This window comes from Thunnus thynnus, chromosome 24, assembly GCF_963924715.1.
Source record: "Thunnus thynnus chromosome 24, fThuThy2.1, whole genome shotgun sequence".
NCBI classification, from domain to species: domain Eukaryota; kingdom Metazoa; phylum Chordata; class Actinopteri; order Scombriformes; family Scombridae; genus Thunnus; species Thunnus thynnus.
The window spans coordinates 8295751-8431448 of NC_089540.1; the positions used below are offsets into that span (position 1 = coordinate 8295751).

General features: G+C 41.7%; 10 protein-coding genes across 13 annotated transcripts in view; 7 read left to right on the plus strand and 3 right to left on the minus strand.

Moving 5' to 3' along the window:
- Nucleotides 1-10578, plus strand: part of LOC137177314 (sodium- and chloride-dependent GABA transporter 2-like) — a 26687-nt gene extending 16109 nt beyond the window's left edge. For all 3 annotated transcript variants that reach the window (XM_067583498.1, XM_067583497.1, XM_067583496.1), the window contains exons 4-15: nucleotides 1308-1448; nucleotides 1544-1634; nucleotides 1719-1851; nucleotides 2318-2452; nucleotides 3555-3658; nucleotides 4086-4210; nucleotides 5067-5179; nucleotides 5288-5425; nucleotides 5544-5646; nucleotides 7534-7634; nucleotides 7862-8032; nucleotides 8396-10578. In XM_067583498.1, the coding sequence (XP_067439599.1) occupies nucleotides 1308-1448; nucleotides 1544-1634; nucleotides 1719-1851; nucleotides 2318-2452; nucleotides 3555-3658; nucleotides 4086-4210; nucleotides 5067-5179; nucleotides 5288-5425; nucleotides 5544-5646; nucleotides 7534-7634; nucleotides 7862-8032; nucleotides 8396-8524 (1484 nt within the window). In that variant the 3' untranslated portion in view covers nucleotides 8525-10578. The remainder of the gene's footprint in view (nucleotides 1-1307; nucleotides 1449-1543; nucleotides 1635-1718; nucleotides 1852-2317; nucleotides 2453-3554; nucleotides 3659-4085; nucleotides 4211-5066; nucleotides 5180-5287; nucleotides 5426-5543; nucleotides 5647-7533; nucleotides 7635-7861; nucleotides 8033-8395) is intronic.
- A 3542-nt stretch (nucleotides 10579-14120) lies between these two features.
- Nucleotides 14121-31534, plus strand: LOC137177312 (A disintegrin and metalloproteinase with thrombospondin motifs 5). Its single transcript, XM_067583494.1, has 8 exons — nucleotides 14121-15451; nucleotides 23178-23310; nucleotides 23587-23754; nucleotides 24277-24560; nucleotides 25959-26142; nucleotides 26411-26586; nucleotides 26677-26852; nucleotides 27634-31534. Exons 1-8 carry the CDS (start codon nucleotides 14348-14350, stop codon nucleotides 28328-28330), a joined length of 2922 nt encoding a protein of 973 aa, XP_067439595.1. The 5' UTR covers nucleotides 14121-14347; the 3' UTR covers nucleotides 28331-31534.
- A 2889-nt stretch (nucleotides 31535-34423) lies between these two features.
- On the plus strand, nucleotides 34424-40909 carry adamts1 (ADAM metallopeptidase with thrombospondin type 1 motif, 1). Its single transcript, XM_067583495.1, has 8 exons — nucleotides 34424-35463; nucleotides 36375-36715; nucleotides 36836-36968; nucleotides 37102-37559; nucleotides 37744-37930; nucleotides 38181-38359; nucleotides 38656-38831; nucleotides 38941-40909. Exons 1-8 carry the CDS (start codon nucleotides 34839-34841, stop codon nucleotides 39680-39682), a joined length of 2841 nt encoding a protein of 946 aa, XP_067439596.1. The 5' UTR covers nucleotides 34424-34838; the 3' UTR covers nucleotides 39683-40909.
- Nucleotides 40910-45150: 4241 nt separating this feature from the next.
- Nucleotides 45151-53080, plus strand: cyyr1 (cysteine/tyrosine-rich 1). Its single transcript, XM_067583321.1, has 4 exons — nucleotides 45151-45577; nucleotides 48554-48653; nucleotides 50103-50263; nucleotides 51816-53080. The coding sequence occupies exons 1-4, from the start codon at nucleotides 45490-45492 to the stop codon at nucleotides 51947-51949; spliced, it is 483 nt and encodes a 160-aa protein (XP_067439422.1). The 5' UTR covers nucleotides 45151-45489; the 3' UTR covers nucleotides 51950-53080.
- A 662-nt stretch (nucleotides 53081-53742) lies between these two features.
- Nucleotides 53743-91232, plus strand: appa (amyloid beta (A4) precursor protein a). Of its 2 annotated transcripts, XM_067583765.1 has the most exons (17): nucleotides 53745-53947; nucleotides 70043-70210; nucleotides 72633-72762; nucleotides 75744-75856; nucleotides 75950-76140; nucleotides 76503-76825; nucleotides 77460-77627; nucleotides 81734-81867; nucleotides 82842-82916; nucleotides 83023-83181; nucleotides 83919-84047; nucleotides 84220-84319; nucleotides 85248-85460; nucleotides 85642-85695; nucleotides 86369-86460; nucleotides 87868-88014; nucleotides 88594-91232. In XM_067583765.1, exons 1-17 carry the CDS (start codon nucleotides 53888-53890, stop codon nucleotides 88693-88695), a joined length of 2358 nt encoding a protein of 785 aa, XP_067439866.1. In that variant the 5' UTR covers nucleotides 53745-53887; the 3' UTR covers nucleotides 88696-91232. The 2 variants fall into 2 exon arrangements, with proteins under 2 accessions (XP_067439868.1, XP_067439866.1); XM_067583767.1 differs by lacking the exon at nucleotides 77460-77627 and having other exon boundaries at nucleotides 53743-53947.
- A 1715-nt stretch (nucleotides 91233-92947) lies between these two features.
- On the plus strand, nucleotides 92948-96641 carry LOC137177188 (tubulin alpha-1B chain-like). The gene is made up of 4 exons (XM_067583341.1): nucleotides 92948-93088; nucleotides 94156-94378; nucleotides 94466-94614; nucleotides 95398-96641. Exons 1-4 carry the CDS (start codon nucleotides 93086-93088, stop codon nucleotides 96376-96378), a joined length of 1356 nt encoding a protein of 451 aa, XP_067439442.1. The 5' UTR covers nucleotides 92948-93085; the 3' UTR covers nucleotides 96379-96641.
- Nucleotides 96642-97922: 1281 nt separating this feature from the next.
- atp5pf (ATP synthase peripheral stalk subunit F6) lies at nucleotides 97923-100570 on the plus strand. The gene is made up of 4 exons (XM_067583184.1): nucleotides 97923-98039; nucleotides 98749-98918; nucleotides 99525-99649; nucleotides 100471-100570. The coding sequence occupies exons 2-4, from the start codon at nucleotides 98749-98751 to the stop codon at nucleotides 100497-100499; spliced, it is 324 nt and encodes a 107-aa protein (XP_067439285.1). The 5' UTR covers nucleotides 97923-98039; the 3' UTR covers nucleotides 100500-100570.
- A 1915-nt stretch (nucleotides 100571-102485) lies between these two features.
- jam2a (junctional adhesion molecule 2a) lies at nucleotides 102486-121166 on the minus strand. The gene is made up of 10 exons (XM_067583182.1): nucleotides 120669-121166; nucleotides 114689-114754; nucleotides 114360-114470; nucleotides 113357-113506; nucleotides 113078-113265; nucleotides 112727-112829; nucleotides 112074-112181; nucleotides 111864-111876; nucleotides 107952-107985; nucleotides 102486-103415 (listed from the first exon to the last, which is right to left on the minus strand). Exons 1-10 carry the CDS (start codon nucleotides 120715-120717, stop codon nucleotides 103383-103385), a joined length of 855 nt encoding a protein of 284 aa, XP_067439283.1. The 5' UTR covers nucleotides 120718-121166; the 3' UTR covers nucleotides 102486-103382.
- Nucleotides 121167-124566: 3400 nt separating this feature from the next.
- Nucleotides 124567-133590, minus strand: mrpl39 (mitochondrial ribosomal protein L39). The gene is made up of 10 exons (XM_067583181.1): nucleotides 133416-133590; nucleotides 131944-132150; nucleotides 131506-131645; nucleotides 131160-131259; nucleotides 130865-130932; nucleotides 129960-130072; nucleotides 129718-129783; nucleotides 128436-128589; nucleotides 127958-128005; nucleotides 124567-124738 (listed from the first exon to the last, which is right to left on the minus strand). The coding sequence occupies exons 1-10, from the start codon at nucleotides 133450-133452 to the stop codon at nucleotides 124664-124666; spliced, it is 1008 nt and encodes a 335-aa protein (XP_067439282.1). The 5' UTR covers nucleotides 133453-133590; the 3' UTR covers nucleotides 124567-124663.
- A 727-nt stretch (nucleotides 133591-134317) lies between these two features.
- LOC137177073 (ras-related protein Rap-2a-like) overlaps nucleotides 134318-135698 on the minus strand; it is a 13539-nt gene continuing 12158 nt past the window's right edge. Inside the window, exon 2 of the mRNA XM_067583183.1 lies at nucleotides 134318-135588. Within this exon, the coding sequence (XP_067439284.1) occupies nucleotides 135351-135588 (238 nt within the window). The 3' untranslated portion in view covers nucleotides 134318-135350. The remainder of the gene's footprint in view (nucleotides 135589-135698) is intronic.

Sequence of the window (135698 nt, forward strand, 5' to 3'; positions counted from 1 at the left end):
TAGAAAACTATGTGAGGTTAGTTAAGTTGAACACATGGTCTTCAATAAGCTGGTTTAGACAATTAAACATTTGGATGACAGGAATGCATTCAAGTATCTAGGAAAGGCTCATGTCTTTAATTAGACCTGAACATCAGACTCCATCTGTTTACAGTTTTCTCCTCAATATTAAGCTTGACAGCCCATACAGTACAGGCATTATATGGAGGACTTTGATCCATTAGTCTAACCTGACTATATTTATTTATAGGTGCAGCAGAATGACTAATTGGTGGGTAATTTATATGAATGCAAACAGTGGCAATCAATATCCATGCTGCCCTGTGGGGGAGTTACAAACAGTAGATACTGTAAATCTATGTTTTCTGATTGAGGTGTGATTGGCTGATGTCAATATATGATATACCTCTTATTACAGCAGTAAGCTTATAAATGCATGAGCTCAAAACTGAAATAATAAAGGTCTCAAAACTACATTTTAATACAGGGACCTACTTCAAGACAGGCCTCAAGATTAGGTAATAACTATGAACTTGTTTTTGTCAGATTAAAAGCTCATGTGCAGGTGTAACCGCTAGCTGGACCACCTGCAAAAACACATTGTAAACAGTGCGTGTGTGTTTGTGTGTGTGTGTAGATACAGTTAAAAGCTTAATTGTGCTTTATTTTTTTTTTACATTTTTAACCTGTTCAATGTCAAATAAACTGCATTTGTAAGCGTGTGTGTGTGTTCATGGCAGCTGCTCTGCCCCTTGCTCCATATGGCCTGCACATACATTTGGATATGCACACAGGGTTACCGCTGTTTTGTTAACAGTTGTTGCGTGAAAGCCATGTGTTCAGCACCACATGGAGAATATGCGCTACTTCCCCAGGCACCATGTACAGACAAAACTTACACGAGCAAAGTAACGCTTCTGTAGGAATCCCTCGCTAGTTTGCACTTTCAGTATGCCATCATTGCTGTCAGATAAATGCCTGAATTTCATTAGAGGATATCACAATCAGCTATTTGTCTGGGCCAACAGCATACGCTCTCTAACCCACTCAAGCCTCATAAGACTCATCTTTCATTCCTAATGAAGATATATTAGATGTGGGCTGCATGTCGAGTGCCTCAGTGAAAGGATGCTTTCATCTGAAACTCAAGTGACTTGGAACTGATAACAGAATGTGTGTGTATGAAGACTTTGAAGCTTTGTTAAAACTCTCCATATGTTTATTTCTGTAATCCTGCTGTACACAAGACAACAATAAGATCTGTTTGTGTAAACCATTAAACCTTGTATCATCTTATATCTCTGCAGGTCTTGGTTATGCCAGCCAGGTGATGATCCTGCATGGTTGCGTGTACTACATCATCATCCTGGCCTGGGCTCTCTTTTACCTGGCCAACAGCTTCCAGGCGGAGCTACCCTGGTCGCACTGTAACAACACGTGGAACACTGGTCAGTAATCAAGCACCAACTACAGCTGAAAGATGGATGAGTGGCTTCTTGATGTTTTTTTATGTTCTTATGTGTGTGTGTGTGTTCTCCTGCAGGTGCATGTTTCCTGTTTGACCAGAGCAACCAGACAGCCAATGCCAGCAGCCTGCCCGAGAACGCCACTTCCCCCGTCATGGAGTTTTGGGAGTGAGTGTGGTTGGTCTCCTAGGTTTCTCACTGATGGTTTTTCGGCATATTGATCATGCACTAACAGCAGCGTGTGTGTTCTAGGCGGGAGGTGCTCCGTCTGTCCAGCACTTTAGACGAGCTGGGTCCAATCAACTGGAAGCTGGCTCTGTGTCTAGCCGTCGTCTGGCTCGTCTGTTACTTCTGTGTCTGGAAGGGAGTCAAGTCCACTGGAAAGGTGAGCGGAAAACACACCAACATCATCCCCGTCCATGTCTGGGGACATCACAGCTTCTGGGCTACCAGATGGCTTGTTTTTGAAGTTAATAGATTTGTTTCTGATATGAGCAAATTGATTTTATTCCAGAATTAAGTAAACAGAAAGTGCATAAAGACACCCTCCACCCCGGCCTGCAACTTCTTTTATCCTTCTTTTTCTTTATTCATTTTATGCAATCATTTCGTATTTGAGGGTAAACCACAACTCATCTTTCTTGCGGACAGTAAACAACATAACAGACTGGACACTGTACATTGCCTCGATTTTGTGCGACTTGTTTATTGTGTTCCCTGCCGCCATCAGTCAACACGTTTACTTTCCAGAGCTTTCCCTCATTATTTCAGGACATCACAGACACGTCCTCCCTGTTTTCTCTGTCTCTGTGCCATCCTGACCACATCCCTGCATGCTGTGTACATTCTAGGTGGTGTACCTGACAGCCACCTTCCCATATGTCATGCTGTTTGTGCTGCTGGTGCGTGGTGCCACCCTTCCCGGAGCGACCGACGGCATCATCTACTACCTCAAACCCAACCACACCCGCCTGGCAGACCCACAGGTACAGAAACACAAACATACACTAAAAAACCTGTTAGAGCCAACAGAAATCCTTCCAGGCGTTCTTTCAGGTGGTATAGCAGCTTCTTTAAGTTGTAAGTCCACGCTGTCAGGTGAGTAGGTGTATTGTCAAACCTTTCACTTTGTGAAAATGACAATGGAGGATGTTTTGATCTGCAAAAGCATACTTTGTGACTGCAGGTTTTCCTTATACCGAATCAATCATACCTGAAATAAACAAGAAATACTGATCACAAAAAAACAATTATATATATATTATATATTAATAGATACTGAGAATTAATAGCGTTAACTACCACTGTCACAATACAAATTGCAGGGATGTTGGAGGATTGATGTAGCTGCACTGGCTTTTAAGTGCCTATGCACATGTTTAACGTTATTTTATGCAGCTCAAGGACACATTTAATAGATCTTGTTCACTCAGTAACAGGGTTTGTGCACAGATTAATGTGTCACCTCCAAACACATTGTTATTCTATAGAAAAGCCACCAGCCAGGACCTGTAAAGGTGTGTTCAGACTGAACACAAGGAGAGTTTTAGAGGCAGAAGTGAAATTTGGCCCGATTAATTTTCTATAGGATGTGAGGGAATTGCTTTTCATAGTATTTTGGGATAGCAGGCATTATGGAATTGACCGGGGATGTGAAATAAAGGGTTGAAAGTTGAAAGTTATCAATTAGGGCTAAATTCGCATGAAATTTGGTGAAAACGCGACCCAAAAAGATAATGCAATGGTAGGCCAGGAAGTTTAGCAGGTTTAGATAAATGTCTGTTTAGTTAATAACATTATTATTGCAGTTTCTGGGATCTTTTATTATGGTTGTCTCTTGCCTCCCAGATTACAGATACAAACAAAAGCTGAGTGCTACTTGGCACAAAGTAACACACATTTTTGGAGAAAGGCGTATTAAAGTAAATCAATTAATACCAGATGGGTGGAGTTTGACAGCATCAGCACATTTACATAGAGTCAGAGAAGTTATCTATCACTGGAGAAACACACACGAAGTTATTTTTCCTGCTGTTGTGCAAACATTTTGTTATTTATTGTACTCTGTTCCTGTTTCTCTCTCTGTAGGTATGGATGGATGCAGGGACCCAGATATTTTTCTCATATGGGATCTGTTTGGGGAGTCTCACAGCCCTCGGCAGTTACAACAAATACAACAATGACTGCTATAAGTGAGACACTACAGTCACACACACACACACAGAAACATGCAAAAATATTCCTTACACTCCACTTCAGACAAACCATACTCATGGAAATGGAAGATGTAAGCTCCCAATGGTCAGATGGCTTCCAGAAGGAATGGCTGGAATGGAGAGAGAAAACACACTGATACAGCCACACCTTAAAGAAAAGCCCTGGCTACCATGTTTCCCACACTCTAGGACTCCCACACATACACACACACAGAGAGAGAGAGAAAGGGCCAAACACTTAACTCTTGACCAAAGACCTTATTATATTCTGTTCAACATTAACTTTTATACTAGTCATGTTTTTTAGCTTTTGTGTCAAATTGTTCTCCTGAAATCACATGTATTTCCTGAATTTGTGTCCTGCCGTAATGCCAAATGTATTTCGTTGTGTGTATCCTTCCAGGGACTGTTTCCTTCTGTGCCTCCTGAACAGCAGCACCAGTTTCCTGGCAGGTTTTGCCATCTTCTCTGTGCTGGGTTTCATGGCTGAGGAGCAGGGCGTGGACATAGCCACCGTGGCCCAGTCAGGTGAAGCAGATGGCGGTTGGAGATGGAAACGTGGTTTCCCTCAGCAGAAGCGAGGAGATCTTGTTTAGGGAAACAGCTCAAGGGAAAACGAAAAAGAAGCTAACCTTTTCTATAATTAATTAATTCACTGCAGTATTTCACGCTGACCTTTAAATTTAATTTAAAGTAAGAGGCAAACACTAAAACTTTTAGGGCTCTTAATTCTATTAACCTATCAAGTGTCATAATAATCTCTAAATAAAGGCTACCCTGGGTCACAAGTGGTGCAGGAGCTATGTTTTTGCTAGCTCTTCCATGAACTAAAGCCAAAAACAATGTATTGATCCTACTACTAAGTATCACCTGTGTAGCCAAAGCCTGATAAAGATTTTTCCTCTGTGCCAGGGACTTCCCTTGTTGTCAAAAACTATCAATTACTATTAATCCGTATTAATCCTCCGCTGAAAATAGTCCTCATTAAACACAGTATTTCCTCCTGTTTGAGTAATGTTGGCTAGAAACTGCAGTGCCCAACTGTTTTAGGAAATGAGTTAGCCTTTTTTAAATATTATAATAAATATATGTGACTTGTTTTTACAGTTTTACATCCTCAGTAGGAATGAATGAGCTCGGAGCTGAGTGCCACAGACAGGGTAGTGAGGTTGGAAAGTTTTGAGAGACAGACTAATGCATAGTTGGTTTTGGTCTTTCCGTGGGATTTGTGACAGTAAGAAAAATATAGAATAATCCCAGCCTAATCCTATAAATAGCAAATCCATAAAATCAAAGCAATACCCAGCCGTTTAAGTCATACATATATTGTTTAAATAACTTTACATGTATAACATGTTTTTCCTGCGTTTGTATGTCCTCTTAGGACCTGGACTTGCCTTCATCGCCTACCCCAGAGCTGTAGCCATGATGCCTCTACCTCAACTCTGGGCTGTCTGCTTCTTCCTCATGATCATCATGCTGGGGCTGGATACACAGGTAGGTCATAGTAACACACACACACAGCGACTTTGATAAATTATTGATGGCATTGATTGAAGTAAAACTGCGCACATGCTGACCCCGTCTCCTCTCTTGTCACCCCAGTTTGTGAGTCTTGAGGCCCTGATGACGTCGGTGACTGACCTGTACCCTCATCTGATCAGACGAGGCTATCGCAGAGAGCTGCTGCTGCTGTTTATCTGTGTCGTCTGCTTCCTAATTGGACTGGTCATGGTCACGCCAGTAAGTCACACTCCGGATGGATGAGTGCATGATCGTCTAGCCTGTTTGGCTTCTATGATATTGAATTATAGACTTTTCTCTCTGTTGTGTGTGTGTGTTTGTCTCCACCCCGGTGCAGGGTGGTCTGTATGTGTTCCAGATATATGACCATTTCTCCTGCAGTGGAGCCAGCCTGCTGCTCCTCTCCATCTTCCAGTCTGTAGCCATCGGCTGGGTCTACGGTATGAATCCCAAACTCCTCTCATCTCCTCTTCTTTCTTTTCCTTTTTTTTTTTTCTCCTCTCTGTCCTGACTATAATCCCCATCTGTTGGACAATAGGATACCAGACTCCACCACATCAGAACATGCCAAAATAAATCTCAAGTTGTTTTCAATTTATATTGAAAATATAAAACAGAGCAGTGACAAGAACACTTTTTATCTAATTAAACACACACAGTCAAGCAGTCCACTTCCTCCCCTCCTTCTGCATTCCACTTGGAGTCAGTAGACAGTATATTAACATGGCTGCAGCTACCCACTGTTGTCGGGAGACTGGCTCCTAGCCAGGCCCCTGTCTGTCTCCTCCGGGCCCTAAATCAGCCCCTGGGCCCCGTCGCCTCTCAGTCTCAGGCTGACGGCCCCAGGGAGCCCCTATCCCGGCCAGACCTGGGGCTCAAGAACATTTACAAAAACACTGTTTGTTTAAAGAGTCAGATGGGTGCAACGTGCCATATATAGTGTATGTACATCAAGACAATCCAATTAGTGTTACAGCATTTAGGCAGTTAAATTTGTATTTGTTAAAGACTCAGAAAAGCTGTGACATGTAATAATTTTTTTTTTTAAAGTCATGCCATTGCAGATGATAATGGATGAGTTGAGTGGCTTGGCAGAGAGTGTGTGTTTGTATGTGTGGGTACATATGAATACCAAGGAAGCCAGCTTTTATGGCTCTCCCAGCAGTAGGTGAGTACAGCAGCAGAGTTGAGGGGTGGGCTTTAAGTGGACTGGGTAACACAGCGGTCAGGACTCCATTGCACCTTTTCCCCTTTTTTATGACTGTGGGATTTTACAGACTCTAACATACTATAACACTCCTCAGCCACTGGTTATGTGGCAGTGAAGGGGTTTCACTGCTAGGTTATTATAGAAGAGGGACACCTACTGTTACAAACATCATCAAATGGTCAAACTTAATACAGAGATAAAGAGGAAATATTGTGGATAATCTGAGCAACAGGTATAGATTTCATTTTGAAATTAAACCTGTCAAGTTTTTTCCACATGCATTAATTAAACAGTAATAGTACTGATTCTTTCCACATGTCATATGACAGTTTCTGTTTTCACAGTCTGGGAGATAACTGCTACTAGTACCATTATTACTACAACTGCTGCTACTACTAGCAGTACTATCAAGAGATTAGAAGAGATTACTGCTCAGTACTAGCCTGAGAATCAATTGTAGGGCATTAAATTAGTAAAATTATTGTTAATTCTTAAAGGAAAATTCCATTTCCTTGCAACCTGGGGCTCATTGTTATCGGTAATGATAGGATTTTTTTTTTTTATCAACTCAGTGTCTGACAATTAGTGATACAGCAACATCACTGTCCAGTTTGGTAAGCAAGAGGGGGTGTCAGATGATCAGCCAGGTTGTAAACACATTTTATCTAAACTACCTGGAAGTAAAAATGTCTAGGTGGTAGACATTTGAGAGTTACACCCTGCTTTAACTCTGAAAAACAACAGCATAAATTCAATGTTGTTGTGCACACAGGAAGTTTTACAAAGCTGTGGGCGTTAATGTGCATTTATTTTTGTCACACTGTGTACCACTATTACAATTATGACTATTTACCAGCTCTGCTACTGCAACAAATACCACCACTACCACTGCTACTCCTGGTAATGTCTTCTTTTCCTGCAACTATGTCAACCTATTTCTAAATAGTTTTTTTCTAGTATTTTTCTGGTATTTCCCTCTAAAAAAAAAATTAAATAAAAAATATTCTAACCAAAGTTGGCCACCGCCACCAAAAACAACATGTCAGTTGTAACCAAACCATCATATCTAACCAAACCACATCCACTCACATTGAAGTTGCTCTTGTTCTGTCCGCAGGAGCCGAACGCTTCAGTGACAACATCAGGGATATGACCGGGTACAGCCCCCTGCCTGTCTTCAAGCTGTGCTGGAAATACTTGACCCCGACTGTGTGCACTGTGAGTGACCCGCTCCCTGCTGACCTGCTTTCACACTGTTTAGTGTGTGCTGGCTGTGAAGCAGTATACACATAAACTCATGTTTGGGGGTTTTCATACAATCAATCAATGTAGCTCCCACAACATATCTCTCATAATTAAACTCACTTCAAATCTTTTTGAATTGATTCAGAGCTGTATTTGCAAACACTAACTGACTCAGTCTTTCTTCTTGTCGTCTCCTGCAGGCTACCTTTTTGTTTTCTCTGGTGCGTTGGTCTCCGTTGAGCCTTGGGAAAGGCATGGTCGCTCCAGGCTGGGCCACCGCGCTGGGCTGGCTCCTCACCTTCTCCTCCGTCTCTCTGCTCCCCATCTGGGCCATCTACCTCCTGGCCACCACCCCGGGTACCCTGCTACAGGTAATACCAGCAATCATTTTACGACTATGTTGATAAATACACACATTTATAATGTATAAATGCTTAATTTTGTCTCTACTAGTGGTGATGAAAAGGTGCATCAAATTTATAATTGCACTGCAAGAAGTGGCTATTTTAAAAGGCTATGTAGGTCTTAAACAGAGGAAAAATAGTCAGTTATTGGGTTGAAGTAATGCTACTTACTTAACAGGAAATGTATAGAAACAAGGCAGGATAAAGCCAGTCACTCTACTAAGATCTACTGAATGACAACTGATTAAACAGAAGCAACTAATAAAGCAGAATGACGATGATGTTACGATGTTAAAACAATCAGGTAACTTTGACCTTTCAACCTCACAGCGCTTCAAACGCATGTGCAGCCCTGCCAAAAACTCATCGCTGGCCGTCCAACACTTCCCCACCAACACCTACATCCCTGTGCTGCCCCTCACTGAGAAGCCAAAGGAACCGATCAGCAACATCATCTAGGATCATAAGACTTGATAAATTGTCATATGATGACAATGTGGACGCTGCTCAGCCAATCAAGTGTGACAAAGGGAAGGGTTGAAGTTAGAGTCCCAATTGAGGCCCAGTTGAGGGCAATATCTTGAACTAGACCAATGAAATAATACAGCAGGATGTCTTTTTTTAATGTAGAAAAATTGAAGATAGATGGATATTTTTACCATTAACCTGGCAATCATGAGCAAATGCCTGGTGATACACTCAACGATCACCTGAAAGCACCGTTAGTTTTAATCTCAGCGATGTCGTCCATCCATTTAATCTCAGCCCCGTCCTTTGGGGAGGAAGTGTGGCTTCAGTTCACAGCTTGCTTTACCCTTTAAGACTTTACCCTTCCCAACTTTTGTTATGGGCACACACTACTCCATCTTAACTACTTTATTTGCTTTAAATTGCAAGCCTCTCTTTTTTATTTAGCAGCTGAATCACTTTATTTGTAGACTATTTGATCATTCAAGGCACAGGACGCAGCTAAAGAACAATCCTACTGTTGTTTTTTTACTGCCGGCATTATTACTGAGCCTAAAACTTTACTCTCTATGAGAGATCACTGCTAATGTTAGCATGTCTGCTTAGCTTTTACTGTCTCCTGAATATCTCTGTTGATTCAGAGTCAGACATGTTTTATACACTGATTCGTCTGGATTTTTCTGTATGTGCCCTTTGCCATATCATGGAGTTCAAATGGTTCAAAACAAGCTTTACACACAATAACACAGTAAATGGTGCTAATGCAAGGTTTGCATCGACTGCCAGTATACCAAGTGCTTCACTTGATGTCAGGGTTGACACTCATTTGTGATTAGTGACAAAATGCAATAACTGTTTTCATCTGTTATACACATCTGTCTTTAAAAATAGTGGACAGGAAAGTTGTTTGTACTCTTTTTTTAGCTGTTGTCAGTTGCTGTCTCAAATGCACAAGTTTCAAGTGGCATTATCACATCCTTGAACTGTACCAAAATGTAATTATCAATACTCAAGCTGGCAGACATACAATCATGGCATCTGAATCAGCATATATACATACAATTATTTACAGTTACAATGCTGGTGCTGCTGCTGCTGTGTGGAGAAAAACTCTAATCTCCACAGTTTTAGTAGAAATCGATTTTTTTATAATGTGATTCTCTTTAAAGGATTTTACAGAATCTTCAACTGTAACATGTGAATGATAACAAGCAGTAGGACTATAAAGTGGCAAATGAAAAAATGACCTCTATGCAGTGTAGGGATGTCCATATTTTCAGAATATACAGTATGTGTGTCATTTGATTTAAAGAAGCAGTAAATTCTCCAAAAAAAAAGCAGTTTTTAATACCTGCCCCTTACCCTGTTCATAATAAGTAAGTAAGTAAGTAAAACTTTATTTATAGATTACAAAGTGCTTTACATCGACATTGGCACAAAAAGAAAAGAGGACAAGAAAACCATAAAAGACATAACAGTATCCTAAATTCCTAATGTTCCTTATCATATATCATGTAGACTGCAGTCACTGTAGACTTTTGCAGTGTCCTAAGACAAGAATGTGTTTTGAATAATTTACTCAGAGAACTACTTTCTTGCTTTTCTCATCACCATGAGGTCTTTTCGGTGTCTCAGTGGGGTCTAATTTGTGAAATTACCATGAACTTACTGTACTCAAGCTCAGGACAGAATGTACTCTTCACTGGGAAAACCGATGTAAATCTTCAAAAGCATAGGGATGAGGTTTATTTCTTAAGCAAACGTGATGTGTTTGATGTGTTTAAAGATAAATAAGTCTAAGTTCTGTATGCAAACTTGAAACTGTCTTGTCATTCAGACCTGGATGAGGGTTTTAATTGAAATCCTTTTTAAGTGCTCCTCTGAGATTAATTTAATGAGAAGCAAAGTGCTAAACCCATCTGGTGTGTTAGAAATGTTGATTTTTCTTTATCTCTGAGTGTTTTATTATCTCTGTTAATATTTGTTATAATTATTTTCTTTTATAAGTGAAAATATATATATATATAAACATTGTGGATAAAAGAGTTTGTGTTGCCTGTGTTCATTTCTTAGACGAGAAAGTTTACAAAAAAGAAGTTGAGTGAGAAACTGATTGTGCGCAGGTGTGTTTGTGTTCCCGATACCTGTGGACAAGGCTAGCTGTCACCCAGGAGACATTGCTCTCTCCCTCAGCGCCATGGTAACAGATGCTAAGAACACACTTAGTCTCTACAAAGAGAGAGAAAAGGAGACAGACAAGAGAGACAGAGGAAAGGGGAAGAGAGTTGGTGGGGTACACGCACTCCATCAGCCGTTCAACCATCACGACTACAAGCGCTTTGATTGCTGTTCCCTTCATCTGAAGCATTTTCATCCTGATGGGAATTACTGGTTTTAACATCCATGAAGGGAGAGAAGAGAGAGGGACGGAGGAAGTGATGGAGCAAGAGAAGGATGGAGCGTGTGTGTGTGTGTGCAGAGGAGGAGAGGGAGTCATGGAGACTAAAGAGAGGGAGGGAGAGTTGCAGCGCTGGGAGAATTCTGACACCACCACTTAGACAGAGCCCGACGGTTATGTAAAAGGCTCGGATTGTCAATTAACCGTATTGGATTCCCTCCTCTCTCTCTCTCTCTTAGCCACCATAGGAAGTGGGCTGCTTCCACACACGTGGCTCTGCACGCGGGCGCACACACAAGTTGTTTTGGTGACGTGCAATACTGTATGCAGCCTGCTTTGCACGTGTGATCCGGGTTACTGTGTAATTGTGTGTGTGTGTATGTGTGTGGATAACGGGGGCGGTTTACGTCCATATGGTTGCTTTGGCATACATCTCTGTTTCAGATGATAGGGATTAAAAATGATCCAATGGGCTGAGTGTGTGAGATTCAAAGAGGAGAGAGGAAGAGGGAGGGAGAGGAGGACATTGTAGGGATGTGAGCCAAAGCATGTATATGTGTGTGTGTGTTGTTTCAGTATGTGTATAGCTTTTAAAGATGCTATGGAAAGTCGCCTAATTTTTGCTCAGGCTCAGTGCCACTAGTTTGCAGCTGCAGTACTTTTCACTACATGTATTATTTTGTGTATATTTTTTTCTGGATAAGCTCAACATTTCTAGTTTCTAGCTTTTCTGGCTCAAAATGTTCAGGGTCAAAATATCTGAAACCATGGTCAAACAATAGTGGGAAGAACTAATATATTAACTTCTGAAAATACAGAATATTCTCTGGATATAGTTTTGTCTTTTCCACCGTTTCTGTTCACCCAAGGTCAGTCCTGACATCACACCGTCCTGATCAAACATCCTCTCTCACACACAGCCCCGGTTTGCTCTGTCTTTATGGGCGTCTTTTACTGCAGGTAATACACTTGACAGTTTGGTGTAAAGGAGAAGCAGCCGGCGGCGGCGGCGGCAGCAGGGGGGGGGGGAGTTTGGAGATGAGACTTGAGGACAGAGAGGAAAAAGAGACGGGTAGTGGGGGTGGGAGGACGGAGGGGGATACGTTGCATAACAGCTCTGCAATTTGGACGATGAAGTTCACCTTGATACTGGATCCACTCTGCAGTGGTGACCATCTCGAAGTTTGTGGGTGTATGTGCTAGTAGCGTGCAGTGGGAGATGAGGGCACTCATTAGTATTGGGGAACAGGGCCGTAGAAAGGATTTTAGGAGGAGGTTCATGAGCCCCCAAACACAACCCCACCTCCCTTGGAAATATTTGACCAGACACCAAAAAGACAGTGTGTAAAATGTTTGGATTTTTCATATATTGTTCATTAATTGTTAAGTTATTTTTTTGTACATTAGATTTCACACCATCAAGGTCTACATGACCTTTCAAAGCCTGTTTTTGTTGGTCTAAAGGTAGTAAAATTCAAATATGTTGTCTAAAAGTAAAACTACCTCCAGGTCCCCGCATCCCATATTACCCAAAAATATACAGAGGACATGACTTCAAACTACTCAATGTTAGCTACAGCTCTGTTGAGGAACTGTCAAGTGACATTTTTCTGGAGGCTTGTTTGAATGCCGAGTGCATCCTTGGTGTGGGATGTTTCACGTGTGGATTGTACCACGGCGGGATTTGACAGGGGGCGGCGAGGCTTACGGTGGCAGCACACCGTGTTCCATTTTTGGCCGCGATTCCTGCGTCCTCCCACACGCACTCTCACACCCACAGCCTGGCTGCATCCCTGCACCAGGCCATACTACCCACACCGCTCTGTCATGTACAAGGGGCTTTGGATTAGCGCGCCGCTTTAGGAGAGCAGACATGGACTCTCTCCGCTTAATGCAACAAAGTTGAAACGCATCTGCCCTGAGTTCTCAAGTTCTGCGAGGGATGTGCGTATCCACAAAGAGAGGCCTCCCTCTTGGCATGCAGACGCACACTGAAACCCCCTATGTGGTGCGCACAGGTAATAGCTGTTAGGTGACTCAGCAAATGAGCGGTGTCTCGGAACTTTTACGATTTTAAAGAAAAGCCACTCTCTTGCTGGCTGCCCTCTGAGAGTGTGTTGGTGTTTGTGTGAGTAACTTCAGCTCCAGTGAGGTATGCATGGCTAAATCCCTCTCAGCACACAAGTATGACATCTCATTGGCAACACCACACACACTTCCCTTAAGGTACAATAAATAATCAAGTCAGCTCCTAGGGAAGTTCCAGACACAGTCACACACCTGCAGAGTCACACACACACACACACTTTTTTTTTTCTTTACTTTCTCATACTCAAGTACAGCAATACAGCACCCACTAAATGCATGCTCACAGATTTCCTCCATCTCCGCCTCCTCTCTCTCTCACACATACACACACACCATTAAATGTCTCACACGGGAACAGTGAAGTCCCAGAGTTCTTATTCGGGAATGGCCATAAATTATCTATTCCCCTCTAGTTTGCTGAAACTCTCCAGTCGAATCCTGTTAGACATTAGCCTTCAATTATTAAAAGAGTCAAAGTGGCAAAGTGTAAAAATAACAGGCTGGCATTTAATGGAGACATTCTCGAATTTAGATAAATGCTGTTGGTCCTGGGAGGGACAGCGTGTGGTTGTTGAGGTACTTGTTTTGCTGATGTTCTGATGCTGGCTACAAGTGATGTTGATGCCCTGAAATTGATTTAAACATAGAGATGTGGTGATTGTAACTGATCAAACAGATTTTTTTTTTATACAGTCTTAACAAAAAGTGAATTAAAATGGATCATTTAGAGGTTCAATTTCTTGCTTGGATTAGAAAAATGATCACAGCAGGTCTGTTTATCCGCCTCTCATGATGATTTAGAAGGATTGTGGTGGACTCACAAAGCATAATAAGCTCTCCTCTCCTTTGCTGAGGCAATGGGAAATACTCCAGTGGCAGCATTGTTCAGGTTTCTCTTCTCTCCTCTCCTCCAGCACTTGACTTTACTCTGATTTGAGGAAGAGAGGCAGAGAGAGAGAGAGAGAGAGGGAGAGGGAGAGAGAGAGAGAGAGAGAACAGGGGGGTGGAGGAGTGGTGATTGAGCGCAAAGGGGGCAGGACTTTTTCTCTCCGGGTCCTATTAAGAGCAAACTTTGTGTTTTTGTTCTCCAAGTTCAGCTCAGTGCTCTCCAGCCTGCACACAGTTCCTCTCTGCTGATCTTTTTCTTTTCCATTTTCCCCAATGGTTTTGTTTGCTCGCCTGTTGGTTACTACTGTGTGTTTTTTCATGGGGGATTTGGACACCGGGAGGATGCTCTTTTTGGCGGAACAAATACACAAAGTTATATCTTCGGCTAGTCTGGGGTTGTTTTAGTGGAGATATAGATGTTTTTCGGGTTGGAATGAACAATGGTGCGGCTCCTTGGTGCTCTGGCCGGGGGCATGCTCTGGTTTCGGCTACTGTTGCTGTGCGTCGTGGAGTTGGAGCTGGGAGCCGGGGTTTCTACTTTCCAGGGTTTCTATCTTCCACCTGCGAACGGGTCGCTTCTCGCACCTGCCCGGAGGACAGACGGGGTCGTTCGGACCATTGACCGGATTTACAACGGAGGAGGGAAGGTGGGGTACCTGGTGTACCTGGATGGGAGCCGGTTTCAGCTGGACATGGAGCGGGACGACTCGGTGCTATCGCATCACTTCAGCCCCCAGTCTGTGCTCGCTATGATGGGGGACAGCCCTGCGCCTCTGCAGCGGGAGTGCGCGTACCGCGGGACAGTGGACTCCAACCCGGAGTCTCTGGCCGTCTTCAACCTCTGCGGCGGGGGCCTCGAGGGCTTCTTCGCCGTAAATCACGCGCGCTACACCATCACGCCTATCATCAGGGCGAAGGGACACGAGCACGACGTGCGCGCCCTGCAGGACAAGGACGCTGAGAGCGCGCTCCATGTGTTCACGCGCGAGAGCTTCAGCTTCGAGGCCATGCGCGAGGGGCGCGAGAGCTGCGGGACGCGCGACAGGCGCAGAGGACGCAGGCATGCGGTGCGGAAACGCCGGCACAGAGGTCGCGGGAAGGGGAGACAGGACAGAGGGGGGCTCTCAGCGGAAAACACAGATGACCGCGGCGCGCACGGGCGGAAATGGTGGAGCCAGCTCGCCAAAGTGGCCGCCCAGGAGACCGGAACGCGGCGCAAGAGGTCAGTGTCTCGCGCCAGGCACGTGGAGCTACTTCTGGTGGCGGATGACACTATGACCAAGAAATATGGCAAGGACTTAAACCACTACCTGCTCACACTGGCCTCAATTGCCTCCAAGCTGTACGGGCACGCCAGCATCGAGAACCCCATCCGGCTGTCGGTGGTGAAAGTGACCACGGTGACTGAGAAGGAGAAGGGGTTGGAGGTGACCAAGAACGCGGCCGCGACACTGAAGAGTTTCTGCAAGTGGCAGAACCAACAAAACCCGCTGGATGACGACCACCAGCACCACCACGACGCCGCCATCCTCTTCACCAGGCAGGTAAACAAACATCCCTCGCCTTTCTTTCAGCACCTCTCCCTGTCCGTTCCTCACCTGGCCGGCTCACCGTGGCGCCGGGTCCGACTGTCTTCCATCCCACACAGCGGCCTCGATATGATGCCAAGGCAGCGGAGTGACGCCACCGTTTGTTTTTATTTTGATGGTGCACGAGGTGGCAGCTGGTTCACTATAGCTAAGCTCTTGGCTGACTGAAGCTTTGGGTGGCTTAAGCAAATATAAGCTGCAAAACACACACTGTGATGAAAATAGCTGACACACTTTTACATTTTATATCAGTAATAGCGTAATTACGCGCAATTTCCCTTGGGCCGGTAGGAAAGCGACACATTAAGTGGTCATTTTGGTGAACAGTGAACTGGTGCGCGTTCACCATTTGAATCACAGTCAATTAGAAGTGAAGACTGCCCAACCTGCTTTCCACATGTCCCTGATTATATCCACCTTTGTATTTGTTTTCTTTCTCCTTCTGTTTCTTTGTCCTCCTCATTTTGCTGAATCTTGCGTGCGTAATGCAGCGCAGCGTCTGTGAAACAGCCATAAAAACTGTATTTCCTGCGAGTAGTGTTTTTCTAGGCAGTCTCTTCTGTCTCCAGACTCCCCCTCCCAGTCCCCTGACAGCCCAAAGCCTCAAAGTGTGTGTGATCTGAGGTGCGTGCTCGCGGCCGTGCGCGCAAATTCTTCCCAGGGCAGGAGGTTTGAAATCAGCTGCGGGGTGCATTGCAGAAATATCCCCAAAACTCCCTTGAAACTACAGTTAATTAGATAGTCATCCCAGCCCTGTACTTCCTCTCTCCTTCTGTCTTGCTCTCATCACTCCAGTCCGCACATTTTTTCCAGTTTCTGTCTGTCAGCTGGGGCTGGGAGCTGTCAGAAAAACAAACACATCTTCTCTCACTCTGTGAGAAGCCGTACGTTTACCGAGACCACACTCATTTATCCCTTCTTTCACTATCCCTTTCTCTCCCCTGCTTCTTCCTCCTTCTTCCCTCCCTGCCTCCCCTAAAGCCACAGGGCAGCAGCAGATCTGTATGCATTTTCACCTCTCCGGGTGTGGCTTTATGGCGGTTAGCTCCAGTTGACGTGTCAGATAGCTTTTCCTTGGATTGTGGTGTGCTCAAGTCATGCAAGATCTTGTCATGGGTGATGAAGAAGCAAGCAGCAGGGGTATTACCTCGGATCTCCTGGTGCCAGCGCCAAATTGGCACCGTCATTCATTGGCAGGGCAGCCGGTAGTGCATACCTGAGTTCAGCAAGCTGGCAAAGTGTCACCGTTCCTGTGTGCCAACCACCTTGTGGTTTCTTATTAACCCTATTTCCACTACACCTGCATGGGCAAGCCGAGGCAAGAAAAAGTGCCATCTCCGGGTGGTTGGGTTTGGCAGGCTGAGCAGGGTCAGACGAGCATGGAAACAGTAACCGTTATCCAGATACCTCTAAGGAAGCCTCAGGACAGGAGGGTAGGGAGTGAAAATTGGACAGGAAATTCTAATGAAACATGACAGGCAGTGTACTGTTGATTTTTCTCTATTCTTCTTGGGCTTTGATCCTATTAAAATAGACATGCTCATGCTGGTAAAGCTCATCCACTCTGAGTGCATTGAGTTAAACTGCCTTTTTATGTCCATGCAGTCCGTGGTAGGGCTGATCATTTTATGCAGTTATGTAGCATGCAGCCAGAATCTCATACTATTGTTATTATATTACACCCTTTTCCAAAAACCCCAAAAGTCTTTAGTGTTTCCACCTGTTTTATTGGTCATAAAATGAAGAATTCAGTTACAAATGATAGAAAATGCAAAGAAAATATGAGTTTAACAGAGGTTTAATTCTGCTCAACCTCAATATTTAGTAAAAGGCCAATATTAGCCTTGTATTAGCTTTACCAATCTCTCTCTCACCTGTCACAACACTTGCATTATTCATAAACCCGTCTCCAGACTCTCATTCACAAACATCTCAGCTTCGCCACTGAAGGAGGTCCTGCTGTAGATTGTACCTGTCACCAGAGGAAGCAGGTGATCCCTCTATGGTGTGCAGAGTCTGTAATCATCCACTATCCCCCTGTAACACAGTACAGGCTCCCTATCTAATGCATTTCTTTTAATGAGCATAATTGCAGCTCAATCTGGTCAACATGCAAAATAACCACATAGCACGACCTGACTTTAGGCCATGACCTTAGCCAAAGAAAGCAGCTGCCACTTTAGTTTAACTTAAATTTGACCTCTGAGCTCTTTGGCCATTAGAGGCCATTATCAGGGTTCTTTGTTTTGGCTGAATGCTTAAATTGTGGTTATTTTACCTTGTCGATCATCATGATGAGCAAACAAGCAGCACTGGGGTTTGTTTACATCTTAACACAGCAAGAAAATAGTGCCGCTTTTTGTGTTTCAGTGAAAATGGAATTTCAAAAGCTACGTTCTTGTGAGAGTCCTTTGCTTGAGAAATTTGTGTGTATCTGCAAGTTGCAGCTAAGCTGTCACAAAGATAAAATGTGGAGAAAAAATAATGTTAATTTTGTCTTTGTAAGTTTTTTAACACTTTTTAAAAATCATCTGACAAACATGATCAAGCCATTAGTGTTTCCACTGACAAACTGCCAGTCAGGAAATAACTTCTTGTTTGGCTCAGGTACCTCATAGCTTGCTGCATTTTGGGTTGAAAATGAAAAGAACTGTAATATATGAGACATGTTTTCTCAGGACTTTCTCAGGAAAAATGCTTTGGTTATTGTCCCAGTGGAAACTTAAGAGGAAAAGACAAAGTTGGATGCGCTGTTAAGTTTGTCTGCCAGGTATTTGATGTGTTATAGGAAGTGGTTTGCCTGAAAGTGCTGAATGTCAAATGTGTCAAGTTGCAAAATAGTAGTTTATGTATGAACATAAATAACCCATTTTTGTCTGGAGGGACTGTGAAGCAGATCTTGATTATTGTAGTCCACTGAACTAGAACTGAAGCTCATTGAAGACTTTGTGACTGTGAAGTCAGACCAGTCCATTGTTCCCAAATGGGAGGGCAGGAGAGTACAGGGTTGGAGGGAACTCGTCTCTTTGTGGTCGGGTCCAATTACTCCAACACCCCGTACCCGGAGTGAGCTGACCCGTGTGGCGGTGTCACCCGGTTCCACACATACCAGCACCAGAACAAAACAACGGGCACATTGAGGGGACTCTGTTGTGAGTGTGTGTTTGTGTGTAAGTGTATATGGGAACATTAAATGTTACGCATGGCTGTGTTCACTTGTTGTGAGCTTGGACGGTAGACAAAGCCCTACTGTAAGATGGCCAGAGAGAGCTGCAGAGCTGTGGAGATACTGACATACATGTGTGCTCATGCTGCTACTTCAGTTTTTTTTTTCCTTTCATTTGCTTCTTGCAGCAGTCGCTCAAATATTTGGGTAGACATTGGTAGCAGGTGCTTGTGATGCCAGTGCTGACCTTTTCAACCCAGGCTGAGGTCAGATCAATTTCATTTCAGTCAGGACAGATTTGTAATAATGTTAGAGATACAACAATTAGAGACTTTTTTATTTTTTATTCTTTACAGTTTACCCTTTTCATTGGAGCCACCCTTCATTACTATTTCTAGAGCCTATAAAAATTTGTGTATGAGTGGATTGAGATTGAACTCCTATGTCATGAATGCAAGGAGATCATGCGTCACAATGCCCTGACAGTAAACCAATAGTTAGAAAGTAAATATCCTTCATTGAAAGGAAAGTGAGATATTTCTTAAAGAGAATTATTTAAGAAATTCACATTTGAATCAAGGGAACCGCATGTGAATTTGTGAAGCATTTTGGATGAGAGCATCAGCCCAAATACTATAAATGTCTTAAGTCACCACACTATCGGTCACATGATGACAAATAAGCCACTTTTATTTGTTAATGAAGATTGTGAAATGCAGTTGAGAGTAAGTCACTTATACTTATCCCAAGGTCAAGAAAGAGCTTCCATGCTCAGAAATGTCCACAATATGCCAAATGTATACAAAATCACATACTGTATAAAATAACAATTAATTTTACACCACAGTTATGCAACACATGAGCACAAACTAAAGCTTCAATAACAAATTCTGTTCATTTTTAAGTACAACTTGCTCAAAATCAATATCATTCTGGCACCGTCATCTGGCACCGTCATCATTCTGGATCATCACCAGATGATTCCCTTAAAAGCTGATGGAACAATACTGTTGAGTTAACACCCATTTTGGAGAAACATTGAGAAGGCCCTTATGTAATAATGACAGGTGTAAGATACACACTGATATAAACACAGCAACTACTAATACACAATCCATTTCCTCCACATGTGTTTAACACACAGTTATGTCATTTACTCTCTTACATTGAATGTAGGAATTTACACATGTGTATAGTGCAGACTCCTCCCTTTCCTGTGCACTTCTTCCTTTCCGCTCCTCCTCCATGTTTATGTGTCAGTACATTAAAGTGTACATTTCCCAGCCCTCACCCCCGTCACAGCTAGTCCTTCTATTTGTTTTAACTGTTCTTGATATTTCACACGTGCTATACTTTGTCTGGCATATGTTGACAACCTGCAGACAGCTCTTGGATCCTGAAGCCTTGACCCTGGCCGGGGTCTGTCGACATACATGAGAGTTCAGACTGCCCGTTAACAACACATGGGCCTCACCTTCTTCACACTGTGATGCATCAGTGACTTTCAACTGCTCTCCTGTTTGCAATCATGGTCTTAAGTTTCCCTCGAGCACTGACCTTAGGCTGGTTCATGTCTCCAAGCGAAGAAAAATAACACCGTTTTCTCAATCCAACTAGTTATACTTTATTTTCTTAGGAAAAAATTCTCTCAGTCATTCTTTGTCATTTCTCCTTGATAAGTGATCAGTCTTGTGGGATTCTGAGCTCACATCTATCTTGTTTGATGGGACTCTGTGGACCATTACATCCTCTTATAGCATCGTGAGAACTTCATTAGTCTTAAGGGGCTGATTCTTGCCTTTGTCCACTCATATCTGAGTTACTAAACACACAAGTGTTGTTATAATAATATTGTATCCCCCATTTCGAAGGTTAAACACGGTGTTCCACAGGGATCGGTACTTGGACCACTTTTGTTTGTTTTTTTACATGCCACCACTTATTGGTGACATCCTCAAAACATACAACATAGATGATAATTCCTTTGCTGATGACACACAAATCTGTTAGAGCCAGAAAACTGAAACATCCAGCTGTGGAAAAAAAAAAGTAATGTCTTTCATCATTTGACAACCTGTTAGTCACTGGTGGCCAGTCCTTGTGACCTGTCCAGTCAATAGTGGAGAGCTGTTGCTTTTGATTAACAGTTTTGTCAAAATCAGGTTGTAGTGTGTTTTCAGTGTGAGCTAAACTCACTCTGCAAGAAAGATTTTTTCTGTGTGTGTGTGTGTGTGTGTGTGTATGTGTATGTGTGTGTGTGAGCCTGTGTGTCTGGGGTCTGGGTCTGGCTGGCTGTTTGTTTAACACAAGCCTTGGCTTAGATCGCAAGTGGTCCCGCTCCCACACAGCACACAGCTCTGATCGTCTCCTGACCTTCACAACCAGCTTGCCACCTGTTCCCCTGTTATTTCTGCCAATATTTCTGTAACTCCTTGTTCTCTCAGTTCTTCCCTTTAATTTCCGGCATCCCTCCATCCTCTCCCCCCCTGGCATATGATTCCTGAACTTATTTTGCTCTCCCCCACGCCCTCCCTCTTTTTCCTGCCTGTCTGTGAGAGGCCTTGGGATGAAAACAAAGTTGGGAATAGACTTGGCGGAGGGAAGAAGTAAATAATACCTAGACAAAAATGTGAGTTTTGGGGTCATTTCAGGTATTTTTCACACATCACCATGTAATATCTAACAGGAGATTCCCATTTTTCTACTTTTCACCCACGTGTTTTCTGTTACACTGTGTTGTAACAATGAAAGCCGTGTATACAAGAATGAGCGGAACAATAACATCTCTCGCACCATAGCCTGGGACGGGATTAATGAATAAGTAAATAAAATGTGAGAGAACTGTAAAGAACGCGGGGGCAAAAGAGTGTGGGAAACGGGAAAAGAGAAACAGACCGAATATGAAGACAAACTTCTCTATAGGTTCTCACTGTCAGATTCAAAACAAACACACTTCCTTCTGTGGTTTCTAAGCTTGTTTCCACACAGAAAAGTTAAGAAGAATTCCAGCACAGTTTGCCTCTCAGAAGCAATCCATGCAGTCAGCGTGTTTGAGTTGCCCTTTGTTTGCTTCTTGTGTATCCAGCAGTCAGTTGGCAAAAGCAGGCACTCTCTTCCTTTGTATTTGTGTGTGTATTTGCTTGTGTACTATTGAGTAGTATATGCTGTACAGTATATTATTGCCTGTTTATGTATTCTGCATGGTATAGTATGTATACCTGTGCATGTATACATTACATGTACATTCTTATAGTTATGTGCATCTGAGTGTAATTGTGTGTGTGTTTGTATGTCTGTGTGTGTGTGTGTGTGTGTTTATGTGTGTGTGTGAGGTGGTTCCACCCAGTCAGTTATGTGTGTGAGCGCAGAACACAAGGCAGTTTGTTCCAAACCGATCCGCCCGGAACGGGTAAACACCCTCCCCAGAGAGCCTCTCACACACGACCCAGCAGGCCTGTCAACACCACTTAACATGACGATTCATCCTCTCCATGGGACGTGTGTGTGTGTGTGCGTTCCTTATTTGGATGTACTTATGTGCACATGCATGGATGTTTGTCTCCATACGTCTGCGTGCGTCTGTGCACTGAATGCAAATATACGTTCGAAGCGTGTTCTGATGCACTGTGAGTGCGTATGCACGCAGGTCCATGTGCAGGCGTGTGCACTCTGTGATGGTATGATTAACTGATTGATCTCTGCACTCAGCGGGGCTCGGGAGAGCACCCCGAGGCCTCGTCTGCATGGACATGTGTGAGAATCCAAACAAAGATCAATATTATGTACTCTGGCACCCCATGAGAGAGACAAAGAGATGTTGGAGGTAGAGTGAGGAAGTGGGTATTAAAAGCAGTTGAAGAAAAATTGCACAGGAAGTGCTACACTGCTTTTTAAAGCAGTTGTATTATGTCCATGGCTCTGGATGAGCTTTATCAAGTTTGAGAAAATGACTCAAATGACACCATATCTGTCTCACTGGATCTCAGTGTTTTGTTGCTTTGAGGTCTGCTGCATCAACTTTGATCCTTCTGTTTTAATCTGTCTCTTGCAAGCCACCCAACTTTAGGAAATTGCAATACTAAACACAATGTGTCTGTATTACTTTCTGTGCGAGATGATGATCCTAGAGAGCAAGAAAGAAAAGCAGCAGGCATTTAGGGCAGAAGAATGTAGCAAGCTGAACAAGAAAAAAATCCAAAAATAATATTTCCCTGATGCCTGAGGAGAGGGAGCCGGTTCATATAATTGCGTTTTTAAGGAGAAGGCATAGCAGGTCAAATGTCAATGCATTTTTAAGATGACACTGTCTTGAGTTTTTGTTTAAAAGGAAAAAGTTGGCATTAAGTCCTAAAATCTTAGATTATTTGGATCTTAGATTATCTGGAAATAAGGCAGATTGTTCCACAAGTATCAGGATGAAGTCACTTTTTTAAAGTAAACTCTTGAAATAAACATGTTTTTCTCACTCTTTTGGTTTAAGTGCAAATTTAAGCTTACAGTATTTCCTCTGTCCAGGACCTCTGTGGCCACCACTCTTGCGACACCCTGGGCATGGCAGACGTTGGCACCATCTGCTCTCCAGAGAGAAGTTGTGCTGTCATCGAGGATGACGGGCTTCACGCTGCATTTACTGTTGCTCATGAGATAGGTAGGCATGGACACGCGCACACAAACACCAACTCACAAACAACGATTCAGACACGCCAGGGCATGCACATCAGTCAGCACATCTCTCTGGTTGATTAATATCATACGAGTATTGACTGATGTCATACACTTGATACCTCAGTATGTTTTCTTTTCTCATTCTTGCTGCATGTGGAAACCAGTGACAAGTTTCATCCTTTCTCTCTCTTCCAAGAACTTCTGTACATCATGTAGCCATAACCTTTCAGTAAAAGTGTCCTTTTTTTCTTTGCCTTAGGTCACTTGCTCGGTTTGTCCCATGACGACTCCAAATTCTGTGAAGAGCGTTTTGGAGTGAACAGCGACAAGCGGCTCATGTCCTCCATCCTCACCTCCATCGACGCCTCCAAACCCTGGAGCCGCTGCACCTCGGCAACCATCACTGACTTCTTTGATGATGGCAACGGTGAGTGCGGGAGACTGTGTAGAATAATAAAAGCACAGTGGAAAGAAGACACCAAACAACATTTTAATAATGAGAACTCTCAACAGCCAGTATTCTTTCTATCTACAAATTGCATCCATGTGAATTTGACTTGTGATAGCTTTTATCCCACAGTACCTAAAACTGAGAACTATTTACTACCAAACAAAGCTATAATCCTCGTTAAAATGGAGTTATTTACAATCCTATTAACCTCTTTAAAGAGTGTTGTTGCAGTGCAGCCAAAGACAGATCACTGGCGGAGTATCAAGATGAGTCATACTTTACATTCCCATTTTATAATGTTATGACGGCCATAAAGCATTTTGAGTTGACATTTTCCTAAGAAGCTCCATTGCCTTCAGCATAATTCATGTACAGACAGCATTGTTTGGGCAACCACCAGAGATTGCAGGTTGTCATTAAAAGCCACATTATCCACCAGGTCATTTCAAGGATTGTCATATAAATAAAATATCCCCTCCTCCGTCTTATCTGCCACAGCCGAGTGTCTCCTCGACTCTCCTCGCCAGCCCCTGCTGGGCCCTGAAGAGCTGCCCGGGCAGAGCTACGACGCCGTCCGCCAGTGTCGCCTGGCCTTCGGCCCTGAGTACACCGTTTGCCCGGGTATGGACGTATGTTCTCGGCTGTGGTGCGCGGTGATTCGCCAGGGACAAATGGTGTGTCTGACCAAGAAGCTGCCGGCCGTGGAGGGGACACCCTGCGGGAAGGGGCGCATCTGCCTGCAGGGAAAGTGTGTGGACAAAACCCGCAAGAGACACTACTCGGTAAGGAGATAGAAGGACATAGCATATAGAGACAGGAGGTGTTTGTTTATCAAGAGAGACTTAAAGGACTAAAATCCAAAATAGATTCTTGTTGTAAAATTAGACCTTTGTATTGTTCAAGAACTGATATTTTAAGCATGAACCATTCATTTCCACAATGCACAAACTTGTCTGAGGGAGTCAAAAAGCTGCACAAAGAGAGAAAAAGGAAGAAACTTGACATCAAGTAAACAGGGTTGCTATTAAGAAAGAAAAATATGAAGTAGAAAAAGAGTCAGAGACACTGAAAGAGAAAAAAAAATGCCACGGGTCTTTTTGTGACTTCATGGTGTGGTCTGCTTTATTTATGCCACTGTTGATCTATGCTATTTTTTCTTTTGGTCTTATTGAAACAAAACTAAATTGAATTTGGCCTTAATGAGTTAAAAAACCGAATCTTGTTCTTGGCAGGCTGTGGACACTGAGTATGTGTGTCGGGAGGGAAAAAGAGTAAAAGTTAAAAAGAATAGGAAAGAGGGAAAGAATATTTTCTTTGTGTTTTTTTGTCACATGACGTTTGATGAGTCTGACTCGATACTTGGCAAGCGACTGCACGTGTGGATCTGGCCCAAGTTCTGACTCACTTCATATTTACTGCCTTGTATGAGGATCGCTGTACTGCTCAGAGCAGCATTAAAGCCACTCCATTTTAGCCTTCGGAATCCTTTAACCTCTATATATTTCTTGTAGCATGATTGCAGATTAAGTAGCTTTTACTGTGGAAAGAAGCCGTTAAAGAACTATAAAGACTCGGCAGTGGAACTAAATGGAAATGGAAACGGTTACCAAAGAAGCTTTGCAGAACTTCAGTATTAAATCAACTTTGTCTCATAAAACGTTAAATGCTACTTATCCAGCAGTTTTTTATCACTGATGACTCATGCACCACTGGTTAGAAAAATGCATGAATAAGTACATTACCTTCAGAATTTCATTCAGGCTGTTCCTCGGGGGAAGCATGTGAGCTGTTGGGCCACAGAGACAGTCATGCTGTCTTAATGAGTGGCTTTAAGCAGACTAAAGTGATTTTATTCACACAGTTATTATCACATGAGGGTTGCTTCGTTCTTTTTTCTCTGTCTCTTTTGCATGCCACAGTGCATGCCACATTTTCACAAAATGTTATCTCAAATCTCTCTCCAAAGGACTTTCCCTGTGACACACTGGGGGCAACCGCACTAACTTCCAGCATGTCTGATAAGCGCTAATTGTCCTCTCTCATGTCCTTTTTTCTTTCTCTTTTTCTCTTCATCCCTCTCTTCTCTCTGATCTCTCCTCTGCTGTCATCTTCTCCCGACCCTTATCTCCTCTTTCATCTTTCCTCTCCTCGTCTCTTTACTCCTCTCCTCCCTCTCCCAGGCGTCCAACCACGGCAGCTGGAGTTCCTGGGGTCCTTGGGGTGCCTGCTCCAGAACTTGCGGAGGCGGGGTGCAGTTCGCGCAGCGCCTGTGCAACAACCCGCCACCAAGGAACAACGGGCGCTACTGCACAGGGAAGAGAGCCATCTATCGGTCCTGCAACGTCACACCGTGTCCAGCATCAAGTGAGTATGACAGCATGAAGAAAACATGTTTGGTTGAGAATGCATGCATGATCACAACATTACAGTTGATTTTGAAAGGTTTTGGTAAGTCACAGGTTCATCAAATCGAACCAAATCATACAGAAAATTTGATCTATCCCTCAGTTTAAATAAAGCATGACACAACAGCAACATTTCAAGCTATTTTAATTTTCAAGCTAATATTTGTTGTTTATACAAAATACATAGTCCATCATTTCAAACCTTTTTTTATTGAACTTTTCTTCAGATAAAAGTTTCCGGCAAGAACAATGTGAGGTGCGCAACGGTCCCCAGACAGATCCTAAAGGGGTGAAGACCTTTGTTGAGTGGGTGCCAAAATATGCAGGAGTTCTCCCTAAAGATGTGTGCAAGTTAACCTGCAGAGCAAAAGGAACAGGATACTATGTGGTCTTCTCTCAGAGGGTGAGTTAATCACACACAAAAGGTGCAGTTTACTTTGATAACTAAATAATATTGAGAAAGAAATTCAATCGTGACTGTGTCTGTTTTCAGGTGACAGATGGGACAGAGTGTCGTCCTTACAGCAGTTCGGTGTGCGTGAAGGGGAAATGTGTACGAACGGGCTGCGACGGCATCATTGGTTCCAAGCTCCAGTTTGACAAGTGTGGTATATGTGGAGGCGACAGCACAGGATGTATACGCGTAGTGGGCAACTTCACCAAGAAGAGGTAAGAAAACAGAAAATACTTAAACACTGTGCTTATACATCCTTATTTTACAGAATTTAGAGAAATATTCCTAATACAGCAATCTTTTACAGCATGCAGAAATAATAATGCTGCATTTGCACAATGTTAGCAGAAGAAGGAGAAAGGAAGAGCACCCATTATTGCGAATATGGAGTTTTCACGTATTATTCCAAGATGGTTGCCTCCTTCATCAGACTTGTAGTCACACCAGATTATTAGGGATATAGCCTAAATTATCTATTTGAATTGTGTCAAAAAGTTCAGTTAGAATGAGAATAACATGTATATTGTTTAAATTTATTCAATGCAACCTAGGCTAATCCTTTGTTCATACTGGTGTTGTTCAGTTCACAATGCCTCTGCACCCTCACTTAAGTAACAAGCTAAAAGTTTAGCCTGGCTCCAGACCTCTGAATCACTGTCCACATCAGTTTGTTCAGTCTAACTATTATTTAGCATTTTTCCATGTAGGGTGTCAAATACATTTATCTTCACATTGTCTCTGTGATGGTTTGGTTCAGCATAGCTCACTGGTTTCCTCTGTTTTGGGTTCATTAACACAGTGTTGCTAACTAGCTAGATTTGTTGCAGTTTGCTAACAAAATAATAATAAATTAGTTTTAAATTAATTATCAATTGTAATAGTGTTGATATTGGCTTCCATTTTGATGTAAAGCCAGCAAAGCAAAGCCATTGACGACAAAGAGCATACTGTTTTGCATATTGACTTGACTTCTCTACTTTTTCTCTTGCCAAACAGTAAGGGCTACACTGATGTGGTGAAGATCCCTGCAGGCTCCACACACATCAAAGTTCGTCAGCACAAGGCCAAGGACCAGACCCGCTACACCGCCTACCTCGCCCTCCGAAGACCCAATGGCGAGTACCTCCTGAACGGCAAGTTCATGATCTCCACCTCCGAGACAATCATCCCACTCAATGGTTCTGTGCTCAACTACAGCGGCTGGAGCCAAAGGGACGAGTGGCTTCACAGCATGGGTCCCGGGGCCCTCCAAGAAGCCTTGGTGGTTCAGATTCTAGCGACAGACGCTAAAAAGCCGCTGGATGTTCGTTATAGCTTTTTCATGCCCCGCAGGACAACCCCACAGCAGCCGTTAGCTCCCCTCATCCCCAACCCAAAGTCGGCCCATTTGCATACCAGCACCACGACTGTCTCAACCACGACGAGAACCACCACCACCACCACCACCACCAGTAGCACCACTACATCCTCCACCACTCCCCCTGTCCTGGCTCCTACAGCTCCAGGTCCCTCCACCCCAACAGCAGGGCCCCAGTGGATGACAGGACCCTGGATGACCTGCTCCAGGACTTGTGACACTGGTTGGCAGAGCAGAACAGTGCAGTGTAAGGACCAGGATGGGAAACTGTCCAAGGGCTGCATGCTGAGCAGCCGACCCTCCGCCTTTAAACACTGTCTGGTGAAGAAATGTTGAGGCGGCAGGATTGGAAAAACGATTCATAAGACAAAAAACAATGTGCAGGAAGTTGTAATGTGTAAATCCGATAAAGGTCTCACGTGCTGGATGTAGGATTATGGACCAATGAATTTAAGACATAGTACCTTAAACAGGACTGTGAATATTGGCTGAAAGTGCCAGGACCAGTCACACAAAGACTCAGAGACAAATTGGCATGGATGTACCTGACTATATGCCTGAGAGGAATGTCCTTGAATCATAGTAGCTATGCAGAGCACAAGCAGGAGGGAGGACAATTCCTGTGTGATAGTGACAAGTATTGCCCTGGCATAGCTAAAGACTTAAGTTGCATGCCATTTCCACATGGACAATAACTGATTGTCTTTCCTTCGGTCTCCAAACCTTGAGGTTTAGTGTGTGTTGCCCTGTAATGGCATGCCTGTCGTTCTTTTCTATGCTATTCCATGTGTTCTAATCACTGTGGGGATCTGGAAGACACATCCCTTTTGTGTTTTGTCAAGAATGTGTCCAAGACAAGAGCCCCAACTATGGGAAGCACACGTTATTCACCTATTTGTCATTTCTGCCCATATGCCCTGTCTACAAGCATACCCTGTGTTTATTTGACTGATCTTTCCAGCTGAAAAGCTGGGAGCAACACAAGACTGAACCTAAACTAGTTACTGTAATCTTGAGCGTATATAGAGACCATCCAAAAGAGAGTGTGAGTGAGCGTTGAGAGTGCTAGAGAGAGTAAGAGAGTGCAGCCTTACTATTATGATTTCCTAGGAGTCATTGGAAGGTGGCTTGACGACCAAGAATGAATGGGGAAACCCATGCATTTGGTGAATGGAATTGCATCTAAACAGCACACTAATAAGGTACAAAGCTGGGAAACCAATCAGTCGTACTAAGGTCCAGTCGTAAACTGCTCAGATACTTCTCTGTGCCCAGGTGCTTCAGTAGTTCCTCCTCTCTGCTACAACTCAGGAAGAAAATTCTTCCTTATGACACAAATATCGATTGTACTGAATCACCTATTCAGTGTAGAAACAGCAGCCTGGTGTGATGGGATAGAAAGAAAGACTATGGTGGCCTTCAGAGGACAAACCTTGCAACAGTTAAATTGATAAAGGGGCAAAGTAAACATGACACTCCTTAACATTTATGGAGCTTTATGATGAATCACATGTTTGGGGCAATGCTTGATTTTTGATGTGCGTGTGTGTGTGTGTAGTGAGTGTATCTTTGTGTGCATGTTGTGCGCACATGCTAGCACATTTATGTGTCCAAGGCCTGTGTTTAAAGTACCGTGAATATGTGTTTTTGTCCTCTGCTGCGTCTCGAAGCTTCTTCACTCTCAGTTCCATTTTGTATCAATCATTATGCTGGTGCTGGGAGATTTACGGTCCTTGTGTTTTCTCTGTCTGTCTGTCTGTTTGTCTGTTAATCTGTTTAGGATACAATGCTAATATGACAATGTGTGCCCTGGATACTCGCAACGACAGCATGAGAGATACTAATGCCGTCATTAATGTCCTTTTGCAATTCAACTCTTTCCTCATTGTCTTTGTTTTCATCACTCATTCTCTGTTACATCATGTATTTGTTTCCAACCCTGATGGGTGGGGTTTGCCACATTACAACACTTCAGATTGTGCCATAGGATGGATGATTTTAATTCAATATGTAAACTCTTGACAGTGTGTTCTGTTGATTACTCAAAGTTGAATGTTGCTGTTGAATGAAAGACATAGTTCAACATTTTGGGAAATATGCATATTTGCTTTCTTTCTGAGAGTTAGATGTGAAGATTGGTGCCACTGGAAAAAGTCTGGAAGGCAATAAAAAAAATCAGCCTACCAGCACTTCTTGAGCTCACTACTTAACATTTTATATTTTGTTTGTTTAATCTGTGCAAAGATCAAAGTGTAAAAACAATAATTTGTGGTTTTATAAGGTGTTATGTGTGGGACTATTTCTTTGCCAGGTGCAGTGACTTCCTAGAGTCTTGTCGTCATGGTTAGGTTTCCAGGCATTCAGCAAGTAAGCAAGACTCCAGGAAGTCACTGTGCCTGGTCTGAGCTTTAGAGGTGCTGCCAGGTGTATCTTATACCTTTAGAAAGAGCCAGGCTAGCTGTTTCCCCCTGTTTCCAGTCTTTATGCTAAGCTAAGCTAACAGACTGCTGTCGGTAGCTTCATATTTAACAGATCGATATGACAGTGGCATTAATGTTCTCATCTAACTCATCAAAGGAACTGTTCCTTTTAGTGAAAAAACACAATTATCTACATCACTAGATACCACAGGGTATAAGTGAGAAAATGTGCTTTTTTTGTCATTTTCATGAAGTCACCCTATAAAATCCTCCGCCCAATCTTACAGTATCATATTTTTTTCTTTTAATTTGATAATTTAATCAAGGATGCATTTAGATTGTAGACAATGTACATATGTGTTAAGATAAGGCTTCTGTTAGAGACAAAATATGAAAAACCATTAATATTTGTCTAAATTGAAAATGTACTTTAAAGGAGTAAATACTGAGGACATTACCTCAGCTCTCATGAATGGTAATTAGGCCCTAGCATTACAAAGTCAAGTCGATTACAACCCTAATGGACTTTAAAATACCTTCCTGTGATTGTGTTAACTTTCAAGAACTCGTCATATTTTCCTTTGTGGCAAACCTCACCCATCTGGCACCTGTGCAGGGTGAAACAAATTACAAGGAACATTTTCGGATACTACATGACCCAGATCAACACACCACTGACAAAATGTCCCTTCTTTTTGCCTCACACATTCAGATTTATTTACACAATATAGACATTTTTGTACAATTAATAGATCTTTCATTTATGTGATAGTATTCAACCATATTTACACAGGAATTTACACATACAGACACACACACCATTGAAACAATCCATCATTTTAGACAGTTTTTAAGTATTTCAGACACTCATACACACACACACAGCCTACTCTGACTCCTCCGGTGGGGAAACCCGTCTCACTGAACGACAGAAACACAGCACTGAACTTGTAATTTATTGTTTGTACAACTGGTATGTGTGAATAAAAAACAATGAGATGAGTTTTATTTATTATAGTAATTTTGTATCAAATTACTATTTAACTTAGGAATATGACTGTGCAGAATCATTCCTTTGTAAGAATATAGTGTTTCTTTTCTAGTCATCCACATGAATATATGTACATAAAATCTATATATTTAAATATCTGTGTTTCTGTGTCGTTTATTCTGTCATGGCATCAATTTTCATCAATCAATCAATCAATTTTATTCTTAGCACATGACTGTTTCATACCAGTAGATGTAGCTGAGAGGCCTTATATTCATCATTCAGACGAGCCTTGTTCTTGTTTGTAGCATCTCTTCAAATTGAGCAAAAGACTGCTGCTAAACTCAGTAAGTATACAAGAAGCAGTTTGAATTCCCAGTGATCATATGTGCCATAAGAAGAAAGCTGTCAGTTCAAAGCAGCCATATAAAAGGTTTTTTTAAAATGTTATATTAAACCATTAACACTCTCACAGTTGAAGCTATGCTATAATTTAATACTCAGGCCTGATGCAATGACTCAAACTGCACTATTTAGCAGTTGTATGCGATGCTTAGTGTCCAGTGTCATCATACACTCACTCTGCAAACTTGATAAGACTAACTCTATCAGGCCCTAAGAAAATCTATAAATGTAGCTGTGTAGAAGAGAAAACAAAAAATTAAGCATATCGAAGATTAAATTTGACTTCATCATATCACAGTTACATATTGACTATACAGAAACAGATTTACAGTTGTTTTACATTTGCAGATAATCTGTAAATAGTAATGTGCCTATTAATCTATATGATATGCCCACATCTTTGAATAACCATTGTTGCAGATAACTACACAGATACTAAGTTACATATGACAGCAAGGCCAATGTTATTATGGGGTCCTTTGCCACCAAGATACAGCTCCATAAGTATTTACCAGCAGCAGAAACATGCCTTCAAACAATCACAGATACACTTATTTCCTTTACTGACATCATTTTAATTATAACTTTCACATTTATGATAATATTCTATGACAAAGTGTTTCCAATTGCAGTTTCTCTGCAGTTTTAGTTTCATGTCATAGTTGGAAAGAATATAAAAGGCCTTAAATGGGTCAGGATGGTACTTAATTGAGGTTCAGTTCACTACCGGTGGCAGATAAGGCGAGCAGTATAGGCAATGGAGTTAAATTAACTCTGCAGATGTAAATTATGCAGTTAGTTTCAAACCTAAGTGGACGAATGCTTTTTGAGCAGCATTTTTGTTTGCACTGTTTGTCACAGACATCAACGCATATTATCACATGAAAAAGTGAACATTTTTATAGTTCATGTGGCCAAAATCTTTACTGTTGCACAGACGGATTGTGCATCAGGGTGGCCTGGTGTTTAAGGTTAAGGACTTAAGATCCAATAGACAAAAGTCCAAGTGTCATACTGTTATTTTGAAGTCTGGACCCAGTGTCATCTAAAGACAAAATGGAATAAAAAAAAGTTCACAATATCTCAACTCTATCTAAATATTCTCTATGTGGATGCCATGATCAGCACCCTCAAAAACAGGCATCATTCTGCACACAGTGCAGATACATTACTGTTCCAAGTTTGCCTCCCTGCGGCCAGTGGCTCACGGCTTGCAGCTTTACAAACCTTCATGTGTAATACAACAGCGCCACCTGTCGGCTAAGCTTGTGATTTGTCAATCGAGTCGGGTAAAATCACTGCAGCAGTCATGGAATTTTCCTAAACTCTTGTCTACCATCTACTGGAGAATATTGAAATTGCAAATTTTCCTCTTTTCTGACCTGTTGCTTTTAAGGTGGACTTTCAAAATCTGTCCTCACATAGACTGATCAGTGATGTTTGCAGTGAGTCAAAATGAGACACTAGAGTCAAAATAATGCCAGGAAGCTGTATGTAAGAGAAAAAAAAACTGAGATCAATGACACCACACTTGCGTCTTCATATTTGTTATAGTATAATATGATATTATATTCTGAAAATTAGTTTATCATTATTTTCAGAGTCTCAAAATTCTGCTGCGATTTGAGCTATATAAAAATGATTTCTGTCAAAACATTGATGAATTACCTCAGTTTTTTAATATTAAATAGCTGTTCCTAAACCGTCTCTGAATTTCAAAAATTAAAAAAGTTTTTCTCTTTGCTGTGAGTGGAGTTTAGCTCATTTGTGATGTCTCTCTGTGCACTGCAGATAATGGATTTGCTGCTTTGCCAGTTATTTTTAATGAAACTCCAGTGTAAACTCTTCCTGTCTGTTGGAGAGGAGGAACGGCCCGGGCGGGCGGGGGAAGAAGCCGAAGGACAGGGGCTCTCTCTGCCTTGGTTTAAGCGTAGAGGCAGCCCGATGGAGGACCTGCTCCACCTTAAGACCTCAGAGGCCCCGCTCTGCTCCCTCTCCCCGGGGAGCGGAGCTGCGGAACCCGGCCACGGCGCACCACAGCCGGCTTGGCACGGAGGAGGTGAGTACGGCTCCCGGAGCCCTGGCCAGCACGATATGGTTACCATTCCCGACCTGCTGCCATCTCCCTTCTCCAGTTGCACTGACACTACAACACTGCTCCACATCAGCCGCTGCCTGTCACCATAATTTATGTTGGAATAGGCTTAATAAGCGGTATGTAGCTCACATATTAAGTCAGAAAGTGGAGCAATGCAACAGTGCAGAAGTTAGAGGTTTGGGGTTTTATTTTAGCCACTATATTATAAATGTAAGGCGCTTTGTGTGAAATTATCCATTGGTCTGTATGAGAAATATTAATGGAATATACAGTATTCAGTAATATTCAGGAGTTATGAGTGTATATGTACATATTGTGACAGACAAGCAGGGCTTGAAGAGGAAAACTTTTACTCTGCCCAAAGCTCTCTATCCTCTACAATGATTGATTATTATTGGCAACGCTCCAGGTCGCTGGTGCGTTTTCGTTGCGCACGGGATTTGGCCCCTCTGAGATCAAAGGGCCCTCAGGAAGGGGTGGTCCTGGGGCAGGGGGATATATAGGAGGGACCGGCTCAGTTCTGACTGCAAGGCAAAAGCAGACAACAGACCAGACGGGTCAGCAGAGCTAAAACCTGCCCCCGATCTCAAAGAGAGAGCTAGAAACTGAGACATCTGCTGAGTTTTGGAGAAGGAAAGATTGAGAGAGACCTGTTGGAATTTACTGCTGAGATCCAGCTTTTATTTTCATTTAATGAAAGGACTTTTTTTGCAACAAGTCAGACCTGCACATAACTTTAAATGAGTTTTGCACTGGATTTGATCCCTTTTTAGATTTTTATGCGTGTGCGTAATTTTGGGGACAGTTTTGTGGAAGTTAAAGTACTTGGGGGTTGTAGCTAATAGTGGAAACCCCTTTAAAGGATTTTACTTGTTTTCTCGTAGAGACTTTATTATCAATTTCTCTTTCCACTTGTCGGATTTCAGTTATATGATGTGGTTTTTACAAGTTTCCATTGGTTTAATCGCCGCTCTGTGCGTCGGCGCGGCGCACAGCGCCTGGGAGGAGAGCACCGTGGTGCCGGTCAGACTAGACCCTACGGCCCGGTCCGAGAGCGAAACCGAAGCGTGGCGGACTCTCTCCACAGAGGAGCAGGAGAAGGAGGCGGAGATGAGGGTGTACCGGTTGGACGTATTTGGCAAGGAGCTGATCTTGCAGCTAGAGCCTGACCAGACCTTCTTGGCGCCGGGTTTTGTCTTCCACATTGTGGGGAGTCCCGAGTCCGAACCGACACAGGAACCCATGAGCGGATCCGAGCCTGGTTGTTTCTTCTCGGGCACGGTGAACGGAGAGGAGCATTCTGCCGCTGCGCTCAACCTGTGCCACGGACTCAGGGGCGGATTCTACTTTCAGGGTGAAGAGTACTTTATTCAGCCCCTTAACTCCAGTGACTTTCAGGGTAATGAGGATGATGTCCACACGATTCGCCGGAGAGGTCAGGCAGCTTTGGCTGATGAGGGGAGCTCCAAGTGTGGGGTCAACGAGGACGAGGAGAGGGTGCCAAATAATCTGGAGAAAGAAGCCAAGCGCGGAGCAGCTAATTCAGACCAGACAGGTAAGGCTGCAGAAATATTATGCACATTTTACACGTTATTATCTACTTTATAATAGACTGAGTTCAAATTCTCAGACCAACGATGATACAATTGGCCAAGGAAACACCGAGAAAGTGATTTATTTACTCTATAGAATATCATGAAATTCATTCAGTAAACAATAAAAATACTTATCTTATATACAAGTCACTGACTACAATACATATGCTGACCCAACTACAATCAGCTGAAGTTGTGCCGGGATGCACAGCATGAGCAATGGAATCAGCTCTCTTTTTGACAGCGCCGTCTATGCACTGCCAGAGAGGAGGAAGGGAGGGGAGGGGAGGAGAGGAGAGAGGAGAAGAGGAGAGGAGAGGAGAGAGGAGAGGAGAGGAGAGAAGGGGCATACTTTTCCGAGAGGAAAGAGAAGGAGGAGGGACGGAGGGAGGGGAGGGGAGTAGCGGGGTTGGGGCCAGCCACAGCCCGGCAGCGCTGAGACATGTAAACTCGCCTCCTGGTACAACTCGCACCGGCAGACATTTTTACCTAGAACGGATTTTCTCCCTTTGCCCTTTCTCACTCGCATAATTTTCCGCCAGAAAAGGTCATTTTAGGAATGTGGACCCAGAGGAGGAGGAGCCGCCGGTGGTATGACGCTGAGTCACTGCAGCCAGGCTCCTCCAGGCACATCCGGAGTTCTCTTTAGAGCCTCTATCCTTCTGAAAAAACTGAGCCTTTGTTGCTCCTGTTTAGAACACTGACACAGTTTAGCAGTGGGGAGACTGTTCCAGATATAGTGAAAATCTAAAATAAGTCCAAAAAGTTACAGTGCAAGCAGAAATTAGTACTGAAACCTGATATCAACTCACATGACCTAAGAACCTGGTTTGGTCTGACCTCTCTCTGTCTCTCTTTTCCTTCCCCTCAGCTCACCAGAGGACCAGGCGTTTTGTTTCCACCCCTCGCTACCTTGAGATCATGCTGGTTGCCGACCAGTCCATGGCTGAATTTCATGGTGCCGGGCTGAAACCCTACCTTCTGACCATCATGGCTGTTGCTTCCCGCCTCTACCGCCACCCCAGCATCCACAACTCCATCAGCCTGGCAGTGGTGAAGCTGCTGGTGGTGTACGAGGAGGAACGAGGCCCACAGGTGTCATCTAATGCTGCCATGACCCTCCGCAACTTCTGCCAGTGGCAGCGACAGCACAACCCTCCAAGTGACCGCCACCCTGAGCACTATGACACTGCCGTGCTCTTCACCAGGACGGTAAGTTGGAGCTTAAAAATAATAAGTGTGTTAAGACAGAGAAACTAACAGAGAGAGAGATAGAAAAAAAGCACTCAGTTGTATTCATATATTCATTTTTCTCTCTGTCTGCCCATTTAGGATCTGTGTGGTGCCCACTCTTGTGATACTCTTGGAATGGCAGATGTTGGTACAGTGTGCGACCCTGACAGAAGCTGCTCAATTATTGAGGATGATGGGCTGCAAGCAGCATTTACAGTGGCACATGAACTGGGTAAGTAGAAAATAGATCATGTTCTCGAGTGTGAGAATGGAAAAAAACTAAGCTAAAATGTATTAATCACATACATCACTTATTTATGGGACAGAGGTGCTCAAAGAACTGTTATTTTATGTCTGTGCTGCAGGCCACGTGTTCAACATGCCTCATGATGATGCCCAGCTGTGCTCTGGGGTCAACGGTGCCCACTGGGGCTCCCACATGATGGCATCCACTCTTTCCAACTTGGACCAGCAGCAGCCATGGTCCCCCTGCTCCGCCCTCATGGTCACCACCTTCCTAGACAACGGCCATGGTCAGTGCCTGCTGGATAAGCCAGTCAAGCCTCAGCCACTCCCCCAGCCCCTGCCTGGCACAGTCTATGACGCGGACCATCAGTGCCGGCTGACCTTTGGCGACGACTCCCAGCACTGCCCAGACCTGAGCACAACCTGTGCAGCTCTGTGGTGTACTGTGACTACATCCAACGGTTTGCTGGTGTGCCAGACCAAGAACTCTCCCTGGGCTGATGGAACACCATGTGGGCATGAGAGCTACTGCCTGGCTGGACAGTGTCTCACAAAGAGCCAAGCCGCCAAACACCAGGTAGGAATCAGAGTCAATCCAATCACACTATAAATGAGACTAAAAACTTTGCATAGTATAAAAGCAGTCAAAGCATTTCAGCATAGCATGTAGCAAAACTTGCTGATACCTACTTTTCTTTGCCTACTGTTGAACCAATCAACCTAGGTCAAAATTGTAATGGTCATGTGTCTGCTGTTTTCAGACTCCTGTCAATGGTGGCTGGGGAGTGTGGGGTCCCTGGGGCGACTGCTCTCGAACTTGCGGTGGAGGAGTGCAGTATTCTTTCCGTTCATGTGACAACCCTTTGCCCAAGAATGGAGGAAAGTACTGTGAAGGCAAGAGGATCCAGTACCGCTCCTGTAACACGGAGGCCTGCCCTGATACCAATGGTAAGAGAAAAATTAATCTGGGATAAGGATTTCCTCTTAACAGTTCTATACACTTTCTTGGAGGTTTATATTATGGAAAAAAAGACATAGCACCTTACAGTGTAGTTGTTTTTTGGTTTTCAAAGCAATAATTCCTTTATCTTAAATGTAGAAGTCATGTTTTGATGTACTTTGCACATTGGTGTGAAAGTTAGCATGCAGGTCAGGGTAAATAGGCAATAAATCTGACCTTTCTCTGTCTCCTTCTCAGGCTTGTCATTCCGTGAGGAACAGTGCCTGGCCCACAATGACATGTCAGCCCAAGTGTCACTGGGTTCAGGCGAGGGTGTTGAGTGGGTGCCCAAGTATGCTGGAGTGTCACCCAAAGACCGCTGCAAGTTGGTGTGCCGGGCCAAGGGAACTGGATACTTCTTTGTCCTCAAATCTAAGGTGAGAGTTGCTAGATGCTAGATTATATTAATAAACTGTGTTTTTATGACTCTGTTTTAGAACGCTGTTAGAAAATTCTCAGGTGCCTAGTTTATCTCATATCAGTAATCTTACCTGTGCAGACCTGCAAGTGTAAGGATCAACTATTGTAATTTCCCTCAGCCCCTAGGCTACTGCCTTGCTGGGGAAAATACTTATACTGTATAATACTTTTTACCTTTAGACACAGACTCTTATATAACAGTCTTACTAGACATAACCCTAATGTTCCATCTGTGTCTCTCTGCTGCCCCCAGGTGGCTGATGGCACACCCTGCAGCCCAGATTCCACCTCAGTTTGTGTTCAAGGCCAGTGTGTCAAAGCTGGATGTGATCGTGTCATTGGCTCAAACAGGCGCTTTGATAAGTGCGGTGTGTGTGGTGGAGACGGTTCTACCTGCAAGAAAGTGTCAGGCTCTCTGGAGCGTGCCAGGTAAACATCTAGCAGCTTTTTAGTTGTACACAACTGTGAAGTCTTCATTGCATGTATGTCAAAATCAATTTCTATGGCTAAATCTGACCTCTGTCTGTCTCTGTTTCAGGCCTGGTTACCAGGATGTTGTAACTATCCCTGCTGGTGCCACCCATCTGGACGTCAAGCAACGTGCCCCTGGCAATGGTCGTCGTGATAACAGCTATTTGGCAGTGCGTCGCCAAGATGGTACCTATTTGTTAAATGGCGATTACAAGCTGATGACCATGGAGACCGACATCGCCATGCGAGGAGCACTGTTGCGATACAGTGGTTCCTCTGCCACTCTGGAGCGGCTCCGGAGCTTCGCCCCACTCCCTGAGCCCCTCACCATCCAGGTGCTGTCTGTAGGGGAGGCTCCAAGGCCCCGGGTTAAGTACAGCTACTTCGCCCCAAGACCCAACAATGCTGCTTCATCTTCCAACAACAATGGAGGCCGCCGCCCGTCCATCAATGCCATCCCAGAGGTGGGTGGAGCCGAGTGGACCCTGAGGGAGTGGGGTCCATGCTCCCAGACCTGTGGAGGAGGTGTGCAACAGAGAGAGGTGGTGTGTCTGGACCCTCAGGGTCGTCCCTCTAAGGATTGTCCAGAGGAGCTGCGTCCCCTGGCTTCACGCTCCTGTGCCTCCCAGGCATGCCCCTCCTGGCTTCTCGGAGAATGGTCGCTATGCTCCAAAACCTGTGGCCGAGGCTTCCGCAAACGCCAACTGCGCTGCATTGGCCATGATGGGCGCACGCTAAACCATGACAGCTGTGACTCCAAAGACCGGCCGCGACCCCTGCTGGAACTTTGCTATCAGAGTGCCTGCTAAGGACTGCTTCTACAATCTAACCTCCTTCTCTCCACCCAACTTTCAGAAAGACATCAGATAAAAACTCTGATCTTCACTGCCTCCTTTTTCCTACAGACAATCTAAAGAGGCAGAATGTTTACATCTATGCTGCAGGTTTTCATGGGTTCCAGTTGATCCAACAGTCCCACATGACAATGGGTCCACAATGACTGCATCTGTAACTTCCAGTTTTTACCCTTTCCATTTTGGGGCCAGATGTTGAACTATAGTGGCACTGCCACCTGATTGCAGCAATAAAGACTGCATTCGGCTTGTTGCCTGTCTGGTTTTGAAGCACAGCAGTGGCACATTTTGCCTCCCATCAAGGAGAAGAACACATGGACATTCCTGATTTCTTAGAGCATGCTGCTTACCGTGCCAATGTCATGCTTGTGTGTGTGTGTGTATGTGTGTGTGTGTGTGTGTGTGAGAGAGAGAGAGAGAGAAAGAGAGAGAGAGAGAGAGAGAGAGAGAGAGAGAGAGCGTCTGTGAGACTGTATGTGTCAAATTTTTAATACATGTATATGATGTTTGTCCAAGCTGGGCTGGACAGACACACAAGGGTGGGGAGGGGGAGGTTATTGCAGAGTATATAAAAAACAAATGAAAGAAAATAACTCATATTCTACTTGCTAACCCCATCAGGTATGGAAAATAAGATAGCTCATAGTCTTTTTTTGTTCAAAATTGCCAGTCAACATTTTATTTATCACAAACCTGTAGCACTTCATCTTTGTTTTTGCCAGCGGCACATTGTAACATCCATTTGTCTCTAAATGCCTCAGTACATCGTACTTTGTCCTTTAGCCATATCTTGCCCTCGTCTACACAGCTTCCAATGAGGGAACATTTCAAAGACCAAAGAGGTGTGTGTGAGTTTGTGTGTGCCTGTGTGTGCGTGTGTGTGGAGACCTAAAGAGGGACTTGTCTCCTGCTACTACTTCATAAGTAAGTCTCTCCTGCCTTCTGCGAAGGCAATTTGTTTTTTTCTATCAAGTTTTTTTTTCCTCTTTTGTACAGAATATCCAAACATTATTTATTTTTGTACAGCCTGTTATATATAATCATGTGGCTTTTTAATATTATTTTTTATTTGTTATTTGTTATTGAGACCACAGAAGGAAGTAGAATATATAGAGTATTTATACAGTGTTATATATATATGGTCCTAGGTTCATGAATAAAGTATCACATTGAATTGTGCAACTAATGTCTCCAGAGTGGTTTGTCTGTTTGAACTTGGGAGGTACATTGATTTGCAGTTGCATGGGCACAAACACACACATGCACACATATGCACAATCCCACAATCTGCAAGGTGAATTTTCTTTCATCCCTTCACCCTCCTAATACTTAACAATGTAGTTTTGGAAAGATATGATACCCTTATCCAAAATGTGAATATCATCTTTTGTAATTCAGGTTTTGTCCATTAGATGGGAGTATTTCAACTTCCAAAATCGATCCACAGTCTCTAAACATTGCAGTCAAATGGCAGTCAAGTGGTGGTTTAGTTCATCTGCAAGGGGAGTAAAAATGAGCTACTGCGCCCCCCATCGTGGTCTACTGGAATTTTACATGGCCCAAGGTTTGCTGTGTGACAATATAATTAAACACAACCTAAACAAAATATAAGCTGAAATAATGATGATCCCAAAGCCATTTTGACACAAGACCCCTCAAAGACTTGGCCCTAAGAGCAGATAATAAAGCAGGACCCATCCATTTTAGTGCCCTTATCATGTCAGTTGATATTTTAGCAGTGCATATTCCCAAGAAAAGTTACGTTTGATCTTATAGTCACAGACCAATTGTCACACAGTGAACCTGGAGCTTTTGGGGGCCCCTGGGTCTGTAATCTAGCCTTGACCTTTTTAAAGCTACATGGTGGCCTTTTGCAGGCGTATATGTCCTCTAATGATCTATTTGTTAGCCACAAATGTACTTTGAGATTAAAGCTAACATAACATAAACATTTTGATTCCTCATTAACCTCTCTGCAAATCAATGAGGCCTAATTTATTATCACCACCTTTTATCATCATTAAGCTAACTCTTTGAGTCTTTTTTAAGTAGTTTTGCAGTTATATGTTTGTCTAAAGCACATGTGGATTTTGTTGGTTGGAAAATAAAGTTGCATTACATGGAAAAGACAGTAGGCTTTATAACTTATATTCAGTGATGAATCAGTGTTGAATTCACTGTCTTCCCCTACAGACCGATGAAGCAGAAATAACCTTTAGAAAGCAAGTAATTTTCCTCAGATTATACAAATTTTGATTGCATCCCTGCTGAGCTTTCTTCTCTTTGATACTTTTGTGGATTTTTTTTTAATTCTCTGGACTCAGGCATTTCCCCTGAACTTTCTGGACCCCAGCTGGGACCAGACAATTACCCCCAGCCTTGTCACTAAAAGCTGGAGCCCGTGTGGCACTTCCTGTTGGGCCCTGAGGAAGATCGCCTCCCGCCTTGTCGACTCCCACTGCAGCACAAAGGAAATCATTATCCTGTAATTATGGATGGTTAAGAAGAAGATTGGCCATCTCTCTAATCTGCATAATAGCATAATGTGTCATTGGACTCTGTAAGCCTAAACTACTGATGTAGGCGAGGATGTATACTCTGTGTAATTTCATGACTTTAAGATTGACAAAGAAAAACACAAAATCGGGGAGGAAAATGTCACCACTAATATGTACGCCTGAAATTTAACATACTTTTTTACCTGCTTGTTTTTTCATGTCTCAGCGTCACATCATTACAGTTTAAAAGAAACATCTGGAAGGCATTATGAATCATCGCTGCTCAATGTGGGTGGCATTTCTGAGAACTAAATTATCTTCATCCTTTTGCCACCCTAGGTTGCACATAAAAGTTTGTTTAAATTATGGCATATTTGATCCAATTTTCAAACTTCAAAGGAACATTCATATTTAAAAGACCTCGGAATCTATTACAGCCAAAAGCATACTTCATTCAGTCTGTGCAATAGATGCCACAGATGGTTCCAGGAAAATATCAATTATCCCTACACACATATAGTATGTATAATTTATGATCAAATGAAATCATATTAGGAAAATCCACTTTAATGGTCATTTCTACATTATTTCTCCAGTTAGGACAACTTCTTTACTGAGTATTTAGAACATATTGTTGTTTGAGGGCTATTAATTTTACATTAAACGGATATGTAGTCATAATTTCTCCAAAGTTAGAGCCAAATTCAGTTGTTGGATGGTGAACATTTATGGTTGCTGATGTTCGTGGGCTACACCGGGGGCCTTTCCAGAAGTATAATTTAGCCCTATAATTATCAGTTTCATGACTGTGGTTAAGTCAATGCAGGTCGGCACAAGCAGCTTTTTCAAAAGTATTCCCAGCACAGAGGGGAGTGTGTGTGGGGATGGTGGTCCTTAAATGTTGCTGGACAACAATAATATGCCCTAAATGACACCAGTTTAGCCAAAAACATCATGCACTCCTCCCTTCCACTATGGTGCCCTATCATGTCATTTTCTGTTAGTGTGGGGTAATGTTCCTCCCCTTCTCTGTACAATTGTCTGTAATACCTGGTTCCATATTTTTTTATGAGCCACACTGAACACATTAATTAAGGAATATGCAGCATACAAGCAGAAAACTGAAACAGTTAAGGTCTTAAAGCTACAGTTTGACATTACAGGACCTATAAATTATGTGGTAAATCAGGGTGCTGCCTATTCCTACACATATTTTCAATTAAATTAGAACCAACCCTGGGGCAGCAGCCCTCTTTTCCCAGTTGCTAATCCAGCCTTGAGTGATCCTTCTCTAACTTTTTCTTCTCATGGTGCCCCCCAGCCGGAAGAGACAGGAAGAATCCTCTATGCTATATGAAAATGAACTCTCTTAATCATATCAAGTGTGTTTCCTTGCTCTTATGTGTGAGGGGTTTTGACATGATAACCGTGTGTTGCAGAAATATTAATGGGATGAAGTTTTCAAATTATTCCAACTCTGACATAATGGCTCTAGGACAGATTTAAACCCAAAAAGAAAGTAGGACGGTTCGTGTTGTTCGGTGTCTGAAAATCGTGAGTCGTGTGGAAGAGGGGTCGCCTTGGGTCATTACAGTCTGCTTCCTCTTTAGAGGTCGTGATGTTGACGGCGGCATGTGAAGCAGCGGAGGAAAGCGGCAGGTTGACGGGCACGCGGGGCGGCCAGCCCGCGCACGAGTGTGAGCGTGCACGCAAACACATGCACACGCCGTTTTTCTTTCTGTGTCAAGTTAGACATAAGAAGGATGAGTGCGTCAAACATGCGCTTCTGCCTTCAAAATCATTAAATATAACTATGACTAATACTACTTCACATATTATCAGAAATATTAGGGGCGCTGTGACCTCCTCTACATAAAACTATTGTTACTATGTCAACCAAGAATTATTTTTGTATAATTATTCACTGTCAAGCCATGATAAATAGGGTAAGGAATGCTGTAAAAATCTGCCAATATTTTGGAAAACAAAAAGAGACTGTGTGCGCAGTCAAATGGATAATGTGAAATATTATTTAATGATTTTACATAAATGAATATTTGAAATATATTCCCCAAAGAGAGGGATTCATTTAACTGTGGCGAGTATTCTGTAATTTAGGGAAAACTGTTGACAAACTGGTGACAACTTGAAAAAAAATCCTGAATACATGATTGGAGAAACATGGTGAATGCAGATGCTTCAAGGGCGTGACATAATGAGTATGAAAAATTATGTGAATCACTTGCTTTATGGCCTTCACAGTCACCAGATCTCGAAATTAACACCCATGGGACCAAAGCAAGGAAAAGGGAGCATCTGGGGGCAATGCCTGACAATTGAGTGCTTTTTACTTGAATTTGCCACACATCTGTAACTGGGGACCTACTGTGAGTCGTTGCCTGAATTATTTGCTACATTTGGAAAATATGAAATAATACAATTTAGCATCAATAAAGACAAATATTACTGAAAAACAGACGTTGCATGAATTGAGCATGTCCAGTTCCCATCTTTGTTTGGATTAGGAAACAATGGAAACAATTTTATTCTGCAAAGGATGGAATATTTTTCATCCAGCTGGTTAGAAGAGGCTTTGAGGATTCTGGGGTTGTTGTTAAACGACCTTCTGGTATTTATTCTTATTTTTATTCTTATTATTATACAAAGAGAACACATGTTACAAATAAGCAATGATCAAAAATGAACTCTTGAACAGATTCTTTACTTTGGGGGCCTCTGCGTTTATTCCAAAACCATACATTCTGTCAATTAAAGTGCTATTTTGAAAACGTCGACCAGAAGTGTTTTCATATTGTTGCTGACTTCATACCTCTCTCTCTCTCTCTCTCTCTCTCTCTCTCTCTCTCTCTCTCTCTCTCTCTCTCTCTCTCTCTCTCTCTCTCCTCAGTGTAAACCCAGCAGGGTAATTTGAGCAGACGGGGGATGGGAGGGGAATAAAAACCTCAGCAGTCAGTCGGAGGTGTGGGAACAGGACGGAGCGGCGACTGAAAAGACGCGCACACGTGGAGGAACAAACCGAGCTTCACTTTTGAGGAAGAAACATTGAAACAAGCCGAAGTCACAACGAGCGGTTCGCTGCTCTCTTTGAGGGAAAGGAGGAGGGAGGGATACAACAATGATCCTGGAGGAGCCAAATAGGTGACTGCTGCTGCAAGCCCAGGCTTTTTTTTGTTATTTTCTGTCATTGATTAAGAACATAGGAGCAGTCCGGAAAGTGGGCGCAGAGGGAGAGAAAGAAGGGTCATGGAAAACCCCTGGAGGAGGAGGAGGAGGACGCAGGCGGTGAGATGGAAATTGTTGAGGAACTCGCTGCTGCTTTGTTTATTCACTGGTGAGTTTTTGTTTTAATTATTTTGCATGGACTTTTTTCGCTTCTCTCAGCAGCAACATGTACATAATCTACCTGTAAGTTCTCTTTAATGGCATTTCTCTCTGTTTTATTACTAATGTGACTCCATCAAGCTCAGAAAACTGCTGAAAAAAGTGTTGATAATCTATAGAAAGTCAGTGATATGTATAAATTTATTCAGAACTCAATTTGGGAACCACTAGTCTGGATGCGTTACACTCCAAATAAAGCACAGACCAAACATGAAAGCTGCTGGAAAACTTTTCATCTGTGTCAAGTCTGCAGTTGGCAACAGTGCTGTGAAGGGGGGGGCAGGGGAGAGGACTAGGTGGTGGTGGTGGTGGTGGTGTGTGTGAAAAGGGGTGGGGTGGGGTGGGGGTGAAGGACATGGTGCCATTGTCTCCCAGCGTGTGGAGAGACAGGAGCCAGGACCTCAAAGGACCACCCAGAAAGAGCACGCCAGAAGTCTGCTGATGGGACCTCCTGGAGGCTTTTACATGGAAATATCACAGCATTTATATTAAAACTTACATTTTTTAAGTAATTTTTAAGTTTTAATGGGTGTTTCTTAAAGGAAACACCCATCAAAACTTTTGTATGAAAAGAAAAGCATGTTATCTCTCTCTAAAAGGTCCTGGCACTGTGAATTTAGGTTTCTGCAGGAAAAAACGTGTCCATATGTTGTTTAATATTCTGCAAGTTCTTTGTGAAAAGTCCCTTCCTGCAGTAATAAAAAGGCAGCGCTCTGCTCTTTCTTTTTTTTTTTCCTACCTGTATGTGAACCTATGCCTGGAAATGTGCATATGCCTTCAGGCACACATCATTTGAGTGTGAGTGATTGCTGAGAGAAAGCAGATCCTCAGCACACACATATGCACAGAGCTTGTTTTCTTTACAGCGTCCTTCATTTGGGCTCCAGATTGTGAAAGACTCCAACCTTCGGCGCGGCGGCGAAAAACACAAATATTGCAGCTCATGAAGGGGAAAAGCCTTCAGATGGAGGGAAAAAAAAAAGGGGTCGTGTCGTGGCAGCAGGTTGAGACGAGTACACAGAGGCACAGCTGTGTGTACAATGCTTTTGAATATGGAGGCTTTGGCTGAGCAGAGAGGGTGGGGGTAATGAGCCACATTAATCACAAACACAAAAGTAATAGATTCTGCAAATGCCGTGTCTGCTTGTAGCAGGAATAAGCATGTTAGATGCAAAACGATCCCGCTGGATCATGCGTCATGAGTTGCACAAGTGGTAGATGTTAGCTATTAAATCAGATTAATTTGACCCCCACGCAAACACACGGCAGTCACGCTGTATCCCACTCTAAAGACCTCCCACTCAAGATGTAATTAATTCAGTTGTTGGATCACTGTGACTACTTCAGTTTTCACACTTTCTGTGTCTGGGGACAGTTTTCAAAGTAACCTCAAGAAACCTCCAACTCCTGACCAGCTCTCCATATTGGTATTAAAGGGGCACTCCAGCAAATTTGGTATTACACTTTCTTAAGGTAGGGGAACTCATAGGAAAGTGACTCTTAAAAAGAGTGGGCAAAATGTCAGCAGCATAGGCTGAGATATTCTGACTTTCAGTCTCTAGTATGGGTCAAACTCCTACACTGCCCATAAATCTGATAATCTGACAACATCAGCATTATTTTCTCAGACTTGACAAAACTCCTCCAGAGCAACAGAAGACATTATACAGCTGTTTTCACTTGCTTTGTACTTCCAATGAATAATTAACAAAACTGATTTGTTGACCCTGTAAAGCTCTTTGATTTGGAATCAGTCTTTATATTTAAGACAATTGTCAAATGATGTGAATGCACAAATCAATCACTACCCAAATGAAATCACTAGTTTCACCCAAATCCCTTTGGATATTTGATGCATCCTCCTGAAAGACTAACTAACTAAAAAAAAAGCTATTATACCATTAAGCTTGTAAAAGCAACACAATCTGGCAACTAAACACAGTCCAAACTTATGGAAATGTTGCTTTTTAGGCTTTTTCCTAGATTTGTCTTGTCAGATCCAGCCAGCTTGCAGCCTACAGTGTTTGATTCAGTTAGTCGGTGAGGTGGGCTGATTTGCTTCTTCAGCCACCCCTGCCATGGAAAAATAAATTAAGCATGTCTCCTATTAACTCGGTTAAATGCTGCATAGCAATTGCATGGCAACGGCTGCCTGTTGCCATGTTGTGTCTGTATTATATATTATATGTAATTGGAGAGCACCCATTTGAACTCATTGGTATTCGTTGTTTTAGAAAAACTATGACAAGATCACTTCAGGCCTGTTGCTAGCCCTGCTGGAAAGAGTTGGGAGGATTGAGAAAGCTTCCTGTGACTGCGGTTGCATTTTGGCTCCTGATTTAACTGATATTAAAAATCTTACATGTGGCAATACAGAGTAGTAGAGGTGGCTGGGTTTATTGGAACAAAACCCAAGGTCTCTGTTTGAGTTCACTACAGAGATCCTTTTAAATTTTCTTTTCCCCAGAAGCTCCACAGGTATTGATTGCTTTCTAAAACAGATAAGTGCTCCTTCAGTCCTCTGAACTCATAATAAATCGACTGTCTTGGTGCTTTTAAATGTCTTTGAAGGTATAAATAGAGGCTGCTGGTTGAGGTTGTGTGCTTTGAGGTTAGCTCATGAAAAGGTTTCCTTATAGCGTTCAAGTAATTTTTAATTGAGGGAAAAGTTTAAAAAGTTTCCAAGATAACAAGACCTGACTTAATAGTTTCTTTGAAGTGCGTCTTTTACTTTAAGTGGTCACTTACGACAGTGTCATAGATTTTTCTTTCTCATAATTTTCTTCGTTATAACCTTTTTAAAAGACTCTTGAAATCCTTTATCTTAAAGTATAAAATTACCTACCAGCACTTAAAGAATTGCTATAAACTTTTGGCTCCTCACAATGTGACATCCCTCTTAATAGTGTGTGCATGTGTGTTGCAGGAGGCAGTGAGGCCCAGTGTGAAGGCTGTATAGAGTATTGCTGCGATGGATCACCACCTTTCTGCTGCTCCTACTACGCTTACGTGGGAGACGTCCTCTCGTAAGTTAACGCACAGACACAACAAGAAACTTGAGACCACATAGATACACTTGAAACTTTTTTGTTGGAGAAAACTGGTCCTGTAGTGTTTTTGAAAATGCTTGGCCCATGATTATCACAGAGTAAAACTTATATAAATATGGCAGAACCAAATACACCTATATTTGGGTTTAATGTCCAACTTTTTTGTGTCTAAATATAGCCGATCACATAAAAACGGGTGTTGTTATCGACAACTTTCTGCTGTTGGACGCTTTTTGTGAAGTTTTGATGCAGCTGCACAAGAATTAAGTTGTTTATAAAAATCAATTCAGCCACACTTCTTACCAAATACTTTTGTTTTTGTCCACCGCCATTGAACTGAGAAAGAAGAGCTCTGATTGTAGTTCTGCTTGTGAATGTTTTAAATTTTTAGGGAAATGACCAAATAGTTCAGAGAAATTGTAGACATGGAAACAGCATTTTTAGATCCATCTTGACAGCTATGGGTTTGGGTGCAGTTCTGGTACTGGCAGTAAAGGGAGGCTGAATCCGACAATTTTTGTTACTTTACACAACCAATAATCCAACGTTCACACCAACTTGGCGTTGTGAATGGCCAGGCTGCGGAGGAGTGAAAGTAAACAGGATTTGAACTTCTCTCTCAGGCGCTTTTTTTTTAATTCATTGCACAACTATTTTTGTTTTCCAGGAGTGACTTTCTGAAAATATGCGCTGTTATCCCCCATAGTTAAACAATATCTCTGTATGACTGTTGGCTTTTCACTCCAAACTTGAGTGTGGCCAATCAGAATGTCTATAAACACTTTTTTTTTTTTTTTTGCACTTCGTACAAACCGATTCTTTTCTAGCATAACCCAGCCCTGAGATTCAAATGAACGAAAACAGCTAATGCAGACGCCAGCTGTCTTTTAACATGCCAGAAGACTCTTCAGAGGATCTGACCTTTGACCTCTGCCTGATTTATTCAGCACAACTGCTTTAACACTTTCACCTAGTTCTCAGACTCCTGTTTCCTTTTTAAGAAGATTTTGTGTTTTCATTTGTGTATTTGTAGGGTCTCTTGTCGCGAAATTGTATATTTGCATTTTTATTCTCAATACAAAACCTTGAATGACAGTCAGAATTTGCTGCTCTTGAACACAAACAGGGCTAAATGTGACATGCTGACTAATGCTGACTATGAAGACGTAACAAACCTGTTAGAGTGATTTTTCTGTTTTTATATTGCCAATTCACAGACTCCTCTGCAGTGAACACACCACACACACCAATGCACACGCACTCCTTCACACAGTCACGCACACATCGCACAGCTGATCTACATCAGATGCTGCAGTCCATCTCCATGGCAGCAATTTAGAAGTATTAGTCACTACCAGCTGCCCCCTCTCACACTTAACTGGATGGCTCATAGTATCTGTGTGTGTGTATGTGTGTGTGTTCCAGGGGCACTGCCATCTCCGGTATCGTTTTCGGCGTGGTGTTTCTCATGGGGGCGGTGGCAGCCTTGTTCCTGTGCGTGTGTATGTGCATGAAGAATGGTCGGGGTGCCCGGGTCGGCGTGTTCAGCACCTCATACATCAACACTGTGACCCAGGGCTACCCAGGTGGGTCTACACACACACATACACACAAAGGAACAAAACAATTGCATATTACAGATTTATTGAGCATTACGTTATCATTTATCAATATTACCCAAGCTCAAGTTATAACTTTTAAACCTTTTTTCATTAAGTATTTCTCATTAGAAATTGGTAGCAATGTATTTACACACACACACTTTAAAGGATACACTCCAGCCAAAAGAAACCCTCCCTTATTGATGTATTAAGTGAAACCTCATCTCCTCTCCTCAGGCAACAAGAAATGAAAAGAAAACGCAGATGTAAAAAAAAATGAATTGGCGTAATACAGTATGTTAAGGGGTCCACCTTGGCCTTGAGCACCATTTCTGACTAGTAGCACAAAGACAGAGCTGTTTCCTTTCAGAATATAAAGGATTCCCACCATCTCCGGTTAACCCTGAGCTCTGTTCAGACACTTTTAATACATAACTACCCTTTGAAACGCTCATAAATATGCCTCATTTCCCTGCTTTTTACCTCCTACTTTAGCATTTTTTTTTTTCCTGTTACACTCTGTTCCCGCTCAAACAACGACAATGTTTCTACATTGTACTTGCAGGTACATTGTCTGCACATCAGAGATGAGAGAGAAATGTACACTGTGACACTCTCCAACCCTACTGGAATACTGTTTCTTTTTCTGGGGCTCATCATTTATTTATCACGTCTCATTCTCCTCAGTGTATCGCCTTCATGCTACACTGGACTCTTCGCTCTGCCCTGCAGCTCATGATCATATTTCATAAACATGACGCTCAAACACACAAAGCGGTGCAATATGAGTGGATATGTATGTAGCTGCAGTGATATGAATTATTTTCTCTCTCTTGACACTCTTGGGTATGAGATTCTGTTGTCCTATTTTTTTTTTCCACTGCCACAAAGAAGACTTACTCGACATATATGTGTGATTTATAATTTACTTGGTGATCGGCGCTTATATTATTCACTAGTTTTATTTAATTAACAGTGCCTTAGAGGTATAAATTATTGATTAAGTCACATTTTTCTCATCTCGCAAAACCTCTTGTCTGAGCATTCACAGCAGTTTCAGATCAGCACTTGGCCTATTTAAAATTAAATCTCCTACTAGAACACTCTTATTACACTGTGTGCTATAAAATAATGGTGTAATAAATGTGAGGTTGTGCTGATGTAACCCTTCGGTTTGGAGCGAGGCTTGACTAACTCCATTCATCTTTTCTTTCATCTCTGCTGCTTTGATGTTTCAGTGAATAATGTAAGTCCCCCCTGGTGAGGCCCATGTATTGTGGTCAACAGAGCTACTTTTTTGACCTTCTTCAGTTGTTAGTCCAAGTCCCTTTCTCTAGAGAGTGCAGCTCTCAGTTCAGCCACTAGAGGGCGGAACTGTCCCATCAAACTCATTGTTAAAATGGGGGCAGGTATCCTGAGTTTAAGAGGGCATCATTTACCTTTTAAACATGCAAAAAACATGTCAAGTTTGTCATTATTATATTATAAATACACGTTTGACCAATTTATGTTGCTTTATTTCTCTTTTGTACTTCAGGTCCTCCACCTCCATACACCTACGACTACGAGATGTACCCTCCTTCCCTGCACCCCCCGCCTTACACTCCGACTCAGCCTCGGCCGGCCAACTACTCCCCCCCTCCTCCTTACCCTGGCTGCACACGCAAATGAATCTGTGTTGCACGGATCATCCGCTGGCCAGCTTAAAGGACGGTCTCATGGCCTGATTTTCCAGACCTGGTGGCTGGACACCTCAGGCCTCTAGAGCAGCGCTGCAGCTGTTGGGGTTAAAGACTGAGGCTTTCAGGGGCCCACAAAAATGTTCATATTTAACAGAAAAAAAAAAAAAAAAAAAAAAAAAAAGTGGCCCGGTGCAATATTGTTAAGCAGGCCAGAATTCCTAGCTATGCTCTTGCAAGATGTAAATGTAACTGCATTTATGCTGCTCAGAAGCCAAGTCTGGACCAAGTGGTGAGGAAATAAATAATAAGATGTGGGTCAGGACGCTGAAGAACTCCCTAATATGTCCACGTTTGGATAGACTTAACTTGCCTGCGGCTGGTACTTTTTTTTTCCTGCTAATAACCAATATCTTTATCCGTCCCCGGCTGTGCACATCAAAGGCACCGTGCCGCTTTGATAAAGGTGAAGACCACTTTTGTCAGCACGGAGGGGAAGGCTCACATCACTGGAGGAGGGAAGTCTTTCCAGGATACAATGTAGACTCTGCTTTTATGGAAAGTTGCCTTTTTTCACCCCATTTTTTTTTTTTTATAACTTGATTTATTTGATGTGACTGAGGTTGGAGTTGAGGATGAAAGCTGTTTTAAACAAGTCAGGTCTGGACCTGTCATGTGTAGACACAAAGACTTGAACATAATGCATAATAATGCTGACCTGAACGGCACGGGAAACTTGAAAGGACTGGGTTGTTGGTAATGAGCTGGCTTTTATTGCCTTACTTGAAACAATGTGAGGGTGAAAACTGAACTTGGGTCACATTACGTTCAGATGAGTGGATTCTCTTTGAAACTGAAAAATGTTAATCTTGAATCATAATTGTGAAGCATTCATTGTGTGAATTGCAAGCAGCAGGCTATATGTTTTTTAAGCAAAAGTGAAATGACCTCACTGTGCTGTAACTGATTCATGCGATGGATGACCTGTGAATGATGGAAGGGATATAACCATTAATGTGTCAGGTAAATGATTTTAAGTGCTTTTTCCTTGCTGTTTCAGTGGCTGTGTTGTAAATTAAAGATGTGATTAAAAAGTGACTTTTTTTAAAAGTATGAACATAAATGTTTAAAGTCTACTTTATTTATATGAATTGTCAACAATGTGCGCAAATGTGTTTTGTGCATAATAACAGGAATGCATGTGTGGCAGAGAGATAGTGAGTGTTTGTGTGCATGTCTGTCATAGGCTACTTTTGGGGGCAAATTTCAAATTTAAGATAAGTTAATTGGGGATGGCTTGCCCAGTTGGGGACAAAGTCGTGTCCCTAATTGGGAAAAAGCTGATTTTTGGTTCAGTGGTTAAGGTTAGGGTTAGGGTAAGTCTCCAGGAAATGAATGTAAGTCTATGTAGTGTCCCCAAAAGTGACCATGACCTGATGTGTGTGTCTGTGTGTGTGTGTGTGTGTGTGGTCCAGATATTCCTCATGTTGTGAGGATGTAAATTTATTTACACAGTCATGTTGTGGGAACTCGCCTACCTTATGGGGACAAAAAGCAAGTCACCTTAATGTAAATCATTAATTTAAGGTTAAGACTTGGTTTAAAATTAACGTTAGTTTAAGATTATGTTAAGGTTAGGCATGTGGTTATAGTTAATGTTAGGATAAATCTCCAAGAAATGAATGTGAGTCAATGTAATGTCCTCTGAAGTGATGGAAACATGACTGTGTGTGTGTGTGTGTGTGTGTGTGTTAATCCCACTCCGCTGTGGTCAGGTGATCCGGCGCTGAGCAGCTGTGCAGCCTCGGTTTCGCTCACCATCAGACAACGGGAGTCACCGGCGCTGAACGCACTCAGTTTCTCACCCGACACAAACGTTGAACCGCCCGGTGAAACGCTGCCTTTAGGAGCGTTGTGTCAGCGCAGCGACATGGGGGACCGAGTAGCTTTACTGCTGCTAGCTGTAGCGGCGTCGGCTCTGGCTGCCGAGGTAAGGAAAATCCGTTTTTTTGAGCGAGAATTTGTAGTATTTTCCACCATATTGTTGCTGTCATCTGCGTCAAGCTAGCTCGAGTTAGCTACAACAAGACCGGAAGCTGAGCCGTTGCGTCTTCAGAGTTGAGACTTAAATTGTATTTGGGAAACGTCTTGTTGGTCCATAAACACAATAACACAAGTGTTATATTGATTAAATATTTCCTCTCGTTTTAACTATCACGTCTTATCCTTACAAACTGTCGCTAATGAAACAGTACATAGCAGCTAGTTTGCTTGTGCTTCTACATTGCAGGTTGTAACAGGAAATGTCTCTTTAAAGTCTGGCTAGCTTGACAGTGATTGGGAAAACTCGATTTTTCTAAACCAGAGACGACTAACGGTGTAATATAACATAATGTAACAAGCAGGGGTGAATTGTATTCGCATTTAAGACTTCCTTTGTATCTTACCTCCCCGAAAAGCAAGGGATATAGACAAAAAGACGTATTTAATTGATGTATTCTCTCAGGCAAAGTCTCCCTCTCAGCCTGTGGTAACTGATTTATTGAGACTATGTGACAATAGAGAGAATATCCGACACCCAAGATGTAAAGCTGCACCCATAATATTTCCCTTTTCTTTGTGTAAAACAGAGGAGTAACTTGCCTTTTTCCCTCTAATTCAAAATGTTATACAACTTGCATAACACATTATTTACCCTTTATAATACTGCGTGGTTGGTTGTGAACGCTGCTGCTATAAAACCACATTAGGACTAATTGAATCTTGTTAAATTCATTACAGTGAATAAATGAAAAGTCTCAGTTTTCATATCCCGAGGGCTAATTTTATGGGAGTGGGCGTGTTTGGGGATGAAAATAAGCACAACAAGGTTTTTTTTTTTTGTTCTGTCAACGATGAAGACTCGATGCCAGATTTCTATTTATACAAACCAAATTAACCCGTGAAAATAACAGTATCGGAAAAAGCAGCAGCAGCAACACTGCCACATATTTCAGTCAGATGGGAGAGAATAGAGAAGTAAGATGGCGGCGGTGCACTGCAGCATTTATCGAGGGTCGGGAAACTGGGAAGCCAACAGGAGCTTTGGCTATCATTGTTGCCTTTCAGGTCCTTTTTTCTCTAGTCCACAGTTGAGTTTTGTTTGATAATAGTTACTTTGTACATATGTGTTATTCCTTATTAATGTCTGTGATGGACACATAAATCACTACCCGTCCATTTTTCAAGCGTCTTCGCCAAGAATGTCGCTTTGTAGAAAATACACTGCAAAAAATATCTACAGTCAGTGACCACTTTATAAGGTACACCTGTACAATCTAATGCAGTGGTTTTCAAACTTTTTCGCGTCAAGGATCCCTAAACTGACACAAATTAGACCACGTGTGCCCCATTTGATAAGAATTTCTCCCAGGGTCCCCCATCTGATAAGATTTTAGATGTTTTATTATAGAAATTGTATGAAACCCATGACCAAAATAGTCACACATTCTGTCATTGTGCTACTTATGGATGGAGTTATAGTGAAAATAAATTATTCCCTTTTTGCTGGGGACCCCCCTGGAACTCCCTCAAGGACCCCTGGGGGTTCCCAGACCCCACTGTGAGAACTACTGATTTAATGCAATCCAATACAACTGTTGTGCCATAAAGTCTACTTTTATGATGCCTGTAATGTTCTGTTTTTGTTGACACATGTGTGTTAACTCAGTTATGTTTTTAGCACTGAGGTCATAGCTAGTGATGGAGCTGTAATGGACTGCATTGTATTGAGGTGGTTGTTATATTCAAACCCCCTCATGTATGTAAATGTAGTCGAGTACAACACCACCTTGAACTGTTACATCATTAATGAGCATTATCGAATTTACACGTTTCCAACAATGTCAGTAAAAACTGAACACCCTGTGAAGGTTGAATTTATGGCAGGGCTGTTGTATTGAATTGCAACAGATTGTGCAGGTGTATCTAATAACGTGGCCACTGAGTGTATTTTTAATATCATTTACTTGATCTTGTACTAGTGACTCACTCAAATGTTAAAATTCGTAGTTATGTACTTAAATTCAGTCATTTCATCATTGTCAATAATGGAATTTTCCTCATACTCTCACAAATGCTTTACTTCCCCCTTTTCAAGCAAATTATTAAGTAACACTTGGGTTTCCCCAACTGGTAAATTTCCACCGTTTTTCTAATGAGTGATCTGAAATCAAGATGTGAATCGATTCAAGTCGGACATTATTTGCAGTGTGGCCTTGTTGTGAGGGAAATTACACATTCATGTAACCACCAGTAGCCTCATTGTTTCAGATAAGACCTGCAATAGTGTTTGAGGAGCAGCTGCAGTTGAATTTTTTCTGTGGGATCTTTGGTTCTAGCAATGAAAGCCTATATTGGTGATAAATATATTACCTGTAATGGACTGATTGTGCCCAACAATGGCTGTTAAACTCTTGCTCTTGCTCGCCATTTCTGGTCAGCTTTTTCTTTTTTCTTTCCTTTCCTGCACATAGCCTATAATCAGTGCACTCGGAATGAATAGTTTGGCCTGCTCATCAAGCAAAGCAGTTGCTTTGTTCATAATCCTTTGCTTAAATGTTACTTAAGACAATCTTTACCCTTTGAGTCCTGTATTTACATTATAAACATCAAAGGCAGAAGCGATAAAATGCAGTTGGAAGAAGTTGTTTAAGATTTCAGGAGTAATCTTAGCAAGATTAAACCTCACTCAAAAATGAGATATAGCAAGTTTTTGATCTTGTTAGGGCTTGTTAATAACCCCACACAAACACACACATATACACACACACACACACCTCTAAACACACAGCTCAAGGAAGCTGCTTTTCCTGACGGGCCCGCCCTGTACACGGAAGCCGCGGTGTGGAGCGTGGGAGTTGGATGCCAGCCTTTGTGTATCTGAAAATCCTTGGGAAATGGCTGTTGGATGGGTGCAGGCAGTCTGTTTGTGTGCATACTGCAGTCTTTCAGCCCGGGGCGGACCAGCCTTCTCCCCTTATTAGTGAGCCTTAATGCCATTATGCCTGTTGGCACTGCCAGGGTTTCTCTCTGGCACCTTCTCGGCTGCTCACGCTGCAGTTTCAATCCTTTGAAGGAGAAATGCACCCAACACTAATATGTCTCCTCTTGCTTTCTATTTTCTTCTTTTACTTTTTTTATTGTACCCATTTTTGACTCCTTCGCCTTTATGCTCCCACTTTTAGTGAGTAATTTACATTTTCCAGAATGCCTTTTGACAACTCCCATAGAGAGGGTGTGAACTTTGTGTTTAACCCCGGAGCTTTCAGTATGAGTGTAGATAGAAAAGCAGAAGTGGAGTGAGAGTTTTTACAGTAATAAACCTCGTCATCAAAACTCAGCATGTTTTATGGCTGCACTTAATTAAGGTCAGCTGAGGCTAATGCCAGTGGATAAATATGTTTCACAATCTCAGGATGTTTTTTTCTGGTTGTTGAACTGAATAGTTAACAGAGAAGCTTATGCTCTAAATCTGAGACACCAAAGCCTGTCTAGATCATTAAAATATTTTTTTAGGCCAAAATACTGCGGCTCCAGCTTCTTAAATGTGAATACTTTCTGGTTTTCATTGTGTTCTATGATAGAGAATTGAATATCTTTGGGTTTTGGAGTGTTGGTCAGACAAAACAAGATGTCGCTTATTGATGTCGATTATGAAAATAATAGTTAGATGCACCCATTGTCACATTATCTACGTTTGGCCATTTATCTGTGCAAGTACTGTAGTGCTGAAATGATAGGTTGACTGATTGATTAGTGGTTTGACAAAAAAAAAAAAACAATTTTGATACTGAGAATTTGCTTTATTTCTTTATTTTAAATTGAATATTGTCGGGCTTTGGATTGTTTGTTGGATAAAACAAGCAATTTGAAGATGTCAGAGCATGTAATGGTCATGTTTCAATATTTATTTTGCAACTTTATTCACCAAACAATTCATGCAGCCCAAGAATTAAGAAAAATATGCAACAGACATGTAAAGTACGTTGTGTGAAAGTGTTTTCAGGTTTGTTCTTCCCAGTCATCCTGAATATTAAGTTTGAAATACTCTCTCTGTGCCTGTCTTTCTTCATCTCAGTTAACAGTGGATATTGTATTATATAGTAGTGCTGGATGTCCTCTTCATAATGAGACATGAGAGGAGTTTGTCTCCTGCACTTCCTGGTTTTCGTCTTTCTTTCTCCCTCCTCTCTCTCATTTTCTTTTTTTTTTTTAATCCCTCATGCCCAACCAGCGGTGCAAAGAGTCGACCATAAAAATTCCTTCAAACAGTGCACATTCTCCATCTTGGTTGTGTCAACAACAACAATGACACTGCAGCGCTCCCAATTAATGTTCCCCCTGCATCCCCCTCTCTCTGTCCTGGAGAAAAGAATTCCTGACCTTTTGATACTGTTGTTTCTGTTGTCATGGTTCCTGGAAACGGGGATGTGCTCGCTGTCTTTTGGAGCTGCCAGTCCAACACATCTCTTCTGTCCACCTAATGAGACCTCAGACAACCAGGTTTCCCTGGCAGTCATGTAAATTAGCTGTTCATGTCAAACACTGATATTGAGGTTTTACCTGCACCTTGTTTTTTGCCCCTTCTGAGTCTCACCTGCCTTTTTTGTCTCTTTTTGACAGCCCTGAGCCTTCTTTGTGTGTTCATAACACTGTTTTTCCTGTTTAAAGGTAGCATCCTCCCCCTGCAAAAGCATGGTAGGAATCTTAGCACTGCTAATTTCAGTGGTAATAGGCCAGAGCTAATCTCAATGGCCTGCTTTGTGCAGTGCAACCTGACCTCTGAATGAGACACTGTAGATAAATGCCAGAAGGTTTGATTAGATCCAACAAGCATCTAATAGGATCAGAATAACTTTGAGAACCTCAACCTGTTGACTGTAGAGAACATCCAGATCTACGGTGAAGGTCTGGATGGGGACGTTTCTTAGTTTGTGTACCTGGAAATGCTGGCCACTGAGCAGGGCTCGCAGGTGCATCAGCAGCTGTTTTAAGAAGTGCGTTTTGCCAGTGTGAGGATCAGATCAAGAGCCCAGTTCTCAGGCTGTCATGAAAAGCAAACCAATGCCAGACAGATCCAGTGTCACCTAGTTGTAAAGGATGGCTTTTACATGGGTTTCTATTGAGTTGAGCTGGTCTGGTCACAGTAATAAAACTAAGACAAAATGTGAATAATACATCTTGTGTAAAGAATATTAGGGCTTCTTTCCCTCTGGCTCACCACCACTTCCTTATTTGTTGCTCATAATTAGCTGTGATAGGTCAAACATGTAAACTACCCTTGCTTTATTGTCTTCAAGGCACATGGCATTCTCCCTCCAACTTCTTTATATGAGAGCGAATCTCGCACTAGGCAGCGCCATTCATCACCAGCGGACCGTTATTTCCATCTGTAAATATCAGCAGTGCGCCATGAAGACACACTCTTCATTTCGCTGCTGCTGAGTAAGCAGCTGTTGGTACAGAATCTGAATAATGAGGCGAGAAACAAGTCGCCCCGAGTCCGACCTGCGCAATTACTCAGCAACAGCGAAGAGCACGTTGGCGAGGAAGCTGCACACACACTAAAGCTCCATCTGAAGCATGTTCCTGCAATCTCGTGTCAAGGCATCGATGTTGCACCGCTTTTATGGTCACATATCTCCAACACAAGTGCCATGTGTCACAGTCAAGGCTGCGGTGTGTTGTATATGCCCAATAGTGTGTGTGTGTGACTGACTCGTGACAATAACACAGAGGCTAATACAATCAAGTTTTAATCATGGATCTGTGTATGCTCACACCCATGTGACTAACGGCGCTGCGATCAGTACATGATAATACAGTATATCATGTATGTGTTCGTCATCACACCTCATGACTCAGACCCGCCCGGCACTTGGAGGTAGTTGACTTGATGCAGCCAATCCAGCTGGTTGGCCTGTCAGATCTGAGACTGGAGTTGTGTAACGAACCAAAGAAACATCACCTCACCTCAGAGCTCTCAGTTATAAGAGAGAGAGGTCCTGCCCACACCTTTTTGCCTGGCAGCGTTTTGACATTCATTTTGGGCTGAGTGCAATTTATGGTGTAATACGAAATAGCTCCACAAATTCAGTCAGAGCAGCGATACTGCAAACAGCCCATTTGGCACGTCAGTCCTAAAGAAGCATGCAGTAAAATGGGTTAAAATGCATCCTGGTAGCTAGTTGCATATCATATAATCTCAACCATCCCAGTTTCAATTCCAGCCGGGAGATGTTTATCATCCCACCTTTCTCTCCGTGTATCAGCTTTCAATAAAAAAGGCTGAAGTTGTTCTAATACTAAATGTTTGCTCAGTCTAGACATGTACCAGATGCTTTTGATGTTCCTGGCCAAAAGGTTGAAAAAGCTTTAGAAAGTAAAATAAAAACTTAAACTAGCCAGCAAACACAACAGTTAGTAAGAGATGTATGTGGTGAAATGTTAGTAGATTAAATATTTGCTCCGTTTTTAGTCTATGAGCTGAATTTAAAGTTAAAAGAAAATTCAACTTTTATCCAATGTAAAATTCTTTATTTCATGTCAGCAGTTTAATATGACAAACACGAGAACATAAGATGTTCCCAAATGCAATCTTTTCATCATAACCACTACGAACCACTTCTTCCAAATGAACCATAAAAGTATTTCCTGGAATGGAGATGGAGTGTCTGTGCCCTCTTTTTTTTTTTCCCCCTCCTCTACCAGTCCTCTTCGTTCTCATATTTTTATTTCCAGCAGAGCCCCAGACACTTTTCAACATGTCTTTTTTTCATTAAATGGATGGGCATTAAGAAACCGCTTTGCCCCAGTACATCTTTGATTGCTGCAGAGGTTGCTGACTCATTATTTTAAAGATGGGAAATCTTTTGAGAAAGTTTCTTGTTAATGATGAAGTTGTGTCGTTCGCCTGCCTCTCTAAATCCGCACACTCGGACTAACACATGAAAATACCCATGAGGGTCCTTGTTTTTGAAGGTTATATTCCTCCACTTACAGAAATGATCTCATCCTCTCTTCCTCTCATTTCGCTCTTCCCATGTCTCCACTCACAGTCTTGGGTGTTCAGGGTTGCCATAGCGCTGGAGTCTTCCCCAGGTGCCTGGTACTTGGACTATAATTAGGCTGCTTGTGTGTTATTCCTTCTTCTCACCCATTCCTCCCTTTCTCGCTGCTTTTTAGCGTTTTTCTCTAGAGCAGTTTCTCACCCGTGCATATTTTTCTGAAAGGCTGTGTCATACAGACGGTATGTTACTGAATTTCAGCTTGAGATTCACAGTTCAGAGGGCTTATTAAACCAGTTACCTCTTCTAGTCGTCCATCAATTGTAGATGACAAGTCCACTCTGGAGGCCAAGTGTGAAATTGGAACACTTGTTTGAAATGCCAAGTTCTTTGTGTGTGTGTGTGTGTGTGTGTGGGTGCAAATGAGAGAGGGGTGAGATGTAGATGTGCGTCAGAAAGTGGATGGATATTCTTGACGGTGTCCTTCTATTTCTGGATTCTGCTTCCTGTTTGGTCTCCATGATAGGGGCGGACTTCCTGTGTTTGTTCAGCCAGCAAGAGTGATGCAAAGCTGGGCAAGTGTGTGTGCGTGTGCGATAGGAAGCTATTGTGTTGAAAATCCCTCATGTTTGAAGTGACAGTATGCTCTGTAGGAAAACCCCCAAGTCAATTAAATTTCCATTTGGGATTTGAGAAATAGAGTTTTCTCATCTTGTTAAGCAGATATTAGTAATAATTCTATAATTTCAATGTATTAATTTTAGTATTTATGATTAAAAAAAGGACAAAGTAGAAAAGTAAAGTATGAATTAGTTATATTTTTGCACTGGTGATTGTTTTCCTTTTGGAAATACTGACTGTGTTCCCGGTTTACCTGTCGTCCCCGGTGCTCTTAACCACTGTTGATGATTCCAGGATGTACACACCCACCTGCACCCCAGGGCCCTGATTCACAGACAACACCCAGTAACAACACTGATGGAGGATTACTTCAACTCACAATCAGCTGTGAAATATTTTTTTATAGTTATAAATATAGTTGTGAGGCTTTTGGTTGTTTTGATTTTGTTTTCAATATTTTTTTAAATGAAATCCTGTCTGGTTTTCTAAGGACAGAAAAGTGTTGCACTTAGCTTCAGAGCTTCACAGTTTGTGATATGTGAAATTGAAACTAATAAGCACGCTAGAAAAAAATATGTAAAAGACGGTTATGCATTTTATGTTTTTCCAGCATGTGTTTCTGACTCAGAGGAGTTGTGAAAAACATGTTTTGGTGGATTCCTGATGGCCAACAAGTCATCAGGGTTATAATTGGAGAGGGAAGAGTGAGTGTAGGGTTGATATACCAAGAGGCCAACATGATGAGTACTGTAGGGTTTTTTGGGGGGGGTTTGTGACATGGTGCATTGAGGAAAAACTGACATTACGTGATGCTAAAAGGATGCAGTCAAACAGTGGGATTTTAATGGGACATTTATGTGTTCAAGGTAGGGAAAGGTTTAGAAATGGTCATAGGAAATTATATTTTCTGTCACACATTAATTACTTCATTATTGATACTTTTCTCCACATATATCATGTAAAGGCTGTGACTGAATCATGGACAGCTGTGGAATTTTACATCAGCACCATGCGGACACCTTGTTCATAAACGCAGTTATTTAATGACCTAAAATATAGATGCATCGTTCAGCTGTAGGCAAAAACAGCCCCTATTAAAATATTTATGGGCGAGATTGCAAACAGATTTGCATAATTTCTGATCTGAGTAGCCACAGTTCAGGAGTGTATCCTCAGTTTGTGTGTGTGTGTGTATCAAGCTCCATCTGTGTATGCTGGCGGCCCACTGCCGGGTGACTCCCAGGTGGATACCAGTGAGGTCAGAGCCAGTTTAACAGTCCAAATGAACCGACTATTACACTGTTCATTTTATGCACACGGAAACACCTGCATGCACACCAAGCCTGATGCAGGCACACACACACACACACACACTGCTTCCTTACAAAAGCAAACTGACCTGATGATGAAATTCCTTCTCCCCGGTGACTTGGATAATGGTGTTGCCTTCAGGTTGCCACAGCGATGACAGAGGGAGGTTATAACAGGCCGTTCCCCAGCGTTGAGTTCAGGCTCTGTATCCATGGTGATTATAACTAAGGCAACCAAGAGTCCCTCCATCACGTCTAGACAAATTAAGTGGGCAGAAGTCAGAACTATTTTTCTTACACACTTCTAATCAGATTTTAAACAGATTTGTCTGAGATGCTAATTCCCGTGCAACCCCCCGAGACAAAGCTTAATCGCATTGAATATGAATGAAGATAATTCTTCAAACAAACTTAAATTCTCCTCACAGACTCAATGAAAACTTTTGAAGATGCAGACTGCTGGAGAGAGCTCTGGAAAAAAAAAAAGACATGATATCCACATGAAGAGAACATATCAGGAATTGCAGATGTGCATGTGGTTGATCCCAGATGTGAGAAAAAATCTTCAACATAAGCATATTTGAAAAGTGCTCGAGCTGGGTCTTGATTGGAGGAAACATTCCATTGTGTCAGCTTGACATTAGAAGCAAATAAGTCAGGAGATCAATATTTAACCCAGACTGACTTCGATTGATTTTTTAAACAATGCCTGAATGAAAATAATGCGATTCAGTCTGCGTTTCTCCAGGTGCTGGGGTTTCATCATAACCTGATTCACCTCACTTTACCCTTCTCTAAAACGTTGGCAGCACTGCTTAGAGGATGAGCCAGGCAATCAATCCCACCTCACACCCAGTTTTTTTTCTCTGTCACATCCCTGTTTTGCCCCCAGGTTTTTTCTTTTTTTTTTTTTTTTTTGGATAAAGGCCTTCTGCCTGGTTTTACGTCTGCTCTGTAATTGAACTTAGGGCTGGCAGGGAGTGTGAAGGGAAGGGAAGAGGGTCTGGCTTCCCTGTAATCAGTGAAACACATCAGGCGCAGATAGAATTACACACACACACACACCAGAGTGGGATAGCCTTGCACACACACTTAAAGCCCGGTCAAAGATGATCTGAGGGGTTTAAGTAACAGCAAGGCCTGTCGCTTACCAAGGTGATTATAGAGTGTGTGTGTGTACCGGGTGCACGTTCCTCGTGCTGTGCGCGAGAGCATTGAGTATCTCTGTCACCTCGCCAGTCTTATCTAATTCAGCCGTCACATATCCTCCCAAGCTAAGAAAAACAAATTCCCACAGTGATGCATCTTTTAAACAACCCACAGACAGCCGAGCTTCTGCTCAATTCCGCCGCAATTGATTGATTAATGACCATAAGAAAAGCAATATAAGTTTATTGTATCTCATAACACATTATCTCACTCATAAATGTTTAAAGCCTACCAAGGATAACACAATTAAGTCCTTATTTGCAATGTGTTCGACGGCCACATGCAAGAGATTCCTTTTCTTTGTCTTCTATGCAGTGATTGTGTATCTGAGCCATTGTAAACCATGTCTAACACTCACCAGTTGACATTATCTTGTGTGTATGTGTGTGTGTGTGTGTGGTACAGTATGTCCCAGCCTGGACAAGAAAGCCATGTCTTGTCTGGTAATAGCTTGTTTGGACGTAGAAAAAAAATGCCTACATGTGTGTCAGAGTGTGTGTGTGTGTGTGTGTGTGAGTAAAGCTCCTGCGACACATCTTACTCTCCAGGGAGTCTCCCCCCTGGGATGAGAGCTGATCTAAAACACCCTCCCTTCCACCCCCCCCCCCCCCCCCCCCCATCCCCCCCCACCACCTTCACCCATCTCCCCCTGGCAGGCCTGGGCCACTCAGATAAGACTGTACAATTAATAGCACCGCAGGACCAGCACCCACGGGGACACTTCAAAGATTGCATATGTGTGTGGGTGTGTATGCTTAGCGTGCACTGGAATACATTAAAATGCTCCTCAGCCTCTGTCTGAGTGAGAATATACACGGCGTATGTGAGTAAGAATGGATTTATGTGCAGTTCGTGTGCATGTGATGCAATATTTCTTTTTCTGACAACCCTCATCTACATGTAATGGATAATAAACCGTCTCCTTCTTTTTTTTTCTTCTGTTTTTTAGTGTTGCTGATCACATCTGTGAATGCACCAGCCATAAGTGGGTTCGCTCATGCATATCAGCACGTTTTATGAAAGTCCCTTTTTACACAATGATATTCAGATGGGAATGGTTAGGCAATTTACATAAAGGGGATGAAGAGTTATGATTTCAGACAAAATCCCACACAAAAAGGAGTCACAGGAGAGCTCATCAATTGAGGAGGGGCATAAAGCCAAATATGAGACTATAAGAGTTTTTTTCTGGTTTTGTTTGTTTGTTTGAAATTATCCTTTAAGGCAGAAGCTATAAATATCAGAAACACGATGATGAAGCAAAGATCACGTTGCATGTGTCTAAGGTTTGCCTGGATGTGATTTGGGTCATGGTTTCCAGCTGTGGAAACAGGTCACCTGTCTGAGATGGGAACTGTGATTTGAATTACGGTGTAACAAAAATCTCTCTCACACACACACACATTTACACACGTGTGTGCGGATGGTCCATGTGAGCTGCCGCAGTGAGATTGTCATCCTCATCATAAACCTCCTTGGGTTAGCAAAACCACTTTATCAAATTGGAGCAGCAAATAATCTCACTTTAATCGCTTTACTACTACAAACTTGTATGTTATTGCATTACATTATTAAATTGTTGTTTGTTTTTTTAGTGTTTTTCTTTCTTTCATCTAACTCCTGTGCTGTAAAATGAATTCCATTTCATCCTCAAATTATTACGGTGATGTTGAACGATTTTTTATAGATCATAAACCCAACATCGCATGCTAGGCTTCAACAACTTGGACATTGGACTATGTGCAACTTAATTTTGTGGTTCCATGTGGGTCAGCAGGCCCAGTAAGCTTAGTCTATATTTTCTTTCCATGACTGACTGACTTGACTTTGCACACAACACTGCCTGATTTCTGCAAATCATTCACAGAAACCCCAGTCATAAACTGTTCTCTGCCCACAGTTCTCTTAATTTTGTAAATTGTTATGGGTAACATTTTGATCTCGTACTCTCATTTTTGTCACACTCAAGAGGTCTTTCATCAGCTAGTGTGATTAATAAAAGCAGCCAGAAGCTGGGAAACATTTTGATGGATCATTGCTTTAATTGCATCACTTGTAATTTCTGTTAGAAGTAGCATGCCTAGCAATATGTGACCGGTGTTTCTGCTGACTTTAATTGATCTATCTTCTTGGGGTCAATCTCATATCACATCAGCCTCCTTTCCCCTGGCTTATTCCCTGTTGTTACGGTGATGGCTATCATGCCAGATTGAGACCAAAGGGGGATATTTCTCCTGACCAGGCTGCTGTCCTAATCCTCAGTACCCAGATTAATGCTCCCTCCCCTCCCTTCCCTGCAGGATGACCGGCTGGCAGACTGGCTGGACTGTGAATCAGAACTAAGATAGGATAAAGACAGAAAATAACAGCGAAGGAGAGTAGTCTGGTGTCTCTTCTATAACATTTGTCTAACACTATGCTGCTGATGTGTCAGTCTGGCTTTCTTTCATTCTATCTGTTGCCCGCTCAGAGTAGATTCTAGCTTTGCAGCGTTGTCAGAGAGAAGTCTGCAAAATGCAGATTGTGTAAAGTGCCTTATTTCTCTACTCATTGGAAGATGTGATGTAGAGAAGTGTAGTGATTATTTCTGTACGCAGGCCAACAATAGGTTCTGTGAATTTGTCAGGTATGGTCAGGATATTTCAAAATTGTGACGTAACTGACATTGAACTATACTGACAGAAGACACAGACAGTCTTTCTCTCTAAACTACCTCTCTCTGACACAGGGATTTCTCATCTTTTCTCTGTGAAACCCTGATTTTGTCCAGCCTCCCTCTCCGTCTATGGCCCTCCATGCCCACATGCTTTCTGTTTTACAGAGTGCTTGACCTTCTGCTCAAGCCCGAAGGCTTATTGTCCAATTCATCTGTCCTCCAATCTCTCCCCGTCTCTCGCCATTGTGGTTATTGTCCTTTCTCTTACTTTCTCCTCCCGCTCCTGCCTTCGCCATCATCCTGGGACTCTGATTTATAAGCTTCCAACGAAGGCTTGGCCTACCCCCACCCGTCCTCCTCCTCCTTCAGCAGAAGACAGAGCGGTGAAGTGATAGCAGTAGATCGGTTGAGAGGCAGAAAAGTGAAGAGGGAGCGATTGGCAGGGTTGTGATTTGCCAGCCAAAAGAGGATGACAAAGAATTTGAATGTCAGCGAGCAGTTGGCACAGATTTGCCTACCTGTGCCTGAAGCAAAGGGGAAGTTGGTTTATCTCTTCGATTAAGGGACAGGGAGGGGCCAGAGGGTGGACAGATAAGGTCAAAATGAAAACCAGGCACTGAGAAAGTGAGCTAATTAAAAGATAGCACATGCAAACTACTTTTTAAAGATTATTTGAAAACTTTTCAGCTCTCAGTTTTGCCCTGAGTTTTACTATTAATGAGCAAGATGGGATTTGATCTATCCCCCGTTAGCGCTGCTCACTCACAGATGGTAGTGTGGGAATCGAGCAACAGTCCCCTAAATAACCCTGTGTGGTGCAGATGGTTCGGTGTCAAGACTGATGGTCAACAGTGTTAAGTTGCCATGTGTTGGAGCTGAGGATGGCTGGGGGCAGGAAAGGATTTTACACAAATCTGCATGTCTGTGTGTGTGTGTGTGGGATTTACTGATTTCCGTGATACTACAGCTCGCAGCCTGTTGTGTCGGCCTGTGAAGGCTGTGAACTTTGTAGGCGCATATTTGACCCGTGGAAGTGTAACCTGATCTGTGTGTGTGTGTAAGCGTGTGCTGTTTTTACCCCCATTTGACTGCAGTAAAAATGGTTGAACCTCCAAGAACTCATTACTCCTCCTCCTCCTCACCGCCTCCTTTATTCATAAAGAAGCAGAAATCATGTGACTCTTAGAATTATCCTTTATGGAGGTTAATCACCACAAACGACAGTCAAATGTTAAAGTGAGTGATAATGATTTAGTTCAGAGTTAATGTGATACAGGTATCCCCAGTAGATAATTTGCTCCAGTGCTCCATGACCAGTACCTAATGATTGTAGCATAAATCAAATTATACTCATAGTAGGGTTCAATCCGCAATGTCTTTTAAAGTATAATTTAATGAGTAATTAAAGCCTGCATACAAACTCGTACACACCGTTTAAAGATAGATAGTAGATAAGTATTAGGTAGGTCAGTTATTACCAAAAATGCAGCATGATGTCTACTTGCAAGGTTTAATAGCTTAGGTGTAAATCTAGAAGTTAAGGATAGTGTCAGAAGTACCTGCAGAGTATAATAATGCAATCCAACACAACAGTCCTGTAATAATTCTGTGTTTGTGAATCTTATTAATATTTTGCTCCCCTCACACCCTAGAACAACCCCCACCGTTTCATATTAGGTGCACCTGGAAAATATAATCCAAAACACCCTGTCAAAAAAAATGCCTGATGTGATTTCATATGCCACAGCCTCATAACGGAACATTATGAGCTTCAGCTTTCGCTGTGCAATAGCAATGGATTGTGATGAATTGTACAGGTGTTGACATTTTTGCATTCACCTCGTGTGTACGTGTAGTTGGAAAGCTTTCTGTTTGGCTTAGACAGACCTCTCAGGACAGAATCAGGTGAAAACAGACAAGGTACTAACAGTTCTACAGAGCGCCATCTTCTTCCTCTGCCAAGTGTGTAAATACAGTCAATGTGTGTAAATGGATATAATGAAAGCAGATTGAGTTCATCTCAACCAGATACATGGCCACTAAATTGATCCAAAGATTTCAGTTTTCAGCTTCAAATTTAATTCAAACTGATGGCCCCTGACAGCTCATATTGGAAGAGGACTTTTTGCCTCTGGCTGCTTGGAGAGAATCAAGTCTGGAGGAAAGAAATATGCTATCCATCTCACAAAACAACATTTGTTTGCCTGCCAGGGCCTTCAAAACCATTAACAAGATTAGGGAGCGCACAATGGCAACAGTCCCTCTCCTCCCTCCCTCTGTCTCCTTCTCTTTTTTCCCCAGTATTCCCCCCCATTTTGTTCTAGCTCATTTGCCAGTACAATGCAGACATTCAGTGGTTTGTCTGCACCTCCTCTCCTAAGGGAACGTCAACACAAAACCTCCTTATGCAGGCAGACAGCAATGGCATACGCACAAAAACACACACGCAAAGGCACAAATCAACACACAGGAGCATAAATTAACACAAAAATTAATACATTCATGCCAAAGGCAGAATTTCACTTTCACACACGCACACACACATTTGTTCACACACACTCCCCTTGCCTGCAACCAACCTGCTGTTGTACTCACTATGTGCTGCACTAACAGAGAGAAATGAGCCGAAAAACGAATCAACATAGGGTTATATAAACACCATAGCGTCCTGGAAAAGTATGAAAAAAGTCTGCATGGGCCCAGAGATGTATACTATTCCCATAAATGGTATAACACAGGGCAGTTGAGTGGGTGTATGTGCTTGTGGACGAACATCATAGACAGTAGAGGGTGTATTGGTTTGCTCCAGGCCTGATGTCTGAGGCAATTTATTCCTCTAAAGCTAATGATTTTCAATGTCCATAACTTGGTTTTTTTGCACTCATTTCACTTTGTTTTTCAACATTTTTCAGCAAGATGTTTTGCACATTTGAAAACACCTCATAGCAAATATGCACAGAGGCATGTTTTGGTTTTCTTCTTCTTCTTTCCATCTTCCGTTAGATACTTCTCCCACCTCTTTTCACCCTCATCTCTCGCCACTCCTGTCATCTTAAACCAGCTCACCTCCTCTTACTTTTCATCTAACACTAATCACCTCTCCTCTCCTGGCCCCCCCCTCTATCTGAGTAATAAAATTTAATTGCATCCGTCTTGCATTTTTCAGCGCTCAAGTGCTCAAGGAGTTTAACATGAGTGGTATATCTCATTAAATCTCTCGTCTTGTCTCTCAACACCTCTAGGTGCCTACAGATGTTTCGATGGGTCTGTTGGCAGAACCCCAGGTGGCCATGTTTTGCGGTAAACTCAACATGCACATCAACGTGCAGAGCGGCAAGTGGGAGCCGGATCCCTCGGGCACCAAGAGCTGCATCGGCACCAAGGAGGGCATCCTGCAGTACTGCCAGGAGGTAAAGGGTGCTGTGTGTGTGTGTGTGTTTGTGTGAGAGAAGAAGAAAGTGTTCACCTTCTGTTCTATATGTTCAACAGTTTATTTCCCCTGCGGAAATAATCTGTTGAACTAAGTCTGATATTACATGATTATATAATCAACCCCTTAAAGCTGATATGAATCTTTATTGTATGTATTATAGTAAATAATTTCAGCCTGAAGGGCTGTAGAGAAGGTGGGGAATATAGATATTGAATGTCAGGACAGTTTGGGAGAATTAATAATAGTGCAAAATTCAGTTTCTTGTGTTTTAGTAGCAGAGGGAGTTGACCCAGTTTCATCATCATTTTCAGTACCAGTCATGGCTTGAAAATAGCTCTCATTTGGCTATGTATGCTGTGATATATTGAATACTTCAACTGCAATTACCCAATGTTTATTTTGTTCTGAGTGAGCACTAAGCCTGGATGATAAATTTTTTATACTTGTGACATTTTAGTTGGATTTTTGGGTCGAATAATTTCCATTTTAGCTATTAAATTGACAGTCTCAGCGCAAATTACAGCAATTGAGCAGTTAGCAGTGCAGCAACTTTACCAAGCAATGTTGGATTGGTTTCTGCATTTTCTAGAGGATTTGCAATTTTATACTGGTATGTTAGGGCAAGTGAGAACAGTCTTCAAATTTAGGTGGTACCAAAAAATGTCTGAAGATTTGAGTTGAGTCCAAGAAAAATGTGGCTTCTTTTACATTCTGAGCCAATTACAGTGAACTAGCCCAAACACAAATCACTATGTGTTCTAGGAGGCAGAAGTATTTGTTTTTGCTGTTATGTGAGAATATAAAAGCACAGAAAAGGTCCATCAGGTTACAGAATCTGCAAGCAGATTTGTTTTTCTTCACCAAAATCCCCAGTTTGGCCAGATGACAGAGTGCCAAAACTCTGTACAGTAAACAAGCTGCTTAAGTCCATGTGACTTTTCTTCATGAGCTCTAGTTGGCTTATAATTAGGCAATGTGAACCTAGCCAAGCCAAATGCGTACATGCAACACTGTGACAACATTTTTGTTCTTGTTTAGCCCAAACAAATTTTTGAGCAAACGTTTCTACAAGACACATGGCTGTTGATTGCCATAAATTGATTGAAAATGTGGTTTTTCAGCAACTGCAGTCTTCCCCAACCACAAAACCATATTTCATCGAGGAATTTTCCAACAGTGTAGGTTATCACTGTGTAAATGCACTGTGTAAGAAAGAAATGATAAAAGGAAGTTGTCTGATAAGAGGAGGTGATGCATAATTAGATTTCTCTGAAAAGCATGTACTACAGGCTCAAATATATGAGTTCATCTTTCGATTGTTATCACTGATAACATCCAGTGATAACAAACAAATGCTTACCAAATCAGTTTTAGGCTCCAGCTTTAAATACAGCATTTTAAACTAACTTCAAATATCAAAAGGAAAACTGAAGAGACTGAGAAATGTCCTACTCAAAGCTGAACGGGAGAGCTGACTTGGCAAAGGCGAGTGCAACACGGAACCAAGAAGGTTGTGGAAGTATATAATTTCCTCTGCCTAGGGAGAGGAAAGGAATGGAGGAGGAGGTGTCATGAAAAAGAATGAGGGGAGAGGTATTCAGAGAGGGATGACAAGTCAGCTCAGAATATTGTGCAGAAGCAGATGTCATGCATGGCTGAGGGGAACATAGAGGTAAACATAGCTGAGTCTGCCAAGCAGAAATCACATCAAGGAGCACCACAACAACGTTAAGATCAAAATACAGAGGAAAACAAGGATGCTTGTTCTAAATTTCCAGAAGCAAGGGAGTAGAATATGTTGCTAAAGACTCAGAGATTGATCATCTCTGACTCCCATTAGGGCTAAACAAGATCAGGAAGACTAAGGGTGACGTCAGAGTCAGTGGTCAGAGTTCATTCCAGTCTGAGAAACTGCTGATTAACTTCCCCTGAAGTAAAGATTTGCTATATGCTAGCAGAAGTCTAGATGAAACATCATCAGCTGTTCAGAAGATATTGTATACATCCTACTAAGCAATGACCAATACACTTTTTAGTTTCTCTGTTGACCTGTGCTTTCTCTTTTATGTCCCATGTCCCTTTATGTTGAATGACTGACTGACTGACTGCCCAACAAAGTCAACAAACACTACATTACAAAAAATACTGTATGAAGCAACTGTAAGAGTGTACAACAAGAGGAAGAGAGCGATCATAAACTGGACATTGTAGGAGTAGAAATTGGAAGTGCATGAGTTGTGCTTTTGTGGTTTCTATTGTTGAATATGTGCTCAAAATCAGCACATAAACCAGATAATTTTGGTTTGAATCATCAACGTTCATGAGAAGAGGAGCACCCATTCTACTTTCAGCTTTGTGCTGCAATTACGCCATTATAATATATAATCCTGTGTGTGTAGGTGTACCCAGAGCTCCAGATAACCAATGTGGTGGAGGCCAACCAGCCAGTCAGCATCCAGAACTGGTGCAAGAAGGGGCGCAAGCAGTGTCGCAGTCACATGCACATTGTGGTGCCGTACCGCTGCCTGGGTGAGTCCAGTATATGTTTAAAAGGAGTGTTTGACTGACTGACTCACAGTGCTTCAGTGCTTGTGAGAATATATTATTAGAAAGAAAGAAGTGTTCATTTAAAGCAGGAGAAACAAAGAAAAGGTCACTGTCTTCAATCAGTCAGATTTTATTTTTATAGCACTTTTCATACAGACAAAATGTAACAGAAAGTGCTTCACACAATAAAACAATAACCCCCCACCCCCCATCCACAAACACAAAACAATAAATGACTGTAATTAATAAAGCACTCAATAATAACAGCACTCAATAAAAACAGGAACGGAGGAAACGCTATCATACATCTCATCAATATGCATTGAGGAAGGTACAGGATTAGATATTAAAGAGTACGGTCTAGACCTGCTCTATGTGAAAAGTGCCCTGAGATGACTTTTGTTGTGATTTGGTGCTATATAAATAAAACTGAATTGAACGGAATATAGATAAAAACTCAAAGTAGCAAAAAAGGTAATAATAGAAAAGCGAGGTATGAAAAAAATTAAAATAAAAAAAAAAACTCCAAAAAGTAGATAAAAAGTAAATGAAAAGTCAAGAGCACAAGATAAAATAATAAAATACTAAGAGATGAGAAGTATTGAAGTAAATAAAACCAGAAATAAAAGGTAGGATATTAAAAGGAAAACTATCCAGAAAATAAAAAAATAAAAGGATATACCATTAAGTAAAACAGACTAAAATACTTAATATAATAATTAATAAATAGACAAATATATACATTTCAATTAAAACCCAGACTAAAAGGGTAGGTCTTGAGTTTGCTTTTAAAAATATCAACATTCTCCGTGGCCCTCAGGTCTTCAGGCTGTTCCATAGACATGTACCGTAATAATTAAAGGATGCCTGGGTTTTTGTTCTGATCAGGGATCATTACAAGGCCACTACCAGAAGACCTGAGGGTTTTAGAGGGTTCATAGGCTAAAAGCAGATCTGACAAATAGGTAGGACCAAGACCATTAAGAGCTCTATAAAAAAAATAAAAGGATCCTAAAATCAATTCTGAAGCAAACAGGTAGAAATTGGTGTAATATGTGCTCTCTATCTGGTCCTAGTCAATACACATGCATCTGAGTTTTGAAGTAATTGTGCTATATTCTTTTTAGGGAGACAAGAAAGTGGAGCATTATAATAGTCTATTCTGCAGGTAATAAAAGCGTGCATTAGTGTCTCTGTATCAGCTTGAGAGAAAAATGGACACACTCTGGTGATGTTCTTCTGATGATAAAATGCATTTGTAGTTATGTTTCTAATGTGAGGTTCAAAACTAAGATCCTAATCAATGATAGCTCCTTGGTTTTTTACTTGGACAGGGGTTTAATGCCAGTGCTTGCAGTTTTGCAGAGTTTGTCTCTCAGAGCTTCAGTACCAGTAACTAAGACTTCAGTTTCATCCTGGTTGAGCTGTAGAAAATTCTCTGCCATCCATAACTTGATATCTAAAAAACAGTTCAGAAGGGCATCTGTTGGAGTCATCAGGAGACATGGTAGTGTAAAGCTGTTTTTGTTCAGCATAGCTATGAAATTGTATGCTGTGCCTCCTGATGATGTTTCGAAATGGTTGCATGTAAAGGTTAAAAAGTGTAGGACCTAAAATTGAACCTTGAGGAACACCACAATTCATTTTATAGCTTTGAGATGAACATTCATCCATGCTTAAAACAATTCTCTATCGGTAAGAAAAGATTTGAACCAATTTAAAAACAGTACCAGAAAGGCCAGTCAGACTGTGAAGTCTACCTAAAAGAATCAAGTGATCCACTATATCAAAGGCTGCGCTTAAGTCAAGTAATAAAGTTAATAACTAATACAGAAAGTATTTTCATATCCATATTGGACCTGAGGTCATTTACAAACTTGATAAGTGCTGTGTCAGTGTTATGATTGGCCTGAAAACCTTCATTTAACTGATTAAAAACAAGCTTCTCTAAAATTTTACTTAAAAATGGCAAATTGGATACTGGTCTGTAGTTAATAAGAAGTGAGGGATCTAAATTGTTTTGCTTCAGAAGAGGTTAATGATGGCGGTCTTAAGAGCAGTAGGGACAAAACCCATCTGAAGAGAATAGTTAACAATGTTGAGTAAATCTTCATCAAAAAAGCTATAAACGGTTTTGAAAAAGGATGTGGTAATGGAATCTAAAAAGCAGGTTGCAGGTTTTAATTGAGAAATAACTGCCAAGCATCTCTGCATCAACCAGGACACATTTCTCCAGTGTTTCCTTGCATAAAAACAAAGGTTCCTGGGTATTAAGATTCATAGGCTGACATTGACATAAATTTGATCTAATAGTGTCTATTTTATCTTTGAAGTGGACTGCAAATTCTTCACATTTAGAGTTGGAAGACATACTGCTAGACTTCATAAAAACAGGGTTAATGAAACCGGTTATTCAGGTTGTTGGTTATCAATTTTGAGAAGTGTGCTTGTCTTGCACTTGTAATAGCCTTATTGTAAATCATTGACCATTAATTTATTCTTTCTCCATTTTCTTTCTGCTGTTCAGTTAGTGATCTTTTTCAGTTTTAGTGGGGGCCACTGTGTCAAGGATTGACCTTAGTTTACTGTTAAAACTATCTACAATAAAATCACAAGAGGAGGGTAAAATGTCTGCAGGATTGTTGTGTAAGAGATCAATAAAATTTGCAGCCACTTCAGTAGTAAGATAGCGTTTCCTGACAGTTCGTTCTGGAATATCCTGTTGTATAAATCCACTGACAGTAAAAAAAAAAGACACAGAAATGATCAGAGATGCCTACATCCACAACTGAAGAGATATTGGCTGTCTTGCTCCAGTTACTACAAGTGTTACCATAGCAACCAGTGCTATATGGGAGTTATCAGTGCTGTTTGAAATGTGTCTTTAGTTAGTCAAAAGGCTGAGCTGAAGCTGCCCGTTGTGTATGAATTATATATAAATATGGATATTGTCTGCGCTGCAGTGGGAGAGTTTGTGAGTGACGCCCTGCTCGTTCCTGACAAATGCAAGTTCCTGCATCAGGAGCGCATGGACCAGTGTGAGAGCCACCTGCACTGGCACACTGTTGCCAAGGAGGTGAGTACACTCAAACACGCACTCACACTACTTTAATGACCACCAGGAATAGGTACTGATCTATTCTCCTCATCTGTCTTTTTAATTCTGTAGTCTTGTGGAGACCGCACCATGAATCTCCACGACTACGGGATGCTGTTGCCGTGCGGCATCGACCGTTTCCGAGGGGTGGAGTTTGTGTGCTGTCCCGCGGAGGCGGAGCGTGACGCCGACAGCACCGAGCAGGACGCTGACGATTCTGATGTCTGGTGGGGTGGAGCGGAGACCGACTACTCTGATAACAGGTATACACACACACACACACACAGATAAATGAGGGCAAGGCCGCAGCAGTGTAATACATCAACTCTCAGATGATCATAGATACTGCCACATTTTGAACATTGCCATGAGGGTAGAATTTCTCTCCTTGAAAGCAAACTGCTGGCTAGTTGTAATAGAGTTTCTGTCCTTTCCTCCTTCTCATTCATCCCCCCTGTCTTCCTCGTTTCATCATCCCTCTTTCTCTGTCACCTTTTGCCCTTGTTCCCTCCATATGTCTCTATACTCTGTCCCTCTCTGGCCTTCATCTTTCCCCCCGCCCCACATCACTCCTTTCTTTCCCTCCCTCTCCTGCTTTTTCTATCCATCCCCCCGTCTCTCTCAGTATGGTGCGGGAGCCAGAGCCAGCGGAGCAGCAAGAGGAAACCAGGCCATCTGTGGTAGAGGAGGACGAGGAGGAGGAGGAGGTTGCCGAGGAGGACGAGGAGGAAGAGGAGGAGGAGGAGGAGGAGGACTTGCTAGATAACGACCAGGACGGAGACGGAGAGGAGGACGAAGAGGTGATGGAGGAAGAGGAGGAGGAGTTGGGAGAAGACGACATTGTTGAAACGCTCGACGACAACGATGACGCCGACGAGCCCACCACCAACGTTGCCATGACGACCACCACCACCACCACCACTGAGTCTGTGGAAGAGGTTGTCAGGGGTGAGGATCATTTCTGACGTGGGCGTGTGTGTGTGTGTGTGTGTAGTTTTTTGTAGTTATATATATTTTTATCCCTTTTTTTCATTATCAGGGTATCTGGAGGTCCTTGAAAAACATGAAATTCAATCTTAAATGATCGGAAACCTATTTTGTAGTGCAGTGACAAGTTGTTTTGCTTTTTAGATTAATGGGGAACAAGCTTAGTACATGCAAAACATGTTTTTCTCCCCATTTTGTATGCTTCTAATTTCCTGCTTCCTCATTTTTCTTATTGTGCTCATTCATTATTTCAGACTTTTGGCACATTTCACTGTGTATTGATAACTTGCAGAGTTTTCATTAGCTACATTCCATTAGAATCTGAATGGGTCGTGCCAGTTTTCTTTTCTTCATGTTCATGCTCAATTGGTCTTTCGGCATTAATTGTAGGATTAATAATAATGAGTAAACCTGGCTTTCTTGAGATACCCTGTTATGTAACATGAAGTATTTTATTTTTACATGTCCTTAAATTTAAGTGGCTTATTTTACAGGTGAAAACACTTGACATCTATGCAAAAGAACGAGACTTTTGATGCAGCGAGGTACTGCTTCATGAATGACGACCTGTGTGTGTGTGTGTGTGTCCTTGAAGAGGTGTGCTGGGCCAATGCCGAGACTGGTCCATGCCGGGCCTTGCTGCCCCGCTGGTACTTTGACCGACAGGAGGGCCGCTGTGCTCAGTTTATCTACGGCGGCTGCGGAGGCAACAGGAATAACTTTGAGTCAGAGGAGTACTGCCTGTCTGTCTGCAGCAGCGTCTGTAAGTCCTGCCGACAGCAGCTAACCTCAACCAGTAGCTCACTGGTCTGAGATGTCGTTTCCATCTCCGATTTTGTCTGTTAACTCTCACTTATCCTCGCTGTCTAATAGCTGCCAGATATTAACAGCTGCTCAAAAGTTTCCTGCTTGGTGTGCTTTTCTTCTAAACGTTCCCTACATGTCAGCTCCATTTCTGGCTAACCTTTACTTTTTCCTCACGTCTGTGTGTGCGTCTGTCAAGCAAATAAATGTGTTTATACTAAAAACAGACTTTTACCTTTCCCATAATCCTTTGTGGATTCTTGAAGCCACCAACCAACCGGCTGGTCCCTTTACTCTCACAATCAGGTCAGTCCTTCTAGCCAACCCTTCTGGTGTGTCAGGCATATTTTGTGTGGCATTTACATCTCAGAATACATTCTTCTTTTAGCCACACAGGATCTACTTTTTTTTTTTTTTTTTTTTTGGCTGCCAGGCGCCGTCGTTGTGTTTTAGCAGTTGCTATGTTCACGCCATAGCTACAGAAGCATACGTGGCTTTTCTGAATCCTCAGTGACAAGGTTCTCTCTAAGGGTCGAGATCATTCAATCATAAAAGATTTAAAGTTGTTGTAAATTAAGTAGCTGTACATGCCTTAATATTCATGATTGGATACAAAGGATTCATTTAAGTGGACATTTTGAAATCTTGTTTAAAGGTTGATTGACATTCATAACAGATTTTACTTTACATGCTGCCCTTGAGAGCATGTATAACTACTGTAATTTCTACAATTACAGCTTCATGGGCATAAGCTTGTATGTTATTTTAGTATGAAGATGAGGTATAAAATGATTTAGCTGTAATCCTCACCTCGCTGCACATTATCCCTTATATCCCTGACGTTTTGCAGGCTTGCTTACATTATTCTCTCCTTGTCACTGAGCATATTCAGTTAATTCATTTCACTTAAATCTGATGTCAAATTACCCGGCAGCTATTTTGGAAAATGTGAAAAATGTTCCCTATATGGTAGGAAAGAAAAACTCATCAATACATCATTCCGCACTCTCAGAGCATACCTGCCTTCTTCATCACATAGTGATGATTGATTATCACTTGCAACGCTAATAATGAGGATGGTTGCTTTATGATTTTTCCATTTTGTTCACATGTGTGGCCATTATAATTTCTTAATAATGAAGAGTTTAAAAGAAAGAGAATTTCTCGCCCTCTCGCTGTTAAGCCAGACGTGATCACAAAGTGAACTGATTGGATTTCAAATAATATTTCACTCTTGAATAGCCATCCTATTTTTCCTCCGGCGTGTTTTTCATCGCCAGGAGACTGTGTGTGTGTGTGTGTGTGTGTGTGTGTGTGTGTGTGTGTGTGTGCAGAAGGGGGCTGTGTGCTATAGATGGGAAGCGGAAGGCGGTTTAAGTGTTTGGCTCTAATGCTGATTTCAGTGTTGTGTAAGGTTCAGTGACCTTGCTCGATATGTGCGCAAGCGTATGTGTGTGTATGTGTGCGTCTTAGTCACGATGTGCATGATCTGCCCTGCGGCAAAATGGAGCCATGCCATCTGCATCTCCCTATATTTTGATCTAATTTTATCCACAGTGTGTGTGTGTTTTAGATGAGCATGTGTGTTTTAGTTGGGGATTTCTGCTCCATTGAGTATAGTGGAGGTGAGAAAGTGCTGCAGTGTCTTTTTTTTTTTTTAACGCCAATACACACCCATGACGCACACACACACTATACTTGTGTGTGTGGTCAATTAACAGTCAGTCACAGTAGGTCCCGGCGCGGCTGCCATTTGCTCAAGTGGCATTTTTTTCTAAATATAAAGCGTATGATAATTACAGTAATAATCCAAGTTAAGCAAATGTCACTTTTCTGTCTTTGTTCTCTATCGCTGTTCGGTTTAACATAATATTGATTAAGTGTTTTCCCACTTAATAAAAAGCTTTTGCTATTCTAAAAGGCGTTCTTGGGGAAAGTCCTCCAGCACTTAGCAAGTGATGCACTTTATTTTTAAGTCAGCAGCTTTAGCAGTTTGCCTGGAATAAACAGAGAAACTGGGTAGCTATGCAGTAATAGTAAATTAATATTTTGGACATTTATGATGGTGAATTACTACTATTTTGCACCATCTCACGGATGTAGTTTCATAAAACTGTCATTTACATATCTATCAAAAGCATTGCATTGTGGGATTTGTAGCTGAAAGTAGTGTACATGCTACGGGTACTGTATTTTTGTTCCATTGCGGGGCTTTTTGAGAACACTACAGTATATGGTGCATTAAAATGACACTGCTGTGCTTGTGGCTGTGATTTCTAAAAAATGTTCAGTACAGAAACACCACAGCAGTGAATGTTTAATAGCACTTATAAAGGAATTTGGAATATGAGAATCTAAACAGGAGTTTAATGGTCGGTTCACCCAAATTGCACAAAAGGAACATATTTTAGGCATCTAGCAGGTTTGAGATGTCTTTCTCTGACATTTCTGTCTCCACCTAAATACAGTGGGAGTGAAAGGAATTTGAAAAATCAACAGTAACCTTCACACAAACAATTTCTGTTATTTTTGATAATCAACAGACCCAGTCAGTTTTCAGTGGAAACATATTCTACCAAAGAAATAGATAACTGTGTTTCGTGGATTGTCTTGAGTAACAAGGATACATTCTGAAAAGAAATGTTGCTGCCGGATTGCTGCAAAATTATGTTCACCTGCATTGTAATGGGGTGGAAGTAGAAATCTCAAAGACAGAAAACCTGGGTAAATAAAACCAAAACTATCTACATGTCACTAGAGGTAAGTGAGAAAATATTCTGTTTAGTAATTTGAGTGAACTGATCCTTTAAATTATATTGAGGAACAGACAATAACAAAACACTGGGTTTAGGTCAAAGTGAAGAACATCTCATCGTTGTTTTTGTGTCTTGTGCAGTCATGCGCTCTTATCAGACATAATCAATTTCACATGATGTGCGACCTTCACACATGCACACACACGCACGCACACACACTACCAACCGTTTTTGATAGCACACTTCTAAAAGATAATCAACTTTCCGCTTATTAAATCAAGGTTACATGCGATATGTGATCCATTTATATTTCTGACTGGTAAGGCTGCATTCACACCAAATGCGGCAATGCAGGAAAAACGCCAGTCCTCCAATTCTTTTGAATGGGGGTAGCGTGTTTCGGCTGCGGGAGTGGGGAGCGCATCGAGTGCAGCAAAAAACCACAGTGGCTGTGCGGGGAGAAGATGAATCTGAATCAGCTTTTGCCGAAACGCCACCCAACATCACACTGCGGTGGCCAATCATGTAAGCCGGGAATCAGACCGAAGACAGCAACGGGAAGTAGAACCTTGTTTACCATGTAGCAGAGCTGTACGTTGCTAGGTCAAGGGGAGGACATTTCTCTTTGTTTGATAAAGTTGCAAGTAAAAGTAGGCTTTGCTGGCGGCGTGAGAGAGCGCGCGAGTGAGCTGAGAGCACCAGCGAGAGAGAGAGAGCAGCAGCGGTCAACTGAGCTGGAGTGAATGAAGAGACGGAGCGGCGGTAGCGAGAACAAAGCAGTGACTCAGAAAAATAAAACGTTATTTTCTGATCATTTCATGGCAGTTATATTCTAAAGCACAAATAAACACACCCACCATTCCGCACAACCCTGCGTGAAGGTGCCGCATTGCCGGATTTGGTGTGAATGCTAAGGCAACCACAATTCATTGTGTGCTCTTGAGCCCACAGGATGAATTCCAGCGTCAGTGTTTTGGCATGAGAGCCGTATCACGCTCTGAATGAAGTTATATAAATGAGAGAGGGGTTTTGTCTCTCTTCTACAAAGGACTACGGGTCACCTGAGGCACTCACTTGTTTGCTTTTGGAGGGTGCTGGCTTCCAGCTACAGCTACTATCTTGTTTTCTTTCTCTCTAGATCTCACACTAACCCAATTAACCCATTTCGGGCTCTGTGTTTTGTGTTTGTGTGTGCCGAGGCAATACAGCCAGTCTTCAATAAAAGTGTGCAATAAAAAGATGTTTCACTGGAAGTCTTTTCACCTCCCTGCCTCTTCTTTCTCTCTCTCCCTCTCTCCCTTTCATGTAGTACCCACAGCCACACCCAGCTCCCCTGACGCCGTGGACCACTACCTGGAGACACCTGCTGATGAAAACGAACACGCCCACTTCCAGAAGGCCAAAGAGAGCTTGGAGGCCAAGCACCGTGAAAGGATGTCCCAGGTACGGACTGAGAGTGAAAGGGGAAGAAAGGAGAGGGAATGTATGAGGAACTGTTAATGTTTTTCTAATTTAACAGTCACTACATACACGTGATTTAGTAATAATGGCTATGCAGGGAGCAGGGAGGAAGATTTTCTTTGTAGTAGGGGGAGAACAGATTTTTCTATGAATAGAAAATGGAGGTGTGCAAAGCAGAAAGAATAGGTGCGTTTGTTAATCCCTCCCGGGTGAGCTGATGGAGCCACTTCTATGTTAATTGTATTCTTTAATCACCCGGTTCACTCTCCAGTGGAGAGCCAGATGGTCCACAGCAACAGTTTTCTAAGCTCGAGACAAGGACACTAACAACCTTGTACACCGCTAAGAGCGACGTTTTCTTTTACCAGAGTTTGTGCACTCCTCTGGATAGGTCCGTTTGTTTTGCGTGGGTAGCTACAGGCGCAGCATCTCCGGATTTCACACAGTTGACTTCACCCTTACAGACACTGTTAGGTCATGGTTTTGGTAAAGGCCTGAGGTGAATTAAAGAATTTACCCAGTGAGTCAGAGAGGATGGAACTTAGAGTATGTGCAGTCATTTTTCTAAAGAAGATGAAACTGAAAAAGTTAACTAAAAGCGCTGATTTTTGACTTTTACTATCTTTATCCTGCCGCACTTTGACATAGCACATAAACCTCCCTGATTTAAAAAGCAGAAAGTCCCTTATATCAACATTCTGAGTCTGAAAGGATTATTTACCCAGACTAGAAGAATCTGATGTTTACCCACTGCAGCCCAGATGTTATCTTTATATAGCCATGTAAACTGTCAGATTTCCCTCCATTTAGACAGCCATGCAAAGATGAAATCCGTGCCATAAAGAGAAATAAGACGTTTCACTCAAGTGTCAAATCAACTTGTGATAGAACATGCGAAAAGATAAAGTAGATTGGCAAGTCTAATTAATGTTTTTCCTTCCTCATCTTGTACTCAGGTGATGAGAGAATGGGAGGAAGCTGAGAGGGAGGCCAAGAATCTTCCACGTGCCGACAAGAAAGCTGTCATCCAGGTAAGACATGCGTATTTTGGACATATAACAAGCCACGCAAGGTTTTCGTTGTCCTTTGATCACCCCATATGTTGCGTTTTGTGTGTGTGTGTGTGTGTGCATGCAGCGTTTCCAGGAGAAGGTGGAGGCGCTGGAGCAGGAGGCAGCCAGCGAGCGACAGCAGCTGGTGGAGACCCACATGGCACGAGTGGAAGCTCTGCTCAACGACCGCCGCCGCCTGGCTCTGGAGAGCTACCTGACCGCCCTGCAGCAAGACCCACCCAGGGTACGTTACAGTACACACACAGTTCAACACTGTTTTCTTTCCCTGTAACAGATCCAGATGATTGACAGTGTTTAATGATCACAGGAACAACCATTAAAGTCACTTTTAAAATTTTTATTTTCCTGCCGAGCTTGTTCTCCTGACATTTCCCACCTTGTTATTGTTACTTTTAAGATTCTCAGGTATTCATCTTGTTCCGTTTTCTCTTTTGTTTATTTTTAAGTGAGATATTTTTATGAGTCCCTTCATCTGACCTGTTGCAAAACATGAATCATTCCTGTTTGCTTTCTTTTTTGTAAGTCCTTTACCTTTATGCTTTGTCACTGTGTAAATACACATAATAAATGGAGCCCTTTATACAGTATACTCCTTGTAAAATCACACAAAAGTGTTACAGTACAATGTGCGAGATAATTTCTTATATCCTGACTAAACTTGCATATTAACATTTAATAGACACACACACAACTCAAACTAAAGCATTTGAGACATTTGATTAGTGCTTGAGGTTAGAAAGATGGAATGACTACAAATTAACCCCATTTTCTGGTTTACAGCACAGAGAATTGGACAAAAAGTCAGTGTAGCTGACTGATTTGGATTAAGATGATAATAAATTATAGCTAAAAAATAGAGGTAAAGAAGTATATTTCCTGGTCCAGACTGTTTATAAATACATCATACCATCCTTCCTCTGCTCTTAATGATCTGTCTTGTTCTCTCTTTGTCTTTTGCAGCCCCGTCATGTCTTCAGCTTGCTGAAGAAGTACGTGCGTGCTGAGCAGAAGGACAGGCAGCACACCCTCAAACACTTCGAACATGTCCGCATGGTGGATCCCAAGAAAGCTGCGCAGATCAGACCTCAGGTACCACCACACACACACACACACACCACTATGATGGACAGTTTCATACATTACGTATTCATTAATTCAGCACATTTAAGTACTACATAAAAAGAAAAATATATATATATTTTTTGCAATCTTATTGCAATATTGTGTTATTGATTTTTATGTACTTGTGTGTCTGTGACAGGTGCTCACCCACCTGCGTGTCATTGAGGAGCGTATGAACCAGTCTCTGGGACTTCTCTACAAGGTGCCTGGTGTGGCTGATGACATCCAGGACCAAGTTGGTGAGTTTTGTCATTCACCCTTTCAAGAAATCACATTTTCCTCTTGACTTCACTCAAATTGAAGCATTACATTTATCTGGTACGCTCGGTGACTTGAAATGAGTGTAAAAATAAAATCCAATTTATAGCAGAAACTAAAAGTTAAAAGATCAGAGCCTTCACAATATCATTGCAACTATAAAATAACCAGAAAAGTGAATCCAAAAAGCACTAAAGTGAATAGAATATTGTAAATATGAGTTTTTAAATGTCTTTCCTGCTCACTGTATGCCGCCTGCTGACCCTGTAATGAGAGAGATATGGGGGAAGACACATTGTCCTGATTGTGTTACATGTAACAGAGGGATTGAGTGCTCTAAATTCTAGCCCCCAGAAAATTTTTTGTTGATAAGGCCATTGGAGCCATTTGGCCTAATTCTTCTGTTCAGAGTCAAATGAAACTGTTTGCTGAGAAGATAAATCCCCTTCCCTCCCTCCCTCCCCTGCATTTGCTAGGTTTCTGCGGGTTTTTGGGTTTATTGGAGTTGCATGCGTCACGCAGCCATCTGTGTCTCTGTCTCTGAGACTGTCACAGTCTGTACTGACCAGCAAAACACACACACAAGAACAAACATACACAGAAGAAAAAGCACCATGCAGTTATTACTAGGTACTATATCTATTTAAAAAAAACTGAGCTGAACAGCATTTCTTGGAGGCTGTTTATCCCTTCTGATTAGTGAAGTTCATTGCATAGGATATTTTTCTTTAAGCAGAAATATGCATCACTTTCTTGCACCTTCTATGTCCAGTGATTCTAATTCTAATTATTAATTAATTAAAAAAAAAAGTTTGATAACCCCTCTTCCACTTTTTTCTCTCTTCTGTCATCCTTTCATTTGTCTCCTCTGACCTCTCTCCTTTCTGCCTCCTTGCTGTGTCCAATCAGAGCTCCTGCAGAGGGAGCAGGCGGAGATGGCCCAGCAGCTGGCCAACCTGCAGACGGACGTGAGAGTGAGCTACGGCAACGACGCCCTGATGCCCGATCAGGAGCTTGGAGACGGCCAGACCGACCTGTTGCCTCAGGAGGACACACTGGGCCTGGGGGGAGTCGGCTTCATCCACCCTGAGAGCTTCAACCAGCCCAACACTGAGAACCAGGGTACTTACCGAGCACTCGGTTATCGATAACACAAGCAATAACAGCAGAGAGCAGCAGCTATATTTGGGTTGTCTCAAATTTGTGTAGCAAGAACAAACGTTGCTCGCCTTTTTTGAGTTTTTGCACATTTTTTGTGCTACAAAATTATTTGAAAGTAAACTTGCTCTCTTTCTCCCTCTAGTTGAACCAGTTGACTCTCGCCCCAATCTTGACAGAGGCATCCCCACAAGGCCAGGTTGGTGAATTTATTCAAAAAGTAGTCCCATTATTGTGATTTGGAGTATGTACATGTATTTGGAAAATCAGATGAATCCAGGATAAAGCTTGCAGATACCATGCAGTTGAAGAAGGAATGCACCCTCTGGTGGCAATATTAGAGGCTCTGGTGCTTTGGCTTGTTGGCAATATATGAGCAATAATTATTGATAAAAGTACAGTATAATGTAGCTTCTATGGTCCTAATATACGTAGTTCCTTAACAATGGTTGCTTTGTTAAAGTATCTTACAGGCTAACAAAAGATGTTTCTTCAGGTGAAGTACGGTCTGTTCTTAAAATACATCACAAGACAATATTGAAGTAGAGACCAAAAGTAAAGTCAGGACAGTATTTTTCCACAATCTCTCTCTCTTCTCTCAGCTATTATTTGCACACAGCCAGCTCCACTTGACCTCCAGTAGGGCGCCAGCTGGTTGTTAGATTTGTGATGCAGCTGCAGGGTCTATGCATATTGTTTATCCTGTGCTTTATGTGCTATACTCATACTGCCATTATATCCAACACTCTGCTGTTGGTCCTGTGAGTTTGATTTCAGCAAGTGTGTGTGTGTGTGTGTGAGAGAGAAAGAGAAGGAGAATGCAAGTAAGTGTCACCATCCATAATAGATGGCACTTTTCCTTCCTTTGCCAGTGACAGGAATGAAGATGGAAGCTATTCCTGAACTCCGGATGGAGACGGAGGACAGACAGAGCACTGAATATGAAGTTCACCACCAGAAACTGGTAAACAAATGCACACACACACACATACACACACACACAAACGGAAAGAAACTCACTCTGACAGATGCAGGCTCATTTGAAAATAACTGATTCAATTATACATATATGTTAATGGACATAGAGCACAAACACATAAAAGATGCATTTACTGACATGCAGGCTCACCTTCTGCACCGCTCTTAAGTACACACACACACACACACACACACACACACAATCAACACTCAAGTCCGTGGCTCCACTTTGTCCTCATGGTAAACTCTCAAGGTTGTCGCCATGGAGACAGGTGTCCATGGAGACAACCGCAATAATGCGTGCGTCATGCTTGTCTGCTCGTTTAAAATCCTCTGCCCTTAGATCAGAGTTAAGTTTAGTGGAGTTTTTTTTTTTTTATACATCTGTAAATATTTTTCTGGTCAGCCGCAGGTTATTGTACTAACCATTATAAGGCTCCAACCCAGTTTTGCACTCATTCAATAATCTCTTTCGATATTGTAATACTAGCACAAAAACCTCAATCCATACTCAGTCAAATCCAAATCCGCGCACCTTATTCCTCTCACCTTAAGGCTTTAATCCCTTAATCCCTACATTTTATTACATATCACATTTCTCACATTCACAATGAGCAGTCAGTTTGTTAGGCCGTCTCCTTAGCCCAACTACTTAATGTGGTATTCACAGTCACCCCAATCAGCGTTCTGCAGATTTATTCAGGGAGGAGACTCACCAGCCTGAAATGAAGTCTCCACTCACTGCAGTCTAAGACACAAGGCGGGATAGGAGTGCTGAGATGTCAAGATGCATTTTTGTGAAATTATCTGTAGTTAAAAAGATCACACTGGTGTTTTGAAGTTTGTGCCAGTTGAGTAGATTTCCTTCCCTATTATCCCTGCTGGTATGTGCACACAGTCAACGCAGGTGCAGATATCAGGATTTGTATCCCCGCAGAAGACGCCATTTGCTCCTATTTATTCCTGTGCTGTGTGAAAAATGAGTTCCACAAAGCAGCGTAATCCTTCACAGAACCCGGAGCCTTCATTTGGTTTTGTGGGGAAGGGAGAAAAAAAAAAATTTAATCATGCGTATTAGGATTGCGTCACATCGGAGCTGAGTCATACTTTATCAGTGTCGCTTTATGTTGTGCTCTTTCTGTAAATCACCTGACACCGGCACCAAGGAATTTCAGTCAGAATATTATCCTTCAGAAATAAGTTGCCTTTCAGACATTATGTCCGTGTGGTCTGTGGTGCATCTTTGTTCCATCATTGGTTTCCTGGAAAAAGTTACATGAAAAGTATTTCTAAGCTTCACTGAAGAAAAAGTCCATGTTGTAAATCGTCAGGTTTAAACCCCAGTCGCGACTGACCGGTCACATGACAAATGTCCGTCCTTCAACTCCCCCAGGTCTTCTTCGCCGAGGATGTCGGCTCCAACAAGGGCGCCATCATTGGCCTGATGGTTGGAGGCGTCGTCATAGCAACCGTGATCGTCATCACCCTGGTGATGCTGAGGAAGAAGCAGTACACCTCCATCCACCACGGAGTCATCGAGGTGAGAAACAGCTGACCTGCGCGCATGTGTGTGTGTGTTTGTGAGCGTGTGCTGTGTACAAGCTGTTCTGTAACGGCAGTCAATCTGGCGTGTGGGGCGCGACGCTGTGCACATGCATTCACGTGTAAGTGCAAGCTGTTTTTCAGTATAGCACAGTATATGTGTATGTTGCAGAGAATATATGAGTTCTTTTAGATCATAAAAAGTCATTAATATACAGAACAGGGCTGGTACATGGCAAAAAATTAGTTGTTTTTCATTCTATCTGCTCACTAAATATGATGGGATTAATGCCCGTTACCAATTAATTTCCTGCTTTCCCTTTTCTAATTATCCTCATTTATCATTCCAGAACTTCCATTAGCAGTTTAATTAAAAAAGCAGCGGTTGTGGCAGCTTTGTTTCTTTATTTTTGTCAATTACTCTTAATTTCACTTCCAGGAACATTAAAAAGGTCTTTAAAAAGTCTTCAATTTGTAGAATATTTAAATTATTTTTATTTTTATACTTGATCGCACCATGTGAATGTGAGTGTGTGTGTGTGTCTAACCCCCCTCTGCCCCTCTGGCTCTCCTCCAGGTGGACGCTGCCGTCACCCCCGAGGAGCGCCACCTGTCCAAGATGCAGCAGAACGGTTACGAGAACCCAACCTACAAGTTCTTTGAGCAGATGCAGAACTGAGGGAGAATGTCATATCTAAACACAAACACACACACACACACACACACACACACAACAGACACATACACACATAATCACACAGAAACATCTCCTCCCACACATCAAGCACCTCCCCTCCCCTCTCCCCTCCTCCTCCCCCTCCGAGTAGTCCCACGTCTCCAAAAAGGCAGTGTGGCATAGATCATTGCGTGACTGAAATAGTCAGTTATGAGCATACTGTAACAGACTGTAGCCAGGGTTTCTTTCATTTTGTGCCTGGGCGGACACCGTGGCCAAGCCAGTTTGCACCAAGTTTGTTCACTTTATTGGAGCAAGACACCTTTTTTTTTAATTAAAGAAAGGGGTTTTTATATGTTGCTCCGTCTGGGCCTGCTGATGTATGGGGAAAAAAAGCCCCGCCCAGTGCATGGAAACAAACCCAAAGGGGAAAGAAGCGCGTTCTCTCCACACTGATTCAGGGCCAGTGTATAGTTGGGGTTTTTTTGGCTTGGGACGATTTTAGGTGTGGACTTGTGTAGGCAAATCTGACCACTGATCAGTAGGATTTTAGGCGCTCGGCTGCCTGAGCCTCATTTACAAAAAACGGTTGCACGCAGATGAGATCTTTATTTGTCAAAATCAATCATTTGAAAGCACATTTTTCATCACACGCTCATTTGTTTTGATTATATTGTTTGTAACGATCATAATAATTAAATACAGGCTTAAATCAAGCAACATGATTTTTAGAAATGAGGCCCAGCGTTTCCCCACCTACTGCACCACTACTGCACTCACTCTACAGTCTACACTGGAGTATAAGTGAGCCTCCTCTCCCTCCCCCTCCTCCTTCATCCCTCCCTCCATCCTCTTTTCTTTGCGCATTCTTACGACAGCTGGGCTGTGTTAAGTCACACAAGGCTCTTTAAAGACGATGATGATAATGAATATGTTGATGACAACAGTAGTAATTATGTATTCCGAATGAGCTGTTTTTATTTTCGAGTTTTTCTCTATCGTTTCCAGTTTTGTTTTTCAAAAAAGAATGAAAACAGAGAAAAAAAAAAAAAAAAAAAAGTCAACCGATGTAAAGTCCTTTTTTTAAATTACGTGTAATGTACTGAAGTAATGCTGAAGTCTTAGCTGTTCCTATGTAGTGCATGACAACAATGACAACAGGATTTGGAAAAAAAAAATAACAAAAAAAACAAGATCTTTAACGCTGCTCTCTCCCTCGAGATCCTTTCTCACGTATAGATTGTCATTCTAGCAAGATTGTACATTTAGTATCTTCTCGTGATCACGTGACATCAAACAATGATGAAAAATATATATAAATCTAGATGAACGGGCTCTGCTTTGATATCATGTAAAATACACATTTAAAAGAGATCTGTGATTTTGGACTTTAAGTGTGTTCTTCATTTCTTTTATTATTATTTTTTTTTTAACCATGCTACGTTCCTGAAGCTACAGGAGGGGGGCTGGCTTCATCTCTGTTTGTATATTATCATTCACTGAAATATATTGTGTTGAAAATCCTTATGCGTAGGGGCTCTCAGACATCACCCCATTTGATTTTTGCTTTTCTGTTCAACTCATGTTACCGTGTTTTGTTTTTTTTTTCATAAGGGCATGTTGTGAGGGTGAAGGTTACAGGGAGCGGGAAGGGGGGGAAAAAGGAGGCATGGGGGATGGGTTAGAATTATCTCTGCGTGTATGTGTTTCGTCATTTTCAGTCTGGTGTTTCGTCCAGTTGTAAGCCGACGCCGTCTCTTTTTTTTTTTTTTTTTTTTTTTGGGTAATCATTATTTTGCTTTCTGCTGATAGAACAGGTGGAGTTCTGAGAGGAGGAGGAGGAGGAGGAGGAGGAAGGAGGGCAAGGTAGAGAGGAAGTGACTTGCAGTTCTGGATGAATAGCCAGGCAGGCAGTCTGTATATATAATGGATTTTCACTTCCCCCCCAGCACCTCCCCTCACCTCCCTCCTTTCGCCTTCCTTTCCCTTCAGGCATGCTGCTCACCTCCCTGCCATCAATGCACACTTGACTCCTCAGAGGCAGAGCGCTGTAGTCTGTATATAGACGATAGGCGTTCACCATCTAGAGAGCCGAGAGCGAGTCGGCGGCGGGGATGTGAAAGCAGGGCTCATATATTATTCTGAGGTAAATTCAAGTTAACAGCATCGTAGGCAAGAGTTCCCCATTCAACCTTTATCTTCATACAGTCCACCATCTCAACATTACATCGAAAAGAAATACAGTGTGACCTCTCACTCGGTTAATACATGTGAAGTAAGACCTATGAGGAAGCGGTGGGTGAAATGTACATTTGGAGGCTGCAGTGGGGTGGGTCCATTATTTTCAGAGGGTGCTCACTAGAAGCCCAACAGAGGGCAGTAGAGTAGAGGAGGAAGCAGGATTTTCTTTCTATCTTTTTTCTGTGGGTTATATATTGGTTTTGTTTTCCACTGTGTAATATTGTGCAGGCCATTTGCATTGACTGGGAAAACGCTTTCTACACTGTATTCCATAATAAAGTTTTGAATGTACATACAAATTCTATGTCTTCATGTGTTTGTTTTTGCCAGATTACTGAATTAAACATGACAAAGCCCCCTTGTTTCTTGTGCAGTAATCATTTGGATATAACATGGTAGAAATGTATAGTTTTATTCTAATAAGTGTGGGGAATCATAATGTGAGCATTGATACCCTGAAGGGATGTTTTCTTTTTTTCTTCCTGTCATATAAGGAGGTCAGAAGTCACAAACAGCAGACTGGGAGCTGACAGGGATTCAGTCTATCGCTCTAGGACACATCAGAGGGCAGATGCTTCCTGAGACAGATGAACCCAGGTCATCTTGCTGAAGGTTAAATTATTTTGTGTTAAAATGGAATCAAATCACATCCCAGTGGTGGAAGAAGTGCTCCAATCCAAAAGTATCAATACCACAATGTAAAATACTTCATTACAAGTAAAAGTCTTGCATTTAAAAATCCTATTTAAGTATAATTATAGAGGTATTACCAGCTTAATTTACTGAAAGTACTAAAGTCAGAGTATTGGTTTTGCAGAAAATAGGGCTGTGACTGACTTATTAAATAAATTTAACAGTCTGTGCATGAGCAGCATTTTTTGTAGCTGCTCGAGGTGGAGCTTGTTTGAACTGCTTTGTAAGGGTATAAAATAAATCTGAGGGCATAGTTGAACTACATAAATTTGAATTAATTTTTCAGAACTTTTCTTTAATAATTGCATTTTTGTGAAATATTGAAGAGTTTTACCTCATTGGGCCTCAAACAGTTATTTATTCAAAACCATGTGAGTGGAAATGTCTCTTTGATGGAACTGAAAAGAACTCATAGACATATGAAACATGACAAAGAGACACAAATACACATAGGTTTTTTTGTAAGAGCCCATAAGCCAAAAAGTTTGGGAACCACTGGTTTAATCATTAATAATACAGTGTAATTGATAAGCTTTTCATGTAAAATCTTAAACTGAAAACAAACTAGAATTGTTAGATAAATGTAGTGGAGTGCAATATTTAACTGTGAATTGTAGTGGCTCTTATAATGCAAGTAGAAGTATCAAGTAGCATAAAATGAAAATACTCATGTAAAGTACAAGTACCACCAAACTGTAAACAGTACCAATTCTTATCTGGATACCAATGTCTTCTTCTTCTTCTTCATAACAATGTAAACATAAGGCTCATAAACTCCATTAAATATGAACATGTAACATCTTATAAACTTATGAGATGAATAAACAGGCAAACAGCATAATTTGGCCTCTCTGAATCAAGAATATGATATTAAACACTTTCTCTCAATTAAAAAATGTTGGTAGATTTTATAACCTATATGTTTCATATTGCTGGATCCTGACACACATTTGAAAAAGGTAGAATTTGTAAATTTTACAGGTTTGTTTTTTTTTCTTAATGTTATTTGATCTAGTTGTTGATTCTGACATATGTGATGATGAATCTGATGTAATGTTTATAATAAAATTTATGTTTTGATATTTGTGATATTCTTGATAGAGAGAGACTACTTACATTTTATAAGGGCTCTCCATACATGATGTACAACTGACCAACAGACCGGAGGGCACACATTAATATTAATAATGCTAATTTCCCCCGCCTCAGATTTTCGCTTATTTTCAAAGTTTCCTCTTACTTCTGATTTAAGAGAGGCGATTGAATTTCTGTCTAATCAACGCTATCAGCTGGGTAACGCCAACCAATCAGATTCATCAGCGCCTTTCCAGAGGGACCGAATATAAAACCCACCGCCTGGTAACCGTTATTGAAGCTAACGGAAGCTAGCAGAAACTGCTGTTTAGATTGATTCGCCAACAAACAACGTCTTTATTATCTTCACAAAGCGTTGAGAAACATGGTGAGTATAAATGTGAAGTTGTCTTATGTAATTATTGATTTATCTGGGTTTAACAACAGCCCGCATTAATTTTAACCTGGCCATCAATTTATTGAATTGGCACGATTTTGTTTGAAGAATATGTGGCTTCAAGGTAAAAGCTAACGTCAGGTTAACATGACGTTAATGCTATGTTAGCTGAAAGTCAAAACGTTTAGGCATGAAGCAGTTCCTTTTTTGGTAAATTTATAAATGAAGCGTAGCTTTATCATATTGTTGGTATTTCAGTTTTAATAGTGGCTGCCAGTGATACTGAATGTAGAGTCAGTCAACATGGCGGAACTCAAATAACGGTTGGATCCTCAACGGCGGGAGTAACGTTGGAGCCGGTTTGTTAGAACCAGTTCTGTGGTTGTCAAGCCAACATCTTCATTATCTTCATACCTCATAGCTTAAAGAAACATGGTAGCTAAGTATGAATTTGAGGTTGTCTTGAGGTCGTATTGATTTAACCAGGTCTAACGAACAACAATATATGCCCCTCATTAATGTTAACCTAGCTGTCAATTTGAGTTGGCAGGAGTTTAACTGTTATCTGAAAGAAAAGTCAAGCATCAGGGCATAGAGCCGAAAATCAAGTTTCATGTATGGTAAATTAAGTTTAGCCTAGTGGATTGTAAAGCCCCCTGAGGCAAATTTATGATTTGTGATACTAGGCAAATTGACTTGACTGTATGTGGGTTTTTGTGAGGCAGTGCATGTGTTTATTTTTTCTCCTAACGTAGGGAAGACAAAGAACTACATGTGACTGTTAATGTCAAATGATTTATGGTGTCCCCTTGAGGTCCTTAATTGTGGTTCGTCATATTGTCTAAAGTCCCCCTCTGTTTATTTGGAGTGTAAATGAATAAATGTGCGGTATTTATCATGTTATTTGATCATAATGTTCTTTATAAAAGTCTGTTTCCCCACCATTGGATCTCATCATACAGTAGCTCTTTCACTGTTTTTCAATATGTGATCAGTAATCTGACGCTTCTGATTAGTATGAACTTGCCAAAAGTTATAAATGGCCTGTTTTCCTCCAGCGTGAGTGTATCTCAGTACACGTGGGTCAGGCTGGTGTCCAAATTGGCAACGCCTGCTGGGAGCTTTACTGCTTGGAACATGGGATCCAGCCTGATGGGCAGATGCCCAGTGACAAAACCATCGGAGGAGGTGATGACTCCTTTAACACCTTCTTCAGTGAGACTGGAGCTGGAAAACATGTCCCCAGAGCTGTTTTTGTGGATCTGGAGCCCACTGTCATTGGTAAACTCTTGATTAAATACCATAGTTACTGCTTGATTTTGGTTAGTCAAACCCTTGAATCATTTCTGATTGAACATGTCTCTTCAGATGAGGTGCGAACAGGGACCTACCGCCAGCTCTTTCACCCTGAGCAGTTGATTACTGGCAAGGAGGATGCTGCTAACAACTACGCCCGTGGACACTACACCATTGGCAAAGAGATAATTGACCTGGTGCTGGACAGGATCCGCAAACTGGTGGGTAAATTCAGAGCAGAGGGAGATTCGTCCTAATAACACTGAAAGACAATTAATTCCAAATAACTGTTGTATCAAGAAAGTGACAACAGTACATATACATTATGCTATCAATTCAGACTCACATTATGTTGTTTACCTTTGTGCCACCAGAGGGCACAAAATCATTCTCCATAAATACTAAATGAACTTTTTAAAGATATTTTTCAGATTATGTGAGCATGAACCATAAATCCCATTCTTCTCCATTGTATTGGCTAACTAACTTGTAGCCCTGGGGCCGCCAAGCAGAACTATCAAGCTAGCAGAGTGATGTTCATTACTTGAAGATATTGTCTTTGACAGAACATAATGTTATAGTGACCAACTAGCAGGAAGTTTAATGTCACCAAACATCAAAACGTTATTTTGTATTTTGGCCAGCTCACAGAATAGGTACCTATTTGATATAGCTGCTAAAATCAGTTAGCAACATTTGCCATTTCAACCATGGAAGAAAAGTCTAGTAATGTTATTCTCAGTTATAATAAGATCTGACCACAACAAGCACCATGTTTAAGTTCACATTATCACTCAAGTAATCATGACATTTATAGATCTAAGCTTATTGTCAAATTTTCATTTGATTGTGGCATGTGTCAGATTGAGTAAGATTGTATTTCTATGTTCTAATTACTGATAAATCAGTTGGTCCCTGCTCTAATTCCCACTATAGGTTCCAATTATCCAAATCACATTACTTTGTTTCTTATATTTGATCAATGTCTGTTCCTCTGTCCTCAGGCTGACCAGTGCACTGGCCTTCAGGGCTTCCTGGTCTTCCACAGCTTTGGAGGTGGAACCGGCTCTGGTTTTACCTCCCTGTTGCTGGAGCGTCTGTCTGTAGACTACGGCAAGAAGTCCAAGCTGGAGTTCTCCATCTATCCAGCTCCCCAGGTGTCCACTGCTGTGGTGGAGCCCTACAACTCCATCCTGACCACCCACACCACCCTGGAGCATTCTGACTGTTCTTTTATGGTGGATAACGAGGCCATCTACGATATCTGTCGTAGAAACCTGGATATCGAGCGTCCGACCTACACCAACCTGAACAGGCTGATGAGTCAGATTGTGTCCTCCATCACTGCTTCCCTTCGTTTCGACGGTGCCCTTAACGTTGATCTCACGGAGTTCCAGACCAACCTGGTGCCATATCCCCGTATCCACTTCCCTCTAGCCACCTATGCTCCTGTCATCTCTGCTGAGAAGGCTTATCATGAGCAGTTAACAGTGGCAGAAATTACCAACGCCTGCTTTGAGCCATCTAATCAGATGGTAAAATGTGATCCTCGCCATGGCAAATACATGGCCTGCTGCCTTTTATACCGTGGTGATGTGGTGCCCAAAGATGTCAATGCTGCCATTGCCACCATAAAGACCAAGCGCACCATCCAGTTTGTGGACTGGTGCCCTACTGGTTTCAAGGTCGGTATCAACTACCAGCCGCCCACTGTAGTTCCTGGTGGAGACCTGGCCAAAGTCCAGAGAGCTGTGTGCATGCTGAGCAACACCACCGCTATAGCAGAGGCCTGGGCTCGACTTGACCACAAGTTTGATCTGATGTACGCCAAGCGTGCCTTCGTTCACTGGTATGTAGGTGAAGGTATGGAGGAAGGAGAGTTCTCTGAGGCCAGAGAGGACATGGCAGCTCTGGAGAAAGATTATGAGGAGGTTGGAATGGACTCTGTTGGGGGTGAGGGAGAGGAGGAGGGTGAAGAGTTTTAAGATGAATAACAGCACTGCCTGAACAGAAATCTGTTTATTTTACTGGGTTTGTAGTTGACTCAGTTAATAGAAATGTTCTCACAGCAGAAGTTGATCTGTGTTTTGTCCATGAAAATGTTATTAAATCCATGTGTTTTGTCAGATATGCTGCATGTGAGGGTACAGCTTTAATGGAAATCAATTGATTTCAGTCAATGGAAATGTTGTATTAAAATACCAGTCTCCTGAATAAAAAGCTGAATAAAGTTCCTGTGACATGTGAAGCTGTGTCTGATCATTTTTCTGTTAGTCTAGAAGGTGAGTTAAATGTTACTATATAGATATAATACCCACCATGTTTACATACTGGTATTGAAATATAACATTTCAGTCTGATTATGCCTGAAATGAAAAGCTTATATGCCTTTATAATAAGGGTCAGTTTTGTTTATTTACAGTATGTATCATGTGTCTAAATAGTCGAGATTTTAAACAAAGCTGGACCTTATGTTGAACATCTGTAGTGTTTATGATTTATGATATTTTTGCCTTGTTTTAATGTATCTTGACAACATGGCAAGAAGACTTGGAAACAGGATCTCAAGGACATGCAAATACTCTGTGAAATCCAGACATTGTCCCTCAGAAGACCCTACATTTATGAAATCACAAATTCTTTCGCTTTTTCCTTCCCCTAGCAGCTAAATAAGTCTCAAATTGCCAAAATTATAGTTTAATTGCAGTTATTTAGCTGTGGCTTTGACAAACCCCATTTGAAACACTTAACCTCAGGACAAACACGCTGCTGCTGACACTGTTCCACCATTAAACTGGTTATCATATTTCTATCTTTAAGCTCAAACATATTTGAACAACACACCACAGACACAGTACAAAATGAAATGGATCTCAGTCAAATTATTGGTAACTGAGACAGTTATTGTGCCTGAAAATGGAAAGATTCAGATTCAAACCTCAAATTCACTCTCTTCCTTTAGCTGCCCTCTCTGTGGTATACACCATCCCAGTAACAGTAATACTGTGTGTTATCTATCATAGTATTGAACATCTAAAGTCCATCAGCTTGTTCTGAACCGTGACTGACTGTGTATTACACAAAGTGTGCAAGTGGCCCAGGCTTTATCGTGGCTTAAATCTATACATAGCGTGAGGAGATGTGTTATCTGTGCACGGTAAAAGCAGCTTAGGCATGTTTTTCAGTGTCGTATCAGAAAAATAATGCCATTTCTATACCACTACATGCCAGACATTCTATTGTCATATCTATTCTACAGACAAAACTAAAGAAAGTAACAAATATGTACTAAATACTATTATTTCTTCACTATCTGTATATAACATATTTAACGAGGAGTGAGGTGTGATTGTTTTTTATTGTTGGTACCAGACACGGCAAACAGCCATATATTTATATAAATGGATAAAATAAAACAACATTTTTTTCAGTTCAGAATCCTTTATTCATTTTGGCTACTTCTGTAAAAACGCAAAACAAAGTAAAACAAATAAACAAAAAAATAAAATAAATTTTAAAAAAAATAATTATGGGAGGAGTATAAATATGACGTGATTCAACGCCGCCTTTCTCTTACTACCACATTCCCCAGAATCCACCGCGGTCGTCCTCACTTGGCTTGTGTGCTCAAAGTGTCAAACCCAAGGTGAGCTCTGAGTTTTTAATTTTAAGGCAATGCCAGCAAACATTTAACTCTACCCTGTTTGTCATGACAGGTTATATAACGATAAATGCATGTTTGTGTGTTTAGTGTGTGTAACTTTAGCGTGTGAAGTGCAACAAGCGACGGAGGAAAATGTTTGTCTGTCGCGTCTGCTAACGCTAGCGTAGCTTGTTAGCATTAGCAGCTAGCCGTAATGAACTGACCTTTGTGCAACGTCGTTGTGACATTATTAATGCAAGTCTTAATTCAGTCTTAGTTAACCATTCAAAAGCCACTAAAATGTAGCACCTGTTTAGCATTAATTCAACGCGAAGTGACTTTATGTGTGTAGCATGGTCGACGGTAGCTAAGTTAGACATGCTAACTTTGAGTGCAGCTAAGTTAATCTGCTCCAGCGTCCACATATGTGAGATGGTAGTTAATGTAGGTGACTGAGTCCTTCAAGGCAGAACATATACAACTTTAAAGCACTGTGACATTGTAACATTTTATAACAAAATGAAGTTCCAGCGTACATCTTTATTAGCAAACATTTCCTCTGTATGCAATTTAAAGAGACACATTTCCTCTTAATGACAACTCAATTTACACCTTGTGTAGATTGAATACGGGACCAGGATTGGCTTCGATTGGAGTTTATTTTTTTATTTATTTGTAACAACCTAACGCAGAGGCTTTATTTCTCCTTCAGATGGCACTTCACCGGTTATTCCACCTGTCCTCCATGCTGCGCTCCGCCGTGAGCCTGACCCTGCGCAGGAACATCGGCATCTCCGCTGTCGTCTTCAACCGGGCTAAGGAGCTCGACCCCGTTCAGAAACTGTTCCTGGACAAGATCCGTGACTACAAAACCAAGAGCAAGTCAGTTGATAAAACACACCGCGTGTCATAAAACCATTGACCACACATAATGTTTAATTTCGGTTGATTAGAGTTCAGATAGAAAAGGTTCACTAAGTAGACCACCAGCTCCCTAGTGAAATATTAACTCAAAATTTCCTTTAAATATTACAAAAAACGTCATTTAGCCTCTGGCATGCTATTTAATAGGGCTGTGCAATATGATCAATTATATCATATCCCAATATAGATCATTGCATATCACTATGTAGCACATTTTCTGTCAATTCAACTAATAGTTTCTGGTGTGTGAACCAGGTGAAGTACTCGAGTTGACGACAAGTACATGTTACGTTACTGTAAGGGCAATAAGAGCTTTGTGAGTAAAAGCCAAGAAGAGTAATTTATTAATGTAACCTTTGCAATAGATGGACAGACTCCAAATGATGAAAAATATTGCCGTAAAGAGTGATTTGTGACACCAAAATAAACGATAGAGCATTTTTCTATCACATGATATATATCGTCATATCGAACAGCCCTATTTAACTCCAGACCCCTTTCCAATCCACTCATCACCGCCACCCTCTTCCCTTGAACATTTATTTGATGCCTTGGCTCTCCCAGGGCATCCGGCGGTATTGTGGACGCAGGACCTGCTTACCAGAAGAACCTGTCTGAAGAGGTCTCCAAACTAGAGAGGCTATACGGAGGAGGAGACCTCGCCAAGTTCCCTGACTTCAAATTCACAGGTCAGTTTGGACTTATGTTGGTAGAAGTGTATGACATTGCAGTTTTTTTTCCTCTCCTGTCCAAATCTTAACCCAGTATGTTCAATTTTATATATATATATATATAAAAAGTTGTGTGCATCTATGTTCACAAGAGATTAAAATTGCAGTTTTATATAGTGACATTTATTTTCTAAATTATTGCTTAGTCAACGAAAGTGGTAAAGGAATATTTGAAATTAATATTCTAGTCAGTTATTGCAACATTAAAACATTTGGCAACATCACAAATTGTTAATGTCATTTTTGAGCCATGGTTTTAACATTGACCTTGGTGAACTGATACAGAGGAGCTTCTGAAGGACAAAGTGAGCCAGACAGTGTATTTCTTGTTTTAGTCCAAGCTGATAATGCAATATAAACCTGTTTATGTCACAGAAAAGTCTTGAACTCTCATTAGTTGCAGTGCTCATGTGCTGGCATATTTATGTAGACTGTTTTATCTTTTTTTAAAAGACAAGACTCTTAGCTCTCATATGATTTAACAGTTCTCCCATCATAATTATTTGTTTTTTCCACTGGAGAGATGTGCTGTGATTTGTTAGTCTATATATAGCGTATAAATGGTGACACCATCAAAGCAAGATGACTTTCTTATTCTGTTTGAAATTGGTTTGAGAACTCTTTATTTGTGAGCTTGACAGTATTTTTGATGAAGCGACAACTAGCTACTCTCTATATATTGCTGTAGTCTTTGTCTAGATATCAGATCTTATCTCACAGGAAATTACACTTGCCAACAACTGTCACTAATGTTTCTCTCTTTATTGTATTTTTTTCAGATCCCAAGCTGGATGAAGTGCCCAAGTAAATGCTGTCCATGTTGTAAATCTCCTACATGTCACCAATCTCTTGTATTTAATAAAAAGGTAGTGGATTGAATGACGGCTGAAATGGTTGTCAATTAAGCTGCTGTTGTAGGCTACAGTCACTGCACAGAACAGTGGTTATTGATTTACTATACAAAATCAAATATTCAGAACCTGCCTATACTGAATTCTTTAATGATAAAGTATAAACTGAATTTATAACTGATTAGATATCTCCAAATATATTAAGTGATCATTCTAGAAAAATGTTGCATATAGTCATTTAACTAGTCTCGTATCTGAAAATATTTTTATTAAAATATATTATCTGTTGTGACATAACTGATCCAAGAAGTTAAAGGATAGTTGCACACTTTTTCAGTCTTCAAATATTAATCAGTTGCCCAAATGAATTATTGAGCTTCCTCTAATCATCTCCCAAAAACTGGGGGACAAAATCCAGTTGTAAAAATGTTTTCTAAAATTAAAAGTAATATGAGACTTGTGCAGTCTCACTTTGACAATCATGTGAGAATCTTTCAAAGTGAGGCCATTTTTAGTACAAAATTCACTCTTTGCATGTCCAGTGTTTAAATAAGCAGCGGTGGAGGAACAGTAATATAAAAAGACAATCATTTTGGGAGATACTTGATTGCCTGCCAAAAATAGTAATTGCATTAGATTTGAAAGTGTTAATCAGGGTGAACCATAGCTTGCTCCAACTTCTTATAAATATACCCATATATACATCTATGTAAATGTCTAAAAAGGCTTTTTGACCAGTATTAAAACATAATGTATATAATCTCTAATTAGATATTTTTGTTTTAATCATGGCATTCTTACAGCATAATGTCAACTGTTGTGAATAGCTCTTCAGCTGGTAGTAATATATATGGAGTTATGTGAAATTCACTGATAAATTGGAGTGAGCCAAATGTTGGCTGACCTAGATGATTTGCTGTCGCTCTGATTTGGTCTTGCGAGTACTGTATCACGACAAGGTCAGAGATGAATTAAAGCTTTTCTAGGATGAATATTTGAAACCCAACATAGTGTCAGAAGGGGTAAGTTTCCATCTGACCTGTTGCTTTTGTGCAGCCCAACTTTAATGTCAAACTCAGGAAATGTACCAAGCAGTAGCTCACTGGGATTTGCAATGCCAGAGTTGCTAGATACACATAAATAGAATATGTGAACACTGTGTGAACTGTGCATGAATGCCTCGGTTATAACTAAATCTTATCTCTCTCATTCCCTATTCATAGGATTTTAAAAAACGTGTCCCATGAAAGGCCCATGAAAACATAGCTTTAATCTCATTTATGGAGTCTCTATCAAATATTAAACTGGAATTTGGGGTTTGAACTCTCGCTCTTGTGTATCAGGCTGCCTGTCAACCAGTCTCTGATGCTACATGCCTGTCAGAAAGAAATGCACTTGAAAGATATAGTCTTGCTTTCTGCGCGCGAGTATTTCCCTGTTTGGGAATACAGAAGAGCTTGTGAGCATGTATGTGATGTGCAGATGAAAAAGATGCAGTTAAGTTTCTGGAATAAGGCAGTGACAATTGGGATGCAACTAACAATTATTTTCATAAAGATTTATCAGCCAATTTTCTCAATTAATTGCTTTGTCTATAAAATGTCAGATAATAGAGAAAAATGTTATCATTTCTAAGATCCATTAGTGATGTCTTCAAATGTCATGTTTTGTCCAATCAATAGACAAAAATCCAGAGAAATTCAGTTTACTATTATGACACAAATAAGCTTAAAATCCTCACTTTTAAGAATATGCAACTAGCAAATGTTTAACATTTTTGCGTAACAAAATACATTTAAATTATTCGATTATGAAAATATTTGCAGACTAATTACAGTGCAGTAGATCATGAAAGACAACCAGATTTTGTGTTAACATCACACGAGTAATAATGATTACTTGTCAGTTTCTGATAATTGTGATTACAGGAATAATGGCAAATATGGCTTTTAATAGAAAACCTTTTTATTACTGATACACCATTCAAATAAAACTCTGAACAACCATTCACACACTGTCTAAAAACAGACACTCCATTTGATAAACATTGATAAACAGTGGCACAAAAATATAAAGACAGAAAAAGTAAGGCAAGTTCTTTACAAAAAACTGTGATCCATAGATAAATACGACAGACAAATTAAAAAGGCACAAGGAATATATATATATATAATATAAAAAGACCATGCAGGCACATTAGGATGGAATGGGGTTGGTCTCGATAATTGGCTGGAGCGTTTTCCCTGACTGGGGCCCCAGTATTACTGAAAATTGGCATGTGGCAGATGCTGAGGTAAACTGCATTTATGTTTGAGTAGATTGAAAACCACTATGCAACTGAACAGCTTTCCCTATGGCTTTAAGGATAATTCTCCTTTTGAAGATTAAAATTTTTAAAGCAACAAAATTTCCTTAAATGATCGTCTTTGGTAAAAGAAAACATAGGTAGTTAAAACGATTGGCCTGCAGAGGGAAGAAAACAACCAAATGTTTAGAAAGCTCTGTCCCTGGATCATTCAAAAAAGATCAATTGGAATTTCAACATCTGACCACCAGGGGGGAGCAGAGTGCCATGAAACTGTACTGAATCCCATATGAGCAGAAAACATTTATGACAGAGGCGACCCACACAGCAAAGCGAGAGAGTAAGAAGCCTTGCAAATCTGCTTGTCATTACCCATCCAAAAGGAGCGGTAGAGGAAGAAGATTGAAATTAGCATTTTATTGGAAGATCAAAGAGCTCATTCTGAGTCCAGAGAAGGAGAGGGGAAAAAAAATCTGAATCCAGTGTTGGCACCATATCACGAGGGTGATTTTATTCTTCAAGGAAGGCCAGCTTCTCAGAGCATGAATGACTGAGTGTGTTTGAAATCCTGGGACACAGAAAAGAAGTACTTAAGTATTGTTTTCTTGCATTTATTTCAGAATTACGGTTCTCTGTGATGCATCAATCAAAAACAGCAACTGGACTTCTTGAAGATGTTTCACCGTTCATCCCGAAGATTTCCTCGGACTGACTGGTGGTGAGTCCCATGCATTTAACCTCTTGTAGAGTTGTTTACACCTAGAGTCATTGAAGTCAAGTGTGGCTCATTAGTCCATCAGGTTGCCAAGTGAGAATAGTTGTAGTCATGTAATCAAGGTGTAATTTGGTGTTAAACTGTCTGGATAGGGATGTCAGGACAGTATTGTAAGTGGCTGATTAATTGTGTTGTAGACTAACTCAGTTGTTGAGTGATGTTATTCCAGTTTGACATAGATGGCCTCCTTCACTCTTCTTTTAAACCACCTTTAATCTCTATCCAGTATGTGTAAATTGCTGTCTTCAAAGGAGTGTCCCATATCCTTTAGATGTAGGTAGACAGCTGAGTCTTGACCTGAGGAGATGGCTCATGTGCTTAAGTGCTTGTTTTGTCTCCCTGATGTATAGAGCTGTGCATTCTTTGTTGCATTAGACTGTAGACTATGTACTACATTGCTCTGCTTAAATGTTTGGATGTGTAGTCTTTAGAATGGGCAGGTTTCTGTCTTAGTGTGTTGCTAGGCTTGAAAAACACTAGGAAGCAGTGCTTGTTGAAGATCCTCTTGAGTTTCTCAGATCCTCCATCCACTTTCGGAATGACAGTGTTGTAGTGCTTTTTCTTCTCATCTTCACCTGTAATCATGGTGTTCTTACTGGATCCTTGTGGCTGTTTTGACAAAGGCACAGTTTAAGTAGCCACAAGCTTTTAGAGCCTCCTTCAGGTGTTTGTGCTCCTCTTTCGCTCAGTACGTGTGGGCATATAGTCAGCCGTATTGTGCAGGGTTCTGTTAATCTCCAGCTTGTTCCATAGTGAGTGGAGAGAGTCAGTAAATAGTGATTGATGTTTCCTGTATATTTCAATGTTAAGGCTTATTTCCCCTCCAATGTGTACTGCATAGCCCAAGAAAGCCTAACTATATTCCGGTATGTCCTCCCATGTGAACTGGATGTTGCTGTCCACTGAGTTTATATGTTCTGTGACACTTTTACTTCCTGGGATTTATTTTGATCTGAGTAAGTGGCTAGGTGATGTTCCCTTGAAGGAACTCAGAGGTCTCTACTTCCTCCATGTAGAGGTTAGCCCCAACAGGAGACGCTGGTTGAACCCATGCTTCTGTGAGTAAAAACCCTTATTGTATTTGAAAAGGTGGTGTTCAGACAGGTCCCACATCTGGTCTGAGGTTGGTTCCGTTATTGCCTTGTAGCAGATGTTTCCTTAGTGACTCCACTGCCATCCATAATTGGAATACATGCGAAGAATGAAGCAATGTTGTATGACACCATGGTTTCATCAGAGTCCAGTGTCATACAACATTGCTTCATTCTTCGCATGTATTCCAATTATTGATGGCAGTGGAGTCACTAAGGAAACATCTGCTACTAGACAAAACCATAGGCAAAAACGGAACTAACCTCAGACCAGATGTGGGGCCTGTCTGAACACCATCTTTTCAAATACAATGAAGGTTTTTACTCACAGAAGCATGGTTTCAACCAGCGTCTCCCGTTGGGGCTAACCTCTACATGGATGAAATAGAGACCCCTGAGCTCCTTCAAGGGAACATCACCTAGCCACTTACTCAGATATGTGGACGGCACTTAGATCAAAATAAAATCCAGGAAGTGAAAGTGTCACAGAACATATAAACTCAGTGGACAGCAACATCCAGTTCACATGAGGACATAACAGAATATAATTAGGCTTTCTTGGGCTATGCAGTACACATTGAAGGGGAAATAAGCCTTAACATTGAAATATGCAGGAAACATCAATCACTATTTACTGACTCTCATCACTCACTATGGAACAAGCTGGAGATTAACAGAACCCTGCACAATACGGCTGACTATATGCCCACAAGTACTGAGCGAAAGAGGAGCACAAACACCTGAAGGAAGCTCTAAAAGCTTGTGGCTACTTAAACTGTGCCTTTGTCAAAACAGCCACAAGGATCCAGTAAGATCACCATGATTACAGGTGAAGATGAGAAGAAAAAGCACTACAACACTGTCATTCCGAAAGTGGATGGAGGATCTGAGAAACTCAAGAGGATCTTCAACAAGCACTGCTTCCTAGTGTTTTTCAAGCCTAGCAACACAATAAGACAGAAACCTGCCCATCCTAAAGACTACACATCCAAACATTTAAGCAGAGCAATATAGTACATGCAGTTTAATGCAACAAAGAATGCACAGCTCTATACATCAGGGAGACAAAACAAGCACTTAAGCCATCTCCTCAGGTCAAGACTCAGCTGTCTACCTATATCTGAAGGATAAGAGACAGTCCTTTGAACACAGCAATGTACACATACTGGATAGAGAGGACAGGTGGTGGGAAGAGGAAGCCATTTATGTCAAACTGGAAAAAACATCACTCAACAGAGGAGGTGGTCCACCACACAATTTATAAGCCTCTTACAATACTGTCCTTTCCTCCCAGGCAGTTTAACACTATTTACACCTCGATTAATGTCTGCAACTCTCACATGACAACCTGGTGAACTAAAGACCCACATGTGACGTCAATGACCCTGAAGGTGTAAACCTCCCTACAGAGGTGCGATACAGGGGCCTACCCACCAGTCAGAGGTGAAACATCTTCAAGAACCTAAAAACAAGCCCAGCATAACATCAGCTGGCAATTTTCTGTGTTTTTCTTATTGTCAACAAATCTCATGTCCATCCAAACCAACAATAAACCCATCCTACTTACATGTATTGTGTGTATATGGAAAGCCTGATATGTCATATTCCTCTGTGTTGTAGACCTCTGTCACCTAAAAACTATTAAACACATCAATGAGCCACACTGGGTGACATTTTCCTTCACCCTGCAGTCAATGGCTACCACAGTTTGTTTAGAAACAGCTCCAAAGACTAACAACAGTGAAAAGATAGTCACACGCATGAAAGAAGTTCCTTGTACAGCAGACGCCACTGCGCATGTGCGGGAACACAGTTTTATTTACAGAGCTTCACTAGCTTATTGTGCTACATAACACAACATCTAGACTTCGTACAATGCAGCACAAAGTCAAGAGGTTGTGATATGTAGCACAACAAGCTAGCAAAGCTCTGTAAATGGAACTGCATTCCCACACATGTGCAGTGGCATCTGTCGTACAAGGAACCACTCTCCTGAAAGTGACTATCTTACCACTGCTATTACTCTTTGGAGCCGTTTCCTACAGTGGCCATCAAGGGCAAACGCGCTGCATCTTAAGCAAACACATCCCAATAGACAAGACACAGGCAAATTAAAACATTTTCATCAATTTGACAACACACACGCAACATTTAGAAAACACACTGCGAATACCACAACACATTAAAGTAACGACAACTGAAGTGTTTCCAGAGGACATTAAAGAGTGATGAACATATCAATAACTCATAAGCGAAACATTAAAACACAAATGAGGCCTCTTTCCTACTGTAGTAAGGTAGACAACGAGCTACAACCTTATTTTCACCAAAACGAGCTGTCCAAATAACATTGTTCTCTAGGTACAGCCGACTGTGAGACCAGTGCACAGGGACCGTCTAAAAAGTGCAACACCAAATAGAGATACTTCAAACAATATTCTTTTTTTTTCCCAAACTATTTGTTGGAGTATAACCAACAGCGGACCACTGATGTGTGAAATCATTTTGAAGACACTACACTGTATAAGAATAATTGTTTGAGGTATCCCTTTTGGTGTTGCACTTCTTAGAAGGTCTCACAGTCAGCTGTACCTAGAAAACAACGTTATTTAGCAAGGACGGCTTGTTTTGGTGAAAATAAGGTTGTAGCTCGTTGTCTACCTTACTACAGTAGGAAAGAGGCATCATTTGTGTTTTAATGTTTCGCTTATGAGTTATTGATATGTTCATCACTCTTTAATGTCCTCTGGAAACACTTCAGTTGTCATTACTGTAATGTGTTGTGGTATTCGCAGTGTGTTTTCTAAATGTTGCGTGTGTTGTCAAATTGATGAAAATGTTTTCTTAATTTGCCTATGTCTTGTCTATTGGGATGTGTTTGCTTAAGTTGCACCATGTCTGCCATTGATGGCCACTGTAGTTTCTAAACAAACTATGGTAGCCTGCGGGGTGAAGGAACATGTCACTAAAGTGGTGTGACTCACTTACGTGTTAATAGTTTTTGGACAACAGAAGTCTACAGCACAGAAGAATAAGATATATCACGCTTTGGCTATACACACAATACTTAGTAGGATGAATATTGTTGGTTTGACTACACATGATTTGTTGACTATAAGAAAAACAGAAAATTTGCTAGCCTTATCCTTAACTTCAGCGACACTACTCGGTGCCTAAAATGAAAGGGGGAAGTGGGAGGTGCAGAGACGGAGGGGAAGAAAAAAAAAATCAGACTTACTTCTTGGGGCGGAGGGATGTAGTTGACATTGGACCTGAAAGACAAAGACATGGTAAGCATATCGGACAGTTTGACACAGTCACAAAGAGAAGAAGAAACTCGAGGCGGACAGCTATATCCTGAGTCATATCTTGCCCTGCATAAATAATGCACATCATACATGGCAAACCTCCCATTGGGTAAAAAGGAAGTGCTGCCTCTGAACTGGAGCACTGTATTTAGCTTGAGAGAGGACTGTAAGGAACCTGTAAGTCTGGATATCTGTTCTTAATAAATACAAATATACACAAAATGACTTGGTATACACAGTTGGCTGGTTTATCTATGGAAGCAAAAAGCAAGCAAAATGATTTGAATCTTCTACACAACTGAAAACCTGTTTGAAAAATGTAACCATTATAGAAGACTTAAAGGAATAGGAAATGAACAAGTATACAAACGTCAAACAAGCCAGGAACGCTTGATGGTTATACAACATAGACTATTCCATGAGCTCGGCACAAGCGTGTCATCATGAGAGCTTAATGACTAAACAAAATCACATCGTATATACATAAAGCTTCCAGGGCACTCGAGTGTGGAAGGCAGTTTGTGTCTCATTTCAATGACTACAAATGTTCAATTGTATACAAACTATATAGCAAGCACAGCTCCTATATCCTTCAACCCTACATCTATGGTGAATAACAGTCAAGGGTAGACTTCCCACAGAGGAACCCACACAACTACCAAATTCACTATGAGGGGCAAAACCTGACATGGGAACATCTTAGAGGTGAGAGTATACATGAAACACACAAAAATTTGAAAAGCATCATAACGGCAACTCAAGAAAACTAATACAAATATATAACACATCAAAGAATAAGCTGTCTCTGATATATACACACAAACATTTGAGAGTGCCGTCTGATAAGAATAAAGCAGATTAATAAACCATGAACATTTGACGGTCCATTAAACCTCTGTTCTAGCCCTTCTTGCTCTTTGTGATCAACTATACTGTGTTTTACTGCAGCCAAATTCACAATATAGTTGTTCTCATTTACATATTTTTCTGTGCCTCTTGTCAGATAACGGAACAAGTATGAAATTTGAGATGAGTGTTACAATTCGAGCACAGCCACATAGCATCACGACGCAGCATAAATACATTTGCAGCTCATTTATATGAATGTGGTGATAGATACTTACATACTTGACACAGGAAAATATGTAAATGAGAACTATATTGTGAATCAGGCTGCATTAAATCAGCATAGGTGATCACAGAGAGCAGAAGGGTCCAGAACAGAGGTTTAACAGGTCACCTAAATATCAAAATCCCACCTACCAAGGATAAACGATCAAGCCTGAATAATTTCACAACTAAGTATTCAGCTACATATAAGATTCAAATGATTATTACAGCAGTTATTTGCTTCCATATCTGTCTGTCAGTCTGTCTAAGCACTCACGTGTCCTCAGTTCTGTGCAGGGTTTGGCTGCTGATGTGGGCTGCCCCATGACACTGGGAGATCCAAAATGACCTGTTGGGGTCAGTTTGTTGGCTTTAAAAAGGTTTCACGAGAGGGGTGGTCATTTCAGACTCACACTGCACACCATGCTTTTACGGAGGGGGTGGGGGGGTTGTGGGGGGGGGTTATTAGCGGCAATGCTGTACAGACATGCAGCCGATCATGATGCAGCAGAGCCAAATTGAAATGATGGGGGTGAGCCAGCCAAGTGGTGAGCCAATCACATGCAGCAATCCAACACCCATGATATACAAAATCCACACCCTATGCAACTTTTTGCTACTGCCTTTTCTTTAAGGTTTGTGCTGCAGCTGTGGAAGTGTCCTTGAGCAAGACGTCTACTAACTGTGACTGGATATCTGTTCTTAAGTGGCTATTTTATAATTGATGTTCCCCAGGGCTCCAGTTTAGGCCCCTTATACATTTCTATAGTTAATTAAAGGAAAAACTACAGAAATCAGTTTCAAAAGTAGCTTTGAAATAACTCTTTGAAATAATAAGCTTTTTATAGGGCTGTCAATTGATTAAAGAAAACCTCATCACACAATTTGCTGTGATCAATTGCGATTAAATGCTTTTTTCTTCTTAATATTTTAGCTTGTAATAATGGATATTAAGATGTAAAATCACGGAATTAATGTAAAATTCAAATTCTGTTGTTTAATAGCATCTTATATGCCTAATATAGGCCTATATGTTAAAGTGCCAGTTGAATTTCAAAACCATCAAGACCATTAAAATCAGCTTAGAAGGCAATAATTTCTTATATGTACTAATATAAATGATGATTAGCATGTTCAAGTGCCAGTTGAATTTTAACAAGGTCCACGATAGTCCTTGCAAATATGAACAAGGAAAGATTTGGATTCACACATGGAAGACACAAAGAGAGAGACAGATCAAAGGGACCCCTTTTCCCTCGCCAAAATTTAACCTAATGACATGATTGGTACAAATGGATGCCTTAAATCGTCTACTTTCATATGATACCAGTATCTTCACTCTGGCTTCTTTGAACCTGCTACACAGTAATGTGTTAATCATTTATTTTTGTCTTATGTTTTGTGACGCAATTGATAGCCGTGTCCTCCTAAAAAGTGTTTGAGGTTATAAATTGCTAGAAATTAAATATAAAACAGTAAACAATGTTTCTTTAAATATATACTGTATGTAATGTGACCATCAGAGTACATAGACAGTGAGGTGTATTGTTCAAGGACACTTTGACTTAACTCTAACTTGTATTATTTTTTATGATATTAAACCTCCCTGACAAATAGCCCAAATTCTTCACTTCTTTTTTTACAACTGTCATCTATGAGGATGATGTAAAACTGGACTCTGGTCAGTGTTTAACAAGGTACAACAGCCATCCCTCTCACCAGGTCCTAGCCATGTCCTTTTCTCTGAAAGGCACAGTTACACCCTAGATCTGCATTCCTACTCTGTTAACTTGTGCCTACTATTGGTGCATCAGAAATCATGTCACATTGTCTTTGAGTCTTTGTGAAGAAGCCTGTTCTATAAATAGAAGTTGACACTGACAGCTCCAGTTAGCTCAGTGGGATAAGCATCAGACTTTAACCTAGACAAAGAGCTTTCGCATCAGCTTCAAGGAGAGCTCCACGCTGACTCTCCATCAAATGCTGCGCAGTAACAAGCAAGTAATCAAATAACAAAGTCAAGCAAGTTAGACCAGTCACATGAGGACATGCATTTATGTCCGCGGTTTCTGGCTTAACAACCAGTCGGGCATCAAAACATCCTTACACCCACCCTGGTGTATTTGCAGGACAAGGCCTGTTGTTGTGTGTAAATGCACTGCGCTGCACTACCAGCCCTCTGTTATGCCACTTTCTCATCCTCCAATCCCTTCAATATCTAAATAATCCATTTCAAATTACCCCTCCAATCAGTTTAATTGCCTGCAATTCTTTCAAGTGACAATATTTTCCTCCTTGCTGATTAACGGCCAGTAATTATTCCGTAATTATGTTGCACTGATTATTTCTCTTCCTCTGCATTGTTAGATCATCGGTCGGACAAACTTGACACAATTTCAACAGATGTACATCTGCCTGCAAGAGGCAATCGATGTATATAAAAAAAAAAAAAACTTTTCCCATGGCTCTTACATCTGTTGGCGCCAATCACCAGATGAGTAGAAGAACAGGCGCTGCTGTAGCTCAAAAACACACACACGTATAGACGCACACAGCCACAGCTGTCACTCTACACAATCCTGACTCAGCACGCAGACACACAGTCTAAGTGCAACAACAACAGACCACCCACCCCCCCTCCCTCCTCCTCCTCCTCCTCCTCCTCCCTCAGTCTTTAGGATATTAGCCTGTGTTTGTTCACATCAATGTTAATGCAATCACAGAGCTCTTACCTTCCTCTGTGTCCTGTTGATGGATGAGTCGGGAGGATCATGCAAGACAAAAAAAAAAAAGAAAAAGAAAAGAGCGTGTGTCACATTTTATGGAGAAAGTACAAACAATATTTCTAATAATTGATGTACAGCTCATACAAGCAGATCAAGTGTCTATTAGATGAAAAAAACAAATTACTGAAAACAACTGAACTAAAGGGACAAACTCACTGCTGAAGAAGCCGTTGCGATGCAAGACGAATCCCCCGCATCCACAGACCACGATGACCAGGCAGACCACCACCACCGCCGCCACCACGGCTGTGACGTTGACGTCCTCTGGAAGCGGGAAGGAGATGGGAATAAACACTTGAGTTATGATCTGTTTGTCACGTGAGGTGAGAAACGGATGGAGAAAAACTCTCCCTTTCCTATTTCATTATGTTGAAGCAGTAAGTCACCAAAAAAAAAAAATGGGGGGAAATATATGGACCTCAAACATCAACCTCAACAGGAAGGCTATATTTTAAATGCAACTCGGTCTCTTCCTGTACTCCTATAATACTCTCAATAATTTATTAATTGCGTGACATGCTTGTGTGCATTAACCTAGAGCACATTGTAGGATTTATTAGCAAGTTGATGACCTTTCCATACAAAACAGCATAATTTTAGACAATATAACTTGTCCCAATAGATACCCCTTCAAGCTTTGAGTTAGTTTATAAAGGTGAGTACGCTCTCGTACTCTGCTTTAGAAGCAGGGAGAAGTGAGTTTAGCAGGCTTTTCCTCTCCACTGCATCCCTGACTTTCTCCATTACTGAAAGGTTTGGGAGGAAGAGGCAGGATAAAGTGCTGACACACACAAAAAAAACACACACACCTATCGTCATGTGCTTGCCCTCACACCTCATGGGCTTTCCCACCCCGTTCGAAGCCTGGCAGCTGTACCGGCCGGTGTCTTCTTTGGCCACAGTTTTAAACTCCTGCAGCAGACACAAGGAGAGAAGACGAAAACTTTCATGAGGATGGCTTTAACAGTTGTTAGAAAATAGAGAACATGAGAACATTTTTACTGCTGAAGAGCAATCAAACTAAACTAAACAGAAGCATCTCTATCCTCCTTTCAATAAGACATGTTACTGTAAGGAGACACTGTAAAATATTTCCCAATACACACTCAACCCTTTCACATTTTCTTTATCTACACACACACCAGTGTTCCCTCTCTCACCAGTACTCCTGTGTGTGAGTTGATTAGATAGGTGGCGTTGGCGTGCCGTGGCGTGCTGATTGGCTGGTTGTCCTTGAACCAGGCGTACGTAGCAGGCGGGATGCTCTGCTGGTCCCTACAGCGCAGCTGCACTACTGAGCCCGTCACTGCCGAACTGGGGATTTCACAGGACGGGGTGTGTGGGGGTACTGGAGGACATTACAGAGTAAATATTACAAAAACATAAGCAAAACCTAATTTTAGCCTTTTTTTTCTTTGTTGATTCTCAGGCAGTCTTACCCAAGACTTTGAGGGTGACATTAGTCTCGCCCAGATTTACAGAGTCAAGAGGAGCGCTGATCTCACAGCGGTACTCCCCAGCATCCTCCTGGGTCACCCTTTTCAGCGTCACTGTCGCACCTTCCATGGTCGCCCGCCCTTCAAAGGAACCTGAGAGAGAGAGGACATGAAGATCAGAGGACATATCTTCCCTGGCTGAGGGCTAAAGCTACTATAAGCAGACATCATGTTTATAGCATCGTTAAAATGATTCAGGTACGTTTTTGTTTGTAGAAAAATGAGACGATCCCAGTGAAAACTGGTGCAGTCCTCTTTGCTTGTTTTGCTTCCATAATTTACATTTATTTTACTTTCTCATGAATTAGGTTTTAACCAAGGTAAGAAGTTAGTTGAGATGGTTTATGAGCCTCTAACAAGTCAACTTTTCAGCAACATAAAAAAGAAAGATGTCCCCAGATAGACCATAATGCATTTCTGCATTTCTTACACTGACATCAAAATGTTTTTCATCACTCAGGTGAATTTAAAAGCTGCTCGTTGGCAGCAGCTCTACCAAAGAAGTAACTCTTTATTCACGTCACCTTTTATGCTAACTTCAGCTGTGGGGTGGAGTTGCGTCAGAGAGGTATTTTGAAGCCTTGATATATTTGAGTAAAACTCTCAGGCTAACTGCGTTGTCCTTTTAAGACTGTGACCAGGTGAAAGCTGTGATTCATTATTTATTTCATCCATTAAATTCACATCACTAAACCTTAACGGTGAGAGAGAGAGAGAGAGAGAGAGAGTGATCAAAGATAAGAGACACGCTATGATTTTATGCTTTGACCTCATTGACACATGCTAAAATATCTCTTACACTTTATACATCATTCCTGTCTCGCTGTACTTGGGTGTTTTCTCTCATCCTTTGTGGCAAACCCCCTCCAGCTGGTACTGCAAGCTGATTAAAACAAATGCCCTGTTTGTCACCCAAGGGATAAAGAGCGACAGGCCGCTTTCTCACCTTTGAATTGTCCCTCAAAGTACACAAAGGAGACATCTTTCCCCTTCCTCTTCCACTCGATGCGCGGACTCTGGTCCTTCTCTGTACGGAACATGCAGGACAGCACTGCATCTGAAAGAAAGGAACAAGACCAATGAGATATTTATGGCAGAGCAGCGAAGCCTTCGATCACTGGCATTTTTAACTGCTTGCTCTATTTATAGCCTAATAGTTTATTCTGTCAGAGAGAATCTGATAGAAGCTCTTGAGGATAAAAATGGCTCAAAAAGTGAGACGAGGCGGCCTGGATGTGAGCTGCTTTTTTTCCTTTTTTTTTTTTTTTGCCTCACCTGAGAACTCCCGCACCTCCACCTTGTGTCTGTTGGTCGACACGGTAACAGGAACGGAGGGGGAACCTGGTGGTGGTGGAGAAGGAGAGTGGGAGATTAAAAAAAAAAAAAAACAGAGGAGAGCAGTTCAGAACACAATATCGCTTGTCATCCATTAGGGGGGCAAGGTGAATTGGGTAAAGTGCTCCACATTGCCCGCCAAATGCAAGAGGAGAATGCTTAATGGCTGTCTTTGGACTCTCTTGCTCGACCGAGGAGGACGCAGCAGTCTGAGTTTCTCCTGGAGATGTGAGGTGACGGCAGGATTACTCCCTCTTCTGCTTTAATCCTGGGGGGTGGGGGTGAGGGGGGTTAAGGAGCAGCCCGCCGTATGTTAATTTAAGCACAGGTTAGGACAAGGTCGCCAAACCTCCAAAGCTCACCGCAGAGGCTTGTCCAGATTAACCTGATGAATGGGGGACATTAGCTAAAGAGGCAGATTGCACACTGTCGGTGTTTGCCTCTTTGCCGCCTGCGTGTCACAGATACCCCCACAACATCCAAACAGGAAGAGGAAGCGGGAGCTGCCTTTCCTGTGTGCTGATTGGTTTAGGGAGACGGATTATTGTCTGATTGTGCTGTTGATTACAGGTTAAATGGGGTGGGGAAGGTCACCTGAGTGAGAAACAGGTTAGAAACATGCACATCATGGTAGGAACAGCTAATCTCTAAAAGCCTCACAGCTCCCAGAAGTCTAGCAAATTAAGAAAAGTTTTTAAAAAAAAAAAAAAAAAAAAAAAGGATTTTTAGACTGAAGGCCATGAAATTACATAATAAATGTTGAATGGGCCTCAAGGGTACTTAGCGGAACATTAAGGCCTTCGCAAAACTCATTTTTAGTTCAAGATGTGAAAACTTCTAACTAATTTGGCGGAATGAAGAGGTCACAGGAGAGGAGCCTTCACACACTCAATAACTTAACTCGCCCGTAGGAGACACACACACATTTACTTTTCCTGCCATTGTTTCAGCAAATAGCATGACGCGTACAGATTAACATCTGAAAATCCTCAACATTTACACTGGGATTACTTAGTCAGTCCTCCAGTGTCCTGTTTGTCAGTTACTTCCTGTGTGAAGCCCATTGTTACTTAACTACAGAGGTTCGAAGGGAGGGGTGACCACGGAAGAATGGAAGGCGAACTGAGACAAAGAGCAGGAAGCGTGGATGTAAGAGAACAGGAAGGTGGACATGTCGGATGGCCATACAAACTGAGCATGGAGCTATAAGCAGAGCTATAAAAGTCTCTCTTGCGCTTATATCCACAACTGCTATTTTTAATTTTGCTGTTAAATAAACAACAGCCTATACAATAGTAATGTCATCTACAAAATGCAGCACTATGCACTTTTTAAAAGCTTTTCCTAAAGTTGGCTCAATTTTCACCAGCCTCACTTGGTCAAACTTCCTGCTAAGTGAATTAAAACTGCACGCTCTCTCCCACCAGACGCTCTTCTCTTCCCTTCACTTTGCCATGTGTTGACTTGCGGCAGTGTAACAGGATTATCATCGTAGCCTTGGCTCGTGTACCTCGACACCCTCTGAGGAGCATTGTCTCGCTAAAGGATGAACACGAGGAGGGAGGGAGATACAATGAGATTAAAAAGGGGGGACGAGAATGAACGACAAAGGAGAGATGAGCGGCCCTAAGAATAGAATACAAATGAAAAGGAGAGGAGGAGAGTGAGGCGGAGGCGGCGGTGGAGAGGGGACCAGAGACCCGGAGAGGCATGAATAAAAGAGAGAGTGGGATTGAAGGCGAAGGAGATCCTCTCAGACAGTAGGGCTGTGAATGGGAGAAGCTCTTGTCACATAGTGTGAGACCAGGCCCGCCGCCACCTTGAAGGGTGTCTCTTTGAGAAAAAGGAAATATAGCAGTGCTGACAACATGCCTACAATTTATCTCTGCATGGCTGACTGTCACACTGACTGACACACACACACACTGACATAAAAAAAAATGAGCAAAAAAGGTTCTGTATGTGAGGTCCTGCTGCCCCCGTGTCGCACTTCGCTTTGTGCTCCACTAGTACGAGCACTGTCAGCTTCAATGGCCTCAATTAGCTACAAAAAGGCGTCGAGGCAGACGACAAACACATGGCCTGTTCGGTTCATTTCACAACTGCATGGTGGGTAATGTTCATATGGTGTGGCTTTCTAAATAAAAGGCCTGCTGTCCAAGAAGTCAGCGTTCAGAGACAAATGCCTGCACTGGATGTCATTTCAGTGTTGCCTCTGTTGTAGGTTTTTTTTGGCTTTACTGCTCAGTTTTAGACCAAGCAGTAAACATATGAATTCAGGCAAAGCACAAACATCTAATTAAATACGCATGAGGCATCCAAATGTAAGATATAATCCTACAAGACATATAGCCTGAGGTTGGAATTATGGTTCTCAGAAGATACACGTAAATGTCTCTCCGGGTCTACACAGAGAAGGGCATTATGGGTATATGTAGGAGCTCACACACCTCCCAGGATCTCAGCAGTGCATCATGTGGACCGGAGTGTCCAACAAGCCGATTGGTTAATCCAGCTCCCATTGGGAGATGAGTTTGTAACGGGCAAGAAAAAACATGCAAAAACTCGAAATCCGAAGTATAAAAGAAACAGTTGCCTAAATATCTAACAATGACCCTGAGCAGCCCAGAGAGGCATGTTTCAGCCTTAAAACGTAGACGTGAGCTAACATTTCAAGCCTCATTTTAGTCAAAGTCAAAGCGTTTGTCATATGCACAGTTAAAACAAGTTTCCTTGTACAATGAAATTCTGAAGCTTCCTGTATAGTGAGGTGGGTTAGATTGGGGGCAGTGGATTGGATCTGTTGATCAGTCTGATGGCCTGAGGATAAAAGCTGTCCCTCAGCCTGGAGGTCTTGCATTTCACACTTCTGTACCTCCTGCCAGAGGGCATAAGTGTGAAAAACCTGCAGAGTCTGATGCTGCGGGCTCTTCTATGGACTCTACGGTGCTAGGTGTCCTGCAGAGATGGTAGGGGCACCCTGACGACCTTCTCCGCAGTGTTTATCACTCTCTGCGGGCGTTAACGGTCCATGGCGGTGCTGTTCTCGTACCACACAGTGATGCAGCTGGTCAAGATGACCTCTATGATGCAACTGTAGAAGCTCGGTGATATGCCGAATTTCCTTAGTCTTAGAAAGTACAGCCGCTGTTGTGCTTTCTTGAGCAGCTGGGTGATGTTACAAGTCCAGTTGAGGTCATCACTGATGTGGACGCCCAGGAATTTAAAGAAAGGAATTTCATTTTAGCCCTGATGTCCACCAAAAGTGGATGTTTTTGAACCAACGTAAAATGGTTCAGTAGTTCACAGCAAAAAAAACAAGTATTCTAGATTAGCTCACATTGAGTCGTTTTACCCAACGTTACACGGTAGCCAGCTGAGTCAGGCTGTTTGTCAGAACACTTGGTTGTGAGGACCAGTTATTAGCTGGATCTGGTTCATGTATGTCTGCCAGATTTGATAAGATGTCAGTCGTGTGGACTGATTTGGGCTGAGAATCAGCTCCAGTTAGCCGCACCCAAGCCAGATTTGGACAGGCATTGGCACGCTAAATTAGTCCAAGACTCTAGGCCAGCAAAATTGCTCATATAATGAAAGTTTTAATATGAATACAACATCAAAGAGATCTTTTTCTTACACAGTATGAATCATACACTGAAATGGGTGTCAAAAAAAAAAGCTTATCTGGACTTTTTCAATAAAGTTTATATTTGCTTCGCAGCAGCACGTCTCTGGTGGTCCTCCAGTATGGCACCAGGTATGGCATCTACAGGATTTAAAACGCTTTCTGCTGAGGGCCTGTTGTGCCTCTGAAGCACAGAAACATCTAGACAAAGGCAACAACAAAGAAGCAAGCTTACACACACACACACACACAAACACATCTTGTGCGTGGCATTAACATCAACCAAACACTGCGACAGCTTAAACTCACAGAGGGACACCCACCCTCTTGCCTGAGCAAAAATAGAAAGATGGCACGATCGCTCCTTGGCACGCAGCTTTGCTCTCATTACGTGGTCCGTACAGAGTGTTACCGGGGCTGGGTGTTGCCAGAGCTGAGCTGAGGTCAAAAGCATGGTGCAGTAATAATTAAGGCACTTATTCAAATTAACAGGGAACAAATGAAAAAGGGAGGGAGATGGACCCATAGGAAATATCCTGTCTGGCTGTGTGATACAGATAACATGAGTGTGGGCAACACACACGTTTCAAGGCTGAGGGGGCACAGAGAAAAACAGGGTGAGGACTGTGTGTGTGTGTGTGTGTGTGCTCTCTATTCGAACAAAGCCCCTCTGTATGACTGTAACCCCGTGAGCAACAGCTGTCTCAGTCAGACGCAGTGTGTGTATGTGAGAGAGAGAGAGAGAGAGAGGGAGGTTGAGATGGGGGATGATGGGTTTCTTGCCACAGAGACCCACCCAAAACACTTCCTCCTAGACTTTTTTAAACAATACAACCATCAGGCGTTCAGTGGAGCTCAAGTAGATTCATTGCTGCTCTGTTAAACTGTTGACCTCTATCAGCGAGCCAGATGAGTGATTTCTGTCAGGTTGTCCACAGCAGGCCCGGATACACACACACACACGCACCTCTGAACTCGTGACCCGGTGGCCTGACAGGTGGCAAAATGTGGACAACACAGAGTAAAAATGTGCGTCACTCACTCACACTGTCTCATCACATCCATCTGACACTGCTACTGCTCCCCCGTAGTGCTAACAGCACTTCCACTGTTTTCTATTTTCCTGCATGTCACACAGCTTTCCACGCAAGGCAATCAAGGAAAGTTAGATGCTTTTTTTTTTTTTTTTGGTTATTCTAAGACACCGGATTTTCTCAATTTTTTCAACTCATTTCCACCGGAACATTCACATTTTCCTGTTTTGTTCCCAACCCCCATCAGTCTCCTGGTTACAGACATGCTATGAAAACACGTTGTCACGACCGAGAACTGTTTGAAGTTTCTGGTGGTACTCCAACCACTGACCTCACACACACACACACACACACACACAGATCCGCCACCTCTTCAGCCAAAATGGGTGCCCACCCGCTACCGCCGTACTGCCCACACCCTTGGGTGGCACGCCGCCAAGTACAACTTTAGAGCCAACTTGAAGGAACCCAGCCTGGCTGCATCATCACACAACCCACTCTCACAGCGGGGCTTTAACTACATAGAGCAGTGGTAGAGCAGGGGTCCTTGAGGGGCTTCCAGCAAAAAGGGAAATCATGTATTTTCACTACAATTTCATCCATAAGTAACACAATGACAGGATGTATGACTATTTTGGTAATGGGCTTCGTAGACTTGCTGTAATAAAATATCTAAAAGCGAAAATCTTATCAGATGGGCGTCCGTGTTCTAATTTATGTCAGGGGTCCTTGATGTGAAAAAGTGAACACTAACAGAGGAACTGACTGAAAAAACAAAACTGCAATAAATTATTCCATCAGCTTTTATATTAAACTTCAAATTGTTAAATTCTGCCACTGGGTTAAAACTTTGTTTTCAATGTAAATTCATGTTTTCAGATGAATTTATCTTTGTTAGAAACAACTGGAAGGCAAAATAAAACTACACATTAAAGACATATTTACTTAATCTGAGCTTTGGTTTTAAAAAATATATACCAGCATTTGTTTAAAAAGTATACACCTAAGCCTAGAGTGCTACATTAAAAGACTTTTCTGCAGAGTATTGATCCCTGGACATCAATGTTTCTGTGTAAGCTGTTAAAAAAAAAAGACATGATGATAAATAAAAAGTAACATGCAGGATCAGCTAAAATACACTAAAGCTACCCGGCACTTTAATCATGTCCATCCTAAGCTTCATCCCTTGGAGAGACAGAGAGACACAAATACTAACAGAGAGTTAATTCTTCTGAATAAATAGTTTCCGTTCCCCACTTACATTGCATGAGTAAAATAACAATAGGAAGATACAGGGACGTCCCCTCCATTATCGTCCACAACTCTGGCTGAGTCTAGTCTTCCCTGGACGGAGCGAGGAGGCAGATCCTGAGCCTCAGCTTTCTTCTCGCACTTGTTCACAACTCTCCAATAATTCATCCAGCTTCCAGGGAATACTGTTCTCCACGGGGGGAAGCGACCGGACCGACCCGGCGCGTCGCGGAGTGGAGCGGAGCGTCACGGCGCGGCAGGCGAGCGGGTGAGCGGGACGCACCTCCGGAGACTGATAGCGCCCGAGAACCTGGTGTCCTGACTGAGAGGGGTCTGAGCTGGGAACGCTGTGCCTCGATTACTATCAGAGAGCCGGATGGATGTCCGCTCTCCTCTGTGGTTGTGCGGTTTCGGCGCTGGTTGAGGTGGAGATGGAGGTGGAGGGAGGGCGGGGTGTGCTTTCAGACGAGTAGAGCGGCGGAGCGCCGAGAGCGCAGCGCCGTGTCCAAGACGCGCACTGCACTGCCAAATGGCCACATAACACTGGACTCAACTGGGTATGGCAACAAGGTGTGGCACCCATCATACCTTAACACGAGTGGGACCCAGTTTAACCTCAAAGTTTTTAAAAATACTCCTGGAGAGCAAAGATTTAACTAAAAGATTAATATGAAAGCCACATCTGGAGCACATCTGGTGACCTGCTCATGATAATTTAACAGCTAGTTTTAAACCTAACTGCAATATTAAATACAGTTTATCATTCTTGAAGTCTTCTAGGGATGTGAAACCAAATCAAAGTTATTATGGCACCACTTTCTAATAAGACTCCATTATAAAAGGGCTTTTGGTTAAAGAACAGATCAGTTATTAGTCTTCAGTCTCTTAAATGTCACACCTGATCCATCTCTGGATAATAGAAAATGTAAAAAAAAAAAAAAACTAATTATACTTACTTTGCAAAGACATTTAGTTATCTCAGGTAGGAGGAAACTCTTCTGGCATTTAGTGTAAGTTATTCATCCATCATTTATCATCTGTTTATAGAGAAGCTAAACCAAAGGTATGTTTTCTATGATTTTTGGGACTCTTAACTTTCATAATTGGAAACTTTTCAGTTGTGGGGACTTGGGGAAGATGATGATTTTGTTATTGGGTACTTGAGTTACATTTATTGTAATGGTTTCTGCTCTTCAGGTGACTATTATTTAAATTCTTTCATTATTTGAGTTTTGTTGGATGTTTTTCCTTTTTTTCAACAAAATTTTGCTGGATTCAGATGTATGTAGTTTGTTTCTAACACTGCCTTTTTTTTTTTGCTAATTCTCCATATTTTCTAGGGGTTTTGTGTTTATTTGGGTTGGAATTGACATTTTGATTTGTGTGTGGGTGCTGCAATCTCTTTTGGTTTTCTATGGTATGGAGGATGAACTTATCTATAAATTAAAAAAAAGGCGAGAGATAAATTAAATTAAGTGCATAATGATAAGTTAGTTTTCTTAACAGGAAGCTTGGTGCTGATTAGTGCCAGTATGTGAATCTAACTGTCCAGCACAGAGATAACACACCACAACTGTTTCATTAACCTCAGTCCTGCAGATCAATGAGTCCCCAGTGGATTACTATCGACTGAACGCCGGATCGGTTCGATGATCCGACCAACATCAAGATTTAACACCTGACAAACAGCATCCAGTCCGTCTTTCCACTGGTGAAACATAATGAGGGAACCACTGAAGGTGAGTTCACTGTTAACCTCACATTACGCAAGCTCTTCAGCATAAAATGGAGAACAGGAGCACATTATAAATTAATTTCTAGGAATGCATTATTCCAGAGTGTTTTAGTAGCTATTCAATTTTAATCATGTTGTAGCAGCAGAAAGTCATTCCTAAACATTTCTCCGGCTCAAGCAGCGAGGAGGAATTCAGGGCACTGATTCAAACATCTCAATCGGTGCTGGTGGTGTGACTGGCTGTGAGTCCGAGGCATATGTCCCTGGGTGTGTCTCGCACATTGTCATGTGTGTATGTGTGTTGTTGTGGGGGGGTGGTAGTAGTGAGTGGGAGCAACAGCTGCACAGCGGCCAACTTTTCAGGCCCGAGGCTTTGCTCAGTCTTTGATAGAGTCGTGATTTAAATATTAGGGGATGAATGTTCTTGCCGTTAAGAAGCAGAACATAAGAACAATACTTGGATGATCTGAATAACTAAAGCATTTTCCTGCCGTTATATGTTAGCTGCCTTTTTGTTTACTTTGTATGTATGTCCATATACAGACAGGGGAAGGGGCTCGAATGTCAAGAGGGGGGATTTGTGACACACAAACGGGGGGAGGGGAGAAGGGTGGAAAGTCTGGGGGATACGACGAGGAACTCCTCAACTTTCTTTATGTCACTCACAGCCATTAAACATCCCCAGCTGTCTGTAACCACCTGTACTGTTACACAAATGGTGGACATACAGCACCATCACAACACAAAACTAGTGGTACTGCTTTATAGATGAGCTATAAGCCATTGATAAGAACAATTTTTTGCAGATATCTTCGTTTGGTGAATAACTACAGTTAGACGACACATGCAAAGTTTTACATGCATCTTCTGAAGACCCCTCCTGACTTTGATATTACCTCAGTCTATCAAGTGTTGCATGATCAACAGTGAGGATTTTGATACGAACATTTAAATGTGTCATGTTTGCAGAGCAGGCGTTTGTCTCAAGGGCTGCAATTAACTGAGAAACAGGCAAACTAAGATGGTTAAAAGATGAATCGCTTGCTCTGTAAAATGTCACATAACAGATAACATTGCTTGTTATAATTTTCTAAAGTCCAAGGTGAAATCTTCATATTGCTGGTTTTTGTCCGACTAAAATTCCCAAACTCAAGAGATACTGTTTGCTTTCACATACGACAAGGAAAAGCAACTAATACTCACATTTGGGAAGCTGGAACCAAAGAATGTTTTGTATTTGTTGCTAGAAAAAAAAATAGTTGCAGATTAAATTTTTTGTCAATTCAGCTCTACAGAAGACTTTCCTCACAGATAAGGAGACCAAGTAGAAACTGTGAGCAACGTCACGGTAAACGTCCTTCACATCCTCCTTCACTTACACTTGCATAGTTGTTTTACACAAAGACCCTTTATTAGCATTTAATAACATCTCTTTATTTACATTTGCTACCACGGCATTGCTGGTTCATTAAAAAGTTATTTATTGTTTATTACTGATAATAAATAATAAGTGAAGACTTGATGGCTTATTTGAAAGGCAACCAGGCAACAGCTGTTCTTATTAATGGCTTATGACTAATTGTTAAAGCATTAGAAACTATTTATCAATCAATACCTTATAAAGCTTTGTCTTTCTTATAAAGTGGTACCAAACAAAGCTACAGCATCTCTACACACTGAGGATGTGCAGTACAGTTGCTGTAGTGGTTGGATGAGAAAAGTGTGATCTCTGGCAGAAACCAGGAGTGTTGTGTCTAATGTGTCAATACACTTGGAATTCTTGGGGAAGGGGTGGGGGTGGGGGGGAATACAGCCTCATGGTTTAAATCCTCAGGCCTGCTCGCACTTTCTCACACTTGCCTCCGCACACACTCTGAGGATTGAGAACCACCTGTCTGACGAGTGATAGACACGACAGCTGCGCTGGAGCCTGACCTTCAGCTAACACACACACACTCCGCTTTTGTTGTTAAGCAAACTGCTGACACGCACACACACACACACACAAGCGCACATCCACGAGTTTCCATTTTTTGCTCCTACGCACCCGCAATCAGCTGAACACACACACAACGCAAGAAAGATGCTTATGGTTCATACGGCGACTGCATCACGGGAAAAACAATTCTCTTCAATTTGCGGCGATGATTTGTAAGAAAGAGATGAGTGGAAGTAATTTGTCACATATTTTTACATATTTATTGAGCAAATAGTACAATCAGATACATGTCAAAGTGTGTATGTGTGTGTGGAAGGTTACGCGGAGGTCGTTACTGGCTGGTTGGAGGCGGAGTTGAGTCGACAGGAGGGGGTGGAGTCACTTCTTCGGGTCTCTGCACCTCCACCTGGGCAAAAAAAAAAAAAGAAAAAGCCACAAATGTAAACAGAAGAAACTACAAGATATTTATTTACACATTAAAATCACTGTTAGTTGTTACATCCTCTCTCTTTAGCCTCCTCTGGTTCCATAAAGCAGAACAGAAATGGCCTGAAAATCTTCTTTAAAAAAAGGACATTTCACAGAGATGTTAGAAGGGTGTGGGGGCATGACGCTCCCCACAGGGAAAATTTGGGAGAATCTGTCTGTAGCGTGGGCGGCCATGTTTTTGAGCGCCAGCTGGAGGCAGACAGGGGACATGCTTCCCTACCGCCTGCAGCCGGCTCACAAAAGTGCACTCGCCCACGCCTCGCTGCTTTTATGAACCTGTTTTTGGTGAGTTCTGCGCGGTGGCACATACAGGAGGTGGACTGAATAACACAAAGCTTTCACTTTAACAACATAATGTATTGCAGCTTTAAAAACATAAAGCTGATTCAATACCTGTTTAATACAGTCATAAAGAGCTGATGTACTGCAGAGCTACTGTGCAGATCTGCAGTAGATTGCAAGGCGTTCCTGTTATTTTGTCCACCTTTCACAAGTAATCCGAAGACTGCAGACGCAACATGAAATGTATCAGCTTTGAAACACATAATATAATCCGACCCAAGCACAAAGATTCTTTGTTAAATAAAAAGTAACAGCGTTTTTACATTTTGCTGCTTCATTCATACAAACCAGCAACATTTTTTTTGAGATTTCTTTCTTAAAAAAAACGGATTTGGAAGAGAAAAACAGTTTACCAGCAGACTGTATGGTTCACCTTTGACCTACTGTACCTGCCGTACGTAAGCACACAGATTATTTCAGACGTTTTAGGAAGCGTTCATTTTCCGTTTTACCTCCAAGTAAAGTGAGAGATAATCTGGTTAAACTGTTTGGCTTGTTTACAACCTGTCTGATTGTTTTTCTTGCACTGTTGGACTCTGTGAAGAGACGTGGCCGTGTTCCCAGATCTCAGCAGTTACTCTGCTAAATGCAATGTTGTTGTAACTAACAGAAATTTAAATGACGTTTTTTTTTTTTTTAATTTATGATTATTTAATAAAGAAATCTCATGATACGTTATCTCATCTTGCACAATAATATGATACTTGAAGCATTAAACACAGAAGTTTGCACAACAGTTGTATTCTTTATGAAATGAAATCATAAGCAGAAATAAAAAAAAATCTTTGGGCAGGAAAAAGATGAAGCCAACATAAAATGGGAGGAACTATGACTGCATTCAGTTTCTGGAGAGAAAACATAGAAACAAGCTAAATTTAATCAGTGACATCAATATGTTGGAGAGGATCAAGCGAGGACCGTTTAGTCTTATGTTCTGGTTTGATCCATGTTGAAGACATTGAAATGAAACTTGTTATTAGAACCTCCCTTGTTTTCCATGTAGAACACGTATAACTTGTTAGGGAGTGTCAGAATGATAAATATTTACTTCAAACTTCAAGGACATCTGCTCTCAGCTGGAAACTTATAACTTAATTGTGGTTAGAGAAATCAATGCCAATGCATCCATGACTGGAAAGAAATAAGAGGAAAAATTCAAACGTTGGAGCGAGTAATAACATGACACAAGATGGAGCTTGTTTCATTATGAAAAACAAATGATGTGCCTGAACTTACTTAACAGAAGAAGAATTATTATACTTTTTTAGGTTGTTGTGTTCCTCTTTTTATATTTTGTCTTGCCTCTTGTTTTTCTTTAAAGTCATATTTCTGTTTTCATAAAATGTCATTTTTGAGGTTTTTGTTTCAATTTACACTTTGTTTTGTATTTTCTCAGCGTTTCCAAATGAGGTTTATCTGGTAAATTATCTCAAGCTCCAGTATGAGGAGTTCAAAAATGAACTAGTTTCTCCAAGTTCCAGTCAGAAACCAGAGATGTTTACCAAGAATGACTGATTAGCCGATGAAAAGACACATACGAATCTTTTTTCCCCACATGAAGAAGAGACAAACGTTTTATCTGCTAACACTGACGATGACAAGCCGAGCCTGGCTGTTGTGTTTTTATAGAAACTATTAAATAATCACTTCTTGCCAGTGTGGGCATGTGCATCAGGCTTGGTTTGCCAACATACACTGAAAATACTGCAGTCTAAACGTCCTTCAGGGAGGTTCTTAGCCTGTTTCAGTTTATAGCTCCTCCGCTGATTGGCCGGGATGCTCTGTTAACACATGGGACAAAAAGGACGGGACGACTGCCTTCTACACACATCATATGCACACTCGCCACAGCAAACATTAGTGTGTCAGGTGATAATATGTCCTCTACGGCTATAAAAAAGGGACGTCCGGCCGCTCCTGCAGCAGCTCTGCATGCTAATCCTGTTCTTGTAAAAACTCCAGAAAGACGTGATCCAAATATTCTCCGCTTCTAATACCGGTCCAACTCTCACGTCCATACTTTGTCTTTAATAAAGTGCTATTTCAATTCCCTGAATAACACAATCTGTGTGAAAATAAAATGTAGGCCACAGAGCACAGTATGTCATCAGTTGCCAAATCAAGGGTGTCTTAATGAGTACATCTTTTTTTTTTTTTTTTTTTTTAACATTACGCAATCAGCGATGCACAGAGGATGCCAGAAAGGCTGCGGCAAAATATATTTCACCTAGATGGCTCCATCCAAAATTAACTCTTAGCCTAGTTTGAATTGAAGGAATTTATGCTTCTCCTTTAGTCAAACTTGCTTATGCTAAGATGATTCAACTTTGTTTCGATCCGAGTGTCACAAAGTACAACATCTAGAAAAGAGCCTTGAACCCAGAGCGGTTTAAAAATACTTCTTCTTCCTTGGATCTTGAGTTAGTGTTTGTGTCTTTGATGTCAGAAAAAAAAAAGCAGTTTGTCCTTCATGAAGAGGATGAGTCCTGCTTTTTTTCCTGCTGCATCTCTCTCTGTTTTTTTTTTTTTTTGCACAAAATATAAATGCAAAGAAATAAAAATAGCAGTGTTAAATCCGAACCTCTGGCTACTTTGTGAAAATCTGCAGCCAGGAAGAGAGAGAGAGAGCTGGCTGAATGTGGAACAGGCAGCGATTTGGACGAGTATCCAGCATCTAGACCGGACCGATGTCCCAAAACACTAACAGCCCTCTCTGAGCTGGCCTCGGCGCCGCAGCTTTGATGTCGCTGCTGTTGGAGTGAGTGAGGTAGAAAACGGAGATGTTTGTTCTTACCAGTTTCTCTGCCCGCTGCCTCAGTTTCCTCCAGACTGTGTGGTGAGCCTGCGGGGAGGAAAAGAACGTGACCAGCAGGCACATGTAGACACTAATAAAGCACCTTTACTGCGCCATACACTACTGTGCTATTATACATGACAGCTTGATATTATAGGGACAATAAAAGAGTCATATTGTGTGTTTTTTGATCCATGCCAACATCGATTTTATTCACAATCTCCAGGGAAAACTCTCCGCCTTTGCAGACTGCTACAAAGAGAATCACTTTTTCACCACTGAAATCCATATTAAAGCATTTTTAAGTGGGTTAGAAGGAATGTAGTCTCATTTCATTGGTATTTGGGAAACTAATGATTTTAAAATATAAACTAGCAGCATGTATATTTTCATCCCTGTGCAATCATATGTACACACAAACTGAAAACGTCCTAAGCTTGACTTTCTTAGGTGCTGTATTCCCCACAAATGTCTGTACCTGCAGCTGCAGAGGCAGGGAGAGGCCCTGCGCTCGGCGATGGAGGCCCCAGGGTCCCTGCTCCAAGCTGTGGAGGGCTGTCACCTCGTACTGCGAGCACAGGCCTGTTCTGGCCACCAGAGGGCCCCCACTCAACAGCACATGTTCACCACATCTACAGAGCAAGATGAATGGTTGAGAGAGGTTAGGATATGTACTACTTTAGATATAAGTAAAGAGACATGAAACAGACACTGGTAACAGTAGTGAGCGTTTGAACCAAACTGTGTGCATCAGTGGTAGAAGAGTATCAATACAGTGATGTAAAAACACTCCATTACAAGTTAAAATCCTTCATTCAAAACTCTATTAATGTAAAAGTACAGAAGTATTATCAAGTATTATCAGTAAAATGTACTAATATAGTATAGTATCAAAGTTCTGCAGGAAAGTGGCGCCTATGACGGATATATCATTATATATGACATTATTATTATTATGTTGTCAATACGAATCAATCAATGCTTCAACAGTATTTTACTGTTGTAGCTGTTCAAAGTGGAACTAGTTTTAACTAGTTTACATGAAGGTGGTGGTTGGGCTCCCCAATCTAGGGGCTGGCCCCGATACCAGGTTACAAGATAAATCAGGAGGGTCATCAGATGATTAATAGGGAAGGAAAGAAGAAAAAACAAAACAAAAATACATTGCGCGCAAAATTGTATTCTTTATAGTCTTTTCTTTAATCTTTGCTTTTTAGTGAAATACTGGATTATTTGATCACTTTGGGCCTTGAACTGCTATTTAAATGAACCCATCTGAGAAGTTTAGAGGGGAAATCATCGTTTGGCTCAACTGCTAACAACTCAGATGTCTGAAATATGACAAGTGACCAAACGAGAAACTAAGTTTGTAAATGTTCACAAGCTAAAAATGTTGAAAGCCAATCTTAATATTTAACAATTTTATTTTTTGATCTTATACTTTTTTTTATATAAAATCTTAATCTGAAAATTAACCCCTAACTATAACAAAAAATGTAGTGGAGTAAAACAGGGATTAAAGCAAGAAAAGATTTGTGAGCCTGAAAAGTTGTCCAAGAGGAAAAGTGTATAATGTATTGAATTCAGTATTATATAAGTTTAAACCTGCTCTATGCTTGAAATCAGGCGTGGTGCCTGAGAACTTTAACCTCTGGTAAAAGTATAAAATATTCTTCTAAAATCAAGTAAAGGCACCTCAGAATTGTACCTTAAGTCAGTACTTAGGTAAATGTACTTGTGTGTAGTGTGTGTAATGTCACCTGTAGAGCATCACTGTGCCTTTGGGACTCTGTGCTGCCTTCTGCTCCACCTCTTCCTGTTTACACCTGAGAGAGACGGAGAGAAAGCTTAATGCTGTGGTCGACGACTATAGTCTTCATCTGTTTATTAGAATACTGAGGAGGCAGAGAAAAGACAGACTGGCAGAGGTATAAAGTGAGCAAAAGAAAAGAGCTATGAGGGAGTATCAGTGGTATATAGAGCTGAGCAGGAGTCAGTCTACCTGCTGTGTGAGAAGACCTCCAGCGCCACAGAGGGCGCCACCTCCAGAGGCTCCCAGGCCAAGTCCTGGTGGATCAGCTGCTGGGCTCCTCGGGTCAGAGATCGCAACGACTCCTGGAGAGAAAAACAGCCATGTCATTATACAAACGCCTCTATTTTACACTCAAAGATCATTCACACCTACTTGAGCCCTGAAATCCAAAGCAATTACAAATAAAACCTCTGATTCATTCCTCCTCTCAAACTGCTGCTGGCGAATGGAGTCACTCCAGCCCATAAACCTTAGATTGGATGCACCAGCTGTCTCTCATTTTTAAATACTTTTATTTTTATTTTACCAAACTGAACTAGAGTTCTAAATTGGAGAAACTTTCAACACCCCACAAAACAGAAATATAGCTAAACAGCAGCATTAGGCAGAGTTTAAATGAGGCTGTTAACAAATAAATTCTCTAGGTCCATTTACTAGCTGCTCTGGAGTTTTAACCAATATCACTGCTTGAAAAGCTTTTACTCTCACTGTCCTCCTTTATCATATAGAGACTGAACACTGAGAAGACCACAGAAGGTGATTGAAAAGCTCCAGAAAAAGCAGCCGCATAAACCTTGAAATAAGACTTTTTTTGTCAAGAATTCACTTTTACACTCGATATCACTGTAATTTTGTGAAATGATGAGTAGTCTGAGAAGTTTCTTTAGATGTTCTGATATCTTTGGAGACCATAAAGTCTGTTATTTGTGAAGGACAGAGCTACAAACTTTAACCATGTTTAAAGGCTACAAGGAATGGATTGTTGAAGTGTTACAGGAAACATTTAGAGAAATCTTATTTACTTTCTTGCTAATGAAAATGGACGTGATTGCAGAGGCTTAACTGTGCTTCTGACCCCACATACACACACACACCTCGGAGGGAGTCCACGAGTCCAGCTGAGGGTCGAGCACCACATCACAGCAGAAGGCCCCTGAAATGACTGCAGGGAAATAGATGAAGCAGAAACAGAGTCAAAAAAACATACTTTTCAACAATATAAACTAAAAAAAAAATGACCTACCAAGAACTGTGTTAAATCAACCTGAATAACTGATGTCACAGAAATACTTTCAATCCTGTCTAAAATGTTCCTGGCAGAGATTTATCGATCCAATACAAATTCCACTTTCAGGCTAAATTTGGGGACATGAAGAGGAGCTCCAGTACCTGGAACCTCTGGTGTACTGAGCAGCTCCACCGTAAAATCGTCCTTGAATGCCGTCTCCAGCACCTGACCCAGCAGGGCTGCACAGGAACGCCAATAAGCCTAAGTAGAGGACAAGAGGACACACTGAACATCCAAACTATAAACTATATCCAAGTCAGAGCACTTTATTACATAAAAATGCAGTTGCTTCCAAATTAGTTGATGTTTTTTGACTCTCCTTGTTTCCTCACTAAATCAGGAAGAAATAGAAGAAAATGCTAAACATCAATCAGATGAACATGAAGTACATGTCCAAAACAATCTGAAAATCCATATAAAGAACTTTATCTATATTTGTAGAAGTACCTGGTTGACCAGTGTTGGGTCGCTGTCTTTAAACGTGAGCAGAGTGAGTGAGCAGGACTGGGTGAGGGGCTGGTGGAGAGGCCACAGTTCACCGTCTACCAGGGCCAGAGCTGAGCTGGTCACATGATGCTCTGTCAGGTCTGCAGGAAACACAAAGGAGTGCAAAACAAGTATTTATTTATAATGCGAAACTTAGTGATACATTATTAACACATGTACATGAAGCGTTCAGTTTCTCACAGCTTGTGAGTTGTATGTTGTCACCTGAGGGTTGAGGTTGGGGAAAATGTTTTCTTTACAAGATAGAGGAGTCACACACCTTCCCTACATCTCTATAGAGGTTGATTTTGCATCTACATACAGATACAAGGCTGCAAAGTGTACAGACTCAACCCCAGAATGGTTAACTGACCCCCCACCACACTCCCTTTTACTCACGCCTGGCGCAGCTCAGCGGAGTGGACATCCCTCTGTTCATGATGAGCAGCGTGCCGTCCAGTCCCGGGCCCTGCATGGACACCTCTATCTTCTCGATGCGGGGGTACAGAGCTCTCTGCCTGGCCTGCTCTCTGGAGAAGACGGCATTGCGCTGGCTGTGGATCTCGGCGACTGATGGACGAACAGCCGCTACAGTAGATGCAAAACCTGGGGAGGGGAGAAGTTTTTTACTGATGTTACCTTTACATGAAAGGGCCCTCCTGAACTTATCAAGCAAGCTATCAAGTTGTATTCTGGGAATTGTAGGCTCAAGTGTTTGTAGGCCTTTTTGGTGGAGGACAAGATAGATATATAGATAGATTGATCGATTCTGATGTCATTGTTCCCTGCACAGATTCAAGGTGCCCAGTGCCTGTGGCAGCAAAGCAACCCCAAAACATCACTGAGCCTCTTCCATGTTTCATGATTCTTTTCTTTGAAGGCTTCACTTTTTCTTCTGTAAATATAGAGTTGGTGTGATTTAACAAAGAGCTCTAATTTTGTTAAATCTGTCCAAAGCACATTCTCCCAGAAGGACTGTGGCTTGTCAACAGTGGTCACAGGAACATCAAGCTCTTTGGAGATGGTCTTGTAACCTTTACGTTGACCGTGCTTGGCTATTACCTTTCTTCTAATGTCTTCAGACCACTCTCTAGTTTTCTTTCTGTTTGATGCACACAGTGGCACAAAACAGCAGAGGGAGTATTTTTCTCCTTTTAAAATGGCTGCATGAGTGATCATGTGATTGGAAACACCTGCGATACTAATTAAAACACGATAGTCTGCTAAAAGTATCACTACAAATCAATTATTTCTTACAACTTCTAAAGGGTACCAATAATTGTTTAGTTTCTTTGAAGAATAAACATTAATTCAGTTATTTTCACAACTGCTTTGTTCCACTGCAAACCAAACATAGACATGCATTAATGATAAAATATCTTTTAATTTCAACACTGTTCAGGGTAAATGGTGCATTATTTTAATAAAATGTAAGGGTATCAAGAATTTCGGCCACGTCTATAATATCTAATTCAGGGATATAATGCGTAAACGTTAGTGTATCTTCACATTTAATCAAGTTTGAACTATTTAAGGTCATGCTCGTGATTATAAAAGCGGTGAAGCAGAAATTAAAGCTTTGTAATCATCTTTATGCACAGTTAAACAACAATAAACGTCGTTTATTAACTAACGTGATGTGAAACTGACGATAGCTGCATTAGCAAATAACGTATACAATAAAACATGCCGCATTGCGACGTTTGAGACGAGAAACCCTGAGTTCATATAAAATATATCAACTCAAGACTTTAAACAAACGTTGAGAACATTTTGTTGTTTAAAAGCAGTATATTGTATCCAAACTGGTACATTATGTAGCTACGACCTGACACAAACTCGGTTAGCCTCCCGGTTAGCTCGCTACTTACGGCGGTGGAGAACTTGACACACAGTCCTGGTCGCCATTATGAAGAATATTTTATTACAATTTCATCGACATTACATATAAAAAACTAAAACAGCTGTAGAAGGGCAAACGGCTAAATGTCAGTAAGGGACGCCATGCCTGTGTCGTGTGCAACATCTATTTAGGTCCGGGTAGGAACTGACATCACTCGCTGCAAAGTTCCGTGTGATGTATAAAAGGAGCTGCTGTTCCAGTTTGTGACAGCAGGTGTCGCTGTTTGCAGTCATTTCAATTATGCCTATGCAAAAGCTTAATTAATAACAGTTAAAGAAACCCTACAGTAATCATGACATGTATATGATACATTTCCTGATATAATTATACTTGTATAATATTTTTTCTCTTTATTCCTACATTTATATTTGTACTAAAGTCTTATTTATGACATCCTTCAAGAAATTATTTCTGAATTACCTTAGTCTCTCTTTCAGAAGTGTTGAAAGACTCTTATGCTGATTGGAGTAAATCCAAAGTTATGATCTTGGCTCTAAAAGTACTCAATTTCATCCTCTAATGGACTCTAATGGCACTCAGAATTTGACAAATGCTTGTTGGATTTTACAGGACCAGAATCAGCAGTAAGTGTTGGCACTAATGGCAGCAGCAGGACGCCGGATCGGGGAATGCAGCCGCAAGACCAAAACATCATAAATCATCTCGACGCAAGCCAAGATGGAGCCAGATTACTGCTAAATAGCGCAGCTGTGAGGCTATTTTCACAATGAGGGCAAATCTTATGACCTCTGGAGGTTTGGAGTAAAAGGACAGAGGTAAGATGTTCAAAGATGCAGATGACACAAGTAAAATATATTCCTCATATGATTTACACCAAATGATCACTCAACAATAAATAAGCAAGACACATTTGTGCATAAAGATTTATTTTTTTTGTTGAAAATAAGTGTTTCTGACATTAAACCACTAACATATCTCATGTGACTTAAGATAAATGAACTATACACTGACACTGATGTTCACTTCATACAATGTAACAAGGCATTTGTATCATCTGTAAGGTGTAAAGACGAGTGTTCGTACATTTTAATGACTGATTGATTGACTGGTTGATTGATTGATACTGTCTCTTTGGGTGAGATTGATTGTACTCAGTGTCAGTGTGACGGCACGACTTCATGCACACATCATCCACAGTATGACAACATTTGGGATCTTCCGAATGAATTTCCCCAAAGGTGCGATTTCCTTGTAAGACATTCGTTCATCTGTTCATTCATTCATTCGTAGTTAGGCGGGCCTGCTGTAAAACTGACTTCCAGTACGACTCCTTCACAGTGGTGTTACTTGACATCCGCGTTCAGATACTTGGTGATCGGTCTTTCCTGGTACAAGCTCAAAAAGTCTCAAAAGTGCAAAAAAGAAAAACACAAGCAGAAGAAAACAGGACCAATAAAACTGCTGAGCACATTGCCATCCCTGCTTGGACCTATGGCTGGTTTCCCAAAAGCATTTAGCACTATGATCCACTTTGTAGATGGCTTTTAAGATGGTTTTGGCACCGTGCTGCCTTTGGGAAACCCCCGTAAATTTGCCTCTGTTAACCAGGAGGACGGTGATGGATGTGGGAGGTCAAGTGTTTTTCCTTTCAAGGGAAAACCCAGCCTGTGTCTCAGAAGTGATGAAATTAAAATTTCCCTTAACCTGCTTTGTCTACTTCTGCTTTACTTAGCGCTTTCCTACATTCCACAGAATGCCTCTTAACCAGAGCACATGCCTGAACTGCTAGATACAGAAAAGCAGGTAGAAATAGTGATAGCAAGAGTGGATTTTTTTTCCTCTTGACCCCCTCCATCCTTCAATCTATCTCATAGGAATTCATTTGCATTCTAATTTCTAACATCCTCTCATCCATCACCCCTCCAGCAGGCATATCAGGCTGCTACTGTACACTGCAGGCGGGGCAGCAGGCCTCTCTCCGGTCTGGCAGAGGGCAGAAGTCCATCTGCCTGACGATCTCGGCGAAAAGCTCGTCCACCATGGTCTTGCTCTTGGCCGATGTCTCCATGAAAGGGCAGCCCCAGTCCTCGGCCAGCGCCTGGCCCTCGCTGGGGGACACCTCCCTCTCCTCCTCCAGGTCCACCTTGTTACCCACAAGCACCACCGGCACCTGCTGGTACCTGGAAACAAGAGAGAAAGTAACATCAGAGGAGCGCACGTCTGAAATTTTACTGCCTTCTCCTCCCGCTGGGTGTGTTTTGTTACAGACAGGAACTTCCTGATACGTAGG

Bases quoted from the DNA above. Each gene is read 5' to 3' on its own strand.
- LOC137177312 (XM_067583494.1), top strand. From the start codon at position 14,348: ATGGTGCGGCTCCTTGGTGCTCTGGCCGGGGGCATGCTCTGGTTTCGG. The intron at 15,452-23,177 runs GTAAACAAACAT...TCCTCTGTCCAG, and splicing joins CCATCCTCTTCACCAGGCAG to GACCTCTGTGGCCACCACTC. The intron at 23,311-23,586 runs GTAGGCATGGAC...TCTTTGCCTTAG, and splicing joins TACTGTTGCTCATGAGATAG to GTCACTTGCTCGGTTTGTCC.
- adamts1 (XM_067583495.1), top strand. From the start codon at position 34,839: ATGATGTGGTTTTTACAAGTTTCCATTGGTTTAATCGCCGCTCTGTGC. The intron at 35,464-36,374 runs GTAAGGCTGCAG...CCTTCCCCTCAG, and splicing joins AGCTAATTCAGACCAGACAG to CTCACCAGAGGACCAGGCGT. The intron at 36,716-36,835 runs GTAAGTTGGAGC...CTGCCCATTTAG, and splicing joins CCGTGCTCTTCACCAGGACG to GATCTGTGTGGTGCCCACTC.
- cyyr1 (XM_067583321.1), top strand. From the start codon at position 45,490: ATGGAAAACCCCTGGAGGAGGAGGAGGAGGACGCAGGCGGTGAGATGG. The intron at 45,578-48,553 runs GTGAGTTTTTGT...TGTGTGTTGCAG, and splicing joins GCTGCTTTGTTTATTCACTG to GAGGCAGTGAGGCCCAGTGT. The intron at 50,264-51,815 runs GTGGGTCTACAC...TTTGTACTTCAG, and splicing joins TGTGACCCAGGGCTACCCAG to GTCCTCCACCTCCATACACC.
- appa (XM_067583765.1), top strand. From the start codon at position 53,888: ATGGGGGACCGAGTAGCTTTACTGCTGCTAGCTGTAGCGGCGTCGGCT. The intron at 85,696-86,368 runs GTTGGTGAATTT...TTCCTTTGCCAG, and splicing joins AGGCATCCCCACAAGGCCAG to TGACAGGAATGAAGATGGAA. The intron at 88,015-88,593 runs GTGAGAAACAGC...GCTCTCCTCCAG, and splicing joins TCCACCACGGAGTCATCGAG to GTGGACGCTGCCGTCACCCC.
- LOC137177188 (XM_067583341.1), top strand. The intron at 94,379-94,465 runs GTAAACTCTTGA...ATGTCTCTTCAG, and splicing joins TCTGGAGCCCACTGTCATTG to ATGAGGTGCGAACAGGGACC. The intron at 94,615-95,397 runs GTGGGTAAATTC...CTCTGTCCTCAG, and splicing joins TGGACAGGATCCGCAAACTG to GCTGACCAGTGCACTGGCCT.
- atp5pf (XM_067583184.1), top strand. From the start codon at position 98,749: ATGGCACTTCACCGGTTATTCCACCTGTCCTCCATGCTGCGCTCCGCC. The intron at 98,919-99,524 runs GTCAGTTGATAA...TGGCTCTCCCAG, and splicing joins GACTACAAAACCAAGAGCAA to GGCATCCGGCGGTATTGTGG. The intron at 99,650-100,470 runs GTCAGTTTGGAC...TATTTTTTTCAG, and splicing joins CCCTGACTTCAAATTCACAG to ATCCCAAGCTGGATGAAGTG.
- jam2a (XM_067583182.1), bottom strand. From the start codon at position 120,717: ATGGAGGGGACGTCCCTGTATCTTCCTATTGTTATTTTACTCATGCAA. The intron at 114,471-114,688 runs GTGAGGCAAAAA...CCTTTCTTTCAG, and splicing joins GGAGGTGCGGGAGTTCTCAG to ATGCAGTGCTGTCCTGCATG. The intron at 113,266-113,356 runs GTAAGACTGCCT...AATGTCCTCCAG, and splicing joins TGTCACCCTCAAAGTCTTGG to TACCCCCACACACCCCGTCC.
- mrpl39 (XM_067583181.1), bottom strand. From the start codon at position 133,452: ATGGCGACCAGGACTGTGTGTCAAGTTCTCCACCGCC. The intron at 131,646-131,943 runs GTGAGTAAAAGG...TGTTTCCTGCAG, and splicing joins TCCGCTGAGCTGCGCCAGGC to ACCTGACAGAGCATCATGTG. The intron at 129,784-129,959 runs GTAGACTGACTC...CGTCTCTCTCAG, and splicing joins GAGGTCTTCTCACACAGCAG to GTGTAAACAGGAAGAGGTGG.